The sequence below is a fragment of the Alosa pseudoharengus genome, unplaced genomic scaffold (assembly GCF_046254945.1).
Source record: "Alosa pseudoharengus isolate Yale_2024_CS ecotype anadromous, Long Island Sound unplaced genomic scaffold, YU_APseudo_1.1 YU_APseudo_1.1_scf_14, whole genome shotgun sequence".
Classification (NCBI taxonomy): domain Eukaryota; kingdom Metazoa; phylum Chordata; class Actinopteri; order Clupeiformes; family Clupeidae; genus Alosa; species Alosa pseudoharengus.
Window position 1 is genome coordinate 35913618 of NW_027468609.1, and position 144179 is coordinate 36057796.

General features: G+C 43.5%; 5 protein-coding genes and 1 non-coding gene across 11 annotated transcripts in view; 2 read left to right on the forward strand and 4 right to left on the reverse strand.

Annotated features, from left to right (window-relative positions):
• Positions 1-6331, forward strand: part of mapkap1 (MAPK associated protein 1) — a 38313-nt gene extending 31982 nt beyond the window's left edge. For all 5 annotated transcript variants that reach the window (XM_076284844.1, XM_076284848.1, XM_076284847.1 and 2 more), the window contains 3 exons: positions 982-1119; positions 3556-3653; positions 4308-6331. In XM_076284844.1, the coding sequence (XP_076140959.1) occupies positions 982-1119; positions 3556-3653; positions 4308-4430 (359 nt within the window). In that variant the 3' untranslated portion in view covers positions 4431-6331. The remainder of the gene's footprint in view (positions 1-981; positions 1120-3555; positions 3654-4307) is intronic.
• A 12264-nt stretch (positions 6332-18595) lies between these two features.
• Positions 18596-26831, reverse strand: ajm1 (apical junction component 1 homolog). The gene is made up of 2 exons (XM_076283376.1): positions 26507-26831; positions 18596-22104 (listed from the first exon to the last, which is right to left on the reverse strand). Exon 2 carries the CDS (start codon positions 22047-22049, stop codon positions 18732-18734), a length of 3318 nt encoding a protein of 1105 aa, XP_076139491.1. The 5' UTR covers positions 22050-22104; positions 26507-26831; the 3' UTR covers positions 18596-18731.
• A 21997-nt stretch (positions 26832-48828) lies between these two features.
• Positions 48829-71793, reverse strand: rabl6a (RAB, member RAS oncogene family-like 6a). Of its 2 annotated transcripts, none has more exons than XM_076284849.1 (16): positions 71673-71793; positions 70512-70966; positions 69505-69639; positions 68608-68655; positions 67509-67564; positions 67149-67240; positions 65710-65850; positions 64992-65097; positions 63091-63194; positions 62445-62848; positions 59903-60065; positions 58451-58672; positions 57778-58024; positions 51428-51614; positions 51212-51270; positions 48829-50914 (listed from the first exon to the last, which is right to left on the reverse strand). In XM_076284849.1, the coding sequence occupies exons 2-16, from the start codon at positions 70639-70641 to the stop codon at positions 50705-50707; spliced, it is 2304 nt and encodes a 767-aa protein (XP_076140964.1). In that variant the 5' UTR covers positions 70642-70966; positions 71673-71793; the 3' UTR covers positions 48829-50704. The 2 variants fall into 2 exon arrangements, with proteins under 2 accessions (XP_076140964.1, XP_076140965.1); XM_076284850.1 differs by lacking the exon at positions 71673-71793 and adding an exon at positions 71419-71533.
• A 1284-nt stretch (positions 71794-73077) lies between these two features.
• On the forward strand, positions 73078-78430 carry LOC143122583 (TNF receptor-associated factor 2). The gene is made up of 12 exons (XM_076283377.1): positions 73078-73169; positions 74037-74240; positions 74358-74436; positions 74569-74667; positions 74891-75052; positions 75489-75563; positions 75704-75778; positions 76086-76172; positions 76473-76667; positions 77301-77478; positions 77762-77910; positions 78212-78430. Exons 2-12 carry the CDS (start codon positions 74053-74055, stop codon positions 78428-78430), a joined length of 1506 nt encoding a protein of 501 aa, XP_076139492.1. The 5' UTR covers positions 73078-73169; positions 74037-74052.
• A 2432-nt stretch (positions 78431-80862) lies between these two features.
• Positions 80863-120172, reverse strand: tnca (tenascin Ca). Its single transcript, XM_076284851.1, has 29 exons — positions 120042-120172; positions 108169-108692; positions 106517-107830; positions 105490-105753; positions 104814-104929; positions 103451-103604; positions 101933-102202; positions 101213-101398; positions 100766-100855; positions 100126-100389; positions 99341-99739; positions 96862-97410; positions 95734-96009; positions 93189-93461; positions 92693-92965; positions 92185-92457; positions 90482-90775; positions 88695-88967; positions 87660-87782; positions 87314-87457; positions 86946-87065; positions 86432-86575; positions 84859-84989; positions 84229-84361; positions 83702-83853; positions 83294-83390; positions 82781-82942; positions 82119-82282; positions 80863-81928 (listed from the first exon to the last, which is right to left on the reverse strand). Exons 2-29 carry the CDS (start codon positions 108644-108646, stop codon positions 81818-81820), a joined length of 7227 nt encoding a protein of 2408 aa, XP_076140966.1. The 5' UTR covers positions 108647-108692; positions 120042-120172; the 3' UTR covers positions 80863-81817.
• Positions 120173-142012: 21840 nt separating this feature from the next.
• On the reverse strand, positions 142013-142205 carry LOC143123591 (U2 spliceosomal RNA). The gene has a single exon (XR_012986877.1). It is a non-coding gene; the product is annotated as a U2 spliceosomal RNA (small nuclear RNA).
• Between the last annotated feature and the right edge of the window lie 1974 nt (positions 142206-144179).

The window sequence follows — 144179 nt, forward strand, 5'->3', positions numbered from 1 at the left end:
GCATATTAGTTCTCAGTGATCTCCAAGACCCCACCCCCCACCCCACCTCCCCCATTTCAAAAATGGCTTAACACTCACTCACTTTTGACTGATGGCTTCAGACACGCACCCAAAATGGTCGTTTACGGCGTGCATCAGTTGATTATTCCGTTGCTGTGCCGACTGTGATTGACAGCCGGGGAGTATTCGGGGGCGCGCTGATCTTTGCCTGCAATATTTCACGTCGGCCTGTCTGATTGACAGCTGTCAGTCCCATCACCGTTGGGGGCCCCCCTGTGGGGTGGTGTTTTTGGGGAGTGTTTTTCCCATGTGTGTTTAGAGCAGAAGAGATGAGGGGGGGGTTGAGTGTGTGTGTGTGTGTGTGTGTGTGTGTGTGTGTGTGTGTGTGTGTAATTGAGGGGGTGTATTGCGTGGGTTTGTTGGAATAGGCTATCAAAGCTGTCTCGGTCATCTATGCCCACATTTTGCGTTTGTGTGCGTTGCGTCTATTCTCCACTGATCCAGTGGACCGTCTGGTTTAATAATTGAGTGGAGGCTTTTTCAACAAAAAGGGTGTGTGCGGTGGGGAGGCGTTGTGTGCCTTTGGTACACCATGTCTGTCATCAGTGGGCTCGCCTTGTATGAGCTGGCAATATCCCCGCGTCTTTGTTCCGGCTCATTGTGGATTCGGCGTCCTTTGTGTTGCCGCTGGTGGAGGAGAGCGAGGCAGTCCTTGGCCAGGCGTCTGCATGCGAGCACACAATTGAGGGCCAGGAGAATGGAGTCTGGAAATCAATTTGAATACTCCCGATAAGACGGTGCACACGGAATAAAAAAAACCCATACAACACAGCTGCATTCTCTCCCACTCATTGTCTACGTTGTTTTTTTGTTCTCTTGTTTCTCTCTCTTTTTTTTTTTGTTTGATTTTCTTTCATCCCCATGTGCCTGTTGGCTTTATCGCTCTCACCATCCCTCCGTTTTTTTGTTTTTTTCCGCCAGGCATCTCGGGAGAGAAGGTGGAGATCGACCCGGTCACCAATCAGAAGACCAGCACCAAGTTCTGGATCCGACAGAAGCCCATCTCCATCGACTCTGATCTGCTGTGTGCCTGCGACCTGGTGGAAGAGAAGAGCCCAAGTGAGTAGAACACTCTGTGTGTGTGTGTGTGTGTGTGTTAATCATCAAGAGATGAAGGAGAAGAAATATAGATCACAGGCTGTATAGGTGTGTGTATATGTGTGTGTGGGGGGCCCTTTGTGAGACCACACTATTCCTTGCAGTTGGGTGTTAAGGTCTTACCATCCGCATCATCGCTTATTTCCTCTCCCAGGTCTGCTTGGTTGTCTCGTGAAGCAGGGATAAACAATAGATTTTCACAGGAGATCATTGCTATACACACACACGCACACGCACACGCACACACACACACCCTCTCAGAAGTGAAATGAAATGAAGCCATGTCATTCTCTATTCCTCACCTGCTTTCCAGCTGTTAAAGTGTTAAACTCATCTCTTACAGTACCTGGTATGGCTTTAAAGAGAGGGGGGTAGAAACCCATCACAAGCAGTATATGTGTGTGTGTATACTGTAGTAGTTGAGGGGATTTATGAATCAGCAAGGTAATTGCTATGAAACCCCCTCGCACCAAGCAAATAAACTAATGGTAAGTGAGAGGATGTTTGTGGCCCAGAGTGATGGGCGTTTTGTATGTGGGTCTCATCCCATTAATGTGATAAGTGTTTCTGTTGCTCTCAAGTTGCTCATAGATACCTCACCTACACACTCACGTAAGCCCTCAGATGGGCCCAGTGTAATGTTGTGAAGAAGCAACAGAGCTAAAGTATTATAAACGCTGCCGTGTGATCATAGTCTACCATTTACTTCCTCTTTTCCCTCCTAGTTCCACCTCACCAATCACTGTGAGGATTTCTAATCTGCAGTAAAATGTCTGCTAGCACCTTTTTTTGTTGTTGTTTATATCATGGTTACACTTAAAATGTTGCTGGGGGAAGCAGCAAGGCATTGTTTTTTCACATCATTGATTAGACTGTGCTCTCCCTCGCTTTAGATCTTTCTTTTTTTCTTTAAAAAAAAAAAAAAGCACGTATTCTCCTAACCAGAAAGGTATGAAGTTATCAGCAAAGCCATACACAGGAAGCACTTGCCCTAATGTCTGTCGTGAAGTAGTAACTAAGGCATTTGTCATTAATTACCCCAAGCCACAAGGTCAATGAAGAACCTTTCCAGCCTTCTTTTTTTAAACACACACACACCCTCAAACGTACACACGCATCTCCTAAACACACACATACTCATGCATTACCTAATCGTCTCGATGTGTCCCCCAGTATATTAATAGACCTTTTAAGTTGCTTATCCAAAATTAAATAAATTAAATAAATCACAGTGTTAAATTGCCCTGGGCAAAATGTGTTGAGCATTGCATTTTTCCTAGAAGAACTTATTTATTTATTTTTCTCAGAATTGCCATTAAATTATGTGCCTGTAGGTGTTGCCTGGAGACTGGAGTCTGACCTTTCCAGTATTCCAGTGCTACCCTGTCCATCAGCTCATGCATTTGGCTGTGTGTGTTTTGATCGATATAGTGACACTTTAATGTACTACTTTTTTCCCCATCATATCAAACACCTGCATCTGACACAATACTAGCAGGGGCCAGGTTTCAGCTAGGTTCACCCGGTTTCAAGTTGTCCTGCTGTGTTAAATTCAGATTTATATTCTTATTTGGAATCCCACAAAGGATGTGTTACAAGATGTGTTACAATCTGGTTGTGATTTTCGTGGAGCTCTTACACAATTTAGTACCAATTTGTTGGTTTTCCCATTTGTTGGTTTTTGCCAAAGGGTAGGATTACTGTTGCACCGCATCTGCGGCTTTAATATCAGGTGGATAAAACCAACAATGAAGTACTGTTTTTGTGATGAGGGAACCCTTGGCCGGGACCAATCATCTCTTTCGGTCTGACAAGCCATGGGAATTCATCATCTCATACGGAAGCTGGATTCTCCAGAGCTCGCTCCTTTGCACTCCTGTGACCTTAAGACACGACTGATGGCTTGGCCATTTCAAATGGCCTAAATTGATCGTCACCCCCCACTGCCTGGTCCCTGGGCCGGCCGGGAGTTAGCCTAATGGAAGGGGGACAAGATTAGCATAGGCTAACCTTCGCTTGCTTATTGAGCATGCTGGCTGATTTAAACCCCTGTGCTGTGCATTAGCGCTAATGAATGGTCAGTGCCGGATGCGAGGCTACTAATGAAATATGAAGGAGGACCAACAGATGTTTGTTCAATAGTAAAAGAACATTTATAGAGCTTGGATTTTATGGTAGCACACAAAAAATATTTGTGATTCTCGCTTGGTAATTCATTCAGCATTAGGTGAAAATATGCACAGTAAAACTAGTTTATGCTTTTTCAGTACATGGAACAATTATTTTGTCTTTTACTTGTATAGTACCTCTGTGCTTGTTTTTTATTCTGGAAGTCACCTCCCCTTTCACTCTCTCCTTCTTTCTCTTTCTCTCTCTCTCTCTCTACTGTCCTTGCAGGTCATGCAATATTCAAACTCACATATCTCAGCAATCACGACTACAAGGCTCTCTACTTCGAGTCTGATGCTGCTACAGTCAACGAGATTGTGCTCAAGGTAAGAGCAAGTTTGCTGTGTTCACCTTCACCCTCGCCCAACACACCTGTGCCACTCCTCAAATATGCATCTATTCCCCCTCCCCACATGCGGCAGAATTTTACATCAGATCACCTTCAGAAACTTTTCGTGCCAGCATGCTAGTCTGAATATCTTATTGTCGTGTAGTCAATTGGCTACATTTATTCTGTGTTCACGCTGTGCAATGAGGGTTCCCATCCAAAGGAGTGTGTGGTTTCACACACATTTGATGTCACCAGTGGGCAGCCGTGGCCCACTGGTTAGCACTCTGGACTTGTAACCGGAGGGTTGCTGGTTCGAGCCCCGACCAGTGGGCCACAGCTGAAGTGCCCTTGAGCAAGGCACCTAACCCCTTACTGCTCCCCGAGTGCCGTTGTGGTTGTAGGCAGCTCACTGTGCCGGGATTAGTGTGTGCTTCACATCACTGTGTGCTGTGTTTCACTAATTCACGGATTGGGTTAAATGCAGAGACCAAATTTCCCTCACGGGATCAAAAGAGTATATATACTTATACTTACTATATATATATATATATATATATATATATATATATATACCTCTTTAAGATGATCAAAAAGCATCACTCACCCCACCTCCTCCAACCCTCCGCCCTCCCCCACTCCCCATCCTCAGGTGAACTACATCCTAGAGTCCAGGGCCAGCTCGTCGCGCGCCGACTACTTCGCCCAGAAGCAGCGCAAGCTGAGCCGCCGCACCAGCTTCAGCTTCCAAAAGGACAAGAAGTCGGGCCAGTAGCTGAGCGGAACATACACACCAGCGGCCTCCGCATCAGCGTCTGTATCAGCCCCGCGCAGCTGCAAGGCCATGAGGAAGAGGAAGAGCAGACGGACAGGAGAGGAGAGGCTGGTGACAAGAAACCAACACACGAGACTGAAAGATTTAGTGAGGGGAGGTCGAGAAAGAGAAGAGAAGAGGGGGGGATGGGAGGAAAAAGAGGAATAAAGAGGGATGGGGAAGAGGGAGTGCAGGGAAAACTATAGAGAGGTTGAAATGATGGAAGAGAAATTAAGCGTGAAGGGAACGTTGAAAAAAGTAGCACAGGAACGAAAGAGAGGGTTGAGAAAGGACGGACGGAATGATGAGGAGAGGAAGTTTGGTTGGAGGAGGTGGTGGGGGATGATAAAGAAAATGTGTTGGGCCTTTTTGTGGCTCCTGGCATTGAGCCGCTCGTCAGCCATATCAGAATAACCAAACTCTTCCTGTTGACGTCTGTCGTTCACAAACAAACTGACATGACGCGAACGAAACAACGGGCGAATCCTCAACCAGTGAGGAACAAGCAAAAACAAACAAACAAAAAAAAATTGTTATTCGCACTAATGTTTGGTTGGGGTTGAGAGGTAGAGGAAGGCGGAGGGGGGTTGTCAATACCAAGTAAATCTGCAAATCCTAATTTCATCCACTGCCTGCTAATGAACTGTATGAAAAAATGTGTATCAAATATGCGAGAAGGTAATATAGTAAAAAAAAAAAAGTCAAAGCTGCGATGAGTGCGAAAATTGTACTGACTCCCCCGCTTCAACCCATATATGTATCACAAACATTAAACTCTATCAGACTGGTGGTGTACATTGATATGTAAAGGGAACATCCTTGCATTAAACAAACACATGTAAATAGCAACTGCATTCAGGGTAACACGATAAGACTAAAACCTGTTCTGGCCATAGTGACTTCAGTGCCTGATACCGTTCAAGTAGAGCGACACTTAGGTTCTGTGGGGTGTGAGGGGTTTTAAACGATGAATTTCAATCAAGGCATTTCCACAACAGAGGTAGAGATCAACCGCGAAACCTCACTTTTTAACAGTGTGTGGAGGTGGGACAAGGAAGGCAACGGAGAGATAACCAATTTTTTTTTTTTTTTTTTTTTTTAAATGATCAAACAAAAATGAAATTATTACGTGTACTTTTTACTGTGATCTATTAATGTTTTTTTTTTCTCTGTGCATTGTATCTATGGACTGTAATATATCGAACCAAGCACTGTCTGTTAAACAGATGATAAAATGTTTGTTCCGACTGTCCTATTGGGCTGCAATTAGGGAATGTATGACATTTTTACTGCATTGTGTGTCTCTCAGTGTTTCAAAGCGATAACGTGTGTTTATGCTCTGCTGGTTCTCTGCCTCGGGATGTTTTTTTTTTTTTTTTTTTTTTTGCTTTCACTTTCGTCTCTGTTTCCTAACAACAGGGACCCACAAACAATGTAACCAACTCCAAAAGCTGCTGTCTAAATGGATTCAGGGTGTGTGTTCAGATCCAAACCGTGTTCCGACTCAGGTCTCCTACTGCCATGTTATGCTGACTGACTTTAGAGGATTTTTTTTTTTTTTAAGTTTATTTTTTTCTCTTCTTTTTTTTCTTCCCTCTGTGTGAGTGGAAAGAATATGTTGTACTCAGTGCAGCCACGCCACAGTATTGACAGATTGATTCTGCTGGAAGAAGTACTCCCAGTCTAGGGACTCAACAGTGAATGATATTAAAAACAAAAGACATTTCAAATGAAACTTTATTTATAGTGTGGAAGGCTACGATGGACTGGTGCTTGTCATGCACCCTACGGAATCGACTTTATTTGCTACAGTACATATATACTGTATATAAGTAGATTTTCTAATTAAAGAATGAACTTGACATTGGCCTTGTTTCGTGTTTATTTGTGGTTGTTTTCTTGTGCTGTTTTTTGTTTGTGCAGAACCACTTTGATCATACAAATCTGAATATGCTCGACAAAGATGTATTTCCCAAAATAGGCCCAAGCCTCTGGGTGGCTAGCTTTGAGATATCCGCAAGTATCCGCAAGAGTATTACGTCAACCAATGTATTTGTGGTTCCTGCTGCCGTAGAATGAGTCATTAATGTCAGAGTTGGAGAGGAGATGGAAGACTCTTACTGTCTTTCCTGCACTTACTTGGGGTCCCTGAACTAGATACAATCAAACTTTGCCCAAATATTAATTTATCCAACTGCCAAGCATGTTGTAATATTGTTTGGAAGTCTTCTTTGTGTTGTACCCAAAATTGGTACAAACAGATTTCCAGACCACAATGACTAGTGGCAGAGTAATTGATTTATTTTATTGGCCAGATGAGATCAGATCAAAATGACCACCAAGGCAATTCTCAAAGCAATTTGGGCTGAAGAGAATTCAGTGGGGGTTAAGAAGAATGGCAGGTGCCTTGTACATTCTCTCTCCCACTCTCCTGCCCCCGCCTCTCTCTCCCTTCCTCTCGTCCTCTCCTGGCCGCTGGCACATAAGTGATGTTTAATGAATGGGGCTCCTGAGGCCTCTAACACATGAACCGTGCTGTCAGCTCCATCCACGGGAAATAACCTGCGGCCGCCCCATGATGTAGTGGCTGGAGAAGTGCTTGCGACAGTCCGCCTGTCTACCCCTCTCCTCCCAGGCCTGTGCTAACTCACAAAGTTGATGAAGTTGCAGTTCATCTCCAGACTCCAGCTCTGATGGGGGGGACTCTGAGGAGAGAAAGAAGGTGAAGTCCAACTGTTAATACTGATGCTGATTGGGCTTTTACATGAGATAAATGATTTAACTGGCCAGTAGCAGAACAAGCTATTTTATGCAGTGAAATTATTTTTAATGAATAGGCCTATCTGACATGGACATTGTTTTATGTTATGTTTATTTACAATATAAGCATAGCCTATCTAATGTGCCACACTGTGGTAATATTACCTTCATTTTCTTTTCTTTTTCCCCCATAGAGAACCATTTCCTCCCTTTCTGTGCCTGAAACTCAGCTTTGAGACCCAAAAGAGATCTCCATCTGTAACCTTTGACACCACTCCTATCTGCACGTTTATCCCCTTTCAGATGCCCTTCTGCTGGATCACACAGCCAACCACACACCGCAGCATCTTGTGTGATAAAGGATTCAGAAGTCTTCCCCCATATGGAGCTGCCGGTTTGCCCTTAAGACATCTCCATGTCCCTCCACTGTCATATTGCATTGAGAACCATTGTAGTGAAACAAACGTGTGTGGCACTGGTGAACCATCTTAGAGAGTAAGCATTTCAGACTTCTGTTCAGGGAGTAGGATGGCACGAGATGACTCATGCATAAATCACGTTTCATGGCAGTTAAATGTATTTATTTATCAAGACCTCGTCTAAACTGGTGGTCTTTACTGATATTGAAGTCTGGAACTGAAGTGTAGAACTATGATTGAGGTAGGTTGCAATATTCCCTTGTTGACACCTGACAAACACAATTAATTTCAACAAATTAAGAATAATCAGTTTTATCCACTCCAGATATTATAGTGCATAGTAGTCACCATCGTGCCCAAGAAATGAAGCAAACTACTTAGCCATTCACAGGTGAAACTGCGGTCTTGGTGTGAAAATGGCTGAGGGTTCGGCAGGTTATGACTGTCATCAGCTGGCAAGCAAGAGGCTCTCCGCATGTCAGCAGCGTGTCTCGCGCTCCCCCAAAGTTCATCCGCAGCTGAGGCCCCTCAGAGAATTCTTTCTCTGCCCTTCTGCTGAGACGGTAAAAATATCTCCGAGACGTATCCCGACAGACAATAGAGGTAATACGTAGTGACAAGCGAATAGATCCCAAGATGGGTTTTTTTCTTCAGAGCCTCTCCTCATGTAACGTTAAGAAGGGAACAATGTTGTGTTTTTCGCTCTCTCTCTTGCTCAGCCTGTTGTCGTGCCAGTCTTGAGTGTCTCTGTCTCACTCTGTGCTAACGTTTCAACACCTCTGGCGCGAAGGTTCTGTCAACGTTCTGAAACGTCTTCTACATTAACCTTAAACACACACAAACTCGCAATAACTGCCGAGCTCTTCTTCAGGCCATGATAGCGTGGGTTACACACACGCGCGCACACAGAAACCCCAGTGGTTACATACTGTATCACTGGGATGGGATTGTAGAGCCAGTGTCTTCAGTTGTAAACATCAGCCACCATTGTCTAGCCTACTGGTGTCTTAAGTGGTTTAAATTCTAAGCTGCTGAGAAGAGGCCATCATCCAATAGGCCCTAGCCTAGGCCTACCTTAAATTCTTTATTGAACTCAATTTAACTACAATATGACTGATCCCTTTCACTCTGCCAATGGACAAAAGCATGAATAGGATGCTTCATATGCTATTCGGATATATTCCAACTACCAAGATAATTTTGGTGTACCTCACAGAATGAAACCTGCATGTCTTACTATCAGCAAACTGCAATAATGGCAAATGTATCACCCCAGAAACTGATAACAATTTCATGATCTTTGTATAGGCTACATTGAACTTAATGCTTAAGGTGAAGGTATGAATTTCCCAGATAGCAATGCTGCCATCTAGGGGTAAATAGATTCTTAGCCATAGACCTGTAGACAAGGCCATAGTGGTAAAATCCATAGAGACTTTAAGGTCTTTGGTATCAGCCTTAGATCTTAATTCCTTGCGTCACCTTCCCCCTTGCACCACTAATTGTCTTTGCCTACCATGCATTTTCCATCTGAACTTCTACAGTGTGCAGATGCTATGACAGGTGGCCCGCCCGTTCAATAACCAGGGCACACACAAGCTGATTAAAACATATAGCTGTGATGTACAGCACTGTTCTGTAAATTGGTTTCGATATTGCTTAATGAAAACATGATATACTGACCCTGGAAATCAAATATATATGGATGATCTTCTAGCTCCTCTGTGTACTCTCTGAACTGACAGCACCCTAAATTCAACAGATTGATTCCCAGTAAGAAAAGAAACATTGAACAATCGAACAGTAGTCTACAGGCAGAGCAGTTGAGCTCTGTTGGGAGCAGCGTCATTCAAATCAATTTCAATCCTATTTGGCATTCTGTACTAAAGACATTGTCTGAAATAGCATCCTCATGTTCATCCTCTAAGACCTTTTGCCCTTTTGATGAGGGATGAAGTCATAGTAAAGTCGATGTTGTTATGTTATCGATGTTGTTGATGTTGTCAACATTCTAATAGTGGTTTGATGGTGATTATTTGTTTGCTTTGTACAAACCTGTTTCCAAAAAAGTTGGTATGCTGTGTAAAATAAACTACAAATCTTGTATATTTAGTTGCAAAAAATACATAAACAGCATATAATGAAAATATAAGCTCATTTTGAATTTGATTCAACACATCTCAAAAACGTTGCAACAGGGGCAACAAAAAGCTGCAAAAGTAGAGTAATGCTGAAAAAACAGCCTTTTATGAAACCTGTGTGTGCAAATAATGCTACAATGTAAGAATAATGCTCATCAACGTGAAAATTTCATCATCTATATTACAAAATAACATTAAAATATTCAGAAAATCCAGAGAAATATTGGTAAAAAAAAGGATACTGGCTGACAATATGGAAATATGGGACAATATGGGACAATATGGGATGACCATGAGGCACATGGCACTGCATTAACACACACTTGTTTCTGTAAAGAAAAATCATTGGATGGGCTCAGGAAAACTTCCGATAACCATTGTCTACATGTATGAACACAATTTGATGCTCCATCCACAAATGCTGGTGAAAACTCTACCAGGCAAAGAAGAAACCATATTTAGACATAATCCAGAAAAAACCCTGTCTTATCTATTAATTTATTGATGGACTGAAATCCGTCCTGTGGTTACACCAGGAAAATCATGGACTTTGCATCCTCCAATGTAAATAGAAGAGGGATCATCCAACTTGTAATGAGCACACAGTTCAAAAGTTAGCATCCATGATGGTATGGGGATGGTGCATTGGTGCCTATGGCATGGTGCCATGCAGACAATGTGTCTTGGATAGTAAAGACCTTGAATATTTTAGGAATATAATGTCAAACTGCATTCTGCACAGTTCTGGTTCCATAGTAGAAGAGTCCAAGTGCTAAAGTGGCCTGTCTGCAGTCCAGACCTGTCACATTTGGTGCATCATGGAATGAAAAACATGATTAAGAAGACCCCAGACTTGAGCAGCTGAAATCCTATATTGGGCTGGAATGGGACAATATTTAATTCTCAAAATTCCAGCAACTGGTCTCAGTTCCCAAAATGTACAGACTTAAGCAGCTGAAATCCTATATTGGGCAGGAATGGGACAATATTTCATTCTCAAAATTCCAGCAACTGGTCTCAGTTTCCAAAATGTACAGAATGTTATTAAAAGAAGAGGTGAAGCAACACAGATGTTTTGATATGTGTTGCTTGCATCAAATTCAAATTTGAACATATATTTTCCAAAAAACAATAACATGCCTCTGTTTCAACAATTGATATGTTGTCTCTGTACTATTCTCAATTAAATATAGGATTTACATTATTTACAAAACGTAGCATTCTGGTTTGACTTACGATTTGCACAGCATACCAGCTTTTTTGGAGCGGAATAGAACATGGTGTTTAAAGCCACCTGAGGTGTATGTTACAAGAGGTGGGATGGTTACATATTCGGTATGATAATGCATGAATCCTATTTATTGTCAGAAAGTTCAAATAGTCCAGTGTAGGAAATGGAATTGTCCAGGGGGATTAGGAGTTGCCATAGGGCAAGTAGTGGGTCGCTAGGCTGCACGGGCCAGGAATCTGGGCAGGGGGACAGTAATAGGCGATGATAGGGCAGTTGTAGGGATGGGACTTCAGGTGAGATGAGTGAGATGAGGGCCAAACACATGCATATTAAATAGTGTAACAACATTGTTCTAATGCAATGTTGAAGATGTAGGCTATATGACTCATAGAATGCTGTACACTTGAATGACTTAATTAAATAATTTGTGTCTAGAGTGAACCCTTGTGGAAGCCTTTTACTTGTAGTACTGTTTTTCTCTCTCTAGAGGGCTCTCATTCCACTTTAAGTGAAACCCTATAAAACCAGTGGTGTAAAACATATAGCTGTCAGGAAGGTTTGCTTTTAAAGAAACTGGAATTGGAATTGGAATTTCCAGTCACGAGGCATTAAGTTAATAGCCTCGTGAGACCATCCTGATCTCGCGAGCTTTCAAGGTTTCACTCGCAAATCCATCTGGCGGAGTCAGGTTATTAAGTTAATGTGTATCCCTCGGATCAGGAAGTCACATAAGAAAAGGATCCGTGCATTAAGAGTGACTTTGTAAAGACAGACCCGTTAGTGGAAACTTACCTATCAGAATCAGACCATGAAGGCTAGTGGTGGAATAAGAATATCAATCAGTTTATCCAGTTTTACCCCTCACCTGCCGAGCAGGCCATACTCCAAAGTTTGTGACAGCATGCAGTTTCAAACCCTTTTATTTCAATTATGCAGCTAGATTTAGTGTTTCTGTTGGTATTGTGTGTATGGGTGTATGGGTGCGCTACAACTTGGGGCCTATTATTTTTGGGTAACCAAGATGCAAATATCCAGGAGCGCTCACAAGATTTAGCATGTGCAGCCTATTCAACCAAGACATACAGATCTAAGACTTAAACATGCCATGAGGGTTCTGGTTCAGATTTCTGGTGCTAATATGCTAAGGCTATCCAAGACTGTGAAAAAAATATACATATGTATAGGCCCATATTTACAAACAAGACAATCATGCCATAACCATATGTCTTGTTCGAATAGGCGGCAGTAAACTAAAATTAGGGAGTGCTAAACATCTGGCCCAAGTTATGGAGCACCCATATTTACAGTTTGATGCAGGGGGAAAGGGTTTGGAATTCCATGTGGCAACAAGTGCCTCAAAATCTGCTTAGCAGTTGAGTAAATCTGAACAAACTCTATTGAGTAGTGTTATTTGACTACTAGATACTCATGTAGGCTATTATAGTTTATTTTGGAGACCATGGGCTCTATCATGATGGTCTGATTAAGAAACTTAGGGACGCCTTGTTGCGCCATCCGCCCGACATTTGATAACGAAAACACTCTCAATGTGAACTGGACATCCCACTAAATTTAAATAAGCTTTTCACCAGTAACCATGCATTTTAGACTATGATAATAGGGCCCCATGTGTTTCCAATGTTTACTAGTTCTGGGCCTATCTTTAAAAATTTGCTTTTATCGCACCAGACTTACTTTCTCTGATCAGTAAAGTCTGTGGGCTCTGCACTTTATTTCAGCTGTCTCCTCCCTCAGCGTGCCATTAATAAGGTTCAAACTGTAACTTGTTCCAACATTAGATTCATTTTGTTGACAGGCTGCTTGTGTAGATCTAGAAAGTCAGGAAGTTCTGTTCATAATAATGTATACAGTACAGGCCAAAAGTGTTTCCTTTATTTTCATTCATTCATTTATTTGCATTCATTCATAGTTTTGATGCGAAGGTGTGTCCAAAATTTGGCCTGTACTGTACACAAAAATGTGCAAAAAGTGTCAAAGGTTAAAGGTCAAACCCCCACAAAATACACAGTTGTTTGACGAAACTATAGAAAGTAGTGTCCTTAAAGGAACACGCCACCCAATGTCAGTAGTAATATATGTTCTTACCTTAACTTTCACGAGTTGAGTCATACCTCTCCCGTGTCGGTACGTGCACTCAAGCACTCTGGCGCGCGGCGCGAATGTGTTAGCATGTTGCTTTGCTAGCGGGCTCAGACGTAGCCATAGAGGGAGGAAGATAGCAGTAATCAAACACATCCACGTTTTCCCTACTTAAATACAGTTGCACGAGTAGTTGATAAAAATGTGTAAGGTCACACAACATGAAACGTGGCGATTTTCCAAGCGAATAAACAGGAGAACTACAATGTGTGGCGCAATAGCACTTGGGAGTACTTTGACCTAGTGTAGTAATATTGATTAACACCTAATCAATATTACATTTTTTTTTTTTTAAATAAAACCATTTAAAAAAGAGAAATAATAGAAATATACAAAATATAAAAATACAAGAAATATACAAATATAAATGGATAAAATAAATAAAGCTACATAAAATAGATAGAAGTGGTATAACAAAAGCATAAAATAAATAAAAATCAGAAAACCCTGAGAGCAAATAATATAGAAAAGTATAAATAATAAAATAATGAAATAAAATAAAATAAAATAAAATAACAGTAGTAAAACACAGAATGCAATTAAAAATGGCTATAAGTAGTCAGACTGAAAGTAAACCACTGAGAACAGATTAGTCTTGAGTCTTGATTTAAAGGTACACTATGCGAGATTTTCACCTTAATATAACCTTTATGAAGCCAATTTGATGGTAAACGAACTTCTACTAATAGTAGAATCATTCACCTATAGCCATACAACACAGCCGTAGCGAGTCACTAACGAGATAACCAGCCATTCAACTTCAAGAATAGCAGCCCGAAGACATATGGCAAGAATCGTGAAACATTACTTTGTCAGATATAGCTCTTTGGAGATAGTTTTTGCCTGTTGATAATCCTTCACATAAAAAAAAAGCATTTCATTGTGTAAAGGTGGAACAAGCCACGAGAAGTAGACTATTTACAACAGCAGAGTAAAATGTAAATATATCGCGACTCCAGAGGGAGCTCTACAGTCGCCTAAAATACCTGAACCTGCATATTATACCTTTAAAATAGGTAGCAGTTGGTACATTTCTTATATCCTCTGGAAGTTGGTTCCAGAGGTGAACTGCATAAAAGGCAAATGCTGCTTCATCATGTTTTGTTCTAACAGTAAGTTTTATAAGCAAATTCTTCTCTTGGGATCTGAGAGGTCTGGGGGGAATATATACTGTTCTAGCATGTCTGACAATACTTTGGACCTGCTCCATTAAGTGATTTAAAAACATGCAACAGTACTTTAAAATCAATTCTAAATGTTACAGGGAGCCAGTGCAGGGACTTAAGTATGGGGGTGATATGCTCAGATCTCTTGGTTCTCGTGAGAACCCTAGCAGCAGCGTTCTGTATGACTTGAAGCTGTTTTGTAGACTTTTTGGGAAAGCCTGTTAAAAATCCATTACAGTCAGGGACGCCTTAATACCACCTGAGGCCCCTGGGCTATGGAGGTTTTTGAGGACATTTATCCTGCAGAGGAGTTGCTGCTTACATCTCGTGACGGTGTGTCTTTAGCTGTGCTTCATATGCGCCTTTCGCTATAGACCAGGTTTTTCTTGGTCAGTGGCGTAATGCTTTTTACATAGTGTAAGATAGCGATTTTTAGATAATCCGCCAAGACCACACCTTAGGTTGTTAATTGCCACACCCCTGAGCGCATCGTGTAATAAAAGAGAAGGGCATGGCGAAAAACTCGAGTGTACGATAGGAATACGCTGTGTGTCGGTTTTTGCGTTGCGAAAATAGGGCCCTTGGACTTAAAGCATGTCCAGCCAAAAGTAAGTCATCTATTTATCAGCGTTCAAGACTGATACGCTTTTGAGTGCATTATGTGTGTTGTTTGTATATGTGTATCCTTAGTTATTTGTGTGTGTGTGTGTGTGTGTGTTTTATATCCCTTGTATGTAGTGCTGTTTGCAGCCAGCTGGTGGGCTGCTTGAGTGACAGTAGTTGATTAATTCATTTGTGAACACAAGCTCATTAATTTAGTTTCTTTTGATACAACAAGGCTTACAGCATATTTTAAACTTGCAGGCATCACCTGAGGGGGGAAGCATCGTCCATGAGGAGAACTGCTGAGCTCAGAGAGCCTGACTAATATTACTATGTCACCCCTGAAATTGAGTTCATTTCCTCTGGCGTTGCATTAAACGATGGACCTCACCTGAATCATTAATTATCTCAGCAGTTTTAGGCAGTGCTCCTGTGTGGAGAGTTTGCTTTAAAAAGGACTTACCAGCAGATGTCACTGTTTCACTGCTGTCAAATTTATACGGCAAGTCATTTTCACCTCTTTGCGACAGTGATTTCTGTGAAAGCTGTGCTAGTTTTAGAAGCACCTTCAAATGGAGTATACTTGTGTTAGGATTAAGTTTGCCTTATGTAATCATATTTGGTAGTGAAAGACGTTTTTCACATTAATGCTAGTATATATTCTTCCATGAATATGGCTTGTTGTTAATGAAAACCCCTCCCTGGAATGTATTGTGAATGCACTGTGCATAGAAAATAACAGCAATGTCCTCAGCCCCCATCCAGGTCACAGAGCTGTTGTGCTGGTCTAGTATGATGCCTCTGGGGTTCAACCATAGTGTGTGCGCGCATGTGTGTGTGTTTCTGCTTGTTGCACAGTTTAACCACCTCCCATCCCCCACCTCACATACCCCCTCTATTACTCTGGCCTGTCAAGCCTCCTTCCAGCGATGCTAGGACTCTTGTCTCAACCACAACCACTAGGGTATGCTTCCGCTGCTGAGCTGAGGTAAGAAGAGTACCCTCACACAGATGCACTTAATACTCCCTGCGGGTCCTCTTACCTCATTCAGACTGCCCATTCACCTACAAAATTGATTTTCTCCTCCTTGAGTGTGTATGTGTATGTATGGTGGCTCTTCTGTTGGATGCAAGGTTCAAAAAGAAAGAGAAAGACCGAGGGGGAAGATGGGATTGTTTGTTGCAGCATGTTGTTGGGTTTGTTTTTGTTTGGGGGGGGGGAGTGCAATCATCTTGCAAAATAAGAAATCACTGGCCTGGTTTTGAGTGCTGTAAGCTTTTGTGAACCTCAATTGTCCTCTCTCTTTTCTGTATACCATATTTATTAAAAAATGATCACACAACCAGACACACTCATGCAAATGTACAAATGCACAAGCACAAAAATGTACAAACGAACATGCAGGAAAAAGAACACACACACACACACACTCACAGATTGAGAATCATCTCACACAGAAATTAAACAGGCATTTCTTTTGATCCATCTTCCTGTCCCGTTTATTAGATATGATTTATAAACAGCAAACAGTCCAAAAAAAGAGAATGGACATAGAAAAAATACAACAATGGTTTAAAGAGTTTTATTTTTAATATGAGGCTTCTTCTCCATATTTTTATGTCAGCATAACAGGAACAGTTGCACAATGATCTTAAAAAATATTACTCATTTACCACTACTCCTAAAGAGTTTTCCTTCATAGATTTTTCAAATATCAAAGAGTCAAGCAGGTTAATTAATAATCATCATCAATGTCATGATAAAATAGAAAAAATAGAATTACATGCAATCAGGTCTTCGCACAGGTTCTACCAAGCAAGTGAGTTCAGACCATGTGCCATGGGGAGTCTAGCAGTGCTTTTGTACTAGGACGTGTGTGAGAGTTGTGCTATGCAAGAGACCTTGACAAAACAAAAAAGTATGATATACTTGCAAACTCTGACCAAGCCGGAGGTGATAGTCATTCTACACGTTTAACTCATTACGAACAGCAGAGGGCACTGTTTTTTAAAAATAAAAACAGGACATATTTTCATAGAGGTTTTAAAAAAATGTAACAGGAAGTAAAATAAATAGGGACCAAACTCTGAGTAAAAGGTCACTTAAAAGTGCAACTCTGTGCAACATAATCCTACACCACAGGTGACGTTTCAAGATGCCCCTCACTCAACTAACCTGTGCCCTCCTGGCATGGCCCTCTCTCAAAAAAAAACTTGTCCTGAATGCCACTACTGCTGTCGGAGGCAGTTACGTTGGGAAAGTGACAAGAAAATTACTTATTTTTTTTATCCATGAAAATACCTTTTAATAAACGTAAAGCAAATATCATATACTCAATGCATTCAAACACACACAGCAAACTTGTTTGCGAGCTTATTTAAGTACCAGACCACACAGCTATTGAGGCAAACTGATCACAAATGTCTATGGACAAAAAGTACAGCAGCTGTGTTAAAACATCTCAGTTCATATTCAGCACAGATATCTAACCTTGGACTTAGAGACTAGTTTAAGAGACCGCAGGAGTACTCTACAATGAACATCAGATGTCTCAATTCACAGTGTTTCAAATCGAACAGTACAGGCCAACACCTAATGTGTATAGCATGATTCCATACAAACTATACTTTTAAGTCGACTTCGCCTTCAAGTTCAGTTATTGCTCAAGTAATTCTACCAAGCATACATTAAAGCACCAGTGGATTTACTTCAGTTGAAACCCATACAGGATAAATCACTTACAGAAATGAGATACCAAATTACAGCACTACAGCATCTCAGCATTAAGACTTTGTAACATAATACTCTGCCTCTTCATCTGTAGGAGTTTTCAGCAGTACAAATTTTCCTTCCAAACAATAAAAACCTTTCTTTATGCAACATTTAACGAAACCATAGGAATATCTACTTTCATAGTGAATTCCACAAACCTGCTGCTATAGAACCTTTTTTAAATTCATTGTGATTTCTCTTCTTTCACATCTGTCAGGAAAAGACTATTATCTGATTGTGGACACTTGGTTTATTTTTTCAAACCACAGTATATTATAATTTCTGAATATAGTTATATACCATCATTTCATAATATATCTCAATGTCGTATAATATAATCAGTATTATATATTCTCATATTTCCATGCATGTATAAATATAAAATCAATCATTTCTTTTGTTTTCCAAAGTAAATAAGCTTTAAATGGAGTTCCTCAACAGATTTGGTTGCATAGGAAAAAATATTTTTTCACTTATAGGACAATAACAAACTCCCTTAACTGAATGATATCCCAAATTAGATATGATAGATTAGACCTTCAACCAAACCTAAGTAAAACTGGTCCAAGGAAAAAAATGACCTCCATTTAAGTGCATTGATGCAAGAAGAGACAGCATGACTGTAAGCTATAAAAACAGAAATGGTCTCTATTTCAAAACTGGACCAAGGCATTTCAAATCACAAGAACATGTATGTACAACCATGAAAAAATAATATGTGCTAATCAGAAAAGTAGGAAACTGAGTGAACAAAGATTGGTAACATCATGACGATAAACAAACTAGAAGTTACTTCTATTCTGCATTTGGCAGGCAATATTCTAAATATGAATAATACTGACCACACGCAGATGGGAATATATCTCTTGTGAATAATAAAATACATATCTACAAACATTTATAATAAATAAGCCCAATATATAGAGATATGTATTGTATCACAATATATATATATGTATTTCTATACATATATATAGATTTGTTTATGTACATTGGAAGGTGCACTTGCTTAGATGATGTCGTCAAGAAGATGAGGGGTGCCTACCCAGTCCAGTGTCCTTGGCTCAGAGGCAGCCATAATCATGCACATGAACTGTTTTCCTGTCCGCTTGTCAATTGGGTAGATGGTAGTGGGTGTAAACCTCCTGTTCCTCTCTACGAACTCACAGAGCTGCTGGTATATCTGTGGGTACTCATGGCGTAGGAACACCCCTCGCATCCTCAGCTCTCGCTGGATGTTAATAAAGCAGATTTCTCGTGCCTTCCTCCCTTCCTCTCCCTCCTTGTCGATGTCGGCCGTCCCCGGCGGTGGCGTGAGGATCAGTGTCTCCATGTCGTTCTCTTTCCGTTGAACCTTCCTTTCTGGGCTGTAGGAGGCCAGAGCAACCTTGGCGTATTTCCTGACAGTTGGGCTCTGGACCCTTGGTGATGGTCCGTCTGGCACTTGATCGCCAACGGCGATGGATACATTCAAGAGGAAACATTCATTGGGATCATACTCCTTCCCAGCCTCCTGCAGATCTTTGCAGTACTCCCCCAGGTTATCTTTGAAGCTGTCTAGTTCTCGGAGTGACAGGTACGTTGGGGACATGAGGAGGCTTTCCAGCCCATACTGAAGGAAGTTTGAAGATGATCCTGGATTTGGGAATCCTAAAAACAGAACGCCTCTCCCCCGAGACAAGTAGCCCACTTTAGCGATTCGGGAGAAGGCTTTATGAACTTCAGTTGTCTCACGGCAGTGCTTGATGATGTGGCGGCAAATACTACCAATGCGTCCATACAAGCAGCTTTCTTTATGGACGTCCCAGTGTTCCCGGCGGCAGTTACGAGAGCAGTAGTAGGTGTAGCAGCTGTGGCAGGATTTGAAGTACAGGCAAGCATTGAACAGTGTCTCAGTCCGCTGACACCTGCTGTTGGAGCACATCATGGTGTCATCTTCATCAGGACTCTGATCTGGGGAGCACTCCTCCGTGCTTCTGGTGGTATCACAGGTGGCATCTATGTCTTTAAAAGAATCTGGGGTCATTCTGATCGAGGTGGGTTGCTTGTCCAGAGGGCAACTGCTCTCAGACCCTGCCTTTGAATCCTTTCTGGCTAAAGATGCCGCTTCCTCATCGTCAATTAGTTTCTTGAGTTGGCCCAATAGGTCTTCGCTATGCCTACCGCTACAAGAAGGCTTGTAGTCAATGACAAGATCTGCTAAAAGCTCATCAAGCTGCTCTAGGCTTTGCTGCAGTGACGAACTGTTGTGTGTCTTTTCTTTGGTAGAGTCCACTGAGCAGGACATTGTTGCTTCCTGTGCGGTTGCATCATCCAGACCTGGAGCACTTCTAGAATCAAGCACATCCCAGCTAGCTGAGCGTCCCTCTGATTTCGTGAGGATTCCTGGTCGAATGTCATTGTCAGTGATGGTGATCTCAGGCGTGACGTACCAAAGCTTTCCTGATGCACTCTTGCCACCTTCTGTCGGGCTCTTGTCAATGAGGGAGTTTTCGGACAAAGACAGGGCTGCATAGCGTCTTGGTGATGTAGATAGGTTGACAACCACAGGTTTTGGTTTGTCCTCCTTGGACGAAGTCTGTTTCTCCTGATTCAGGAGAGTTTCGTAGCTGCGACCTCGCGGTGCAGCTTGAGGTTGCTCTCGCTCCACGTGTGTGTTCAGGATATTGTCCCAGGACCTTGAGTGTTGTCTCGGCTCTTGGACTGGCCTTGCTGCATCAACGCAGGGATTAGCATACCAGGTGGTCAGCACCGGTTCTTGCCTGACTCGGGTCGGAGTGACCTGAGAGACATAAGAGGAAGGGTAATGTGTAGAATAGCCTGACACATCAGAGCCATACCAGTCATCAGGCTGGGGCTGCACCACTCGCGCACGCTGACGGCCCTCAGTGTAGTATGCCCTTGCTGGAATGTGGTGCTCCATAGGGGGTGCATAGGGGTCACCCGTGTAGAAAATGCGTGGGGGCGCCGTCTTGATCTGGTACGTCCTTGGATCATCTCCGTAGAAGGACCTTGCAGGGGGTGTCTGAATAATGTATGGCCCAGGTTCGCTTGGAGCGTAAGGTTTTTGATACACCTGTGGTGGATACTGGCATGTGTCTATTTCAGCAAAATATGGCCGGGCAGGCACAGTATGTACCAGTCGAGTCCTTGGGTCTTGTACATACTGGACTTTGGGGGTGAGGTTTTGGCTGGGAATGCTGAAGTGGTCCTCATGGTAGTAAGTCCTTGCTGGAGGAGGTGCAGGGGTAGCATATCTCCCCAGATCCTCTGCATAAAAGAATTTAGTTGGCACATTGGGGCTGGAATGAGCCCTTCTTTCCCTTCCATAGTATTCCCTCGGCTCCCTTGGAGAAGGCATCCTTTGCATTGGTATCTCCACAGGGTGCATGTAACTGTTTGGCATACTGTGGGAATACTGGTACGCCTGTCTGTAGTCTCCACTGAAGGAGTCTGTGGGTGTCGGTGTCCTTGACATTGAAAAATGACGGGGCACAGTTAGACTCCGACTTTGTCCACTTGGGTACCTCTGCCAAGGTATGTCCATCCTAGGTGTTGCAGGCTTTCGTCCAGACTGCTGCATGGCTGCATCGTCTGGCTTGATGTCCACCCTGCACCTGACGTGAGGGCTAGTAGCAGGCTTATCCGGCCGGCCCTCGTCTAGTCCCTCTGGGGTGAACACTGGGGAGTACCGGCTGGTGTCGGTGCGCTGGGGCTGCAGTTTGATGGGGTGCACCTCATGCATGAGCGCTCTGGTTGCAGCGAATGAGCACTCTCGGCGTGGCGACACCTCTGGCTTCCACTTGGTGTCCCGTGGTAACCTCTGTGTCTCTCTTCCCCTTCTTCCCACGGGCGGGGAGCCTTCAAAGGACACAGGGGTCAGACTGGCCTGTGCCCTTGTGGCACTTTTCGACCTGGCCCTTCTCTTCATGTCTGTAACGACCATTTCACTGGCCATTTCTGCACTGATTGGCTGTGGGGTCAGTCTATGGGTGTAAAGGTCAGGCGAGGAAAAACGATGTTGGCCCTGCTGGCGGCCCAAGGCATTCCAGGCTACATCTGGATGAGCCACATAGCGGTCAGCCCTTCTATGTGGGTACTCCATAGAGTTAGAGTTGAATCTGGGCCTGTCTAGTGACCCGACTAAATCAAAGCTACGGCAGTGCCTCTTTTTGCTCTTGTCCCGGTTGTCCTCCAGTGTGCTGGCAGATGGGGAATCACATTGTTCAGAGGGACAGGAGGACTGGGTGTGTGTGGAAAGGGATTTCACTTGTATGTCTTGATACACAGTTGATACCAGTAGATCAGGTGGGTCTGTGCGTGTCATCTTAATGGGACTTCTCTTGTTTTCTCCATTAAATCTTTTCAAGGGTTTTTACACCCTAAGAAGAGAGAGAGAGAGAGAGAGAGAGAGAGAGAGAGAGAGAGAGAGAGACATTTGATAAGCTTTTGGTTGGCAATGCAGTGCTGGTGCAACATCTAAATTATTTATTATACAGAAACTTGTAAATCAAAATGTAACACCGTTGCACTTTTATAAGACATGTTTCCTAAGTGAACATTACACAAAATAAATATATGAAAGTGTCTAACGCACATTACATAGCTAAGTGTCACAGCGCCTCAGCGCGTCATTTTACACAACTATTTGGTTTGCTGATAATAATACCTCACAGTAAAAGCACCTTCTACAGCTTGTATAGCTATAGTCACTTCTGCCTTACAAAAGTGAAAAACCACAAAGGGAGAACACAGTCAGACAAAAGCAATCTTACTTAGATGGCCTGAAGAGAAATTACAAGCCATGACCGATTTGTGTAGATTAGTGTAGATTACTGGAAGAACTTGTACTAAGCTTGTAGCCACGTGTTGTCAGACATTTTAATGGTATATTACAACCAAAGTTTGATGTAATTACATACTCATTACAAAACGAGTTTGCAAAAAATCTCAGTGCACCACCATCTGTTCACTGCAGTCACAGTGAGTACTTCAGCTGCACCGTGGACATGCAAACTACATGGTCAGGTTACAGAGGAGGCTTTTTTCAGATGGACAAAACACTAAGAGACAAGGCATTTGAGACCAACCAGATGTAATGACTGCACGTTGGTTTCCGAGGGCTTCTGATAAACTAGCCTCACAACATTTTATTGGCTGCTTTCCAGAAGTGCATTTGAATGGAGCTCTTTCTGAGATGTTGTTTATCTTGCTAGCAGTAATTGCTGGCTGTAGTGCACTGTGAAGCTCTCACTGTGACATACAGTGTTACAGTGAAGTGAAAGCAGGCCAAACGCGAAAAGGGAGAGACATTTTATATTATAACAGCCCATATTCTGAGTTATGTCTGGCCTTGGCTATTACTCATGTTGAGGATGGTCCATTAGCTCATATATTCTCTTGACTTTAAGACTGGTGTCGGCTTCTTTCTGGAGCAAGTGTCCCTCTGTCAGTGCAGTTATTACTTTGCTCCCATGTTCCCCTTTAATCCTCCAGTCTAGAACCCAGTACTTGTCCAAATGACTGCTTGTCAAACGTATTGACAATTGTTGCCAGGTTCTGAACTAATATCTGATCCACTTTCATTTCATTGAGTTGACAGAATAAAATTATTGTCAGCCCTTGATTAGCATAAAATAATAATAAAATTACAGGCATATAAAGTGGCTTGCAAAGGTTTGTGCACCATTGGTCAAAAATTATTAGTGTTTGAGGATGAAGTTAAATCTGAAACAGTTTTCAACATTTAAGCAAGATTACTTTATGACTTTTGTGTATACTGTAAGTGTAAAGTGTTTTGCACCATGCAAACGTGTGGGCACCCCAAGAGATTTGGGCTCTCAGATCATTTTTTAACCAAGATCCCAGAATCAGCAGCCATGGGCCTACAGTAGCACTAATTACAATTTGTTTGTTTGTAATTGTAATTAGTTGTAATAATTACAACTAATTACAATTACAAACTATGCACAATTAGCATAAATGCCCACAAAGCAGGAGAAGGCTGTAAGAAGATGTGAAAATATAGCCCTTGCAGTACCCACACACAAGATGAGCAGCTAGGACTCACTGAGGTGAAGTGGTGATGGGGTAAATGACACAGCAAGCAAGCAATGTGGATTTTGGTGGAGTGCGGATTTATTTACAGTGCAGGAAAAAGGAGTGCTCTGACAAATAGCAAACAAAAAAGAAACAAAACAGAATCAACCAACAGGTTTCTAATGTCATAGTAAAAGTTTTTACTTTTAGACATACATTAGAACCATAAATCAACATACACCATTAAAAATAACATTATTATATATTCTTGATTAAATAAAAATAATACTGCAATATACAATTATAAAAGTACATCACCACCCCTGCACAATCAGCCACATTCCCTTACCCAATTACCCAATTACAGGGTGCTCGTGTTCCTTGGGGGAAAGATAGTTGTGCAGGACCAGGAAGTGTAAGCTGTCAGTGTTTGTTTGTGTTTGTAAGCTAGTGCCTGTGTGCATGTAAGTGTGTTTCCATGATTGTGCGTGTAGGAGGAAACCAGTCAGTTTAAATGTTGCGGGAAGGGTCAGGGGGGTTAGTGAAAAGGAGGGGCAACCTTTTCACAGAAAATATCAAAGCTTCTTTACACTATTTAAATTCAAATGAACAGGAATAAGATACATGCAAAAAAAAAGACTATTTAAAACATATATAAAAGCAATAAAAGTGAAATAATACAAGAAAACAGGATTACTATTAAACTCCAAAACACCTTCAAGATTTAGCAGACTCGGAAATGGTGGTCCACAGTTCTGGGGACACCTGCACAATATATTGTATGTCCTCCGTGGGAGTCATCAGAGGAAAAGAAAATCTTGTGTCCCCACCACATCATTCAGCGTCAGAAGTTTTCTAAACATCTAAAGACGCCTGATGCATTTTGGAAACAACTGAGGTGCGTTCAAATTTGCAAACCTAGGTGAACGTTTGCAAACAGTATGTCTGTTTGTCTTGAACATTTGAACAGGTTTCTGTTTGTCTTGAACACTCGCAAACCGTCTGAGGAGGTAGTTCACCCCGAACATACAGTGGAGCTGGACGTGAGCTGGACGAAGTGTTACCGTTGCAATGGAATGTTTACACCAAATCGTTCAAATTTAACTGTTCATAGACGCCGTGAACGTTCGCCACTGTTTGCCAAATTATCCAAGTGGGTATCCAAGCTGTGTATAGAGCTCAAATAAGCAGTCAAGGTAGATAGAGGAAAGGGTGAAAATCCCCCAACAAGAATTGAAAAACAACTGGTTATGAAAAGCATTTAAAAACTAATAATTTAGTACCGTCCAGTGCCCATGCAATGTGCCCTTTTCCTTTTTCGAAACTGTAAAAGGGCACTAAGAAATCATATTTATATTGCTTAAAGTTTTAATCATCTCTATGCCTTTTTGAAGGCTGTTTTACACGCTTATCTTTTCACAATAACAGACATTTTGACCGAGGGTGTATTCCTTTATCATTGACAATAAATACCAAATTGCTCAGCTCATTTTCAAGGTCTCATTGTATTACATAAACTTAAGCAAAACTCTAATTGGTTTGGGAATGTTGGAAAGAACACCAAATTAAAAGCTTCTGACAATTAGAAGCCAGATTTCAAACAGACGGGAGGTTGGTTTTGAGCGCTACTTAAAATCCATCTGTATGCATTATTTGCTGTATCAAACCACCATCTGAAATTGCATAGTGTGGGAAATTACAGGGCACTGCTGCCACAGTGGTATCATTACCACCCAACTCATACCAAGGTACTACAGTATGGTTGCTAATGGATGCAGTTACCTCAGCAACAGAACAGTATATGACTGTAATCATTTAAGAACGTACGGCAAGACTTCACAACGCCCTTGGCAGAGAGAGAATTGTTTTCTATCTCAGGGTGGAGGAAGCATTCTGTCACCAATTGAATCAAGAGTGATTACTTCAACGAAATACTTAATAGGCTGAATCCAGATTTCACAAAGGAACACTTGGTTGAATGGAAGCACATCCTCTGAAGTTGGGGTTTAGAGGAAAAAAGCACAAGAAGCACAGTCTAAAAATATCTTCCTCTTGCAAGTTCTGGGCCATCTTGTCATTTCTAATGGCTCTGGATTTCATGGGACGAGGCTGTCAGGGACCGAAAGTAATCATATTATTCAATTCCCGACAACTCTGACATCAAAACATCCAGCAAAAGCTTAAAAATACCCCACCCTTTAGTAGGAGCTATCACAGAAACTTGGCACACACTAAACAGTAATGCTTTAACGTAAAATATAAAGTGAAACGGTTGTGTGCTAGAGTAAATTGGTACTCTGGATAATAAAAATTATGAATGCACATACATTGTCTTCATATGACAAGTCTACCATGCTCTAGCTCTAGAGAGGCTGTTAAGAGCAGTCTTCCCACATTCAAGGTGGAGATTTAACTACAATAACTAGCAGATGCTTCAGCAACGTGCTGTCAGCCAGGCAAGAGCCTTGACATCAGCATAGTGAGGTAAGAGGGCGTCCTCTCGGGGGACGCGGGGGTGAGTGAGGCACACACCGCACCTGTGCATGGCCACCTGCATCATAGCAACATCCCCTCATTAGAGCCTCCGGGGAGACCACTATAGGCTGCCAGATGCCCCAGAATTCCCCTCACCACCACATCTTCATTTCGCTCTTCGTTTTTTCTCTCTCTCTCTCTCTCTCTCTCTCTCTCTCTCTCTCTCTCTCCTTTTTTCCACCACACTTGATGATCAAGGTTTCTACTTACCACAACAGACGTGCGCCCGGCTGTGCACCAAACACAGACCATCAGAGCAACAATGCGCATCTGTAAGGCCTCCTGTCGACCCGCAATTCAAACAGGCTCTGCTGATTACGATTCTGTGCTGAGGGGGAGAGAGAGTTGAGGACAGGCTTGCTGTGAAACAGCAGTGCGTGCTCTCCACCACTTCAGCCTATTCAGCACAGTACTGCATAAACCTTACTTATTGACAGGTCTTTCAGCCCCGTGGAAACACAGTTCAGTCCCTAGCACATTTCGCGCATCGCCAAGCTTTCAGAAAGCCTGTTTAGGTTATAAATTTGCTACACGGAAAACAAGTTTTCGAGACTTTCAGGCATTCGAGACTGCATCACCCAAACAGAGGAGGAAGCGGAGACTCCTGAGGGAGGTGTCTTTTGTCACACCCCTGTCATATGCTAATGTGGATCCTGCTGCCGTACAAACATCCCCTCTCAAGATGTTTACACATAGAGTCTCAGTTGGCACCTTCACATGATCTCTCCTGATCATAAGACTGTGAGGTGTGTGTGTTTGTGTGTGTGTGTAAACAACACGCCTCTTCTACGATGAGAATAATCCAAGACACACATAAAAACCTGATGAAAAAGGAGAAAACGAGGCTGCATGACACAGTAATTTCCGAGGAGCACGCTGTCTGGATCGGGCTCGCACGTCGGTGCTGTACGGGGCCCGGCAGCAGCCGCAGGGGGAACGTGCCGGGGCTCCCGTAATAGGATTAGCCCCTTCACTGTTTTGCAAACAGCTCAGCACAAGTGCAGGGGGAGCGCGAGGAAGAGGCAAGAGGAAACGCTTTTGCAGTTTGCAGCGAGACAGCGGCGTGATGAGAACATTGGCGGTGACTCACGGCACTACGTGCAGTCCTTGTGGTCCCTCCAGGCGCTTTCGCATTGTGGAGCTCCCTATTTATTTTTCTACAGGCACCACTGTATTTGCTCTTTCCAAGTTGGAAATGCCAAAGTGAACAGTGAAGACAGGCACATTTTTTTGCAAGCTGACACTCAGTCAAGCCGAGCGCAAAGTGTAACATGCTTTCTACGGGCTAATACATCACTTGCTGATTATGTTCCTCACCACGTCTTCATGTAAAATTCTTTTGATAGTCCTCATTGGTTCGTTTGAAAGGCTGATTAATGTTTAAATGAGACAATCCTTAATCTAGATTCATATTTATGAATCCATCAGGTTCTTTGAATTGCTTTTTGCAGTGAAAGTGTTGCCCTTGCCATCACTGAGACAGTGCTTCAGTCACTTTCCTGTGTGGAGATGCTGATGTGAAAGTCTTCTGCGGTGCCTGCTGGGCCACTACTTCAACCCTTTTAACCTGTTCGGCTCTACACATGGGTGTGAATTATTTAATAGGAGCTGCATCTTGCATCTTCCATTGAGCATCCTCTACCTCCAACAGACATCAAACATACTTCCTCTCGGAACATGGATAAGACATTTATCAGTCAATTAGTCAGTTTATCTCTGCATGTCCTCCATTTCTGATTTCCGTTATGACGTATAGGCTTTTATTTTTATCTGTGAAAGCTTGGATGGCTGTGACTGTTTTCACACTGGACATTGCTAAAAAAACAGACTGTGGTGAATGAAAGCTGCTGATGATTTAGCAAATCCTTAAGCCCTTGTTGAGCATCGATATACCTCAAAATGGGAACTGGCCATGTCATCACCTATGCCTGCTGGACCTTCGATCTACATGTGAGAAGACTTGTGGGTAAGGCACTGAAACTCCTTTCTGAGAGCATTTATGGCCTGCCGGAACTCTCCGGTGTCCTAAAGTGATAATAATGAGCACTTAACGCATCTTATAGCTCGTCGGCCCCTGGGTCTTGCCTGTGGAGGAGAGGGGCATTGTCGTTGTCATGAACACAGCAGACCTTCGAAGGCAAACAAAAGCCAAAAGTCTCATTCCCCTCTGACTCACTGGTGTCATACCACCACTCATCGGGCAATCTGCGGCAATCGGTGGCCTTTCGCACAGCATGGGATTCACTCTTCTGCCAAATGAGTCGGCCATCAAAGGAGCCCATTCTGTGGCCTGCCACTCCATTAGTGTTTGTGTAATTAGTCTGTTTGTACCGGAGCACAATGGCTTGTCCTCTGAATGGATCCACACATTACCGCCCTAAATCAACCATCTCGATAAAATAACTGTAATAAAATCTATGGATGTCAGATATAATTGTCCCGTACACAAAGCGTGATCCAGACGAGGGAGGGAAAATGCTGGTAGAAGCATGGGGTCCTTGTGATCAGGAGGCTGGGAAGCAGGGCAGAGGTGAGGCCCAGTGCTACTGTATTCCGGCCAATCGTCCGGAGAGCGCTGCGCTGTGACATTCACTCAGTAAAATGATGATGACAGGCACCATACTAATGTCCTTCTATTGGCTCTCTCCTGGGAGTTCTCTCTCGCAGGACCATCTGTTGAGGCCTGTGATCTGGCAATCGTGACCCACCCTTGCAACACACACACGCCCACACACACTCTTAAAGAGTAAGTTCCTTGGAACATTTCATAGTTTTGCCACACAGTTTCGCGCTGGTTCACAAATTACCACTGTTTTAGCTATGGTGTATAATGTACAGGCCTATAATGATCCATTATTTGAACCGATGTACCCCATATTTAAGTATGAGATCCATTTAAGTATTCAATGAATTAAGATGGATATATACCTCTCTCTGGCACAAAGCAAATATAATGTAAATATCTTTAAATAATATATTACACAATATTGTGTTCCATTCCAAAGGCCAAAACTTTTTAGCATTGTTACAGTTTTGGTTCAACATTAAGCCATGAAAAATGTCAACCTATTAAGAATAATTTGCTTTTAGCACTTATATTATGATAAGACTCTGACTTGGTAGTGTGAGAACTGGGTAAAAAAGAAGAGAAACATAGTCAGTTATTGGTCTCAGTTCAGTCAAATAAAACCACTGTTTATAGGCAGAAAGATGATAGCGAAAAAGATCTGCCTGCTAAAACACGGCCACACTGTTTTTACATGGCCTGATGAAATCGAGATCTGCTTCACCATACTGCTGCTAAAGATTGTGTGACAGTGACGTCTGGCTGAGAAGCTTTAATTGCTAATGCAACAGCATAGCGACTGAGGTGATGTGTTTTTGTGAAAACCCACAACCACTACATCCCTGGCATGTGCCACCAACAGAGCAAACGCTGTTTCATCATCACCAGCGGAAATCCAATCTGACAAGATAAAGACCTCTATATTAACACTGTATTATCCAGCCATTAGCATTGACAGCTGTCCACTTGTCCATGGGGGCGTGGCTGGTGAGTACCCCTACTCATGCATTGCCACTAATCATACTGACATCTGCCAGACTTTATCATAAACCTTCAGGTTTATGCTTTTATGGTCATTTGACCTTGGACTGATCCATCCACGATCTCACATTATCCCATAATATACTTTCCAGATTCAGCTTATCGATAGCCACAACCGAAAACAAGGCAGTTTTCTATGGAAGCCTGTTTCCGCCACTTGGACAAAAAATTAAGTAAAAATTCAGAGATAGAAATTGCAATTATGAGATGCAAAGTATCTCAGAATTCTTATTTAGGCCTACTACGTCATACTTTTGACTTTTTAATCTCAGCATATATACAGTACTCAGTATCTAAACATTTTTAGTATCACTTTACTTTAGTGGCTGTTTGGCAGAAATGGGCTTCCGTAGTTGCTGCGAAATAGCCCTCAGCCCAAATCCAATTCAACTTCAACTTAAGATCTCAAAATACTGTGTTTTTCTTGTCACTCTATTCTTATCTCACCCTATTTATCCTTCGGAGAGAAGAAAATATTTTACAGAGCCACTTTCATAAACCTATCAATATTACATTTAAAACCCATCCTTCATTTGATGACAACAAAGACCAGAGGATGACATAAATCCAGAGGAGAGTCAATGTCTTGATATCCAGCAGACTTCTTTACTATTTGACAATGTAGATATAACATTCTTGCCTTTGGTGGGCTATAACAGACATTCTCATAACCCTCGACTAATAACCCATTGATGGCTCACTCCGGATCGCTTAACCTTGTCTTCTTCTTTGAAGGCCTCACAAGACAGCGCTCTCCCCTTCCTTGTATCAGAAGATATGGGGAGATCAGGCATGAAGTGGTGGTGGCTGGACTGCCAAATCACTCACTATTAGTCTCCCCACCCTCCCTCCCTCTCTCTGCTTGTGTTCTTTTCTCTTCTCCCCTCTCCTCATCTTCTGACTAGTCGTGTTAAATCCTCTGGCATCCGATTCCCTGCCAGCGTTCTGACCTGTTTATAGCCTTGTCTTGGTCCAATGTCTGCACTGTCATTCTCTCTATGACCCCCAGGCCTTAATCTCACTAATCCACTCACGCCCCGGTATCCAACATGCAGTAATTTAATAGAACTCCACGGTGGGAATCAGGACACTCCATCCGTTGAACAAACATTGTTGTCTGTTTTTTTTTTTCTTCTTTACAAGGACAGCCAAATCCACAAACACCATGCAGCATCCAATAAAAAATGTCAGATATAAAATGTCAAACAGTGAAATATGGTGAAATGCTATCAAAGGAACATTAAATAATACTCCACTCCAGCATGTACCCAAGCAAAATTACTTGAGGTTGTTGTTGTGCATAATGAACTATAGAGCTTTCAGTTTGAAAGGTTTCCAGGCTGGTCATTTATATGCTATTGAATACCCCACCCAATGTACACTGTACAATGTGTGATTAGGGGTGATATTAATCTTTCTTTTGAGGTTGAGACTCCCTGCCAAACTTTCGCAAACACAAATTTGTAATGAGCAAATTAGCAAAAGCTAAAAAACAACCAACAGCAATTTCTTCATAGCAGTCTTTCACCAAACCCTGAAATCAAAGCTTGTACTCAATTCTCAATGTTGACATAGAAAGACCTCAGCATGAATCGTTTAACCACAGCCTGGTCTCTCCATCATCCGGCTGGAGCATGCCCGTAGGCAGCGAGGATGTGTGTGTGTGTGTAGGGGTGGGGGTGGGGGGGTCCAAAATCCCATCCCTCAGTGTGTCGCAGGAGGCTTCCCCTGCACACACACACACTCTTCCCCCTCCTCCTCTCCCCCATCTCTCTCACCCCCACGTCCATGGGCTATGCAGCTGGTTCTGTGAGTCAGAGGGCTGCCTTTTTTACTCCATGCTAACGCATGGCAGGGACCCCGGCACAGTGTGTGCCACTCAGCGAGCCAACGCCAGGCCAAGCCTCCGCGGAGAAAGCTGGGCTTTGTTGGTGCCTCATGACCCATATCATCACAGCTAAAAAGGGGCATGGGCGCTGAGGGCAACACATCAAAGCTCTCATCCGTTCTGTATGATTGAGAGCGAGAGAGAGAGAAAGAGAGAAGAGAGAGTGAGAAAAAGAGAGAGCCCTGAACTCCCTTGGTCCTTCGTACGGCCAGGGGGAGGAAATGGGACTAAAAATATCGGCGTATGTCTGTGTTCTGCAAGCAGCAGTGCCATATGCTTTCAGGCCAAGGCATCATAGGGATGGGTCGATACTGATCCTATCACAGGCCTCTGCAGTGCCAGCATATACAGTACGGTGGCTCGTCGCAGACAGGCAGCAGGGGAGTGTGTTTCCGAAGCATGTGTCTCAGATGCCACTTATACTTCTCTGGTTCCCCCCTGTGGGAGCGTCCATCTCGACCAGCAAAATGTGAGTTTGGCCCTGATAGGACATTATAGTGCTGTGTGTCATCATGGTATGAAGACTTGTCTGTGTTCGAACTGAGAGTGTCTACATAAGGACAAGTTCACTGGACTTTGTGTGTGTGTGTGTGTGTGTGTGTGTGTGTGTGTGTGTGTGTGTGTGTGTGTGTGTGTGCAAGTGCATTTGGTTGTGCAAAGAGAGAAGAGAACAAAGAAGGGACTTGGACAAACACATTGACAGTGGATAAAAGTGAAAGTTACTGCATCAAAATACTATTAAAACGCATAGGCTAGGTCTACCTCAAACGGATTTGCCAAGAGGATGAAGTCCTTACAAACCTAGCCATGACTATTCAGCTATATTTATCAGTTGAAGAGTCAAAGTCAGCTCGAGTGATGCATGCTCGGGTAGATCCATACAATTTAGCATCCGCCACATCAAGTGTGCTCTAAGAGCATGACGTATACTCCCTCAGCATCCTCCACCACGTGACTCGCGCGAGCCATTTCATCACGCTCGGTTTGAGGTTAATCTAGTTGTAACACTGGGATGCCCACAGAAGTGTATTTTCCCTGTTCTACAATCACGTGATCTCTAGTAACGCAGTTAAAAGACAAGCGAATCTACAAGGAATCAGGCGTCGAACGATGCATCATTATTGTAGGCAACTATTAAAGCGGGAAAAGCGAAGAAGCACACTTGCTTCCATGCAAACGTGACTAAAGCAAATTAACATAAAGGTGTGTATGAAATATAGTTCTGCAGTGTCTTATATGTTAATACATCAACGTTTACTGTGCAACCAGATATAATGGACAAATTGTTATTGAAACAGAGACAGTGCACTATTCACACACTCAAGCAACGTCTTGCGCAGCACATTCATTCGTGTAGGGCAGAGCTTTGACAGATGTGCGCACCTCTTCAAAACTACGAAAACTAATTTAATTTGCATCGGCAAAGAACCCATGAAATAACTGCATCTTGATAAGCGCACTCTAGTGTCCTGTCCTCACGTATCGTGAGTGACAATTATTCTCAGGTTAGAATACAAAAAAGAGATTTCCATCAACTGAAATTCTGCTTGGCAATGACAGTATAACAACGATGCACATATGATGCCCATAACGATTTGGACAGGACCTTACCGTTTCGTTGCAGTCACCATACATATATCCATGTTTAAAATACAAGCGGTGGCGATGCTTAACGTTGTGGTAGGTGGGATATTGCATTTTATGAGTAAAAAACCGTTTGTAATCCGTCTTATCGGTCAACCATGTCGTCTTCCGCGCCTCATCCTTCTGCTGTGCGTATGTTTCGCACTGCATACGTCGGGTTACTACGCGCTCTCCCGGCTTACGGTGCTTCCAATGCGTCTAATATGCATTTAAAAGGGGCGTGCCAAATGAGAGAGAGGGGGAGAGAAATATGGGTGTATCATGTATGATGATAACCTACACACTTGCTTGCACTTTCCAAGATCTCTTTTCACGATTTAAATGTATTACAATTATTTGATAAAATTATTCAACAAAGTCCATGTAGACTCTGCAACCGAGTGATGATCTTATCTCACAGTTGTCATTTGCCTACACATGTCTCGGTCTAAAGAAGAGTCGCCTAATGCATGATCAACGACATTCATAACCAATCATGTGAGTGATGGAGCATATTATAACTGCAGATATCAACAACATGTCCTCTAGCACCGTATACTCTGCTACTACATTACCTCATCACAAACCACACTCTGCACTAATAACCCACATCCACATACCTAACTGAAAATAGTGCTCTATGTTTCCACTGTTATCATAAGTTGAATAGACTTCTCTATTCTCCCCCCTCTGGTTTACAACGGAAATGAGTCGTGCAGTGATGAAGTTTTTAGTTCATTGGTGATAAGCAGGTGATAACAGCCACCTAGTTCCCTAATTGCACCGTGTGGGGCGATAAATGCTATCGTGCTTTCAATGTAATATTTCAAGAGACTATTATATAAACGTTTCATATGAACATTGGAATGCAATAACTTTGTGCCTTTATACATTTTAATGTTCTTGATCAGGTATTGGTATTGGTTATAGGTGTTCATTCTAGTTACCTGGCTTAAGTCATTCCATGTTATATGTATCTTATTTAATATGAAATGATTTTGAATGGATCCCCCATTTTATTTCACAATGTAATGTTCATTCAAAGCGAACCAATCAGTCTGCATTATCTACTTCTCTGTCTACTCCAAGTTAGGATAAGATTGAAGACAATACAGTGTAGTGTTACACATCAGCTTCCTCTCATGGGCCCAGTCATTCAGTCTTACAGACAGCACCAGTGGGACCTGCCTTTAGTGATGGGATTACCCAAAGACAGAAAAACTGCTCACCTTTTGAGCTGAATGAACTTGTGCGTTTCTCCAATGGCAATTATTTCAGCATGTCGCCTCCGCCATCTCGCTCATTGTAACCACACCTGACAGTTTGTCACCTGGAAGCCGAAATGACCTGATTCCTTTATGAAACCCAAAATGGAATTCAGATAGCTAGAATAGAATATTGGCTATAACAAGCAAATGCTAAATTGTGGGTGGGAGAGCTTGTCTGGAATATATCATATTTGTTTGCAGTTATGAGTTGTAACAAATCCTTATTGTTTATTTGCAAAGAATTACCCATAAAACAAAATTAGATATATTATAGGTGTTGTACCTATAGGAAAAATGGTGTCTGTTTTGTATTCAACTCAATATTGCGACATTATTTAATTACTGGCAATTGAATTGTCATTACCGACAGAATGGTTGCAGTTGTTGTTGTGTGTTTGCTATGACCTTGACACAGACGTCCTGTCCAACTCCATGTAGCCCACTCCTTCCCATGAGCGGGTATTTAATTCCCCAAGATCACTGCAGTGTGCCGGGCTTCCAAGCCATAGGAGGATCCAGTGCTGAGATATTGATCTGATTCTGGGCAGAATGAGAAAATCTGCTGAATGGCACACACCTGCTCACATATCACGCGCCCAGGGAAGGGCTCGCATTTATCTGGGGCATGATGTCAATACATAGCCAGGATACACACACGCACACACACACACACACACACAGGACCGCACATGTGTGCACACCCACATACACACATACAAATATGCACTCACTCTGTATGCACAATACAGTTACACCCACATGTATGTGACATCATCTGGATTATGCACATACATGCACACAGACACACATACACACAGACACACTCATATACAGTACATACATAATAAAATAATTAGGGGCTGATTGATGAACATCCATGATTTATTCATGTATTCATTAGTACCCAGTGTGCATGTATACTGTCCAAAGGAAAGCTACCCATCAAGGTAATCAGTGTTAAGTCAACATTAACCTCCAGTGAGTGGTGACCAGACGATGGAGGGTTTCCCCCCAGTAGTGGCTGCTAATCTGTCTCTCCGGATGCCACGCTTGTGGCTTGGTCATGCATTATTAAATCGCCCTGCATGGTCTCTGAGATGGGGGGGCTGCTGCGACTCACCAGCCGGCGCCGCATGTCCGGGGCCAGCCATTGGCTGAATGGACGGCATAATGAATTGCACTGGTCAGCAGACGAGCAGGAGAGGGGAGGGGTGGCACATCTTCACTAACATGCAACCCATGTTAAGGCACAAGCTGTGGAGTGAATTGATTGATCTGCTGAATGGCAGTCCTGTAATCCCCATGCGTGCATGGCTCATTCCATTTCATTCATCCATCATCAATATAAGGGCAGAGCATGTGACTGTCAAAGCTGCATGTGTAACCTTGGTCAGTTACGAGTGATTGTAAACTCAGACAGCTTTGACTCAACTTATTACGCTTTAACAAGAGAAATTCATATGGAGGATAATTCCATCAAGGCAAAGTGGAAATCACTGTTACAGTAGTCCTACTGTTATTTTAAATACAGGAGACGGTAAATTCCTAGGGCTATAGGTAGAGGATTTCACACTGTGGCCAATCAACAACCAAGCCTATTTGCCATCAAAAACAGAATCACTAGCAAATCAACCTGTGTGGGCAAAAAACATCACCAACCGAACATTTCAAGCAGGCACCTTCCTTCATCAGTGTACTGGAATATTACTGGAATATTCTAATATCACAACAATGCTTCTTAGATGAGCAAAGCCGAGCCTTGGACTTTTTAAATGAATTTACTACACTAGTTACCGCATGTATCTGTGTCTCATTGCTTCGCCACAGGAGTGCCCCAAGGATCAGTGCTGGGGCCCCTTCTCTCTGCCATGTACACCATATCACTAGACCCGATTATCCACTCGCATGGCTTCTCATATCATTGCTATGCAGATGATACCATAATATATAAGTGTACATATTGTGAGTGTACATATTGTGAATGTGGATAATACAGTGTGATTTTTGAATGTTAAAAGTTGCAATTGGTGAATAAACTCTTTTGAGAGGTGGATAAACTCTAATAAGAGAGACCATATCTAACACAACACGCCAACCAGCTCTTGGTACACACCATAGTCACGTTGGATAAAAGCATCTGCTAAATGAATCAATGGAATAAATGTTAATTTACTAGTAGTACATCTGTGAGCTTACAGGCTTCCTCAGTGAGATGGCGGCTGCCATCCAGACCCAGTCCTGGCTGGTGTGGCCATGGTATGGGGTCAGCCCTTAGCCATCTTTGAAGAGATTAAACCCCCCACAGAGACCACTGAGTGATTTAGGAGTTTCTAGGCCTCTCTGGACTTCATCAATTCTGCTTGCAGTTGTTGTTCATACCACGGTAATGTCCTGGTTGAATTTTCTTATTTCATTTACGTGTTGAGATGACAGTGATTTGTCATGTCTAATTTGCATATAAATGTATTTACACTATACACACTAATACACACACACACACACACACACACACACACACACACACACACACACACACACAATCAAACAGCACAAAGGAGCAGACTGATTACTTTTGCAACATGATGCTTATCAGTTGTCAAGGGCATGATAGAATCTGGGCTCACCATGGAATTGGTGGATTTTCTGTCTTTAAAATGCACAACAGATTTTAGTGAGGATTGTATAAATCCCATCTACATTGAAACATCCCATTGGGTAAGATACAAAGATTCCTGCACAGCCGCATCAGACCCCTTTTGGTGGATGCAGTTTATTATTATCATTGAAAGGTCACCATGCAGTGTTTTTTGTTTTACACAGTTGTAGAGAAACCCAACTTGGACGGCGTCGAAAAATCATGCTGCCTTTGCCATTTTCATTTATATTTCACAACCTCTCCCGGGTTTTTTAGGCGGGTGGAGAGCGAAGTCGTGACAAGCTAACAAAAAATAAAAACGTTCTGAAGAGCCCTTGGTCCTTGTAAAGCAGTAGGTTCTAAAAAACAAACCTCCCCATTCTGAGCAGCTATCTCTGCCTCATTTTGCATCATGTTTTTCCTCATGGTGGCAAGGTACTCTACAAAAAGTATCGAAGTGGGGTGCAGTGTGTGTCACGCTGACAGTACTCTGCCTTTGTGATGCATTGCCTGTTATATAAGAGGCCTGAAAGTGGCACCGACTGAGCAGGCTCAGACCCAGGATCAGAAGGGACACTTACAAAAAAATCAGCCCAGAGAAATGCTGCTCCGATGAGCAAAATGAAAAATATAAAATAAGTCTTTAATGAATGAGCGGCACCAAATGTTGTGATGGTGCACAGTGGAGTTGATTAGAGAGTTAATGAGGCAGACAAGTTATAGGGACACTTAAATAAACACAGAGATGCAAATTGACATTCTAAAAATGCATCACAAACCCTGCCTCTATTTCATCCACAGAAAAACGAGGGTGGCGTGCCATTTTATTTCATTTTCTAAAAAACACATATAGTGATTTCTCAGGGATCTATGATTTACTCTGTGATTGGTCAGTATTTAAAATCACCCCATAGGCCAATTGGAATAGCTCATGACCTACCTGGCACCAGGGCAAATCTTGGAGCCTATCACTAGAAAAATTCACTGAACCAGAACCCATGCTGTAGAGAGAACCCATGCTGGCGCCTCTATTCATCCAGTAATGGGACTGTCAGCCAATTGACATATCCTGTGCATGTCAATTGCAGTGCTTCTGGGCCCTGATATGGCCCCCAGAGACGAGGGCTGTGTGGAAACAGGGCCAGTTCAGAGCGGATTATGGCAAAACTGAACCAGAGGGGAGCCTGGGACTGGGACAGAGTGGCAGATTTGAGCGCCTTGAAGCAAGCAGCCGAACGGCTGAACCACAGATGTTGGATGAGCCTCTGTTTTCTCTAATTATTTGCACTTGAAAGAATTATTTGCAGCCTTTTATAGGAAAGTCAAAATGGCTAGAGCTCTGTACTTTTTTGTAATCATTAACCAGCACAACAATTTTTTGGGACTGATCACCTTGTTAATCCTCTTTCCCTTAGTGTTTCTGTTTGCTCCTCTGCTGACTAGGAAAATTGTTCATTTTTCCTGCCAAAATGTCCTCTCCTCCTCTTCCCTTCTTTTGAGATCATCCGTAAGGACCCCACTCTAGGCCATTTAAAGCCAGTGACTGGATATCCTAGACATCTGGTCCTCTTTATAGCCAGCACACTAGATGTTATAGAGTCAATTCCAGCTATATATTATAGTCACCAATGATCTCTTTCAACTATAATCCAAATGGCAACCATATAGTCCCACATTAAAGACGTGTGCTAGATGCAACCCTAGATTTCAAAAACACCACAGGATCATCTTAAAATGATGAAATAAATGAAATATGCCCATTAGAGTCTATTATAGCTTAGGTGCCAGTGACCCAGAAACTGGGAAGAGGGCGGTCCTGGTCCTAATAGAAATAGGTGCTGTTTTTTCACTATGGTCCATGCCATATTAATTATTATTTAGATATCGTTGGGGTTTGATACGTCTGTAAAAGTTCTTTTGATTCTCAATTCCCTGCTCCCTATCTTTTTCAGTCAGTATTGAAGATTATACAGCATGTGGCACCTCAAGGCTCTATATTTGGTCCTATATTTATTATTTGTCAATGGTCTTCTAAGACCAAATAAACAGAGAAAGAACACGTTTTCCACCCACTTACCACAATAACAGGTTTTTCACTGGTGTCTTAATGACACAGCTCAATACTGTATCTGGCTGGTAAACATTTAATAAGTTAATAAACTGCTCAAAATATGAACTCAGTGACCACTTATCTGAGATCCAAAGCAATGTATTTACTTTGGGTAACTATGAACTGTCTAAAATTGAAGTATTTGTACTTCTTAAGCAAATGTTAACAAGAATACTGAATTGCGTGCATGTAACTTGCTTGGTCACAATGCTTTTCCTTCCCTCTGTTGCCATGAGCAAATATGTTTGCTTTCTAAGGCTTCACCTGAGACAGTGTTAATTGTGTCGTTATAATGCTATTATGCAGATGAATTACTGAATATGGCACCTGTAGCTCAACTGGTGGAGGTGGTGTGATCTAGTAATGAGTCGTTTCACACGAAGCATGGGTCCTGATGAAAATGCATGCACTCACAGCATGGTCAGTTCTTTTGGATAATGACTGCTAAATAGCCAAATGTGAATGTAAATGTGTGGAATCCCATTGATCCTGTCCACCAGTGAAATAGTGCTGCATTGCAGGCTTCCTGCAGCAGCTGGCAATTACCAAACCGGGCGAGGAAGTTTTGTCATCGCCTCCTGTTCTGACAGCCACATAAAGAGCTCGGGCACAAAGAGAGCTGAGGAGGAGATTGCAATAAGAGATCCCTGATAAGCTCTCACATTCCCCCGTCGAAGGGTTAGGGGAAAGACAAGGAAAGGAAAGAAACAAACCAAACTCTCTGCTGCTGGAGACCATCGTGAAAATAAATATTTGATAAATGTACCGGGAGCTCTGCTCCTGTGCCGGCCCGTTGGACCGGTCTCTGTTGTTATTCAGTTGTTTGGCCTTGGGTGCGATGTGTAATGGTTTACATTCTACTGGGGGGACAGAGACTAACGGGCGCCAGTCCAGTGCTGTGGACATCAGGCAGCCAAGTGCGGACAGTAATGTCCAGTGCGCATGTCCAGCCCCTGCCAAGAGCAAAGAAATTGAGTTCTTTTAGCCCTACTTAACACACATGGCCAAGTTCAGCAAAAATAAGGACAATCCCCTCTTAAAATCACTGGTCCATTGAAATTCAAGATTTCCCCTCTCTCCCTCCCCTCTCTTTCTCTCTCTCTCTCCCCTCTCTCTCTCTCTCTCTCTCTCTCTCTCTCGCACACACACACGCTCTCCCTCTTTCTATGTGTCTGTGTGTATGTGTGTGAGAGAGTGAGAGAGGAGAGAGAAAGAAAAAGAGTCTGCTTTTGCCTAAGAGTTTATATAACACTTCAAATATTTATATTGCTATCATTATTTCACCTTTATGCCTCTTGGTGAATTTGATTTAACTGTGGAACATTTCCCTTTAAATTAGATCATCATTCTGCACGGCTGTTTTGGCATTCCACTCATCACCTCTCCTTTCCCAGCAGTTTCATTCTACTGGATTTCACGCTGCCTATCCTTCATACAGTCTGTTAGGGGAAGCCAGAAAGGAAAGAAAGAGTGAATCACCCAGTGAACCCAGGCCCAATGAGACAGTCAGGGGGTGCAAAGAACCTTGGGTTCACGGCCAATGCCTGGAGTGTCGGCACATGTCAAGATCGAATGTCCCCGCACATGAGCCTATTTCCATAACGACTTATGAGATGATGCCGTCTGAATCGTTAGCACAGCCAGTCAGAACAAAGCTCGGCAGGGCAAGGTCATTCAAGGTCATTCCAGCGCTGTTTGCAGGCTGATAAGGAACCTTGGCGATAATTGTTATCAGCGCCACGGCCGCTGACTCCACACGTGCTGCTGGCGAGGGACGGCTTGAAGGACAAATCATCCTAGTGTGTGGGAACAGTCGACAGTGCGTTGGGTCGGATTCCTGTACCACATTTTTTTTCTTGTGGCTCTCTGACAGACTGTCAGTATCCCTAGGAGTCTGACACATCAGCACAAAATGGAAATAAACCACTTCAGGCTTACACTTCCCCTTCCCCTGAGCTATGTAATGTATTTTTGCCATTTCTGACCACAATCTCTCTTTTTTCAGTCCCAACTCTCTCTCTTTCTCTCTCTCTCTCTCTCTTTCTCTCTCTTTCTCTCTCTCTCTCTCTCTCGTTAATGGTCATTTTCTCAGGGCATTAATTCATTCTCTTATCACTTTACCTAAATTTAATTCCCAAGCAATTCCTTCTTTTCCTCCTCCTCCAGCTCTGGTAGGGCACCATTGTGAGCGTGTGAAAGGGAGGAGGAGGAAGAGGAGGGTAGTGGTAGGGTAGGGAAGGGGAGAAGAGGGGAGGAAGAGGAGAAGGATTGGCGGGGGCCGCTTTTTGCCGCTGGGAGCCCATTGGCTTTAAATAGACGGGTGCAGGGAGGGAATGACCGGAGAGCTCTTAGTGCGGACTGATGCACAGGGTTTCCCTCCCCCCTGCTCGGGCCATTATACCCCCTCCCAGAACCGGCTCCATGCTCATCACAGATACTGCAGTTACACTTCCACCACTTCCATCAGCCTCAACTAATGGGGATCTAATGTCAGGCCTCCACATCTTCTCTCCACATCTCCACATCCACAGCTAGCACTTCAGAAACTTGCCCACAGACTTGCACACGCAGGTGGGCTGAAGCCAGTGGCATGCATACCTATCATACACAGCTAGAATATATTTGGTCAAGATATACGGTACTTATGTTAGGTTTCCATAAATCAGGAGTTGCTTTATACAGTCCTAAAACTGTACGGGGCTGTGTGCTATAAAGACGTAATGTGTATGCTGTGCCAGAGGGCCTTCAAGCATGAGGGAATGGAGGAGACTGGTGGTTTGGAGGGCACAGAACAGCAGATCTGGATGCCCACCATAAATCACTTCCTCAGCCAGGGGAGGTCATGGGAGTTAATGGCTCCACCTGGATGACAGTGCAGTTTGGATGTTTGTCTCCCGGGGAGTTTCCCTGCGTGTTTTCCTAGCGCGTCTCCACGTCTCCCGCAACATATCTGGGTGAAGAATTGCGGAGATATATGGCGTGTTGTAAAAATTTGATGACATGCCTCTCAGAGAGCCAGGGAGGGCACATAAATGTGCTACGCTGTCGAGATTTCTCAACATGCCACAAAGAGACACAGCTATGTTTATGCACTGTGTTCAATATCATTGATTTCTTAGACAGGAAACAGGTGGACTTCACTGTATATATTACAATCATCATAATAATTTTCTGCTTTCTCTTCCTTAAAGATGGAGATAAGCTAAGCTTTGTATATATTTCACTGTATAAATTAAAATCATCATGATCATTTTCTGCTTTCTCTTCCTTAAAGATGGAGATAAGCTAAGTGCTAAGCAATCATCAGTATTAATACTCTCTATCTTCATCTTTCCTCACCATCACCTTTTTGTTCTTCAATTCTGAAAACTTCAGCCACTTCCTGGTATTCTACCTCTCTCACATCCTCCACTTTTCCCATTTTTTCATCACGTTCCTCTGAATCCTCCTCTGCTTCTTCTCTTATCTCTTGTCATCACTGCTGTGACTCAGGCCCGATCGTGACATTCCACCCTCTGAACAAGTTTTCTCCTCCTCCTCCTCCTCCTCCTCCTCCTCCTCCACACGGCGTTGCTCATTAGCTGACCGTGCTCTGGGTGGCATCTCTCTGGAGGAAGCAGACAGGCAGTGTGGCTGGCAAAGCTGCCTTTGATGATTCTCCCATGATGCTTTACTTAGGATGCGTCATGATGTGTGTGAACGTATCGGAAAATGACAGAGAGAAAGAGTATGAGGAAGAGAGAGAGAGAGAGAGAGAGTCACTGTCTGCTTTCCTCTGTTTGTGCTGCGATAATTAGTGTGTCTGGCACTGAATGGGGGGGGGGGGGAGTGGGGAAGGAGTGGGGGGAAATTGGCTGGATGGAAGTGGGTGTTGATGAGACAGCATCTTTGTTTTAATCCTCCCTCCTCACGTATGATGTCAGGTGGCTTCTGAGTTCTCTCTGTCTGTGTACTTTCGAGTTTTCCAAGGGGGCTGTGTTGCGCAGAAAGGAAAAGAAAAATAACTGTCACAACTGACTTTGGATATTTTCTCTCGCAGACGGCAACAGAAGTAAGTAACTACCCTCCGCAGCAGAGGACAGTGGTGGCAAAGGCTTGGCGTGCCTTGGCTTGGCTCACTTTCAGCAATGCCTCTCTGGCACGGCACTGGCTGTTGTTGCTGCACCGTCACATGATTTTCAAAGATGGAGGCTGTGTGCGCACAAGGACCCGCTGCCCTACAGCCAAACTGCTGACACTATTCCCACGCAATCACAATATGGCACTGGGGAAACAGATGAGACCGATTATTTTTTTTAATTTTATTTCAGGCAGTAATAGGTATCCTCTGTATTTACACATTATAGAGTAGCTCTTACTTTACCTGACAGGCTGATCAAAGAAACGGGCTCATGTTGCAGTTTTAAGCTGACAAGTTGAAGGGATGTGGAAATGAGTCTTTAGTAACATCCGCTTAAATACAAGCTCTTTTTATTCAGGTAGCACTTATAGCATGTCAAGACAGTCATAGCCGGTGGGGATTTCTGGCCATAGTGTTGGTGCCTGCAGGGATGCCAAAAGGAAGAGACAGGGCTGGTTATCCTCTCGCAAATGTGTTATTTTTAACCCCAACCTGATTTAGGATGTGTTGTCATGGCGCCAGGATGAGTCATCGCTTGTGTTCCATCAGTCAGATTGTGGCTCGTTGCGAAAGGTGGCCGGCCATCTCAGAGCGTGCCAGTGCTGACCAGGAAGTGACAGAACCATCTGTTCTCAGGGCCCTGTCTAGGCTCAGACATTCACACACAAGCACATAGTCTGTCTCTCTCTCTCTCTCTCTCTCTCACAAACACACACACACACACACACACACACAGTGTTAACAACTGTTCTCAAAACAAAAATTCGCAGGAGGGTACCACTGAAACACCCATATCTGAATGGCGGGATTCACGGACATCCCTTATTAACTTCACAGTGTGTGGTAGTCAAAGACAGTAGCTGTTAAAGATGTATGAACTGGACAGCTCACAGACAAAACCACACACACACACACACACACACAGACATTGAGGCTCTAAATGGTACCCCTCCCGTCTCCGAGCTGCCATCTGGTAGTGGCTGGTCACATAACTCTAATGAAGCAAACTTTCCCAAATCCTCTGTGGTATGGAAGAGAGCAGCAGCACGTTTTCTGTCCGTATGGCGTGTCATCTAAAAGCGCCACACCGAACAGGCTGTAGCACCGTCCCTCAGGGATTCCACGCCATGTTTTTAACATCCACGTGATTACCTGTCTGCAAGAGCTCCCCCTTCAAAACGCACTGTCCACAGAGCAAATCAAAGTGGGGTTTACTTCTACTTGGCAGATTGACTGCATCCTCCTTTCAAGTCTGTCTTGTTGCTCAGCTCAACGTTGTTGTTAAGAGAAAGCTATATCCGGATCTTTTTGTAAAAGTAAAGGCAATCTCCAGGGAGGCAATGTGGCATTTTTTGCCCTCCAATGGATTTATCTGCCGTAGCTGTTGTAAGTGATGACTCACTAAAGTCATTGACAGTTGGGTGCTGGTATGTCAGCCTAAATTGGAATCATTTCAAATAGTCAACAGCAAATAGAACACTTTTGGGAACACACATCATGAGAATAAATCACAATGTAAGTTAGAAATGTAAAATGCAAATATATTTAAAATAACATTGTCTGTTTACGGTATCCTAACCTCCCTCACAGGCTAAATGTTGGTGTAGTAGTTTTGCTTGAGACTGTGTATTGTGTAGGTTACACTTGAAAAGAGGCAGGCAAATTAGGATAATTACACAGCCGTGACAGAGCCGTATTTCCCATTCTCCTGAAACCTCAGGGCTATCTCTCCGTGGTGGATTTAATTAGCGCCGTGTCTTCGGGCCACAGTTGTGTGGACTCGGGGCACTACACATTGCGGTTGCGCTTTAAGTTTAGAAGACCGGGCAGCTCTCAGGCACATGTTCTGGTTTTATTTTTTGCCTTTTCGCTTCAGGTGCTAAAAGTCAGGACTGGTGATTCTGTTGCATCACAAGAGATAACCTCAAGGCTCTAAGCTGCTGCTGCTGCTGCTTCTGCTTCTGAGTGACTGCCACAGGGGAGGCGTTGCATAACACACACGCACCCACGGCACATACCAGGCGGCGCTCAGTAAGTATATTAAAATAATAAAGAAGAGACGTTGGTTCATTCATACAAATCCGCCCCGGTAATGCCTCGTCTGTTGGAGCTCGGCCCAGGGACGTGGCTGGCCTCGAGCCTGAGATTAGGTCACTCTCTGCTTTGATGAGGGATTACAGTCTGATCAGGTCCGCGATCAAACGTCTACATTTCTGGAAGGATAACATAGGCCTGAGAGCTGCTTCTCACTGCTGTTCATAAAGCTGTCTCTGTCTATGTCCTATTCCTGGAAGTCACCTATCAAGCAATCTGCAACTGAAGCACATCACACCAAAAGGACCATATTCACGGCAAAACGAGTAATGCATAGAATAGTTACACATACACAGCCTTCAGAATTTGTCTCTCGTATGCATGCATGGATGCAGTGTCAGAGAGTGAAATATGGTACCTTCTATCAGCAGTGCTCGTCTATTGCATAACAGTGCTGTGGGAATTGTATTTCAAAGAAGTCGAAAGCATTACAAGAGACAGGGCATTCCTTCAGCACATCAGCAAGCACGCCTCTCATCAGCACTTGATTGGCTCCCTTGGCTGCCTATCAGGATTCAATCTGTTTCCCAGGCAACGGGCATGGGCAGCCAATCAAACAGCGTGGGGAGAAAATTGCAGAACCTCTGGCCATTGCAGAGTAATAAATTCCATTTTTACTGAGAGAGGGTGCACACCATCGGCTAGTTAAGATTGTATAGGTTTTCAGGATAATGCGTGCAACTCCTCTTAGTTAGGTCCTGTAGCCAATGTACAGTCCTCTGAGGTCATTCCTGAGTAAACTAGCTTTTCACGACTCATTGGGTATATGTTTGTCCTCCCTTAAATGTCTTTGCTGCAGGATGACCTTGAATACCATAGAATGCATACAAGTGGTAGGCTATCGTTGATGAATCATTTGCTTATACATATATTTATAAAAGGTGTTATTGATTTAAAACCAAAAGGCAAATATGTGTCAAAACCGAAACCAGTTTTGGAATGACATGCAGTATCATTTGGACATGTAACTCGATTCTCAACTGACATGTTGACGGCTATGTAACTTTACTGTAAATGGGAAAGTTAAAAATATACTATATATTCTCTGTACGATCCCTATAACCTACAAACCTGATTAAATTAAGGTCAACCTAATGAAGGGAAGACATAAGCGGAATCATAGTGAGGAAATGAAAGGAGGAATCCTCACCAGGTTTCCTGATGGATAAAACAGGTGGTCCTAGTGTGTGTGTCTGTGAGTCTGTGTGGACTAATTATCTGAGGATATCTCGTCTATTAAATATTGATGGCCATTACTAAGATCTCAGCAGAGACTCTACATGAAGGAGCACTTCAAGAGCTGCCGGAAAGCACCTGTGCAACAGCGTCCGCATGCTTTCGAGGGCCCTTTTGACTTAGATAATGATGCGTTAAAAACGATGGCGGAAATCTTCACGGTCATAATGACTGCTGCTGCCGGTCACACTGCTGGTTGCTGTCTGGCAGGGGTGTTGTGTAAATGCTCTGCATTCAGGGACAGGGGTGGGTGAATGATGCAAAGGGAGTCAGCCCACATCATATCCACATCAAGCACTGTATTCTTTTTTTTGCACGGGTAAAATTATGCTTTCGTGCGACTGCTTAGATTCTAATGTAATGCCTCAATGGTTTCCCCTTGTGGCACTGAGGCAATCGATTGAAGCTAAATGAGGCGTCTCAGTTCTGCAAAAAAAAAAAATCTGGCTGAGTCCAACACCCCCCTGTGGCTGAAAATGGTAAGGACTGGTCATTGCGTATAATTTTTAAGCATTAGAGAGGAGTTCAAGAAAATAGAGTATGGTGCAGTATATTATCAAGCTCTGCTGAAACACCAGTTGTATGGGTTCACACACTAATAATCTGTTTGTCAGGTAAGGGAAGAAATCTATCCTGTTGTCTTTCACTCTTTTGATAGCTCATGCATTGAAGTTGACAACACTGGTAAGGGAGAAAAGATGTTTGCATTTATTCAAACTGTTTGAACACACTGTTACATACCCACGATGGGGAGATGGAGGTATACCAAAGAATGTCAAAATAAAATCGTTCTTTGCAATCAAATGTTATTACTGAACACAACCTGTCACATTGGTCTAAGAAATGGTGTGGAAAGGATTGCACATTCTTAAAATAATGTGTGATTAAATTAAATTAAGCACAAGGAAAGAACGGAAAACATTGCATTATTGTGTTTTAAAAATCTGTCATTCTGATCATTCACACACACACGCACACAACAGGTTTTATACATCATTAAACATTATCTTATAACTTTTTTGAAATAAGCTGATACCAGTTCTCGCTATAACATCAACCACAGTGATGGCTTTCCAGCTGAGTATGTCAGGTCTGTTGTCAGCCAGAACCCCTCTCATGCTGTAGTCTATGGGACAGAGCAGCACCAAAGTCAACCATGCTCAATATGAAGTTCTTTAGGCTTGACGTTGATATTTGTAGCTCAGGAGGTAAAAGAGAAGTTCCCACACTGGCCTTTAGAGGGCAGCACTGCAGATGCCTGAACCCAATGGGACACTATGGGTGTCAAGGTGGCGCCCAAACTTGGCCTGGAGTGTTGGAGAGGGTTGGACAATGGCATCTTATCCCTGCCCCCCTCAATTGGGCTGGCATGGGTGCAAGCTACCGTGGAGAACACAGCCCTTACGAGGAGCCAGGGCTGTAACAGGGGTGAGAGAGGCTCAGAGGAGTGGTCAACAAACACCAGAGTAAAGTTGGTTTGAGGGAGGAACCTGAACATGTGATGGAATCCCACTTGAGCAGACAAACACAACAATGAAAAAAAAAAAACAACACAAACAAAAAATGAGAAAAGGAAAGAGAAAAGACACCCCCATCATTCTTAAGAGAAGCAAAGCGATGGGGAAATATTCCAGAAGGGATGAGATGACATTTGGATTTCTTTTTTCCCCCTGTTCGCTCACAGTGAGCATGCAGAAACCATCAGCTGAATTGTGGCTTCAGTCTACAGGTCCTGGTAAAAATGCACAGCACACACACACACACACACACACACAGACTACATTCTCACACATTCCACAAAGAGAGTCCATCAACAACACTACATCCCACTCAATGAGCACAGCTGAGTCCTTGCACAGAGGATCTGTTGAAAGCCACTTCACCCTCTGCCGTCACAGACAAAGAACTTGGAGCTTCTCCTCCATGACCTTGGGGTGGCTCCCTAGGGCTGGGGGGGGGGGGGGGGTGGTGGCAGAGTGGCACAGGGGTCAGACTGGGCTAACCCTTGTTCCTCTCCGCTAAGCACTAACGAGGGAACCAATCCAGCGCCACAATCCCAGCAAATCTCCCCATGCCAGGGAAGACGTTTGAGAACAGAAAGAAACCTAGCGGTGGGTCTTCTCTGCTCATCAAGGGAGAAAGCCCCTGAAAATGGCAGGTGGGGTGTGCCAGAGGACACAGGCTGTGTTGGCGGCCATTTACTACACACACCATTTAAAAATAACCTCCGACATGAAGGCAGAGAAGAAGAACATGAAAAAAGAGAGAAAGAGGGAGAGAGAGAAAGAGAGGGGGGGGCAAAGCCAGCCATGAGAGGAATAAAAAGGACACAGGTCACCTGGGGAGACCTCCATGTTCAGACAGGCGGTGCAGAGGTGTTCACAAATATCTGTGCATATAATTTGCATTCATGAATACATTACTGTGTAAACTCATACAATGTCCCAAAATATTTCTCCACATGTCAAAATAGACAAAAATAAATAAATATGAAATGGTAGAAATGTGTGTATTCAAAATAGGATATGGATTTAAACATATTCCAACATTTCATTTACTTTACATCTTCATAAATATATTCTTTTTTTCTTCCATGGCAGGGACAACCAATTCTAGAAAGCTCTAAAAGCAGCAACAATCACTCGTCCAGTCGGTCAGGTTTGACCCCATGAATGAGTCTTGATAACGGAATGAGAAACACTGACCAGCTTGATGCTGTCAGTTGTTGGAGGCCAGTGCTAACCTAGCTGAAACCTGCACAGAGCCAGTAAGGTAAACTGGATGAATTAGGTCAAGATAATTAGCATTTAACATGTCTAAAAATGCCAACAATCATATTCTCCCCAAGGGAGATAGAAAAAATATGGGCACAAATGATGCTATCAGCGCTAACTGGCATTCTAATTACGGTCAGTCTAACACCTCTCTCTACTGATATAAATGAAAGTGTGACTTGATATGGGACAGACCAGCTTCTTTTTACTAAACTGTTTTTTTTTCTCTAAAGGGGACATGTTTAAAAAAAATCTAAATGGGCCAACGCTATGGAAATTACGGTACGTACTTCGCTTAGCTTGGCTGTTGTTTTACTGTAAGCTACAAACAGCACTCCTGCGTAGTAGAGCACTGTTTTAGAAAGGCTTCTGTCCTGATGGTGTAAGAGTTACGCTTCAGTTAAGGCATTTGATCAATGGAAGGAATGCAAGAAGAGAGAGAAGAGCTCTGGAAAAAAATCTGTCTTCAAACAGCAATCGCCATCAGAGAGGTTTGTTTCATTATTTTCGTGAGGAAGACGGCTAATGGCTAATGATAGCTGAACAAAATGCTCAGCAGAGATTTCAGAGTATGTGCAAGTGGCACGCTATTTACGTTCTATTAGGTAAGCTAACTGTAAAATAAATATTATTTGCTGTAAGCTGGAGCGTGATACTGAAGTTTATGTGCTTTAGCTAAATACAAAACTCGGGCTGAATCACTTCTGGGAATTTACTTATCTTTTTCATTCAAACGTTGAAATAGATGAATTTATATTTGGGAAAATTTATGAAGTATTTACTAGTGAGAGGATGGGCTAAAATTTGATTTCATGATAACTGACCCCCTAGACTTATTGGGAGACTATATCCTATGTGATAAAAGAGAAACATGAAAATATTAACTTGAAAACATGACATTTGAAAGAATCGAAAAATGTAGGCACCACAAAATCAGGTAAGGTGAAATGAATCTGCACAATGAAAAGTCCAACAAATGGGTCGTGGCCACACCCCTGTTGCAAAAAACAAAAGAAAAAGAAAACAAAAACCCTGATTGGACACTTGAGAGTTCTAGAGCTCCTCGTAGTCTCCGCCCCCACTCCTGCTTGGCCCGTCCCCTCCAGCCAGGAAAGCCTCCAGGTCGTCCACGTTGGATGCCTTCTTGGTCTTCGACTTCTTCTTCTTCTTCTCCTTCTCCTTGTCTTTTTCATCACCCGTTCCCGAGTCCTCCCTCTCCTTCTTCTTGTGTTTGTGTCGTTTCTTACTGCTCTTCTCCTCCTCCTAAGGACGGATGAGAGAAGGGGAGAGGAGGTGCTTTAAAGCTTAGTTTCGGATGAATGTGTCACTTAAAACAGTGCCAGACCAGCCGAAAAATAATTTCACTGCGGCACGAATATGAAAAGAGGAGCGATCTAAAAAAGAAGACCCGTCAAAGCCTGTGGAAGCTTATGTGCCTGAGTGCAGAGAGAAAAAGTACACACTGGGCCCGTCGGCTCTTAAGACAAACACTCTCGTGATGAGTAAACGGAGACGCGTGGGCTTGTGTGCTTTTTTTTCTCCTCTCCTCCTCCCACCTACCTCTTTGCTCTTCTTTTTCTTCTTCTTCTTCTCTTTTCCGGAGTGTCTGCTCTCGTTGTCTGTGGGAAGGGGGGGTCATTTATTTGTCAAAGTCACTCGCTCTCAACGCAAACCCACACAATATTGAATGAATGGATTGACTGACAGATTGAGTTGATGAATGGGTGATTGATAGATTGATTGACTGAGTGGGTGATTGAGGGACGCGCTACAGACCTTCTTGGTCCTCGCTGCTGTCTTTGCTCTTGGATGGCGTCTCGTTGAAGGCCAGGCCGAACAGGTCAATGTCACTGTTGTGGCTCTTGAAGGACAGGGCGCTGGCTTTAGGCGGCTCAGGGTGTCCTGTCAGGCCAAAACAGTCATCTGACCTGTCTGAGAGGTCATCCGGCCCTGGGAAAGATTCCTGCAGATTCACTGCATTTAGTTAGATGTCCGAGTCACGCATGTTTGAAAACCACTGGCTCGTAATCACAATAATTTAACACACGACAGTTGGATAGCCTACTTCATCATGTCCCCATGCCTACATTTTTGTGAGTAGCATAGAGATCGTTAAAAACAATAAAGTAGCCTATGTCTCTCCGTTTGGGACATCGAAAACTTATATTTTTAATAGGGTAGACTACCGTCGGAGATGCTGACTGGCAAAGGCCTCGGGATAACACGTTATCTCCACTATCATCAGTCATGCCCCTTGATCAAAGTGGGGAATTAAATAAAAGTTTGAGAACCACTGGCTTAACAAGTTAACTGCAGTCCAGAGCAATATTCTGATGATCGGCGATGATATCGGCAAATGTTTGTTTTCCAAAGTAAGAATTTCACTTGACCATGCACCTTCGACAATGAATAGCTCATTACACTTGTTAGGCTACTGTTAAACGTAGGCCTAACTGGTATCATTACAAACATTATTCTGTGTCCTAAAACTGGCATATTTTATGGCAATGTGTCATGTAAATTCGTTGCAAAATCTAGAGAAATGTGTGAGGTGGTCAGCGGGGGACAATTTAGACACACATTGGATTGTGTTATTACTTGAACATTCCACACATATCCACAGCTGTGGTAGGCCTATCAGGGGCAGGAGGATTACTGTTAGCGCAGGCTTTATATAAAATTCTTCAACAGAAGGCCTCGAATGCAGGCTTGCCCTGGTTTGCGCAGCCTACAGTAAATAACAGACCCGCCACAATGTGCGGTATGATGCTTTTTTATGAGCAAGATGTTTTTGGAACACTGCATGTTCTTAAATAACAATGACCATCAGTAATATTCGACCATTAATTTGTGTAAATGGGCAAGCGTGACCACCTTGATTGGCTGATGATTGTAACGCGGGCATGATTCCAAACACCTCCCTTACGATAATGAGTGACAGGTGACAGGTCTCAGAATGCGTGCGCTACACAAGGACGGAAGATGATGAATAACTGGGGCCGTAGGCTATTCAGAAAGGCTTTTATCTTACCACTAGGAGTAGGCTACTCCTAAATCGCACTAAAATATTTTAGCTTGGAGTTTTCTCTTAAAAGTTATTCACAAAGCCTTTCAGACAACTCCTAAACTAGGAGTGAGTCTTCGTTGCTATAGATGACGTCATTACTCATGCACGAGCTTGACTGAAGTGACCACCTTGATTGGCTGACGATTGTAACGCGGGAATGATTCCAAACACCTCCCTTCCGATGATGAGTGACAGGTGACAGATCGGAGAATGCGTGCGCTACACAAGTAGTGAGAAGGACGGAAGATGATTAATAACTGAATAAAAAGGCCTAGCCTAAATGAATAAAGAGTAAGGCAAAACAAATAGCCTAGTAGCCTAATGAAACATAGGCCTATGGATTGATGCAGTACCTTTGCAACATTATTAAATTAATCTGTCACCATATGCCTAGGCTACGTTTGCAAAGAGAACATTTTAATTTGATTCACAATGAAATGTTACATTTAATTTACATGTTAACAATGAGTAGTTTTGGTTGTTGTTGGTGGCGTTATTGCATTCCTTTTATGAATGCAAAGTTGTTCCCTCGTGATTGGAAGCTCCTGTTGCCGCATAGCGCATTTCAAAACATCGCAGCGTAAAATGCCACAAAAAGCTGTTTATGAATAGGTCTTAGTGAGTTAGGAGTCCTCTCGAATTCTTTTAAGCTGTCCCAGACTTTTAGGTGCTACTTTTAGGTCTAAAATGCTTCGTGAATTACTTTTTGTGAAAAAAATTAGGAGTCCTAAAGTTAGGAGTGACACGCCCATTATTTTTAGCAGTGGCTCCTAAATTCGCCAGTTAGGAGCTACTTTTAGCCTTAAAATTCTTTGTGAATACGGCCCCTGAATAAAAAGGCCTAGCCTAAATGAATCAATAATAAGGCAAAACAAATAGCCTATAGTAGCCTAATGAAACATACGGATTGATGTAGTATCTTAACATTATTAAATTATTCTGTTACTATGTTTGCAAAAGAGAACATTTTAATTTGATGCACAATAATGTTACATTTAATTTACATTTTGACAATGATTAGCCTAGTTTTGGTTGTTGTTGGTGGCGTTATTGCATGTTAGTTGCTTCCTCACTATTGAAAGCTGCATAGGATTTCAAAACACGGCAAAATGCCGCAGGTTTGTGAATAGGTCTGTGAGTTCTTTTAAGCTGTCAGAGGTGGAAAGGTGTGATTTGTTGGAGGGCAGGGCCGGATTAACTGGTCACAAATGTCTGATGGCCCCCCTTCCCCCCCAGCCAACGTGAATCGGGTGGTCAGTTAATAGGCTGAAGATTTTTCCTGCCATCTAAGGCAAGCGGTCCCCAACGGGCCGCGGCCCGTACATTCCTAACCGGGCGTAGCCTACGACATGAGTTTTAAAAAAATGCATGCAAACTAAACTCAATTTAATTCGCAATAATGTCACGTTTTTACATGTCATAGGCCTATATGCAGTTGTTTGATTGCACGCATGTTTGCATTTTGCAAGGTCTATTTTCTTACGTCTGTCCCGCCTTCAACACTTTACATATTGCCTTCAGCGCTGCGCAGCCTCAGGTCAGCTCACTTCACTTGATCAGTTCTTGGCGAACGGTAGTGTCACACGAAGTTAGCTAAACTGCTAGAATGAGCAACAAAAAACAAGCATCTTTAGCAGACACTGGCCAGGGTGTTTAAGTTGCGAAAGCCGCTGCAGAGATTTCTTACAGAAAAAAAGTCACCGTTAGCTGCACATTTTAGTGATGAGGACTGGGGGTCAAAACTCGCTTACCTATGTGGCATATTCGGGTTGCTTAATGACCTCAACCTGTCACTCCAGGGGAGAATGACGACTGTCTTTAAACTGGCAGATAAAGTCGCTGCATTTAAAGCCAAGCTTGATTTGTGGGGACGAATGGGGACGGGGTGTATTTGATATGTTCCAAACAGTAGTGGGGGTTTTGGGAGAGACTGAGGCAGGGCCCTTTCTCTTGCAGCTGGTGCGCTTTCAAATGAGTTTGAGCGTTAGGCTACTTCCCATCCTCCAAAGATCCACGGCAAACCAATGAGTGGGTCCGCAACCCATTTGTCAATATCCCGAATAGTCCTAACATGTCAGCGCAGGAGGAAGAGCAGTTGATCGAAATTGCAAATGACGGTGGTCTTAAAAGTGTGTATGAGGAAACCTCTCTGGCGGGTTTTTGGATCAAAACCAAAGCAGAATATCCCGAGATAGCCGTAAAAGCGCTGAAAACGTTGCTACCATTTCCGACCACGTATCTATGCGAGGCCGGGTTTTCTGCAATAACTGCAACTAAAACCAAATTGCGCAATCGACTGGACATTTCAAACACACTGAGGGTGTCACTGTCTTGTTGCAGGGAAACAAGCACAGGGCTCCTACTGATTATATTCGTAATGCATGTTTAGTTCCCATGTTTTGTTCCCATATTTTGTTAAGCATGTTCACACTTGATAGATGTAGCTTCAAGTTGTTCAATTTTCATAGTTCATATTGTTCCATTTTCACTTCTTCAAGTTCAAGTTTTTCACGTTTTTAAGAGTTCGTTACCTTCACTGTTCATACATAACTGGAGCTAGTTCTTTTCAAGTAATGCATGCACAACACATATGGAACATGGAACTCCCGAACCCCCCCCCCCCCCACGGTCCGTGAAAAAAAATGGGAATCAAACCGGTCCATGGTACGTAAAAGGTTGGGGACCCCTGATCTAAGGCACGAGGTGCATCTGTGAGGCCAAGCCTCACCAAGTAGCTCGTTTGTTTACAACTAACATTCCATTTAATTAAACTGCTTTATAGGCTATGCCGAAATAGTTTTCAACATTTTGAATATTAGTGTCGGGTGAATTGAAATGTTCTCAAAGTAGCCTTATGGCCGAAAGCTGCTTGGGATCCCCCCGTCAAGCAATATTACCATACAAACGCGCTTCCTGCACTCATTGTGTCAAAAGGAGTAATTTTGGCTTTGTCAGAACTGAAGAGCTGTGGACGGCACGGCACGGTATGCCCAATGAAAAAAAATTAACGCAACGCAATGCAACACAACACAGACACCGCTTCTCTCGCGTCAGTCACTGACATGAACGAAACACAGAACCCGCTTCTCTCACGGCAGTCACTGACAGTAGCCTAGAATAAATGCATGGGGAAAAAACACTTCCCCATGACAAAGACATCGTAAAACACTGAAAGTTAATATTTTGTCACTAGCAACATATCGGAACTCCCCCTACCGTCGGTCCGTATTTCCACCGTCTTGCGTGTACGTGTCACTTATATCCATTTCTATACAAACCAAGACAGCGGACTCCTAAAGAGACGCAACCACCCACACCATAGGTGTATCTAAATTAGCTATGTACCAAAAATTACATTTTACCGTGACTCAAAGAGCTTTTAACAGTGTTGTAAGGCTGCGCTTGGAGCTCCAGTGGAATTTTAATTTCACGACAAGAATTCTCGGTCTAACCCGTCCATGTGCCGTTAAGAACCAAACCAGATTTTGTTCAAATCTACACACCTATGGCTACTGAAAAATGTAAGGTTAATTTAGCAAATGTTATTTTGAAGTGTTAAAAAACATCGTTGTTTTAGAATTTCTGAAGTGGTGATAATTGGGGATGTTACGATACATCTGTCCTTTGTCAAATGTGTTATGTTCCAAGTAGCCTATGCGTAATTCTGCTGCATAAAGTTGTATGTTTATGACATTCAAGTAAGGAAAACGATTATTTGAAGACATCTGTTTCGTTGGAAGGGCAAGGGGTAGCAACAGGGCAACACAGAGACAGGCCCGATGGCAGGGTTTTTATGAGAGTATTCAAATCTGGGATAGCCTATTCTACGGCAAGACAGCGGGGAAAAGTTAAAATACGTGATAAACACGGAAAAAGTTGGCATGCATTGTTTCGGTCCCCATGCACATGGATTATTTGTCATATTATTAATCACATATGATTATTTGTGAAATTGTGCAAACAGGCGCAACACATTTGAAAAGGAAGGACTGGTAGCATGCAAGATTGATTTAAGAACGTTATCACAGTGTGTGGCTGTGGCGCAAAGCAGCGCGGGGGGAAGACATGCGACAATTGGCAAGGGGAGGGTCATGTCTTTTTTAACAATTCTGTCGGAGGGTCATTGAACAATTTCAAGCAGGCAAGGGAGGGTCATGCAACTTTTGACTGAAGCACTCAAAATTCCTCCGGTGGCCCCTTCAATAAATAACGAACAGTCCCTAGATTGCTGCTGGGCTATATGTCTTGGTTCATGTCCGTTCACAACTCATTGCCGTCAAACGCGTAGCCTATCTCGCGGTTGCATCCATTACAAACAAACATGCAATGTGAACGTCTGGGATTGGGAAGAGCACTAAATGCTCTACTGAATAAGCACGAAGTCAAACCTTTAAATGAAAAACACTCTTTAATAATCAAAAAAATAAACCGCTAATGAAGTAAACTTGTGACCTTAAAAATCGTTTATCGCCTGTAACTCCGTGATAACAGGACGTAACAGGAAGGCATTTGGCTGAGCAACGGAGGTTAATATGCTCTATATTTTGTCCAAATGATGTCTGTCTATCATCGTTGCACTCGGAGAAAACCAGAATGTTTAATTTGTCCTGCGTTTCTTCTACGGCTGCAAACGGGATTCACTCGCAGTTAACCAAATATTTCTTTATTAGGGCAGGGCAGGCATATTTCTGGCTATTAAATTATTTCTAAACCAGTCTGCTAAAGTCTGTAGTGAAGTCTGTGTAGGGTTTTCCAGGCTCCATTTATTTTTACGAGACACCCTGCTCACTTGAGCCATCTACCGGTTGTTTGGGTTGTTGCAGCGTCTCACTGGGAAAATACAAATTAAAGTCGCGTGATACCGCGTGATCCCACGCGCGGACCGCGAGTGAAGCTGGCCAAGTTGAAGCACTGCCCACTGTACAGTGTAAGAGACTCTCTGATTCTGACCTAAGCACAGAAAAGCAAACACTGAGGGATATTGATCATCACAGCACTCCACATGGCTCCCATTAGTTAAGTGGTTTAGCAGTCAGTATACATTTTCAAAATCATCTACCTTTTTGGCCTTTGGGATCTCCACATCCTCACTCTCAAAGTCGGGGTCGTCCATGACGAACGAGAGCATCTGCTTGGCAACAGGCCCACCATGGTCCGAGTCAGAGGACTCGGCCTCCACAGCGCCCCCTGTCTTCTTAGCCTGCCGCTGCGGCGCCGGGGAGGCGGCCTTGGTCTTGAGAGTGGCCAGCCTCTCGACCGCTTTGGTCTTCGCTGGTTGGGGCTTCAGCACAGAGTTCATGGAGAACCTAGACCAATCACATTACCACGATCACAAATCAACAGCCTCTCGGCGAGAGAAATAGCTAGCTCATGGTTTGGGCTGGTGTGATGAGGAAGGAAGCAAAGAGCCCAGAGGAAGCAAGCACATGGAGCAAACAAGCTAAAGAGGACACATGGCCGACGTTAGCCCTGTGCTGTGCACATCCCTGCACATCCCAAAAGAAAACTACTGAAACCGAATGTAACACAGTAGACAGTTTTAAATCTAGACTTAAGACCAAACTGTTCTCAGATCTATGCTTTTATTTGTTATTATTGTTTGGTTTTGTTTATGTAAAGCACATTGAATGAGCTCTGTGTATGAAATACGCTATATAAATAAACTTGACTTGACATGAGAGACAAAGCGCTCAATCACACTGAGAAGTGCAGTGGCCACTTGAGCCTCTTACCCCTTCAAGTCCGCCCCCGCAGACGAGCCTCTTTTGTCCTGATAGGCTGCTGCTGCGGCGGTGGAGGGCTTCACCTCCTCCTCCTCATCGCTGGTCAGCGTGACGTCCAGACTTGGGGCGGCCACCTGCGGTAACGGCTGCGCTGCCGCCACTCTGTCATCAGGGTCCAGGTCGTCCTGGAAACCCGAGACCAGGGGGTTGCCTCCTCTGCCCTCCCCGTCACTGTAGAGGGAGAGAGGAGGAGGAGAGGGAAGAGGAGAGGGGTCAGACACCCTAAAGTCACGTGATACGCTCCGTCACGCAGCAAAGGTTGTGCAGGTAGACAGCTCAGGTGGGAGGTCAAGGTATAGTCTCTTCTCGATCGTACTGTATTTTCCCAGACAAAGAGTCTCTTTGTAACACATACCGTACAGAAGAGGACAAAAAAAGGAATTCATGATTCAGAAATGTCATGTTGATTTTTGCCTTTGCGGTGTTCTGTTCTCTCTGACAGTGGTGTATTGTGGCACCGCAGGTATAAATGTAACACCATCCTGTGAGGTAAAATGTGAGGGGAACAGTCTGGTAGGGTTTGGCCTCAAAAAGCAAAGCAAGATCCTCAAACCCTTCACTTTTCTGATCCCTGATTCCCTTTGCTGCCGTTTCTTTTATTAACTGGAGGCAGGACTCAAGAGCACTCATGCGGCATACTCAAGGCCAGAGGAGAATGATTAATGACCCAGATTTTGATGTGTGCCAACAAAAATGAAAAAAAGAAGAAAAGAGTTCCCAGAATACTAAAATAGACCACTCTTTGCCTGAGTGAAGACAGAAACTCACACACTGACATGTGAGCCATCACTGAAGTTTCACTGAATGCTACACATACAGACCTGCCAGGCCCATTGATTGCAAGAAGACTTCAAAAGAAAGGTTCAGTTTGATAAATTCACCACTTACTTCAAATGTTGTCAATTAGCCAAGGAGGCAATCTTTGAACATGTTTCTGAATGTGTCTTAGCAAACAGATAGAATTTAAGAAAACTGGTGACTCTTTATGGCAAATTATTCTCATAATCTTGCAACCTTGCATGTTTTTCATGTATGTTTGCAATGGTCTCTTTTGGTTAATACAATTATTATTGTGGCTACTTGGTTATTATTATTTTATCAACTAAAATCTACAATTACCAGTACCCATTAAGCACACATTAGATATCAATATTTAAGATTTCATTTGGATTTTGTAAAAATGTAGGTCTGTTTAAGGTCTAACAGCATGATGAACTTTGAGAAGAAAAGGAAAATATCAAGTGTAACGAAGAATGATCTATATGCGTCACATTATTCCATGTCCGTTTAAAATTACATCCTAGCTGTAGGTCTGTAAGTGTATTTTTCAGTAACATATACTACATGTTAAGTTTCAGCTCTATGAGTGCACAGAAAGTCAGAAACGTTTTTTCTCTGCACCTGTCACTATCCAGAGTAGCAGTATGTCGGGCTTTCTGCCTGGACTTGGCAGCGCTGGTGCCACCGTCCTCCAGGAAGCTCTTGTCCAAGCCCAACTCTGGCATGAAGTCATCCACACTCTGCACCTTGCCTGTGGGCTGTGAAGTGCCTGCTGTCCCCAAGTCTGAGAAGGAAAGAGAAAAACAACAATGTTTTTATAAGGATCCTTTCTTTCAGCCAGTTAAAGGAACTGTATGTAAGAAATGTATTTCAATTAATCATAAAATGGCCTTGATATGTCACTAGGCATTAAACAATCATGTTCATTTCAAATACTTATATCACTGACAACAGTAGTACGGCCAGGATATTGTCATTTAAAAAGTGAAGTTGCAGCCCTCAACTGATGTCATGTTGTGTCAGTAGTGTTTCGGCATCAGGGTTGGCAACCTTGAGTCAGGGGGGAGGGGGAGGGGATACACCTCTCTAGTAATTTGAAAGTGATTGCAGTACCAGTTTTGACCACAATCTTACATATGGTTCCTTTAAATACTGAATACTACAGACTGTCTAACACTTTCTTTGATAGTCAAGAAAGAGTTAGTAATCTTATGTCAAAGACCTGGAATGACATCAGAAAGCATTTATCACAGTGTGTGTGTGTGCGTGTGTGCGTGTGTGTGTCTGTATATAGGTGTGTGTGTGTTTATGTGTGAGTGCATGTGTCAGTGACTGTGTGTGTGTGTGTGTGTGTGCATGTATGTACAGTATATAGGTGTGTGTGTGTGTGTGTGTGTATGTGTGTCTGTATATAGGTGTATGTGTGTGTGTGTGTGTGTTTATGTGTGAATGCATGTGTCAGTGACTGTGTGTGTGTGTGTGTGTGTGTGTATGTGCGTGTATGTACAGTATATAGGTGTGTGTGTGTGTGTGTGTGTGTGTGTGTTTACGTGTGAGTGCATGTGTCAGTGACTGTGTGTGTGTGTGTGTGTGTGTGTGTGTGTGTGTGTGTGTGTAAGTGTGAGTGCATGTGCCAGCGACTGTGTGTGTGTGTGTGTGTGTGTGTATATAGGTGTGTGTGTGTGTGTGTGTGTGTATATAGGTGTGTGTGTGTGTGTGTGTGTGTATATATAGGTGTGTGTGTGTGTATATAGGTGTGTGTGTGTGTGTGTGTGTGTATATAGATGTGTGTGTGTGTGTGTGTGTGTGTAAGGGACTAGTAATGGCCGGCGTCTCCGGCTCCCTCCAGCCCTGCCCCAGCCCCCTCTGGATCTGCAATGCAGCAGCGGGAGCACTGGTGCAGACAGGAGACAAATGACTGACTGAGGCAGCGTGTGAGAGACTCAGAGCCAGTGAGCAAGCGTCTGCCAGGGTGTGCGGAGGATATGAAGGTGTAAACACGCATGCCTCCGCTATTCTCTGACTGTACATACACATATGCATATTCATCTGTGTGTGTGTGTGTGTGTGTGTCAGTCAGAGTGTGTGCAAGTGAGTGTGTAGTTATGTGATGTGCAAGCTCCAGAGGTGATGCTAATGGGTCTTCATACCAATCTATTCTTTTCCACCCACCTCCATAAACACAAGCACACGCGCGCACGCACGCACGCACGCACGCACGCACGCACGCACGCACGCACGCACGCACGCACACACCTCTCTCATTGGCATGCGATGAGAGTGTGGAGTTGCAGCTCCACAGCGCCTCTCTGTTGTTCTCCTGACAGTGCTCTTCCATCTCCGCGGCAACGCGCGCTGGGTTGTTAAATGCAACTAGACATTACTGGGTTTGTTGGCCAATGGTGAGGCACCACTGGAATTCCCTTTTCTGTACAACCCAAGGACGGAAAAAAAATATACGAAGGCAAGGAAAGACGATTATCGCAGTACCTCACGCAGTCTCACGCAGTACGTCGTAGGTGGATAGGGAACACGCATGGCTTTCTTGCTGGTGTAAATCCGATTGGGCCGTGAGAGATTGTGACGGAGCAATTTCAGGCTTGACGTCTCGCAGACTCCAGCAGAGCAGGCACAGACATGTTCACAGACGGTTAAAAAGCGTACCATTTCACGTTATGGCATTTTTAGTGCTCTTTTATAGTGCTTCTGCTATGCTGACTGAAACGCTGCTCTGGCTCATTTGAAACAAAGCATTAGGTCTTGTTTTGGTGTGCCGCTCATCTCCCCCCCGCAGAGATTAACAATGAGTGACGAGCATTCCATGGCAAATATGGATGCCGCCTCATCATTTAGGTGGGTGACGCACATTGGCCACGGTGACGCGAGTGTCATTACATCTGTCCAGTACTATTTATAGTGTCTGTGGAGTCCTTTGGATGTCATTAATTTCAGATCTGGTAAGGTCTTGATTTCAACCCCACCTACCTCTGCCTCTACACAGACTGAAATGGCACATACTATATACTATATAGACTATATACAACACATGACTACATACAAAAATGAACCAATAGCAGCATTTCATACCTACGGTATCATCCAGTGTGGCATTAGTGTGACTGTGTGTGTGTGTGTGTGTGTGTGTGTGTGTGTGTGCGCTCACCTGGGGTTTGTTCGGGAGCGGCGGCGCCCCCAAACAGGCGGGACATGAAGCCTCGTTTCTGGGGCGGAGCAGCAGCAGCAGCAGCAGCAGCGGTGGGTGGAGACGAGGCGACGGGTGGCTCGGCGTGGAGCTGCTGCACTGGGTGCGACGGCGCCACCGCCTGCGTCGGAGTGGCCAGCTGAGGAGCGGCCGCCTGCGGAGGGGCACGGGGTGCGCTGGCCGGGTGGGGCACCGGGATGGGCTGCGTCTGCGGCGGAGCCTGGGGGGTGCTGGGGCTGGACACGCTGGGCGAGGCGGCCCCCGGGGGCACCACGGGCGACTGGGAGCCCGAGGAGGGGCTCTGGCCATTGGTTGGGCCCGGCGAGTTGTAGCCCTTCCCGCGGGCCTCCATCATATCCATGAATCTGCGGAGGAGAAGCAGATGGTGAGTCAAGCAGATAAACAGCTGCTTCATTAACCAGACTGCCCTCCAGTGACTGAGCAGGTGGGGGGGTGCATCACATGCAGGGATATGAAGGTGCGATTTGGTATGAGTCAGTGGGGAGTATGATGTAATATGTTAATGTGTGTGTACGTATGTGTGTGTACGTATGTGTGTGTATGTATGTGTGTGTGTGTGTATGTTAATGAGAGAAATGTGACTCACATTTCATAGTTCTGATCCTCCGTCTCCTGCTGGACGTTGAGCTCCTCCAGAGTGGCGTCGATGTCCAGTTGGTTTGTCTCCAGCTGCCTCAGGAGCGTCTCTCTCTGTAGGGATGCAAACACACACACAGCTTTATTTTTACTAAATGTTCCTTGATTCCCATTAACATCGTGTTTACAGTGCTACCGCCAATAATATTCCAATAAACTTGATCCCTACCCCACTCATTGTTCAAATATGACCACATTTAACTTAAATCAAGTGGCCTTGTTTTCTGAGGCACAACTAAACGTAGCGTTGTTCATGACTTCATGAACGCCAACCCTCGTTGTCACCAGCGTGAAAAAGCACTCGTCCTGCTCCAGCCACAACACTCCCGCCACTGCCCCGTCTCTGCCCCATCACGACTGGCTCTCTTCACCCCGCCTCCCGTGAGTGGCCAGCCGAAGGGCACCCGGCTGAGAGTGCCCCCCCCCCCCCCCCCCCTGCAGTGCCAGTCTGGGATAACTTTAGGAGCCAATTTGAATGCCCCGCCAGCATGGGCTCTCGGCTCGTGCCACTTAATGCCACATCCTCCGCACACCCACACTTTATCTCACCATGGGCGACTGCTCACCGAGTGCAGGGGCACCGAAATTGAAGGCCCCCTTAAAATGTTCCCTATTTTACCACCAAAATACATACAAAACGTGCTCAGGGACTACAATATGTCTTTGTCATACCAATACTTCACCATGTCTATTTAAAATGTAGACTAAGTTTAACTACGGCTGTTTTTCATTTAATTTTATGGATAGTTGAGAGTCGTGATCACCGCAATAAAAAAAACAACTGGAGGCTTTAATTTAAAATGGAAAAAAAAAAAAACACCCGAGTGCCATCAATATTTCAGATCAATACTGGAGCGACCGCCTGCCATGAGTGCATGACAAACAGCTCCAGGAGCGCATATACAGTCAATCTGTGGGCAGAGTGTGTACAAGAGCAACAGAGCCTCTATATCTCTCTCTCTCTGTCTGTTTGTCTGTCTCTCTCTCTCTGTCTGTGTCTCTCTCTCTGTCTCTCTATCTGTCTCTCTCTCTCTGTGTGTCTCTCTCTCTCTCTGTGTCTCTCACCCAGGTGACAGACCTCCGCTTCTCCGTACTCACCTCTGTGGACGCAGAGGCTTCCCTTTCATCACCTTACTAATTCATGGAGCCCCAGCAAAGCTAGCAGCCACTCAGAAAGATAATACGGTCCTCCACACAAACTCACACTCTCTCACACACACACACACAGCACCTGACCTCCGAGATTAGCAAGTCCTGTTTTGGGTGGTTCACAATAACAAGGCAGACCGCGGCGGCGGGTGCCCATTCCATCCGCTGCAGAGCAGATTGATGGGTCAGCGCCGCGCTGCTGAAGGGGCCAGGAGGCTGGGGAATTATTGATGGAAGGGAAAAGTAGTGGCCAGAGAAGCTGGGGAATAATTCATGCACAGAGCCCAACGCAACGCTAGATCTCAGAAAGCCATGACATGAAAACAAATACACAAAGGCCGCACTTCCAGGAAAGTGAAGTGGACATCACAGGACAGGCTCTATAACCACATAGCACACAACACTCAACCAGACCTGGGCCCAGTTAGTCAGACATTTCTGATATAGGACTTCTGATAAACGATTTTGATACATGATTGGATGATTATACCAGGTCTAAAAACCTTATATGAAAGCTGTTTTTGATTTTTTTCAGGGATATTGTTTCCAAAACATCCTCAAAATACATGTGGAGATGAACTCAACTGTGCTGTTGTTTGCAAGACAAAGCTTTTGGTTGTTATCTTGCTGAATTCCTGAATCACTAAAAGCATTTTTTGCAGGGCCTAAACCACACAAACCGGCATAAGCATGCGGTCTGACCTGTAGCTGCAGGAAGGGGATGTTGAAGAAGCGATGCAGGTACTTCAGCCCAAAGCCGTTCTTCATGGACGACTCGGCGTAATGAATGTACGAGGAGCCTCGAGGCCTACAGGGAGAGAGACACATCAGCGCTGTGTGAGGGATGCGCCTCATGGCCATCAGTGACCATCACCATCAGCTGATCATCCTGTCCTTTCACATAGCTCAAGTGATCATTCATGCCCACTGTCACAACATAGAAACCTGGGGCTGGAGAGGTGAGCCTGTCATTATCTTTGCCTAGATTCTCAAGGTGGTTCTCGAACATTCTTGTCAATATGCACTGCATTTATGAAAAAGTATGATCAACTTCCCATGGCACACCTGTGCATATGATAATACCTATATGAAGCATTGGAATTGGAATTGGAATAGGAATAATTCCAAGGCACACCTGGCCTTCTCCCAAACCCAAAAGCATACCAGTGTGCAATGTAACACCCACAAACGTAATGCCTTCCCACGAATGTAATAAACCACAAACGTAATAAAACCCTGCATTTTTGTGTACGTGTAATAATCCCACAAATGTCATATTTTCCACAAACGTAATAACTGTTGCCTAGCGCAAACATAATAACTAATTTCTTATTTTCTTAGAAACTTTACATTTCTTGGAAATGTTTTCAGAGAGACAGTTGCAGAACACTTTGAGGGCGCCGGGAGCTGAAACCTGTACCTGTTGAGGCTGGAGATGAAGTCCCGCGTGTCGTCGGGCAGGATGACCCGGTGCTCGCCCATGTCCCTCTGGTTACCGAGCACACACACCGGCACGTGCATGGGCACCTTGGGCAGCTCCCTCATGATGTAATTGAAGGTCCTGAAGAGAACGACACACCTTGATCTCCCACACAAATTCACCAAACATTTTCATTTCGATCAGCCTGAATGACAGAGATGATCACCTTCAGTGTTAGCCAGTTTTAGCAGCAGTTAGTGACCGTTAATGGGTGATAAAGCAGACATCTCCCTTAACCTCCTATACAAAAAAAAAAAAAAAAATCTAACTTAATTTTTAAACTTGAAATTATTGAAGGAGAAAATTGCTTCTCAGCTTTTGGAAACGGAACGGTTTCAGCTGAGGCGTTCTGTGCCAAAGAGCACAGATAGAATGTTAAACGTATGAGCCTACAGAGAATGGAACCCAGTCCGACCCAGTCCTGCCCTCGCTAATGTTCTACTGGGGGTTACGGGATCTTTTGAGGGTTCAGCTGCATCGGCTGTCTTTCAGCGTAGATCTCTCTTTTAGACCTCATGGTGATGGTAATTTTGATACCACAGATGAATAGAGACCCAGTCAGACCAATAGTATGAAAAATCAGGAACAGAGTTTATTTACAATGATGCGCATCAAGGGAGAGACAGCATGACTTCACCTAAAGATCCATCAGCTGCTCTAACTAGACAAGGAAACTCTGATTAGTGGCAACCTGGCAATCCGGAGCAGATAGGTACTGACGAAGCCATGCAGAGCAGTGAAACACTGCAAAGTCATAATATTCCCGCTTATCTCTAAATACAGTTACACACGGATATTGGACATAATGCAGAACATTAAACCACATACTGGAATATTGGACATAATGTTCTATTCCACTTTCTCTCAATAGTGAGCAAAGCGAATAGAGGGGGAAACACCAAGTCCATCTGTTTGTTTACACATCAAGACATTAAAGACCCCATAGTGTTGACTCTGAGAGCACCGCACAAGAATTCCAATGTGTCTGAACTGCTGGTTTGTGCACAAATGGCAAATAAAGAACCTTGACAATAGCAATAAAAGACAGAAGCTAAAGGCAAACATAATAGAAAAAATAGAATAGCATAGAATAGAATAGAAAAAAATCTATCTAAAAGATAAACATTGAACCTGTCCTGTAGAAACAGATGACCAATGTGCAAACATAATGAAAAGTAAAAGAAGGAGGAAATAAGTCCTCTCCAGGCCATGTGTGTGTTTATTTATCTCTCTCAACGAGTGGCAAAGAGCCCAGGATGGCGCCACTGAGTTGACCCAGCTGCAACCCAATGCCAGACACAGAGACTGATAAAGACACAGAAGTAGACGGTGAGAACGAGGGAAAGAGAGAGAGAGGGAGAGAGAGAGAAGATGCTTACCACTGCTTTGTGATGTCGAACATCATGATCACCCCATTACAGTTCTTATAAACATCCAGGAACTCGGCATCCAGGGCCATCTCGGCTTCCGACTGAAAACAAAACATAAATATACGAAAAATGTAATTAATGCAGCACTGAATGCCAAGAATAAATCTCAACCCCCACACTAACACTTTAATATGACTGACTTTTTGAATATGAAGTACTTGCTACATGTTATCCACAGAACAGAAGTGACATTATGGCAGCTATGACAAATGATTTGGGCTTGAACAAAGGCTTTTCCCCCTCGTCTCTGCCTTCCACTCCAAGCTAGACACATTAGGAGCTTGTGACACCTCTGAATGCAGTCGTTACCTCCTGAGGCTCGTTCTCCAGTTTCAGGTTGTCCCCTCGCTTTTTGCCTTTCCCTGCAGTAGGTGCAAAAACACAAACAAGCAAATAAATAAAACAAAACAAATACAGATATTACAAACCAGTGAGGAGGGAAAGCAATTACAGAGGACACATATTTTTAATGCAGTCGAATAGGAGGGGAAAAATGTCAGTATATCATTATATCAGTACTCTCAGTATTCTCTATCTATGTACTAAGTTCAAGTTCACACAACAGTCTTTTGAAAGCTATTTGAAGGCAGAGGAGGAGGAGGTAGATGATTTTCTAGAGTAAGTGCATATTTCATGTCATTCACACAACATCTGTTTTTCTTGGTCATGCATGTTTTCTGTGTTTTGTACTGTCAATCCAAAATATAATTTCACAGAAAACACTATTTACCTCATGGGAACTACAAGGTTCTAAATGAACCATGCACTTTGGCAATAAATTTGCTCGAGTGGAAGACAACCAGAATAATTTTCAGTAGAAAAATAACATAGCAAAATCAGTGTAGCCATGCTTAAGTAAACAGGCATATATGATAAAAAATAAAATCACTGAAAATGCATCAACCACCCCTCCTTCAAGGAATCTGCCGAGTCCTGCTATTGAGAAATAGTTGAACCAGATCCATGTCTAATGCCACTCTGGAGCAAGAGAGCAGCAGGAGAGGGAGAAAGGGTTACACGAGCACCACAAACACAGGCTGCCTACAGTCCAACCACTACTGGGCCACCCACTCTCACCTAATCCTTCAGCAGGTAGCTTTTGACCTGAAGGAACCATAGAAGGGGAGCAAGAACACTGTTAGAAAGCAAAGTACAAAACTGCTGCTTGTCTTCACCAAAACTAAGCAGAAAACTGGGCTTACGGAAGCCATCTTCCAACACTGACTCATAAACTAAATAGGACACACCAAACTGTGTACCTATTTGATTTGATTGATTTCTATCAGATTACCACTCTATCAGTGACTGTTGCACAACCAATCAATTGAATCCCTTCATGTTGAAACACACTATGGTGTTAAACACCAAACTAATTTGTTTTTCCCCAAAGGATCCCCCCAAGGCTCACCTTTGTCCACCACATCCCACACCTCCACTTTCACCACGTCGTCTGTTGCTGAGGAGACAGAGAGACACACGATCAAAGTCCACACTCAACATCAGCACAAAACACACAGTACTGCCTTGGACACGCGGATCACTACAGCTTTGTTAACACTGACACTGACAGCTTTGCTGTTTTTTTTTTTTTTGCTACTATTTGTGAGGAATTAGTACACTGACAATACACAACACAGTTAAAATTGTTGAGCTCATTTTGTCATGATCATCTATACTGCAGTACCACCGGTAAACACCATCAGCACAGCCAGAGGGGAAGCCCTATTCTGCCACAGGCCTCAGTGCTGAGTCACCTACTAAAGGACGTTTGTTGACAGAAAGTGTTTCTCCCCAGCAGCAGCCACTTCGGGGCTTTTTTTCCCCAGCCGCAGTAAATGGGCGACTGAGGGGGAAAGAGCCCAGTCTGTTGGCACCGGGCCAAACACACACCTTGCATGGGAAACACACTCGGTGGGGGGGGAGAGCGAAGTCAGTGTGTGTGTGTATGTGTGTGAGAGAGAGAGAGTGTGTGTGTGTGTGTGTGTGTGTGTGTGTGTGTGTGTGTGTATGTATGTGTGCTTCAACACTGGGCCACCAACTAGCTACTTTAATGTGGATTAAAGAACAGGATGCGGAAGCGAGAGCCGTGAAATTGCGAGCGAGATCGATGGAGTGCTGATTTTGTGGCCAGCTCTGACTTCTTATGAGCTTAATGGGACAACAATGACTGAAGGGAAATGTGCAGCCGTTTGATGGATGCACACTCTGACCTGCAACATTACATTGTGCTGTAAGTAACAAAACACCCTTCTCAAGTGTTGCCGCACAACACAATATCTAATTAAAAGGGCCAAGAGAGTCTTACTTTTGTAGTTCCAATGTATACTGGTGACCTGGATTTCCTGGGTGGGTATATACTCCTCGATAAACTTCTTCCCCTGCAGCCGGTGCCATAAAGCACTCTTGCCAGTATTCCGGTCCCCACGGATGACAATCTTCACTGGGAGAGAGAGATGGAAGATATAACATTATGTGGCAGCTGGAGAACATCATCCATCTATCAAACTACTGGAGGAAGACAAACAACTCAATACAGCAGTAATTCTCTTTATGACTAAGTCCAATAGACATGAATCAGAATGCAAAGTAAACAAATGTGCACAGAGATAAACATGTCTGACTTAATGCATATTGCTTTCCTTGTGTCAAGAAAAGTAAGACATCCCCCCCCCCCCCCCCAAAATGACAATGATACCCTTACGATGACATTTAATGGGCAACATAACAGGTGGAAGACAGATCATTGTTTAACTTTATATCATCTCTGTCAACACAATCATTTGGGTGTGAATGGGTGCGCAGATAGCCATCCCCACCATCCAGAAAACATCCTGACATGAACATTATCTAAAACTCTGAATGAACTCTGAGTGTAAAAGTAAAGCAGGCCTAACTGCTTCTAACCATCACTGACAACTAGAAGTCGGAGACGACTGGAAAAATAGGCCGGTGGGTGATCGTGTATCAGTCATGAATGTTTAATGTCTCCAGAAATGGTCAGACAGCAGCCCAAACGCTAACAGAGGATCAATACAAGAGCACAGTTCACTGTCAGTAGGGGAAACAGCCTGCTACCACACTACTTGTTCTGTCAAGGATAACTACAGCTAGTATTGATCATGTATGGCTTGGTTTTATCATCTAAAAGACCTCCTACCTGTTAACCATGGCGCTAACTACAATAGTAGGATTAGCCTCATATAACCATCCTAATGCCTCAAGAGCTCTAGTACTTCCATTCAGTGCCATCATTTGTTTTTACATCTAAATATGACGTGGGTGTGTTCAGTAATCTGAAGTGCAATCACTTACTGTTATACTGCACGCCCTTGGCAAAGCGCCGCTGAAGACTCTGGTTCATTGACTGCAGGCCAGCTGGGATATGTCTCTCCCTCAGTTGCCCTCCCTCAGAGCCAACAAGTTTCTTTAGTGCAGAAAACATCTTGATGATGGTTTTCGTTCACTTTCCCTTCGAGAAATCAGAAATCCAAATTCCTCCCCTGTCTGCCCTTGACTGAATGGGTCAGCAGAATCCACAGAGGACTTTTGGAGAATTTGGAGGTGCAGTTTGCAAATGGGTTTATCATGCACTCCTGTAGGCCAGGCTCACGTGCAAAAGTCACTGACAGCCCTGATATTGAACTACAGGTAGCCTACTGAGGAAGGACTTGGCAGCCAAACGTCTTCACCAGTGCAGAATCCTTGGAAAAGCCATCGCTCTCTGTCAAATAACAGTCTTATTCTATTCTCGTTCCAGCTGACATCACCTATGAGAAATAAAAAAAAAAATCACGTTAGCTCAGTCCACTCAATGCATAACATCAGTCAACAGACTCGACGAAAATAGAGGACGTAAACGTTGCGTGGCACGTATACGTTCTCTACATAACATTCCATGCATACAATTGCAGACGAAAGACTGCCAAGATGTGTAACTCCGATCGATGCGATGAACGATGAGGATCAAAACACCCACAATCACAGTGAAATGATAAGGTGATGGCCATACACAACATATAGTTGGTTAAGCTATGTGTTGAATGAATTGAATTGCAGCTATCCTCGCTAACGATTAGGTAGTTTAAAAGGGGCTCCGTTGCTGCTGCTGCTTCAAGAAAGCATAACGTTCGTTCATGTTATCTAATATCCGTTAACCATATGGCACTTGACACCTGAATGCCAGTTTAAGAAGAACGTTTGCAGGAACGTGAGAACTCACGTATTCGTAACCAACAGTGCCGAAGAGCTGACATGTCTTCTCTGCAACCCTAGCAGTAAAGCCGATTCAGAGCTAAAGCTAGCTGGGTTTCCATCATATGTCTACTACAGACTGGCTGGCTGGCTAGCACAAAGCTATTTCCTCCACTGGATTCAATGTTATGCTACGTGTCAGTGTTTTCTAATCCGGATCCGGTAAGATACCGCAGGAACATTTTCATTCCATTTACTCTGCAGTCGAATTACAAAATGTACCTCATAGACTGGCCTTGCCATCGCCATTCCTTCCCCATATTGACGATGAAACCCTCTGAAGCATCATTATCCCGCGATGACAACCATTTCCCTAGCATCCCTCATCCCAACTGGAATGAATCACGAAGAGACAATTACATCTTCACGGCAACAGATGATATAGCGCCTCTAGTGGACGGAAGATGAGCAAACCAAACTGGTGCCCATGTAGCCAAGGTGTTTTACTGTATTAGACCTGCTCAATTTTACAGGTGAAGTGTTGGTAACATTAGGTTTGTTCGACATTAAGCAGCGCTGCGCAGATTTGGCTGAACGATGCGTGGTGGACTTTTGCACAATGTTTTAAATTCAGCATTCATCAGCTTCAGGTTCAGCCAGATCTGTGCATGAAGTTGAATGAACTGACACACACACACACACACACACACACACACACACACACCCCTAGCCATCTTTCCTTCTTTCTGTATTTCTTATGCATATATGTCATTAAAATATTTAGAAGGAATGATGATAGGCTAGATTAGAATATGGTCTGTTTTTCATATGCCACTCCAAAATGGGAAAAGATAACATGTGGACACAGTAGCCTATAGGGTAATAGTTCAACATACTTTTAAACCTGAGTTTTAAGGCAGGTAGTCAACATTTGTTTTTAACTTGAATATACATTTAAACAGATGATCTTGGGCTTTAATAGAGTTGCCTATGCAAACATCATAGCTTAATAATAACTGGTTTTGTGTACAAGGGCAAACCGTATGGATTTGAAGAAGATTCAAATGTTAGAAGTATTGTTCTAACCTTTCAGGGTTTTGGTTTTACACAAAGGCCTTTGCAGGATAAAAACAGATTATCAGTATAGGCCAGGCCGTAGGTCGTTTGGGTGATAACTTAACTGTATTACTGCCTAATGTTCTTTTTGAACTTTACATACTGCATTTTAGAAAACTCTTGACCAATATTAAATTGACTGTGTGGAAAGGCTCGCACATGGGTTTAACAATAATAGTATACTGTTCATAAAGTGTAAGGCTTATTACATTTCTAGCCTATAATAACGGATATATTGAAGGGTTTTGGGTGAGTGAACAGGCTCTTTGAAAGAAACATACCAAGGGTGTGCAATGTACGTTTTTCTGTATGGAATGGACATTAAAAGGCACCACTGGCGCGGTAATACACCTTTAACTGTTCTCTCTAAACCATTGCACTTGGCTGCCATCACCACAGTGTGCGCTGACTTGTTTTGCTGTCTGCCTATCGGTTCTTCTGTATCATGACGTAACCCTGTGAAAGAGCAATCGCTGCTCCTAACAATGTAAGCAATCAACATATTCCAGCTCTGCTTCAAATGTAGGCTATCAATAAGAGCCATGCTACATGGCTTGGGGCACGGTCCGTTTCGGTTAATGAAACATTCATCGTGTTTCTATATTTGCGACGAGGGGCTGTCCATTTCTCCTCTCTGCAATGATGATTCAGACTGAAGAGCGGGTAAGTAAGCTATTGCAAAGTGAATGTTAGAATATTTCTTTTGCTGGTAGTATGGAGCTTTGGCTAAATTGTTCTTTATTAGCTTGATGATGTCGAGGGGCGTGGCAGTCTGGCTTGAACATCATATTTAGTTGTTGAAAGAATTCTCACATCATAAATCCAAACGGTAAAAAATCATTGTGCATTTGGTAGCATGGCGACAATTTTGTGATCAGCGACTCAGTCGCTTTACAACAAGCATCCCTGACATGATGTGAACGCGGAACAGATGCTCATCCGTGGCTGTGATGCGAACTACCACCAACTTGGTCCAGGTGCGGCTGAGCCGAAAATACAAACAAAGAAACGTGGCCCCCAGCGGCCTGGATTGCTTTCTTCTCGTTCGTAACCTAAACCTGGTTAAGTGTCGTGCTTTTTGGGGAGTCCTACTGAAACAACAGGACAGAACTGAAACTCGCAAAACCAAAATGCATGATTGATTTCTAGAAAATAGTCTGCACTTATTGGGTCTATAGCCTAACTCAGCTGAAGATAAATGCAATAGTCTAAAGACACATGCAATTTTGTCATTAACATCATATGGAAGCCTCATCTGAATTTTCACCCAAACATTGCTAGATTTCTTTAGTCAGCTTGGAAAGACAGGTCCACATCCCTTTGTTCTGTTTTTGAATAACTCTAGCCTGTCTGTTGTGGAGTAGAATAAACATCACATGCTGCTACAATTTAATTGCATCTTGCAATATTCAACTGAGCTATTTGGTAAGATATGACATTGCATTATGGAGCAATAGTATGGGCCAATGTGAATTTAGGCTTCTTTGCAGCATTGATGGTGTGGTGACATTGTTCATTGTTTTGAGATAGACCCAGTGAGGGAGTCATGGCAACACAAGAACCTTCTCCTCCTTCATCAATGGAGAGCAACAAACCAGGCTTCCCCAAGAAGATCTTGGCAAATACGCTGGAGGATAAGCACCTTTGCAACTGCTGTCATAACATTTTGAGGAGACCATTCCAAGCCCAGTGTGGTCATCGCTTTTGTTCCTACTGCTTCAACAGAACTGTCAGGTCTGTTTGTATGTGTACGCATGGTGTCATGCATATGTGGGGGTTTACATTGTAGTGTATGCAATGTTTCATATAAAATGACTTTGAGATGGCCACTAATTGTTCTTATTTTAATAGCAATGGACCCCAGAAATGTAATGCCTGTATCAAGGAGGACATATTTGAAGAGCCCACATCTATTCTCAAACAAGGCTGTGTGCGTATATTTTCTGCTATGGTCATCATTTTACTTTAAAAATTATATTGCTTGATGTTGAAATAAGTGATGTACAGTAAGTTGCCTCCCTCCTTACTATGTGTGTGTATGTGTCCCTGTGTGTGTCTACAGGCCTTTCCTGACAATGCCGCTCGGAGAGAGGTGGAGACGCTTGCTGCAATTTGCGTTAACGAGGGCTGCACTTGGAAGGGCAGCATCAAAGAATATGAGGTATCTCATTTCCTCTCTAGGGTCTTAGCTCTCCGTAACAATATTAGCTGGGTTTTTTTAAGTTACGTTCTATATTGCAATTTATTGATATGCAAATGATTTGATCTGCTATATACTCTGTACTGTACTGTATGGATAACATCTGTTTCATGTACAGTATATATATCAGAACTTGACAAGCACAAGCACAGTACACTGTTTTATGTGTCTGTTTTGTTTTCAGCTAAGCCACGAGGGAAAGTGTGAGTTCATGATCATCCCCTGTCCCTCATGTAAGGAGCGCATACGCTTCAGTGAGCAGGAGAGGCATAATGAACGCGAATGTCCAGAGAGAACCCTCAACTGCAAGTACTGCAAAGAGCCATTTCATTTCAAAAACATTAAGGTGAGGCAATACACAGGTGTGTCTTTTGGCAGGATATGACTTCAGCTTTTACTGTAGGGTTATGTCATGGGTGACTTGAGCCAGTGTACCCAGAGATGCATAAAATAATAACAAGCCTGCCTTTCACATTACATTATTTAACATGGGAGCTGTTAGAGCTGTTAGGCCCGGTAAAACCACAACTAAACCACAGCTGTAAAACCTCAAGCGAAGAATGGATTTTGTTGTCTGTTTTATGAAATGATTTTAATTCTGTGCTTGTTAGCCACAAATCAGTAACATAGCTGTTTGTGACAGTGTTCAGTTACATCGTGTCTGAATATTTTATAAATGCTTCCTTCACATGATTTGTTTCACATGATCTGTTTCACATGTCCACTGATTTCAGGCAGACTAGGAAGTGAGATCATTAAAAGCAAAGTCCTTTTTTTTTCAGGCACATGATGAGATCTGCCCCAAGTATCCGATGATCTGTGAAGGCTGCGCAAAGAAGAAAATCCCCCGGGAAAAGGTGGGGCCTCGGAACGTTATTTTTAAAACATCTCTCCAAGTGAAACAGAACGTTCTCCTGTTCAGAACCATATGGCGACTATTCACAGTCAAGTCGAGAGAATATTCATAACTTGTTTCGTTCTTTATCCTTTCTTTTAGTATGTCGACCACATCAAGTTTTGCAGCAAATTCAGAACTCCATGCCGATATCAAGTAGTAGGCTGTGACATGTCAGTAAGTAATGAGTAATAAATAAGTAATAAATCAGAAGTCCCTCAACAGACCTCTCGATTCCTCACTTTTGGTGCATACATAACTACTCAGAGATTCATTTGAATACTCTAAATCCTCTAAACCCTTAATAGCAAAGCAATGATAGAATGCAATAATACAGTACTATACACAGTACAATACAGTACTAAACGTAGTACAATACAGTACTATACACAGTACAATACAGTACTAGACACAGTACAGTACAGTAATACAGTTCCTGCATGAATATGTTGTAATTGCTTCTACTGTTGCGCTCCCCACCCAGGTTGAGAAGGAGAAGATCCACGAGCACGAGCGTGCCTGCGCCCACGAGCACCTCAACCTGCTGCTGCACTACATCATGGGCATGAAGGTGAGCCTGGAGGGGCTGCAGCCGCAGAGCCTGGAGCTGGCCGGGCACAAGGCCCACGAGCTGCACCAGTCCCTGCGCGAGCTGGAGCTCCGCGTCAGCCAGCTGAGCGCCATGTCCGTGCCCATCCTCGGGCCTCCCGTGCAGGGGGCCTCCGCCTCGTCCTCCTCCTCCTCCTCCTCCTCAGCCTCGGCGTCCGGCTCCGGCTCCGCTGTGGCTGCCGCACCTCCGCCGGCGCTGCCCACCGCCACGCTGTCCACCTCCTTCACGCCGCTGCCCAGCTCGGTGGGTGCGGCGCTGGAGCTGCAGCTGCACAGCGAGAAGACCAAGGTGGCGGAGCTGGGCCGGCGCTGCCAGGAGCTGGAGGTGAAGGCGGGCACCTTCCAGGATGTGGTGTGCGTGCTCAACCGCGAGGTCGAGCGCTTCGCCACCACCATCGAGGCCAGCAACCGGCAGCACCGACTGGACCAGGACAAGATCGAGGCTCTGAGCAACAAGGTGTGTGCTTTACATGGGTTGCTTCTCTTCTGGTATCTATATTAGAGTGAGGTGAGATGACCTTTACCTGTGGACTGAACTTTGAGTCATGTTTGTCAACATTGTTACTCTTTTTCATTCATTGTAAGTCAGTGTTTCCCATACATTGACTTATTTGTGGCGGCCCACCACAATATCAACATTGACCACCACACAATGATTTTCCAGTTTGTACTAAATTGTGCTTAAATCTGGTTCATAACCATAATCATAACCACGCTGCGCTAATTTGCTAAAAACAAATAGAATTCAATTCTGTGGGAAACACTGTATATATACTGTGCAAGAGTATATAGGCTGCAGCTTTGCGGGTAAAGTATTAGTAAAAGGGGCAGGCTAGCACTCGCAATGCTAACTATTGGGGGTTGAATCCTGTTAATTGTTGCTGCTTATGTAAAGGCCCAGATCCTGCTATGAAATTCCTTTATGTGAAGGACAGATCTAAGTGAAGTCTGCTAATTGGACTTTTATGCTTTTAAGCTTTTTTATGTGCTACATATAACTTTACAATCACATCTTCAAGGGTGAGTCTGACTTGTATCCCAGCCAGGAAGTGGATGGCCATAAACTTGACATTCCCGTCCTTTGGCTCAGGTCCGGCAGCTGGAGCGGACGGTGGGGGTGAAGGACCTGACCGTGGCTGAGATGGAGGGGAGGCTGCGCGAGATGGCTGCCACCACCTTCGACGGCGTCTTCATCTGGAGGATCTCCGACTTCACCAAAAAGAGGCAGGATGCCATTGCTGGACGCGCCCATGCCATGTTCTCCCCTGGTATGGTTATATGGTTGTTATTATATAGTTGTACAGAGGTTATGTGGTCGAATGTTGAACTTTATATTTAAATGTGTTCACATTTATATAAATCAATGGTATTGGTGTAGGAGTGGCATCAGTGTACAAGCTGTATCAGTTCTTTTCATATTTTGTAGTGTAAAGTAGAATATCCACTGTGAGTATGATTGTATCCCAACAGTGTTTAGTAGGAAACTACAGTAATAGTGGCATAAGTGTCTTTTCGGTGTGAATAAATACCTGTGTGTTTGTTCTCCCTTAGCGTTTTACACAAGCAAGTATGGCTATAAGATGTGTTTACGGATCTACCTGAATGGGGATGGGACAGGCCGTGGCACACACCTCTCTCTGTTCTTTGTGGTGATGAGGGGACAGAGCGATGCCCTGCTCAAATGGCCTTTCAACCAGAAGGTAAGCATTTTTAAAAGAGTTGGAGTTCGAACTTGTTTGGAGAGCCTCAGCTTTTCAGCATTTTATAGTCTTCATTTTGTTTTGTGTTTTAGAATTTCTGGAGGAATGCTTTTTATTTAAGTTGGGAAGCTTTTTGTGGTTGTTGGCTGAATAATTTGAACAGCAAACACCAATATTACTGTACATATTGTATTTTCTTCCAAGTTCAGTGTTTCTCCTTTGAAGGGTAGAGCACTGTCCACTTGCAAGGGTAATCATTTTCTGACAAAACATCGCTCTGCTGTCTGTCTCCTGCCTGCAGGTGACCCTCATGCTACTGGACCAGAGTAACCGGGAGCACATCATTGATGCCTTCCGGCCCGATGTCACTTCCTCCTCTTTCCAGCGGCCTGTGAGCGAGATGAACATCGCCAGTGGCTGCCCGCTTTTCTGCCCGCTGTCCAAGCTCGAGGGCAAGAACTCGTACATACGCGACGACACCATCTTCATTAAGGCCATCGTGGATCTCACAGGCCTCTAATCTAAGGGCTCGTGGTTTTCAGGTTCTGTAATGGATCTTGCGCTGTGTAAACGGAGCGGGTCGTGTGACTCGCTCGCAGTGATTCTGACAGGGTATTTTGTGCACGGGGCTTGTTTTGTTTCTCGAGAGCTTATGCCCTCTCGTTCATGGCACATCCCTTTCACCTGCATGCGAATGCTGACCCAGCATGTCTGCACTGATGCTATGGCAGGCTCGGCTCGTGCCACCAGAGGGAGCTAGAGGTCCACGTGGCTATCACTCTCACAAGCACATGGGCCTAATGAGGGTTCCGTCTCAGCTTCAGATCACGTTAGAAGGGAGTGACCATCTGTTGTCAGTGCTGTTTACATTTTTAAAAAAGCTTAAATTAGTAACGGTGACAATAGGTCAGCTTGGCCTGTTTCTGTCTGGTGCTGTGTACCTGCTTGTTGGTATGACAGGGTAATTTGTGTTGAAGTTATGTCAGTATTTCTATAAATATAACAGTTATATCAAAAATAGATTTTGGAGGACCAATATTTAGTGGAGATGCACCCATGTAAAGAAAGGGATGCAGATTGTAAGTGCCAATGGGGGAAATGGCTGTTTATGGAACAGCCTATGGATTGGCCCCTAATTTTTAAGTCTCAAACTTCAGCCCTTTTTGGAGGGTGATTTCGATTATGCTTGCTTATTGTAGCGGTCATCAATTTGCATAGAAGAAACGTGGAGTTACTGAAAAAAAATAATTGGCAGATTTAATATGTAGGTGCAATTTGCATGTTAACCAACCTAGCATCTCTTTCGTTGGCCTTTGAGAGAGAAATTCCATTGTCTTTTGAAGCTTGCATAGGAGTAGATTTCTTTCATGTTATTGTAAATGGCAACATTCCATTTAGTGTGTGCTCAGTCAGTCAGTGAGTGAGTGGTTTTAGACTTGAGGGCTGGTTTGTTACATCTGTGGAAGATACATTTGAAGTTATCAGGGTTTTAGCAGTAGTTCACAGCAGGGTTTTCATATCTTTCATATTCGCCATTTTAGTATGTATCCCTTGGCATTCTACATTTAACTGACAAACAGGGTATTGGCGCTCCTGCGATGGTATTTCTTGTTGCTTTTGTTTGTTTTTTCTCTCTCGCTCTCTTCTGGAGTCTTGGTTTAGCAGATTTGGGAATGGAATGTAAACGTATTTGACATATCGAGTGCAATGGGATGGAAGTTTGAAGAAGTTTGTAGAAGTTTTATTGAAGATTTATTAAACTTGGAAGTTGGAAATGACTCGAAAGGAACTAACCCATGAGATTTGTAACCACGTGTGCAATGTCTAACTAGTTTGATAGAAAGGTAGGTTAGTTTTGATGATAGGAGTATTGGCAAGGTGATCTGTGAGCTGGTGTTTACAACTGTAATATTGAGATGTCATATAAGGGTATGTGATGTGTTAAAATGGGTGGTCTATATTAGCAACGTGTGCAATTTGCGATTAGCTTCTATTCCATTTGGCTTTAAGAAATTCTTTTGATGTAATGGTGGTTATTTTTAAACCAGCCATGACAGATCTTGAAGCTTCTCTGTGCATGAGAAGCTTCAACGAATATAATGTTTTATTGTGTGTGTGTTTATCTATGATCTTACACAGTAGGTCAAAAGTGGACACACATCTTTATATTTTAATGAATATCACAATATTATACTATTATATTATATACAATGCTGCTTATATATTTTCTTGAAATATTAGCAGTAGTAATCCTTGAAGAATAATATAGATATATACTTTTAATATTATGATATATGCTAATCTAGCATCTATAATCAAGTACATGTAAGAACACTATTCAGTGAAATTGTGTGATATATGTTTTTATTATGGATATATAGCCACATAGCTGATTTTTGTGCTGTCATGGTGGTTTAAAAATGTTTAAGGGGGGCATTAAAAAATGCTATACCTATTGCAGTAGTGAACGTTATTGTTGCAAAATGCACACAAAATATTTAGGTCCTTTTAATCAAAGTGCTCAAAACCTTTCATAGGTGTCATAGGATGACAGATAGAGTTGATACAGATGATATAGCGATGTGCAACAATTTAAGCAACAAATGCCAAACTTAGATGGAAACTGATGTACTTTTTAATACTCTTCCTATTTGTTTCTTGTGCCAAATGTGTAGAGGGTTGAAAGTTTTAACATGGTTTGAGGCATAGATTGAATGTACGGAAGGCACAGTGCAATTTTATATAATGGGTTTACATGCTAAATGCGGAACCATATTAACTTTCTATGTGTTGAAATTCGTTTTCAGTTCAAGTGTATTTATTATCGATGTTATTCAAAGCCCATATTACAGTTTTTAATTGTATCAATGCTGTATTTGACCATTTTGTCAATAAAGACAAGTAAAGAACATTTTTAAGAAAGTATTTTATTGCAATAAGGGATACAGATATTTTTCTCTCTCCATTTTACAGAAAACACAAACACTCTACAGGCTTTTTGAAAATCAGTGGTGTCTGCCATGGACATTTTGGTGGTCTGTTATTGCAACTGCTTTATTAATATTCAGTTCATGGCACTTTGTTAAAGAAGGTAAACAAGGTTTGTTTCTGTAATTTAAAAGACTACAAAATCTATCAATTTAGAAACATTTTTTTGTTTTCTTAGTAAAGAAACATTCTTCACATACAGAAAAAGACTCACAAATTCTATCCCTGTACAACAGATATTTATTGACCTTGACTTCTCTCTCTCTTTCTGATTGTTGAAATTGCTTATTCAATCGTTTTATGATGTAGTGGTCACACTTAAACATAAGGGGCTTTTAATATCTTTAGCCACTATGCCCTGTACATTCATTGACAATCATACATATTTTAGCTCTTCAATAAAAGAAAAAATGTGACAAAACTTATCCACCTTTTTAAAGAAAAAAAAATAAATTTTACAAACAAGTACACATAAAACAACCAAAAACTCAAAAGGATTCTAATGGGATCTGACCAATAAGATCTATTGACCTCACAAAAAGACAAAAAGTCAAAAGCACCAGCAACAATTCCATGGGAAGGAATTCTTTATGAAAACAAACACATTAAAAACAAATCTGTCAGAGATGAAACAGGGTAAACCCAAATATTCAGAAAGGGAGGCGCCAGCCCAGTCTTGGCTTACGCTATAGTTAACCCTCCACCTGTTTTATGCACAATGACATTTTCAGTATAGAAAAATAGCCCCATTTTGTCCGGTCACCATAGAGTGTGTCAGGACTATACCATAGTGACTTAGGCCGGTTTTTGATGGGGAATTGGGGCCTTGGTGTCTGGTATTTGGCCAGCTAGGCTGATCTGGCGACCGGCTGGGCGGGATTGAGGAAGAAGGGGGGGTTGTTTTTTGACAGAGTGAGTTTTACGATCTTTTCCTCCGGCCTTCTAAGTTGCCAAAGTTGATTGGCCTGATCTTCATCTCTGCGAAGGGGACAGAATGCTCGTGGCCCTTCCAATGGAACCAATTGATGCCCTGAGATGAAAAGAGGAAACAGAAACATGACATTTTACGTTTCCATATACGACTTGACAACTGTGAGTGCCACAGCGAAATACACACAAAAATGTCAAATACGACTTTTGTAAATATTCATAACTATACAAAATGGTAAATAGTGTAGAAAGAGTTAGCTACTTTAACCTTAACATTTCTCATGACTCACCTTGCTGTGGCTGTTGTCTCCATATCTTCCCATGAGATTGACTCGGTGGCAGTTCTTGTACCAGAAGGCACCCTTGTACGAAAGGGCACAGTTGGTGACGGCAACGTCATTGTCATTGTCGTACGTGGAGAAGGGTCTGTTCTGGTGGTAGGTCATAGAGTCACCTGAAATGTACAGAGATGGTTAAGCAGAATCTTAACATCAGGAATCTCTCCTGAGCGTGTGACCTCTAACTTGGTCTCTAACTTGTGTGTTTTGATATTGCCATTGGGTGGTGCTATAACACAACAAGGTGTTGCTTCTTTTGTCATGACTTATGAGCACAAGGCATAAAATCTATCTCTGAAACATGTAATGTAAATAAGTACAAAAATATAAGAATGTAAGTTATATCCAGATTTTCTGCGGGTGAAATCTTACCAAATAGTCTGAATATTACAAAACAAAAGCCTGGACAAATTCTGAGCAAATTCTGTAGGCTATAAATTATGTCAACTGAAGGTAAGATGTACCAGCTGAGCAAAGCACCTTTAAAATGTCCATAAACTGTATTTTGATCTAAATGGGTCTTTTATACATACGCTAATCTAAGACAATTGTACCAGTAAATCATTTGTAGTATTTGGAGTATTACAGAAGCTATGCAAACTATCAAGGCTCACCAGCTGTGCCACTGTAGGAACCGATCTGGATCTTGTAGCGGCCTCGTGGCTCGCCAACAACGATCTTGTCGTAGTAAGCATACACAGACTCTGTGCCATCTCTCAGGTCCACCCGCAGCTCATACGGACCAGATGTGGTGAGCTTGTGCATGTTGGACAGACCTGACAGGAGCAGAGAAAAGAAGGATATTTACATGTGGAAGAAAGTGGATCAGAAGATTTGACACAGATATAGTAAACACAAATCAAACTGCTTTAGTCATGATTTAGACATGATTGCAATAAGATTGCTCTTAACTACTTAAATGGAGTATTTTGCGTGCTAGGCTATTTACGTATAGGAAAAACAATACAATAGTGCATGATATGTATTCTTACATTTTGATGGTATATAAATAAAAGAGAATTAAAATGAATAACATACTGCTCAAGTGTTACAATAAATATTGTACTTGAGTCAAGCATGAACTGTATTTGTGAAGATTTCTCTATTTCTGTCAAACGTAGACCCACCGAGCCAGAATTCATCCATCATGTCCCCGAAGCCGTTTGTGTAGTTCCTCCAATTCCTGAAGAACTCAGTTTTCCCGTTCTGACGTCTGAGGAATACCTGGTGGGAAAATAGGCAAGTCTGAGGACAGAGCCTTTGGTCTCACAAGATAACGACTTCATTGTAATTACAATCCTTGGGCTCGGGTTTATTTAAATAAGGACTAAACATCATAAGGACTATGACCGAGTAATTTCATTTTGTTTCATCATTGTTTCTTGCCCACGCACGTAACTCTTGCTAAATTGATTTTTCTCTTGCCTTGAAGACACAATGTATTGCTCTTTGGAAGAAGCGGTTGAGACAGAATGTGAAAATGCACAGTTCATAGAAAAGTGTCTCTTGCCAGTGAAACCATGCCATGTACTTACCACCCATCCACCGCCATCGGTGGACATGTCGCAGTACACCTGCATAGGCTGGTTCTCATTTCCTCCCACATAGATGGTGTACAGGCCAGATTCACTCTCCCCATTCAGTAGTGCCTGTGAGCAGTCCTTGGGAAACCTGTAAAGGACTCCAGCTACATGCATGTCCACACACACACACACACACACACACACACACGCACAGAGGCATTCACAAACACACACACACACACACATGGGCACACATACACACGGGCACACACATACACACAAAGATATATTCAGAGTCTTGTCACATCTTATAAGACACCTTAAAACAAAAATCCTCCATTTTAAAAAATGCTGATATTTAAAAACACATGAAAAAGCAGTCCTGAATGCTTCAAAACTAATGGAACCAGAAAAATCAATCACTGAGAAGTATAAATATGACAACAGAGGCACAAACAGATGTGAAAGAGAACCCACAAATCTGCACCACTGGCAGTTTTAAGCAGGGGTTGGTTGCCGGGTCACCGGTGAGCACACACCTGTGGTGAATGTGGTGGTGATGTGACGGCTCCTCTTGGATCCAGCGACAGCCTGCAGCCGGACCACATACTCCATGGAGCTGCTCAAGTCAGTTGCACTGTAGGAGGTTTCAGAGGCATCGAGGACTACTTCCTGCATACACAAACAGAAACATACACACACACACAAATACATTCATGAATACACACAGACAGAAACAGGTACACACACAAACACACACACACATTCACACACACAAGCAAGCAGGTCCCCCCCAAAGGACCCCCCCCCCCCCCACACACACACACACACACACACACACACACACACACACACAGACACACATAAAACTACATGAGAGGATGCACACATACACGTGCATGCTCGTGCATGCATACAAAAGGTCAAACTAATCATCTCCTTCTTAATCAGCTGGATTGCATGTAACCTTCTAGGCCAAGCTGTGAAAACATGAATTATTAATCCCACTGTTGCATTGCACTTATCGAGAGCGTATTAAATATGAATCATAGCTTGGATATCTCATAGCACCGGCTAAGCATCATCTACTTTTCAAAGACAGCAATTCAGCATGATTTATTTTTTAATATGCCCGACAGAATGGAGAAGCTCACAGAACTCGAGCTCACCCTGATTGTACCGTCGGACGCCATGAAGGTCAGGATGTAGCCGCTGATGGCGCCGCGAGGGGGGACCCAGGTGAGCAGTGCAGTGTCCGTCAGGATGTTAGTGGCCACCAAATCCCGTGGAGCATCGAGCTCTGAAATGGTTTACCAAAACACATAAACAAAGGGTAAGTCAACAGCAGAGGTTCCCCGTCTTGAGAACCCATGTTAACACTGGTGGTTTCCTGTCTTAAGAACATCATGGGACACTGGAACAGATGTGGCTGTGTTTTGCCAGTCACAGGAATCCACATAATTGGTTGGCATTACAGTGGCTGGCTTTTAGCTCTAAATAAATCATAAATACACTTCTCCTGTGACCTCTCATCAGTCCAAATAACCTTCCTACTGAATCCTGTTATTTATTAACTGTTGGCTCCGGCAGTCTCGTAAAGCTTGCTGTAAAATTGAATATGACTTTAAGCATTACTAAACCACACTTTATACAACCTCCAGTCCAGACCAATTTAGCACATTAATGTTGACAAGCATGTGCGTGATCAAGTCATGTCAAGGTCAAGGATGCAGACATCCCAAGTCTCCCGGAAGTTCCGGGAGTCTCCCGCATATTGATAACGGCTCCCTGACGCCCGCAAATTAGATCAAATCTCCCGGAATCTAGAGCGAGCGAGCAAGAGCGCGCACACGAGACCGAAACGTCAAATCGTGTGTGCATCTGAGTGTAGCGCGCACACGGCGGGGATGGAGAGAGAGAGAGAGAGGTAGGCCTAGTGCGTGCGTGCCTGTTCAATACAGAGAGAATCCTGATTGGCCTGTTTCAGTTCAGTTAATGGCAGAGGCAGAGTGCCCCCCAAAAAGGAACATTTAAGACCCATTTCACATCAGACTACACGAAAGTGTACCCTTGTCTCATATGAGTTCATAATAACGATAGTCTTGCATGCTGTTTGTAACAGTGACTTTAGCATTGCCCATGGCGGGTTAAATGATGGCAAAAGACATGTTGAGGTGAGTTTAACAAGTGTCATTTCATGTGCATATTATTCAGGACTAGCCTACTAGATGGCTATTTGCCAAGGCTACATAAAGACCAAACAACCAAAATCTACATATTTTATTATCACAATTTCTAACTATAGGCCTTCCTTATTTGGTGTGCTGAGTAGAGACCATTAAACAACATAGGCTATTCATCACTATTTCAGTATCTAAGAAGGCTAAAGTATTTTTTTATATTTATGTATTCATTTTTTTTTGGGGGGGGGGGGGGGGGGGGACCTCCCTGAAATGGATTTTTGCAGGTTGGGATGTCTGAGGATGCAATTCCCAGAAAGCAATTAAACTGCATGTCATGACATTTCTCCAATTCATCTATCTGATTAAGCACAAACCCAATTGAAAAAAACTACATCTGATACCAAAATAGGATTTAGGCATGCATTGTAAGGCTGAGTGTGGCAAATTCTTTGACTTAATCTACAGTTTTGGTAGTGTCTATTCAGTGCAATTTCTCAAACTATCGTACATCAGCTAAACAGAGACAGATGTGCTGCTGGAATGAGAACAAGGCACCAACCTGTGGTGAAGTCTGTGGTGATGGCCTGGCTCTTCAGCGCATCTTTGGTGGCGTAGACGCTAACAGTGTACTGGGTGTTGGGACTCAGGGAGTTCATCTCAAACTCCACAATGTTCCCAGACACTTGCTCAATCACTGGGGACCCTGCAGCCAGGAGACCAGCAGAAAACATTTGAGACGAGAGAATCAGATTAATTATGACATAACTAATCAATTGTTTTTAAGGAGCCATAGTAAAAAATAGTGAAATCTACCATTCAGACTGGATGAAATCATGTTTAAATTCCTCATTATACATAAATACCAGGATATATCACAAATAATAAAAGTAGTGGTAAAATATGCTGTTCTTATTAGCTAAAATCATGTTTTGGCTTCCTCATTATAACTAATGTATTACTACTAAAAATTACATCATGGAGGAAAAGATAATGGTACATTTCTTCAACTTGAATAAAATATGTATTTACAAACTAAAACCTCACTTTGAGTTTTTTTGAATGGAATCAGGCACCTGTATCTGCGGTGTATGTGATGACATAGCCGTCCACGGTGGCAATGGCAGGCTGCCATAGCAACAAAGCCTCGGTGTCAGTGATGTTGACCGCGGTCAGACTGCGTGGCATATCCAGGGCTGCAACGCACAAAAGTGGTCAGCTGATGCAAAACCCACAACCTCCACTGCAATACGAGGCAAACACCGCAAAAATGGCCTGAAATTGGGAGCTAGTGGTCTTAAGTTATGAGTCTTTTCTTATAGTTGAAGAGGTTTTTATGCATTTAAACAGACATAGAGGTGACAACTGAAACCCTTTCAAATTGTTGGTCTAAAATGAAATAATGATGATCAGATTCTCTGTTTTTATAACATGTCTGTCATACCTGTAGTCATTGTGTCAGTGATAGGGTCGCTCTCCTCCAAGCCCTTGACAGCAACCACAGTCACTTGATAAGTCTCCCCAGGAATTAGATTGGGAAGCAGAGTTTCTGACTGAGTCCCGTCAATCGTCGCCGTCTCGGGATTGCCTGTGAACCAGGAAAAAACAGACATAAAATACACCAATTCCCTTGAGAACAGACACAGCACAGATAAAAATGTTGCCTCATCGCCAGAAAGTGCAATAGAAAAAAAATGGGAAAAAATGGTTTAATCACACAGTACACAAACGTCAATGTGGCGGAATGCCCACCGGGGAGGGAATGATGTCCTCTTGACCTTTGCACTCACCTCCCTGAAGGGGCACAAATGTCACACGGTATGAGTCCACATTGGCACGGGGAACGGTCCAGTGGACCATAGAAGACGTTGCGGTGATATCGGAGAAGCTGATGCCCCGGGGAGCGCCGAGGCCTGATACGGAGCGGAATCACATGGCGGAGAGAAGAGAAAAGGTGGATAATCATCATTATTGGATAATTGCAAGTCATTTGGCATTACTGGACACAATCCCCCAAAGCAACATGAAGAAAGTAATCACCCAACTCCCTGTCATTAAAATAGAGATCCATATCTTCCTGAAAGAGAGACAGAGAAAAAAAACAGGCAGCAATATGGCCTTGGAGGAAAACATGAAGACCTCAAGTGTTTGATGAGCACCATCCCATAAAGCTGTTTCCTTTTAGATGATATTCACAGGAAGAAAGAGTTAGGCAACCACAGACCTAATATAGTTCACTTCACAAGCAAAGATAGAAGAGTTCAGACCGGTCCCATACCACAGATTTAACATGCCTGTGTCGAAATGTAAAACCATTCAAGACACATTAACCTGAGAACAACACACCCTTGAAGGAAGGGTTCTTTGGAAGCAGTTGTGAGAGCACATAGAGACAAACAGACTCAACCATCACACAAAACATGCCAACCACAGCAAGGCATTATAAATGGCTGTGTTTCCTGTGGGTGAGGGACAGAACATGGCTGTATTAGTTTCAAAAACCACACCGGTAAACGCCAGAGTAAGATATGAGAACAACCACAAAGCCCTTGTGGCTTCTTTCCCTAATGTCCTGTATCAGGATGGAAAGGTTCATGCAAATGGTAGTCAGTCAATGGGTTTGAAACTGTATCTCAAGCAGATACATTTCAGGGCATCTGAAACATGGGTCCATCAGTGACGAAGAACGGCAGAGGCGGACTTGGCATATCAGTTCATTAATGACAAACAGTGTCATTTGTATTAACAGAGATACACACACCACACTGAACAAGACAAAATGGCTACCCAGCACCTTCCATCAAATGCACAGCGTCCAACTGTACCTGTTCTGGCAACAGCGGTTAAAGGCTGGGATCGGTGTTCCAGAGTGACGCCGTACAGTTCAATCTCATACTCAGTGCCCCCCATTAGATCAGTCATGACTTTGGTCCTCTCGTCACCAGCGACATTAAACTCTTGCGGATGAGCAAGCTTTTTGGCATCCCTAACTTTGATCACGAATCGATCGAAGACGCCGTCCTCAGCGGTCCAGGCAATCCGGAAACTCTCGGGGGTGATGTCGGACACAAAGAGGTGCTCAATCTCTGGCTCGGCCTCTGGTTGAGAAAGGAATAATCTTTTTTTCCTCCTTCTTCCACTCTCCCATTTCAAAAACCAATTTAAAAGGTGACATTGAGACATTGTAATGACATTGGAGAGGAAATAGATGATTATAATCAGGTGAGTCAGCTATGTCATCCCAGACCAGACTTCACCAGTCCACCATGCTTTGAAAAGTTAGTATACGTAGGCCCGGTACAGTTCAGTTAGTCACACATCCACCAAAATGGAGAGAGGGATAATACAACAACCTCTGTGCTTGCCAGAGTCTTTCTTAAAAGCTTCCAAGCCTACTGATTAATGCAGCTGGGTCAGAATGGCACTTCCTGAAATTTGGCAACAGATAAATGCATGCCTCCATCAGGGCAGCTAAAGTAGGCCTACAATCAGTGGTCACAAACAAATATTGATGTCATGCTAAGGTGTCAAACATCTCCAAGAGGGCCACGCTAGCTTAGTTATTCTGCATATTGATACTTTTTAAAAGGTTTCCTTGTTAATTCTGGGGCTTGTTCCACATGGCTAGCACAATAATATACTTATATATCATCTGCTCTGTCAAATGTAATAACAACAGCAGCAGAGAACAAACCAGCTTGAACACAGCCCTCTGTATGTTTGACCCTCCAGCTATAATCAATTAGCAATACCAAACATGCTTTGTTCTTATGCCTGAAACTGTGTTTCCCAGATGATCATTTATATAATTATTCAAGCAGAATTTGACACTGCATGATAATGATTTGTGCCTGCAAGTCCATAGGACGTAGCAAAGTAGCCTACCATACAAACATTAGTTAGCTTTTGTATTATGCACAATAGCAGTGCTAACACACAAAGGCGTAGTAGAGACTGAAACTCACAAGAGCAGAGCTTTCAGTGTCTGTTCCCGCAGTTTCTATCACTGGTATAGGAACTGTACCACAGCAAGGAGGGACAACAGCGCTGTGGTACACTGAGAGATTAAGCTGTCACTCTATAGACTTCTGAGGGAAAACACAGTTTAAATATGGCAACACAAATGTGCATGCTCATATTTCAAAAGGGATAGAGTGGGTGACAGAAAATCCATCCTTTGTCCCCTGTAACAAAGCGAAGCAAAAGACAAGATACAGGAGATAAAATGTGTTATTGCTGGGACAGAGTCTGAGAGCTGTCACTGAGAAGGGGTGGGAGTGAGATGTTTGGGATGTACTGAGCTTCTCCACTAAAGCATAGTACAAATGGCATGTGCAGAGGTATCAAGTGTCAGTCAGAGACAAGACCTAATAGCTGGTGGGCTTTATGTGTATTTAGGCCTATGCTAAGTTGACTTGACACACAGCTAAATGAATAACTAATCTGAATATGACCTTGAATCTGTGGTAATTACATTGTCTTTTGTTTTGGATTGTGGCTGCTGTAGTGTTATTCGCCCAAACCAGCTGTAGTGGAGAAGCCCATGCTGTGATGATGTGTGTGGCGTGTGGAGAGTGCTCGGCTTGAGGCGTAGTGAGGTAGATGGCGATACCTGTCACAGCCACTGCGGTCAGCGGCCGAGAGCGCAGCCCAGACGCCGACACTCCGGTCAGCCTGACCTCATAGCCTATACCAGTGATCAGGCCCCAGATGTCCAGCGAGGTCTGGTTGCCCGGCACCGAGAACTCCTGTGCCTCCAGGAGTCGCCCGGAGTCGGACACCTCTACCTGAAAGTGGCTGAAGCGCTTGCCGGCCGACCGGTCCCCGTCACGGGCGGCCCAGGACAGTCGGAAACCGTACGGGGTAATGTCTGACACGGTTAGGTTTTCCACTTTGGGCAATGAGGCTGAGGAGATGGGCACAGATGGGTGTTTTGTTTTGTGTAGAGACAGAGGGAGAACAGGGGGGTTGGAGTGCTGGGTAGGGCTGGAGCCAATAGATGGTGAGAGTCAAGTAAGACTAGAGGTGTGCAGTGATTGCAAAATAAAGTCTTTTGACGATGATAAATAATATTTACTCAAGCACTGGATTTAATCTGCTGTACAGACCTGAACTAGATATACTGAGACACAAGGCTGTAATGAATGTGTTGGAATTGTGTTCATTGACCTCAATTGCTTAAATTGGCACTGCAGAACACAGAAAATTAAGATGTTGAACTGGGTACCAACCTTTGGTTCAGTATCAGATGCCTGCTAATATGCAATTATCAAGCACAAATTAATCCTCTTTCTGGGTGCTAAGCAATAAGGTATAAATCCGTTCCTACAATATTTAACTGAGGTTAAAAACATTATCTGCCACATAATGAATATCTTTATATGAATCCACGAGAAACATTATTATGCACAAGTAGCCAGTCTGTAAAGCGAAACCTTTGCAGACATCTAGATACCTCAATTCAGGAAGTCTTGTGCAAAGCATAAATTTGAGATCTCAGATCAAGACCTCAGGCTTAAAAAAAAAAGACAGCCATAATGGTTTGCACTGATGAAATCGTAAACATGCCACACAGAATTAAATGTGCACACATCATGCAATGCTTCAACACATGGAAGCAGTTAAAGGTAGCAATTACAGGTAGCTAACAAGATTCTTCCAACATGACCAGCACGTTCAGACCTCATTCCATCTTAATTTACAGCTGTGTATTAGAGATGCTTAAAGCTCTGGAGACTGAAAGTGAGTTGATGTTAAAAATGGCACTTTGTGGAGACTTGCCATATGGTGGATAGGGTCCATATGGCGGAGAGCAGTGAGGGACTATCTCATGTTCTCATACTAAACAGCAGACATGCTCTCATCATGGCATGCAAGTTTCCAGTGTGCCTGTGTCTAAGTACAAAAATATATGCACTGAAATATTGAGGTTATACATAGCCGTGAGTGAAATGAATCTCGGCACAATTCATTAGTATGGAAGTAATAAGCGTAACAGGCAGACACACACTCCACTGAACTCCTCGTCTAAGAAAATCATCCAGTGTGAACATTTCACCATGCTGCCTTTCCACATCACTCTGCACTTGCATTACTCTGCCAGAGGGGGCAGTATTGTATTCAGAAATCACTTGGACTGGCTGCCTCCCAGCCAAGCCATTAACTGACAGGACACAGCAGCAGCTCATGCCATTCTTACAGTCCTGTGAGTGTAGGTGAGCAGGGTTTTCGTTTCACCTTGTTTGGCCAAGCAGGTATATCTAACGGCGCTTTTCAGATTTCAAGAGTCAGTAGCATGAAAAAGTTACATAGTACCTGTGCGCGTACGCGTCGAGACTGGTGGCGTTCGGCGCCCGTACGAGAGGCCGTACATCTGTATGTCGTAGGCCGTGGAGTCCACCAGCCCGCTTACGATAAGCTTACGTGTGTCGCCAGGAGGCGTGAGCTCCAGCGGGTCGTGCAGCATTTCACGATCGCTCACACGAATGACAAAGCCATCGAAGTGGCCCGCCACCGTTTTCCAGGCCAAAGTGAAGTTACTCGGCGTGATTTTTGATACTGTTAATCGGCCCAGTTTTGCTTTAGGCTCTAAATAAAAGAAAGTGTAGAGCTTCAATTACTCACGCTTAATGAGCTAGTAAGAACTGGTCTTGAGACCAATGGGAATTGGATTGTGAGATACACAAAACATAAAAGCAAAAGGCAGTGCAACTTAAAAGTGTTTGCCTTGGATGCTTTAACATGATAATAAAGTCAAGGAAGAAAAGCCGTACTGACATGGGTCTGTGATAAGAGCAGCATGCAGTGCAGTACAGTCCAGTACCTGTTCGGGCTACAGCGGTCAGAGCCGGCGAGTTCTTTCCGCCCACGTTGGCGTAGAGTTTGATGTTATAGCGCGTGTTCCCTTTGAGGCCCGTGAAAACAGTGGAGCGTTCCCCACCGGGCACAGTGCGGCCCATGGCCTGCGAGGGCAAAGCAGACTCTCTGACCTCAACTATAAAGTTATCAAAAGCTTTCTCTCCCGTCCTCCATGACAGGGACAGTCTGTCTGAGGTAATGTTAGAAACAACAATCCCGTACAAGTCTGGCGGTTTGGCTACAGAGAAGAGAAAAGGATAGTGTTTATTTTCTGTGGCTATTGTTCGATGTCTCTTTTGTGTTTTTTTCTATTTTTTTTCTCCAGAAACCATCCACAGTTAAAGCTAAAATGTATGAGCAAGCATTATCATACACAAACAATTTCAACTTCCATTTGATGTGGTCATCCATACACATATGATATCATGACATTATGAAGTAGAAGAAAGAAGAGGAAATACCTGTGGTTGCAACAGTACTGATAGCGTGAGTTCTCCTTCCTTTCATAACACCATAGAGGTAGGCAATATAATCAGTGCTGGGCTCAAGCCCTGTGATGTCATGCGACATGGTATTGTGGGAAATGTTTAGTTCAACTGGCTCCTTTTGCCAGCTGGTATCAATGACCTCCAGGATGAAACCCTCAAATCCACTCTCAGTGCCATTCCAAGACACGGAGAAGCTTTTATGGGTTACATTAGACACATACAGATTGCCAACCACGGGGGCTTTCACTACAGAGAGAAACCATCATTGGATTTCAGGTCAGTTTCAGTATGGTTGTGCATCTTTAAGTCACTGAGGAACAGTATACACTTCTTCAAAGCAAAAAGCTCTCTGAAAATACAATGCATCTCCTTAAAGACAAAAAGCTTTCTAAAAATACACTATGCTACTCACCTTCCAAATTGTATGGAATGCACACATGCTCACAAAATGCTGTGTTGGGTGTACATAGTTTTGAAATGTTACAGTATTAGCATATGATATTGAGATATATCAAAACAAAGTAAATAAAAGTCTTTATGACTTGTATTATCATGATGTGCTACAGTATGTGCCATGGTTGATCATTGATCACTGATCAATCAGCATTGCGTTTTCCTTTATAACGCTGAAGTTGGGGCTGAGCTTTTGTTATAATGTGATCCATTAGGTCTATATTATATTTAGCAGAACCTCTGATGTGGCACCACATCAAAGACTTGGAATGCAAGCAAATAGAAGGCTGCTATAGAAGAAGATTGAATAAATTAACAAATCATCTAAAGCTGATATGGCCTATAAGTAAATATTGGCTGTGTTGGTTTTGAGACAAACATGAAATCTATAAAAAGGTACTATTATATCCAAAGAGCACATTCATAACAGAAATCAAAGCAACAGACAGAAAGAAATGAAGAAAAAGATGGACCTCAGTCGTATACTCCAGGAAGACAGAAGGCTGAAGGTCACTGAGGTGTCAAGACAGGTGAAACAACGAGATGACAAGATTTCTACGCCCATAAAAGAGAAGAGGTCCTCACCATGCTTCACTGAAGAGTCTTTAAATAAAAACTCACATGACCGTAAAGTTGCAGTCAGGTATACTTGTTCTTTTTATCTCAAGTTATCCATCTCTACATTTTAATAGCTGTCACTGAAATGGATACTGTGACAGAGATAAATTGTCTCTCAGACACTACTTGGTTCTTCAATCAGTGACAAAAATATATCAACTCAATCTGGCTGTACGAACCAATCAGAAATGTTTAAAAGAGACAGGCATCTCTGCCTGACAATTATGATTAAGTTAGAACGAAGGAAGGAAAAATAAGCAACTTCTCTTACAACTTCAAATGAAGACAAAAATGATGAAGGATGTCCATTAAACATTTTTGTCAGGACTTACATAATTATGTAAGAATGCAGCTCTTGTATGGGTTTGTGTTAGTACGACAGGGGACAAATGTGAAAAGAGTTCTCTGTTTTTTAAAAATCTAAGCCAAAGCATTTCAGGAATGTTAGATGCATGCACGCAGGAACAAATCAGTGCTTTAAGATGGAACAGTTTCATAACCATAGAAATACCAGGGGAGAAATAATATTTTCAGTGATCTGTGTGTTTGTACACTAAATCTCTTCCTTAGATATAATAAAAAAATATATAAATGCAACCACCAGGTATTTCCAGTAGAAATTGTATGACCATCACATGACTAAGGTGTTAATTTATGCTCTATATTCAGTTGGTTTTGCCTTGAATGCCAAGGTGATGACAAACCCTTTGATGAAGTCATACATTTCAACACACAGCAGAGGCACGACCTGGACAGGCATGTGGTCAGACTGTTAATGGACAAATGCCATGACACATGATGATGTATGAGCATGAGAGATGGAGGTAGGTGATAGTAATGATCGCGAACGCAGGGTGGACAGAGGATTTGTATGGAGTATTGATGAATTTTTTGTTTTTGCAATCACTGCAGCACATCATACACAAACTCACCACAATGCAGGTGATAAGGAAGATGGAGGCCATGCACGTGGGTAACGGGATGGAGTGGGGACGGATGATGGAGAGGGTGGGATGACTGAATTCAGCAGTGTGGAGAGCTGAGGCTCCCCCACACACAACCCACTCTTGTAAAGGCCCAACTGACACAGTGGCTGGAGGGTATGGGTGAGATGAGGTGTGCTGGGTTAGAAAATGGTTGGTTATCAGTCACTGCCAGCATTTCCATACAATAACAATGGCCGTGTTTCGGTTCACGCAGGTTACTGGCTTGCTCCGTGCATTGACTGTGGATGCTTTAGTGGAGGGGGGGAGGGGTGTGTGTGGATAGAAGTGAAAGAGGAAGTGAGGAGAGACGGGCTCCCCGCTTGACACCACAGATTCCCCCAAAACTGGAAAAGAACAGATGAAGGGTCAGAGAGAGAGAGAGAAAGAGAGGAGGGAAGAAAAGAGAAGAGAGAGTATGATGAATAAAGGAGACTGCCGCACTCCTCTGCTGCGGTCGATACCTGTGGTGGCGACAGTATAGACAGGCCCCAGGAGGTAGCCCTTGTGAAGGCCATAGAGAGCGATCATATAGGTGGAGCTGGGGCTCAGGCCGGACATGAACAGACTGAGGGCGTCGCCGGACAGCGTGAGGTTCTGCCGCTGGGGGCCGCCCTCCAGGTTGGCCACCTCTATGACAAAGCCCTCAAACTCGCCCACCTCGACGGTCCAGGACACGTTAAAGCTGTCCCAGGACACATCGGACACCGTCAGGTTGCCCACCTGCGGCTTCCGCTCCTCTGAATGACAAACACATCACAGCCGGGATCAGTCACAGTGTTGGGAGAGAGAGGATGGAGGTTTATGATGGTTAGGCAGACTCAAAACACACACACACACACATACACATATACAAATTAACATCCACTCAAGTATACACACACACACACACACACACACGGTTTTACACACAGACATGCACATGATGGTGGTTTTGATGGCAATGGTGATGATCGTGGAGATGATGAAGGCAGGAGAAAAAGACCACTCTGTGTCAGTCAGGAGTCAGAAAAAACTATGTTGACTTTTGATATTGCACCATTACAGAAATAGCGGGAGTCAGTGAAAGCTTAGTATGAAAAATGAAAGTGCTGGGAATAATATTTTGATGTGGGAATATCGAAGAAAGAGCATTCATATTTATGATACTCATAGGGGGTGGGTGCTAAATGTTTGAACACATAACACATAAGTGTTCTTTGAAGTTCAAGAAAAAGGGAAATTCTCCTCGGACAAAGTTAGTTGTTATTCTGCAAAGGGGATACACACATAATTTTTCGACCGTGCAAAGAAAAAAAAAACTTCAGAACTTCAAACAAAACTGAACAGCTGAAAGAACATGTTAAGGAAGAGGGGCCACATGGTGCCTGTCTCTAGTCGAGGAAATTGTTGTTTTTCCACAAAGTGAAGCTGATCAGGAGCCCTAAAAACCTGCAAGGGAACTTTGTCCCCATTTCAATATGGTAGATTTAATTTGTTATAGGAAAGGAGAAAAGCAGATAGACAGGGCAGTAGCATTAGGGCCAAGTAAAGGAAGATGGCAGATGACAACTAGCTTGTGTTTTAGAGGTATGAATCTGATGTCCATGTACCTTTTGTTGTGTTAGCAAGAACAGAGACTGGTTGTGTTTGTTCTCCCTCCACCATCCCATACACAGAAACCTCATATTGTATCCCAGGGAGTAAACCATCAATGTGGGCACTCCTGGTACTGCCGGGCAACACTGTAACCTGTTTTAGTGCCGTCGGTGTCGAGGGAGCCAGCTCGACTCGGAAGCTATCGAACGCAGCCTCTGGGGCTGACCACGTGAGTGCCAGGCTGGTTTGTGTCATGTTTGTGACACTGAGGTCACCTGGGAGGGCTAGACCAGAACCCTCTGGCCCAGCACCCGAGGCCCCCTCAGTTGGCACTGCCCTCTCAGTTGGCATAACCCCTGCAGTTGGCATGACCCCTGCAGTTGGCATAACCCCTGCAGTTGGCATGACCCCTGCACTTGGCACAGCGCCTGTCATTGGTGCCTCTGTTCTGGGAGGGGTCACGCTAACAGCTGTAGGTGTGACTTCTGTTTCTGGAGGCAACTGGCTTGTGGGAGCACTTTTTAATCTCAAAGCAACAACATCTGGAGAAGTAGACTTGGGTGCTAAACAAAAGTACATTCAGAGGTTTAAGAGCAGAAGACTGTTAAAAGCAACAACTACAAAGAGATAAGATGTGAAGGGGAAGATAAACCTGTGGAGAGAGGACTTGGTTAGGAGTGTTATTGATCGACTCACATGGCCAGACACAACACTACAGGCCTGCTAGACCAATATGTGTGTCTGAAGAAATACTGTGACATCCTCATAGGTGCGTTACTGTCATAGGTGTAGGTACTTGTCATTTGATTTCAACAAGCTTCAGTCTAATGCAGTTTACAGCACAAGAAAAAAGGGTTCTTTCTGGAGCACATGGCTCATGAAGGAACATGCAGGGCTCTTTCTTTCATGATGGTCACATGCAATGTTGTTCTAGCCTTCAAAAATGTCTGAAAAATCTTGGAAACATGGTTCAAATCCTTACGAACAGTTGCGTATGAGTCTATGATAGCCCTGACTATTATAGCGACTGATAATTATAGAATTGTACCCTCTCACTGTCTTAGGAATTCAACCATATCATGATTTAATAGCATGATATTTTTATGCTATCATGCTGTTTTTAATAGCATGATATTTTTATCATGCTACTGTTACATTCCAGACATTTAGGCCAGTTGAACGGAAAATGATATCTGACTCGTGATATATGAACTCGTCACTTCAGGGAACTCCTGTAGCCTTGACACATGCAGGGGTATTATTCGCACGCAGCCGCCAAGGCATTAATGGCTACATCCAAAGCCATTAATTATTGAAGGGTTTGCGTAGTCCGCCAGGGCAGAAGTACACAGCACACTTCAACCTGGATGGGGAAGCCATTCACTGCCAAGCACACTTCCTTCTCATGGGAGTAACATGCAAGGGGTCGTGGGGTTCCAAAATCCAACATGCAATCTGAGGTTGTTCCTCTGTGCAGGTATGGCACACAGTAGGAACAACATTAACACTGGAACAGTAACACCTTGTGGAACCTCTGTCATTTTAATGTAATTGTGGCATGGCACCAAAACCAGCGAAATACTTTAAACAGCAGTACATCTGTCATGGGAAATGGAGTTTACATTTCTTCTGCCATTGCATATTTTATTTATGCATGTCTGGTGAGCCAGAACGCAACCCGTCACTCACGATAAACAGACAAAAGAGCTTATGATTAGTAGCATGCCATGTTTACGATAGAATTACAGAATTGGCTCCTGAAGGTGTTAAGTGTTACCCAAAAATGGTGTCGACATGGAACAGTGAGGTGAGCTAAATGGCTTTGTTGGCACGGTTCGGCAGAGAGTAACTGCTTTGCTTCTGACAGCTTAGCAAGGGAGGAAATCCAAGCTCACAATGTTATCTTATTCTGCTGAATGTCAAAGTTCAGCCTCAGTAGAAAGCAATAATGCTTCTTCTGAGCAAATCCTTTTTGTTTGTTGGCAGCTGTTGGTTTAAACAAGTAAGTCTTGATTGCCTTCAAACTAGATATACCAAGAGTTGACTACAACAGGATATGTGTGGATGGCCAGTACAACAACAGAAAAGGCATACCTACTTATTAATAGTTATTAAAAGGATAAACCATTGTTTATCTGCATTTCTTTTTCCTTTCCTCTCTTTTTCACAGAAAGCAATACTCTCTGTTGTGCAGATAGAGATGAAAGCATGCGATGGAGAAGGGGAGTGATGTTTTTGAAAAACAACAATGTTCAAATGAGGCGTGTTTAGTGATCAGGACTGTCGGATGATTCAGTCATGCTAACCGCTCGACCATAATCAGTATGGGAGCAAGGTCATACGTATGCATGCACTGTCTGTAGGGGTTGGAAGGCTTGCTCTCACTTTTGTAATTTCATAGCTCCACACACGTCACAGTATTTCTCGGAACGCTTTCCAGTAAGTAAAAAGTCGTGCTTGTCTGGCATGCGGGCTTAAAACGGAATTTTATACCTGTTACTGCAACAGCTTCAAACGGCGAGGACCTTTGGCTATTGATTACTCCATAAAGCCTTACTTGATATTCCGTGGAGAAGTTTAGACCACGGATTCTAGTGCCTGCTGCATCTCCTGCGAGATAGATCTCCCGGCTGTCCCACAATCCAGATACATCTGCCAGCTCTACTGTGTAGCTATCGTACAGAATGTCTGCCTTCGATTCCCAAGACAGATCGAATCCGTCAGACGTGACGTCCGAGACTGTCAAGGTGCCTGTCTCATCCTCGGGCCCCTGCCCAGAGACCTGGATCAGTTCAGGAGTGTCTATTGGCAGAAAACTAATGATATTGTCGTCGGCGCTTGTCGGAGCTGAGAGCTCGGGAACTGATTCGGCTAGATAGAAAGTGAACGACGCTACAGGAAAGAGACAGAGAGATACACATAGATATACACATGAACACGAGGGAGGGAAGACTTAGTGAATACTTGCTCTAAACCAGGCCATTACAGTATAAGATGTGTATGCAAGTGTGTATGTATGTGTGTCCATGTTTGTTTACAAAAAAAATGAGTCAGTGTAGCATTCCATATGTTAAATCCCAATGACTGGTAGCAACTGATAGTGAACTGAATGGACATTTTTCAATGAAATGTTTCCCAATCCATTGATGTAAACCCTGTAGAGTCAAAATATCATTTTAAAGGAACATGTCCACAGATATAGGTAACATAGTTATACAACTAATACATACAGTTGGTATCACAGGAATGTCTAAAGGTGAATGAACAAATAGGCTCACCTGTGGAAGCAGATGTACTGACGGGCTCGCTCCTCTTCCGCCCACGCTCCGCCACCAGGGTGACGGTGTACCGCATGCCTGGGGTGAGACCGGTGAGGGTGTGGGTGGTGGCATCACCCGGCACCTCCACCTCACCTCGTCTGCCGTCCGCAGACTCCACAGCCAGCCTATAATTGCCGATCTTGGCCCTCGGCCTCTTCCACGCTACAGTCATGGTCGTCTCGGTGGCCTCTGTCACCTCCAGGTCCCTCGGTGGGTCCAGGTCTGCGGTGGAGGTGGAATTGAGAAAGAGCGAAAGGAGGAAAAAAAACACACAAGACACCATATGGCAGGACTAAGTACATTAGCGGAGATTTGAGAGATTTGAGAAATTGCGGGCGACAAGTTGTCACAGAGAGTTGGGCTTGAGGTTATTTGTGGATGACAGGTACGGGGTTTGAAGAGCAGCACCGGTGTTAACATGCATACTGTAGCCGTGTTGCACTCGCTCTGTTCCAACACCGCCGCGGCGGCACTATGTGTCAGGCTGTCAGGACACCAAATAGGGCCGCGTGGGGCCTCCTTTGCCCCCACGCTGAAGGCCAGCACCTGGGGACAGGCCCCTGCGCTGCGCTGCGTGCTAAAGGCGGGGAGCTCCTACCGGTCATGGCGGTGACTGTCGCTGGCAGGCTCTCCCTCTCATTCTTCACAGCATTCACGCCGATGCCATACTCAGTCCCTGGCTTCAGGCCTGGTGCATGGCAGAAGAAAGGAAGTGCTTTCTTGTGAAACACTTAACAGTATTTAATCTAATAGTCTAGACATTAATTTTCTTTCACTTAGATTTGAAGTAAATTTACATTTTGCCTCAAAAATATGAATTATTTTAACACATATGAATACCTGTATGTACGTATGCACACATATTTGCACAATATATACTGTATATTCAGCTCTGGAAAAAATTGCACATTACACATTTTTTCTGATGTCATCCTACGGTTGACCTACAGTCATATTCAAATTTGCATTGGTCTCTTCATTTTGAATATGACTTTTTAAAGAGAAACCCCAACAGACCATAATTATCCTGTCCGTCATCCCTTACCTGTGATAGTGACCACCGTCTTATCTCCTGACCCTTCAGGGAAAAGGTCCTCTCCATGAGCTGTTCCAGACACGGGGCTGTATTTGACCCGGTAGTTGTTCACATCAGCCTGGCTGTTTGTCCACTCCAAGGTCACAGTGCTGTCTGTCTGACCCACAACCTGCAGATCTATGGGGGCATCTAGGTCTACAGTACAGCAACAGACAAGGCACAGCAAGTTTATTTGTATAGCACATTTCATACACAGAGCCAATTCAATCCGCTTTACATTCACAGAGCCAATTCAATCCGCTTTACATTAACACAAGCAAAAAGAACAGATAATAAAAACAAAGAAAAGATAAAAATATAATGAGAAGAAGACAACGTACATAAAATAGGATGATTAAAGATAAGATAAGACTACATTCAGCACACAGTGTTTGGACATGACTCATCCATTTCTTTCTAGGAGAGCCCTGGAAGGAGTACCATCATTTCCCAACTAATAGGTGCAGTTTATACATTGATTTTGCTAAATTTCTTCAGCTATGAGGTTAATACACGGGGGCAGTTAATATGGTATTAATATGGTTTAGTTTTTTTAACCTGTATAAAACACTGTCCTGCGGTTAATACACAGGAAATGACTGTAATGCAAGAGTAGTCCTGACTGCTTATAACACACAAAAACAACACAAAAAATATGCACCACTCACATTAGTGAATATCATCCCCTACCTGTGGTGAAGGTTTCAGAGGCAGGGACGCTGCTCATCTCGCCTCTCTTGGACACCAAGGTCACCTCGTACTCCGTGTCTGGACCCAGCCCTTCGGCCGTGTGCTGTGTCTCTGTGGGGGCCAGGTCCACGGACTTCCTGTCTGAGGGGTTGGAGGAGGGGCCGAAGGACAGGGTGATGGTGTCGATTTGGGCCACTGGCAAAGACCAGGAGATGACAGCGCTGTTGTCTGCCACATCACGGACCTCCAGCTGGCGTGGTGTGTCAAGTTCTTGTTTTATGAAATACCGGACAAAATAGAAGTCATACTGTAAGTGAGACAGCGAAAAGGACAACAATATGGCATGGCAATTGTCCTGACTCTTGGCCTAATTCTGGTGCATGTGAATGTTGGCGAATGAGTAAAGAGTGATACGTTCACTACTAGTAATCTATTTCAACAGGTTATCAATGCTAGAATGCTTCTCTGTGCAGCAACCATTGGGTTTCACAAAGGGGGCATTCAGAAACCATGCACAGCATCACTCAACATAACCAAAGTCCACCTCTCTTTTTCTCTCTCTCTCTCTCTCTCTCTCACACACACACTTTCTTGTTCTCTCTCTCTCTCTCTCTCGACTCATTTCCAGGAGCAGACCAAGAAGTTAAGCAGTGAAGTAATGCTTTCAGCACAGAAATGGAAAGAGAATGGATTCTCTGCAATGTGTGCACCCAAACTCACCCACACATACCCCCTCTCTCTCACACACACACACACACACACACACACACACACACACACACACACACACACACACACACGTACGCACTGCTGTTTACATTGGCAGGTAAGTCACTCTCTATAAATAAACGATGTCAAGCTATTTGACAAGTGGGATGATGGAGAGGCCATAAAACTGAAGGCAAACCGCGTCAGAAAACCCCCTGGTTGTCACACTTGATCAAATAAAACACTTGTTATGGCCCACAGAGCTTCCCTAGAAAATACTTCCTAAATACTCCACTTTTGCGTCCTTCCGCTCCACGGCTATAAATTTGGGAATCGAGCACGGAGGAGAGTCCCTGCTTTTTCCATTGAAAAATCCTCTCTGAGTGACATTTTATTTGGCCAAGGCAGGCCTCCCTTTCCTACCCACAGGCTCTGCGATCCGTCCAATAACAAATCACTTCGTCCCACTCCATATCATCTTGGTGTATAAGCTTTATGCTAAAAATTCTGATAACACCTTACATAACTGGGTAGTTTTGCCATTGAGAAATGGATGTCCGCAGACCACAGGCAGACTTTTATATGGACTCATTATACTGTATTGTGATAAATATGCCTCACAAAAGCGTAGTCATTTGAGAGGATTAATAGTAGAATAATGCACATTTTCTCATTAAGGCCAGTCGGAGGAGTTGAATTCAAAGCGTTTGGATCAATGCTTCACAATGAGTGTTTTGACTGAATCATTTTAAAGAGTCTCAGGGGCAAATAAGCAAGAAAAAGCGTATTTTCTCTTTAAATGCGACTTACTTGTCACAAGAGTCTGGGTCGTCAGAGGTCCTCTGGAGTTGTTTTTGACGACCCCGAGCGACACCTCGTACTCCTGACCAGGTCCGAGTCCAATCTGCTCGAAGCTGGTCTGCCCCCGGTTCAGCGCATTCAAGATTTTCCCATTCTCCTCTTTCTGAAGTCGCAGAGAGAGAGAAAGATTAGGAAAGAGCATGCATAATTCACACACAGGGCCCCAAGCTAATTGCTTTTATATGAATCAATATTAAAACACAACGCAAAAACCCCCTTTGCAATTTACATGTCACAGGGGTTTGTAGTCTCAACTTAACAACCCGCTTTGTTTGAAGATGTGAATTAAGTGTGAAATAATCTCGCTACAATCCTTTAGAGTCAACAGTGAATGGAATTCCATGGCACCCTCACAACAGCTGCTACTTAGGGATTTCACACTGTTTAAAATCAGCATTCCTTCCACACAATGCGTTTAAACTAAATTATTCTCGAAACTGCCTCATGAAATTAATGGCTGACAATGGTTTCCATTAATGGGGGAGGGCATTAAGGTTTATTACATTGTAATAAAACATAATAACGGTTTGTTTCGGCTTTTTTGTGCTTGCTCCAAATGTGCTGGAACGTGCGTGGGGGGAACCCTCCAACATACACAATCTTGGGTGCCCTGTGACCACAGGGGACGCAAGTGTTAGGCCACTATGAGGTTTTTACAGAGCACTTAGAGGAAGCAAGGGAGATATATGTGGCTTGAACCCCTGAGGAGAACCAGCAGCCTCCCATAATAAACCTCAGTGACCTAAGACAGGCTGCTAAGTCACTACTGGACTGTTTTCCCTGCATTTGGCATCACAAATCACATTCCCACTAAAGCCCCATGGCAATAAACGTACAGCCATCCACCAATATTCTGTATCAAGAGCTGAGAGAAAGAGAGAGTAAGATGGTAGTGGTTTATGGAATACAATTAGGACAGATATTGGAATCATCTGTCTTGTGACAAGGTAACAATTACACAGAATACTCTAGATGTCAGAGAAAATAGCATGGCAAGATATAATATGTGATGGCCTTGCAAAAATGCTAATATTATTCTCCGGACTGCTATTACTCTCCTCAGTATTACTCTCAACTTGTCAATTATACCAATAGATTTGTTAAAAGATACTGTACATGCCTGTTTATCTAGATTTATTCAACAAACAACCAGGTCTGTGTGTGTGTGTGTGTGTGTGTGTGTGTGTGTGTGTGTGTGTGTGTGTGTGTGTGTGTGTGTGCAGTCACTTTAAATTGAGGTCTATAAAGTTTGAACAGTCCAGAGTTGTTAAAAACAAACAGAATGCATCAACCTCGGCCTGACATAACTCACAGTGTTCCTAAAGGAGAGCTCCCAGCCGTCGTGCGGAATGTCCAGCTGGTCCCACAACACCTCCACGGATGTGTCTCTGATGGACTTAAATTTGAGGCCATCTGGCTGCGGCAGATCTGCACAGACAGGAGTGTTCCGGAAATGTTTATTCTTTATGCCAACAAACAGATTGAGACGTGATGAAAATGTGTCAATTTTTCTCTCCTTTCCTCCTTGAGTGACAGATAATAGATGAATAATAAAGGGGGCGAGACACCAAGCAGCTGATTCTGCCGAGGAAAGATTTTCCTGACATGTGAACCTTTCACAGCACATGCTCCACTGGTCTGGACAGTCGTCAGTGTGTTTCAGATTAGTCATACTTCCTGAATATGAATTCCCCTCCTGCCATCCTATGGTCTCCAACTGTGAGAGAGTGACTAAGCCCTCTGACAGGTGTCAGTGGAGACATCACTTATGCACTGACAATGGCTATTTCACAGAATGGCTTAAAGCAGCAGTATAAATGTAAAACACCCAAAAAAAATAAGGAATGCAGAAACCTTAAAAACAATAACAATATAGCTGGCACTGATCAAAGCTTGCTGGCATGCCTTATAGGTCTCAAACCACGCAATAACAAGGACAACAACAAACATGCGCCTTTGTGTTAAGTGGTGTTGAAATGAGGACCTACGGGTAGCTACGCGAGCGCTGACTGGTACGCTCTTCTGGTTGCTTAGGACGGCGTAGACTTTAATCATGTACTCAATGCCAGGCTCGAGGTCATCGATGGTGGCTGCGGTGCGGTCGCCGGGCACTGTGCGCTCCAGCTGCAGACCGCCGGGTGCCGTGGGGACGTAGGTGACCAGGTACTCCGTCACCAGCATCTCATTGAACCAGGTGAGGTTGACCGACTCGGTGTTCACGTCAATCACTGTCAGGTCCTTCGGAGGTGACACTGCGAGTAAAAAGAAGAGCAAGTGCTACATTAAAGGGACACTTCACTAGCCATTTCAAATCCTTTCCCCCCACCAGCCACCAAAATATGTGAAATCAAAGGCGGCGTTGCTATGGCAACATGCCACCAAAGTCTCCAAGGCAATTTGCTGATGACCCAGTGGCATGGCTTAAAGGTGAGACAGGTTTTATCTGAGGAAACTTTACAAAATGATCTCAAATAGATTACATTATGCAACATCAGATATTATTTTCAAAATAATCCAATTTGTCTGTGATAAAACAGCTTCTTTATGACCCATCAGGGGAACTGCCGGACAAAGCTGCAAGAGATTAACGCTGAATGGATGAAACAGATTTGGTTCTAATTAGTCAACCTCTTATTGAGGATCAAAATGCTTCAGGCACTTCAATGGTTTCTGGGTCCTTAAATTGAACATTTTGTCGAGTCTTTTATTGTTTTAGCGGGTTTCCTTTCCCCTGAGCCACTAATGAACTATAAGGCAGAGGGAACGACTCTACCAGACACACATATGGTATTGATCAGCCCCGAGGAGTCTGGGTAATTTATATACACACAAACGCTTTGAATTGGTCTTTGGTTTTCTGCATATTGCATGCATTTTCCACAGTTTGAGAAAATAAGGCCAAATGAAACAAAATGTGAAAAAGGAACTGGTGAGAGGTTATAAAGGAGGGTTCAGAGGAGGTCAGTCACCCACGCTATCCTTCTCCACATTCCCACGAGACAACACAGAACTCACCCACTGAGCAATCCTCTCCAATGTAGCCCTCGTCGCAGACACACTGTCCATCGATGCAGCGGCCAAGCCCGTGGCAGTTATTCAGGCAGCTCCGCTGGCCACAGTCGTCACCCTCGAAGCCCGTCTCGCACTGGCACGCGCCATTGACACAGCGCCCCCTGTCGTTGCAGTTGGCAGGGCACGTGAGCTGGGAGCAGTCGTCGCCAGCGAAGCCCTCCTGGCAGACGCAGCTCCCGTCGTCACAGTAGCCGCGGCCCAGGCAGTCGTTGGGGCAGGCTTTCAGGCTGCAGTCCTCGCCGGTGAAGCCCTCGTCGCAGACGCACTGGCCGGAGACGCAGCGGCCACGGTTCTGGCAGTTGTTGGGGCAGCTGAGCTCGCTGCAGTCCTCGCCGGTGAAGCCGGCGTGGCACACGCACTTGCCGTCCACGCAGTCCCCGCGTCCGTAGCAGTCGGACGGACACGTCTTGACGTTGCAGTCCTCTCCGGCGAAGCCCTCGTCACACACACACTGCCCGTTGACGCAGCGGCCCCGGTTGCGGCAGTCGTTGGGGCAGGACAGCTCGGAGCAGTCCTCGCCCTGGAAGCCGGCGTCGCACAGGCACCGTCCGTTGATGCACTGACCGCGGCTGTTGCAGTTGTTGAGGCAGGCCAGTTGGCTGCAGTCCTCGCCCTGGTAGCCCGTCTCGCAGATACACACGCCGTTGAAGCACTGGCCTCGCCCATTGCAGTCATTCAGGCAGGTGAGCGACGAGCAGTCCTCCCCCGTGTAGCCGGCGCTGCACACGCACTGACCGTCCACGCAGAAGCCGCGGCCCATGCAGTCGTTGGGGCAGGTGCGCTGGCCGCAGTCCTCGCCCTGGTAGCCCTCGTCACACTCGCACGTGCCATTGTTGCAGCGGCCACGGTCGTAGCAATCGTTGGGGCAGATGAGCTCCGAGCAGTCGAAGCCCGTCCACGGCTCCTCGCAGACGCAGTCGCCGTCCACGCACTTACCGCGGCCGAGGCAGTTGTTCAGGCAGTCCGACTCGGAACAGTCCTTGCCGAAGTAACCGTCGACACAGACGCAGGCGCCGCGGACGCACTCGCCGTACTTGCCACAGTCCACAAGGCAGACCTCCAGGCTGCAGTTGTGTCCAGCGTAGCCCTCGAAACACTGGCACTTTCCGTCCACACAGCGGCCCTGGTCAGAGCATTCATCGGGACACTCAGACTCGGAGCAGTTGGGTCCCTTCCAGCCAGGATCACAGATACAACCACAGATATCATTGCTGAAGTTGCCATGGCCACTGCAATAAGGCGTTGTACCCACATTGCCTGAGAAAGAACATTGGGGGGTAAGAATTACACAAGATTTGAAAACCTGAATTTGACTAAAAGAGACTTACAGTATATGACTTATATCTAACCTGTTTCATAACCTCTAGATCTATGAGACCATTTTAAATCATGATATGTACAATACAGTATATGCAATGTGACTCACATTTGTCATTAACTACCAACTGTTATAACACATTCTAAGGCAGCTTAAATAAGCATTCAGAATGATGTCAGCCAGTATAGGGGTAGCAAACAATCAGCAGACTGAGAACAGCTGAGCTTGACCGTGTGGCCTGGGTGTCTGTACTGACGCTATGCTGGATTTGTCCTACCTGTGGCCTGGGCTCCACAGCAGCCGCCATCGCTGGTGCACTGTTCCCTGAGCGTGGACACCTCTCCCTCCAGCACCTCCAGGCGGCTCAGCAGGTTCTTCAGCTCGGGCATCCCGTCAGTGCAGCCGCAGGCCTGCTTAGGGATGTTGATGCGGTGGGTGAAGACAATCTGGTTCTCCCCGTCCAGGGTGTGTTCAGTCATGCGCGTTCCAGCGGGGTCATCCTTCGGCTCGAGCTCTGTACCTCCAGGCGAGTCCAGATCGACGGTGCACAGAGAACCGGCTGGAACGTTGATGTTGTAGACGTGGTTGAAGACAACTGGCTGGTGAGGGTTCGGGAGGGTGATGTTGTCGGTGACTGGAGCTGCCAGGGTTTGCCGCCGATGTCTCAGGATTTTCTTTACCAGACCACCATCACTGAGATTCAACAGGACAGCTAAGATAAAACCGCCTAGAAGTAGGCGGCTGGTCCCCATCATGGTAATAAGGATTTAAAGCTAATCCAGTAAGACTTGGGCAGGATATCTGGAAATTAAAAAAAGACCAAAGAAAACAGCAAAGTAAATTGTAGATGTCAATATGGATTGTCTCAAGCTTTGTTTTGACATATTAAATGTTTTAGTGGCTGTGCTGTCTTAAGAGCTTCCTGTGTTCTTTGGCACAAGATGGGGCCTTGCTTATCGAGCTTCGTTCTCCATTGAGTAATGGTTTAAAATTGAACATGCACTTTCACTAAAAAGAAGCACTCCAACTTCACTACACAGGAAAGACATAGATATACAAAGAGGCATAAGGAAAGGCGCACAAAAACAGACTCTCTCTATCTATCTATGTCTTTCAGTCACACACACACAGATACACAAGCATGCCTGCATGTACACACACGTACACGTACACACACACACACACACACACACACACAAACACAAGAAAGACAGACTGACACACGCGCATGCACAGACACACACACACACACTTAAGTAAGCCAGATCGGCTATATCAGTCAAGAAAGGACAGTGTACAGTAGTTTCACTTAATGAAAGGCCACGGGTTCACTGTGAGCTTCAGCACTTGTGCTTCTCATCATATGCTGCAGTCCACACACAGCCTTACAATCAACTGCTGTAATGACCATGCTTCTCTTAAAGGAACAAAGGGACCTGGTAATGCCCCTTATAATCATGCTGTAAGGACAAGCGCTCCAAACCACTGGTTTTCACTCTGAAGTGGACATTAAAAAGGTGAAACCCTGTTCTTCCTCTTGACCTTCCCAGCACCACTGACCACAACAAAGGATTCTTCAATGCAGACATTTCAGACTTCTGGTTTGCGCATTTCTGGAACACCCAATTGACAACACTGCCCAAACATATGTTCATGTCCCTCCCAGTAGTTGATGTCTATATTCACTGGGAATCACTTCCCTTGTTTGTTTGGGAACCCCTGGTTATAACCAGGCATCTGTGATACATTAGCAGTCCTTGAGTTGTAGGTTTCGTTCTTGACTCCGCAGCTAAAGCAATGCAGGTCAGTTAAAGTGAAGGACATAAATCAACATGAGCTCTGAAGCTGTTGACAGGTAAGCACACAAAAGGCATCTATAATGAAAGGCTCAGGTCAGATTTTTCCCATATCGCTGACCTCCTCAGTTAACTGTTTTGCAACTGCCCTTGTTGTGGCATAAAAAAAAAAGACATTTACTGAAGCTGACCTCCAAGTTAATAGCAAAGCAAATGACATATCAGTGTGGAAGTAATGTATGTTGGCACTTTAATAGTGCACCAGTTAACACTTCTAACACGCCTAATATGCAATTGTGATCACATGTTGATAATGATGTGGTTTGGCACCACAGTGTTAGTGCAGGGGAATTCAGTTATTTTATGCAGCTTGCTTCCTTTACATGTTGTTTTATCCTGAATTGTCAGAGTATTAAAATAATAAATGGGCATTCAAAATGTTAACTTTGTCTCAACAGCTTGATATACAGTATACCAGGACATTAAAGAAAAGGTCCCAGCAGTAGTGGCTGTATTTGTCTAGCTTGCAGTCTTTTTACAACTCCTCTCTAGCAGAAACTCCTCTGTACACAAAGGAAGCCTCACAAGAAGGCTTTTGTGTGGGAATATTAGCAATTAGTGGTGGCTCTCATCAAAATGCTGCCCTTTACCGAGATGACTTCATAACTGGAGATCAGAGATCTATAATTTGTGGGAGATGGATCCAACCCAGTGGGCTAGCTCGTCCTCGCCCGCCGCCGTGGGAAAGCACTTGGAGCTGGCGCTGTGGGCCGGCAGTTTCCACATTCGTCCAGCGAGGAGGCCGCACAGGCCGGCTCAGAAAAGAGACAGAGTTACTCAGATGAGCTCCCACATTCAGTTCTTTTTTCATTGCTCTCCGTCTGGTCAAAATGTATCCAACTGGATATCGAATGCCATTCGACAAAAGCTGAGAACAACAGCCACGCGTTGGAAGGCCGTGCTGGCAGCACCCTTTGTTTTCCACTGAGTTACTCAATAGTGACCCCAAGCACGGTCCCACCGCTTCAGACAGAGTGTGAATTAGCGTCCAGGAAAGCATACGCGCACGCACAAAAAAAATAGCCTCCGAGAGTGGAAATGTTGATCTTTTCCACATGCTGATATTCTGCAAAGCTGCGAGGGTCTGGTGATGATGCCTGACCTGTTAAGAACCGTTCCATTCTCAAGTTAGCGCCGAGAGAGACCTCCAAAGTGTAACAGCAGAGAGCGTGTGAACATCAGTCAAGAGCAAACAGCCCTACCTAATACAAATACAGGGAGATCAGCGTAGACTCTCAGGTGGGGCCCACAGGCGAGAAGTGGGTTAATTAGAAGTTCAGGAAAATTTCAACGCAGCTCCGTTCGTCTGTCAGGCCTGTGGGGATAGAAAGATAGCCGGTGTGTACCCTGGGAATGACCCATGCTGTGCCTGCAGCCTGCTGTCTGCCCACCCTGTAATGAGTTCCCCTGTGACCGTGCCTGTAATTAGCCCAGCCGTATCACCTGCCCTGAACTGATCATTACAGTGATGGACACACTCCCCCACCTCTGCCAGGTATGTCTCTCTCACACACACACACACACACACACACACACACACACACACCTGCATACCTCAACGCTGCCGTGAGCACAGGTCTGGGGCAATAAAAGAGCCCATTGATTTAGCGTCTGAAAGCTGATGGAAGTGACAGGACGTCCAACTGTCACTTACGGACAAGAGGGCAGTCACGCCACTCTATTTCTGACTGGATGTCTCCATGCAGAAAATGAGATGGTAAGAAAAAAGTCTCCTGGGTTACTGTAGAGCTAGACTATGGTCTGGAGGAAGGGACCGTTTGTGTGGCGGTAACTCAACTCGCCAGTACTGAGCTAAACCACACACGACTACGGTCATGAATTGTTAACCATTGACAAAACCTACAAGCTGGACCTCACACTGAGAAGGCAATATGCCACTGACAGCGAGAAAGAGAGAAAGAGAGAAAGAATGAGGGTGGGGGGGCACTTAATATCATAGTGCTGGAGGATTCATTCCGTCTTGTTAATTAGTGTAATTACAGCGTCCTCCCCTCTGACATAATGGAATAATAAAATGAGTAAACATAAAATCAACTAACTTTTAGGGTTGGAATACAGCGAAAGCTCTTTTGGGCTATATGGCAGTGACCAACGGTTCAGCCCACACAAGCCATTTCAAAGTCATTTGAGAACATTCTAGAAAGTGCTTCTCTCTTCTCATAATTCTTATGTAATTGAATTGGACAGCACGCTCGCCCAGGGCATTTTTTATTTATTTCCTTGCTTTTCCATCTTTATCCACCACTTGAAAGTAAACACGTTGCCTTCTGTGTTTAGTCCCAAAAACCAATCCCTCTTTCTCTGTCAGACGTTTCCATTTGTTTGTGATAGCACGACAGTATGGGGCAGAGAAAAATAGAAAGAATGAACGAAGGGGAAATAAAGAAAGAGCGAAGCAATTCTTTTTGCATCCAAGAAAGAGATAGGGAAAATAATTGTGCTGACTGATACTCTCTTTGAGACTCGGCATCAGTTTTCACAGGGGTAGATTATGCAAGGCTGTCCAGAAGTACCTGCAAATGTGATTTTGACCCTGTCATTGCTTTCCTGTCTGGGTTCTAGCTTCGGAACACAGTTAAAGGACACGTGTTAATGTACTTCAGATTTTTAAATGCCCTGCCTGGGAGGGTTTTGGTAGACATTCCTGCCTTAATGGTCACTCCAAAGTTGGCAAATGGGCAGATGTCTATTGTCCTCCATCACATCCGTGATTGGGCAGGGAGAGGACGAGAGTGAGGTGCAGAAAGGATAAAGACTCTGGCACACAGTGCGGGTCTGAGGGGCGATACAGTCTGTTGGGCACACGCCACGCCTCTCTAGTAGTGTTGCACTATTAGTGTCTTCGTCTGGGACAGCTTATGGTCCTGTGGTGTTTTATGAAATGTGAACAGCCAAATTTACACTTCTTGACAGAGGAAAAGGTTCCCCAGAGTGAAAAGCCTGCTACCTTTTCATTGGTGGCCATCGGATTTGAAATGGTTTGAGATTCCGTGAAGTCCTGACTGCAAATTTGGACAGCTTAAAAATTTGATTACTCAGCTCATATGGAAAATGTAAATTTTCCAGACTTGTGGTTTGGTGAAACTGGTCATTTTTTGATTAATAATTTATAGGATCATATAGGACTTTGAGGACAATTAATGACCTGTGCCGATGTCGCAATTTTCAGTCCCTCAACTCTCCACATGCATTCTCGATTACGGAAATTGAAGCCAGAAATCCCAGCTGGACACAGGCTTGACTGATGACAGCCGCCTTGGCTCCTAACGGGACCTTTTATATGGCTTTGTAGTGTCAGAAGTATATACCATACTTGTCTAAACGCATCCCATCACATTAAACAGATTTATGATGAAAGTGAAACTGAAGGCAATGGAAAGCCTTCATTAAGCCAGTGTAATTTCCTAGAAATTGCATACTGTAATACCTGTTGGAGCTGGTTTAGGTCTGTGACAGCATGCCAGTCATGTTTTTTGTACAAAAAACTCATAATTTTAAAGTCCATTTTTATTATGTGGATCCAGGTAGCAAGAACTTTGATGTAAACTGATGTTTGATGCCAGAAATGCACGAATGAAGAATGCCAGAAATGCACCCCCTGATGAGGAATTGTATAGATTTTACACATCCCTGTCAATCAAACTACAAAGCAAAGAATTAATGGTGCTTTTACATTCTGAAACATTCTCCTGACAACATCTGCCTCCTCGTTACCATTTCCTTCTTTCCATCACCTGCAGCAAACCCCTGAGGTTCAGACCGATCCCACTGGTTTGGCTGTGAGTCTCTCAGCAGGACACGAAACCAAAGAAAAGGTTACTAGCTAATCCCCATCTTATGCTGATTTTGACAGTCTTGATGAAGTTATCTAAACTGTGCTGAAAGCTCAGTTCATAGGTTCATGAAAGGAACACAGCTGGAGGTGCTGTCAGTAAAGGCTGCAGGGCCTGGGTTCAATAACACATCTGAGGGGGGATGTCAGTGGTGGACCGACCTGGGTTCAGTCCCTTGTGGTGTTTCCGGGGGTCGTCTTTTTTACACCTGAGAGAGGGCTTATGACTGCTTTTCATGAGGGGCCAGTCTGAGGCCTTTACAAGCCTGACCTACGCAGTTCAAGCCAGGATCTTACGGACTGCTTAGGAAGGGAAGAGGGTTGTGGGGGTAGTCGACGTCTTTGTCAGTCTCTGGACAAACAAGAAAGAAGGAGCTAACTGACTGGCAGTGTTGCAGGTAGATTGATCTATACGAGATAATGACTGCAGATCCATGTTGAAAAAAGGAAGATCCCAGACCAAAGAGAATACCACCTTCTTGATCTGTCTGTTTACCTCTTCCTGCACTCCTCTCATCTACTCACATCTTCAACCCCCCCCTCCTCCTGTGAGTTGTTAAAAAACGCCATAGTGGTGGTGAGACGCTAGGCCAGCTTTAGGTTTCACAAGACTTTCCGCAAACATCTGGCGAGAGGTAACATAAAGGTGTCCTATGGATTATGCCTTTACGAGTCGCCCTCACTGAATGGGACTAATGACCTAATCCAACTGGCTTGCTCACAGGAGGCCGCAGAGGGCCTGGAGGCTCATTCCTTTTTTGGAGGCACTGGCCTGTGTTTTGCCTCTGATTTATGTTTGCAGGTCAGGGACTCAAGCGTTGTAGGCCACAGTCCATAACTAGCTTAGGTACTTGATTGCAGACACACAGAATGTTTCCTTTAAAGGTGGGATACTCTAAACACACTAATGAAATGTTTTACTAATGAAACATTTCTTTTCCATTTGTGTAGGTTCTGATGCTGACTAATCCCCTACATTAGGGTTGCTGTCAAACAACAGGTATCTTGGTTATGCGGTAAAGTAGCCTGGTGCTTTGTGGGGAATAGTATGTAAAACTAGAGCCTGTCATCATCGTATTACAGAGTTCCATCTCACATTTGATAATTCTGTGAAGCGGACAAGTACATATTCTATGAGCATGTCACTGTCACTTGGGATCTCAGCTCATGACCTTGGAGTTGTAAGGACCTCTTACCATCATTTGAGTAACAGGAACAGTTTCCTCGATTCCTACTGTAGATTTGTCGGAAAGATTCACACTGACTGTAAAATCCCACATTACTCGGACACTAAAAGTCTGAAGGCGTTGAGAAGGGAAGGCACTGGGAACAAATATTCCCCGCGGTGTTCGGCCCAGTTTAGAATTCAGTGCAAGGTTGGTCAAGGACATCATGCTGCATTTCACTTTGGGACTTTGGGGGGACAATTTGAGGCGGATGATTGAAAGAAATACCTGTGTTTTCTTAAAGCTTTAATCCAGAATTATTGTATCTTTATTACTCTCCCCCTGTCCTGGCAAGGAGCAAGGAACTTTCCCACATGGAAAAGAGGGGAAGAGGAATGTTGGCTCCGAGCGCAGGCCATCTGTTTCTGCTGGGCCACGGGCGAAGGCGTAAAAAGACTGTGTCACGCGTCCAGACGGGATGAGCCCGAGCGCCGGCGGCTTCAGACATTGCGCACCGCCGGCCAAATTGCCGTCGAGCGAAGGCGCTTTTTCCTCCGGGGTGTCTTAGTTTACATGCGCCCGTCTCTGTCCAAATTAAACAACCAGCTGCTCCCAGAGTGCACAGTTATGGGAGCCCTCTTAGCCCTTCCAGGACATGGGAGAGGATGACAGCCATGATACTATCACCAAATCTGCCCCCACATACAGTACACTTCAGATAACACAACAGGGGTGGATTCATGAGATGCCTTTGGTGTGTAACTCACCATAGTGGACAGTGGGAGTCCCTAAAAGGCTACTACAAATGGCCCTACATGTACAATGACCTAGTCATTAGTCATTAGTCATTATGTTTATGTACAGTGACTTGAGATTCTTATTTTGTAATTTATATGTTTAAGAAGAAAGAAAGATGCGTCCACTTTCACAGGCCTTGTATGGCGCTCCGAAGTGATGACCAGTGTATGCGCCATGCCTCAGGGAACAGCCAGACAACAGGCTAGACGAAACCATGCAGACAACTAAGCACTGGACTGGGGTAGAGAAAACACACAGTTGAACCAGAGGCTGAGCTCACACTAAAATATTTTTTAAAGACGCATTAAATAGTATTGTGTCTGAAATAAAAAGAATGTTAAAACATTGGCATTAGGCATGGGAAACATTGAAAAAAGTATGCACCTTTTTTCAGGCAGAGACAGGGAGTCCTTTCATTTAAAGAAGTATCTTATGCTGTCATCTCTCATAAAATATATCACCCATTGTAGGGTTTTACTTCACTCCTGAGAAAAAAATATTGTACCTTCGAAAAACTTTCCCTTGCCTCACTGTAATGGTATTTGTATTATTTATAACTAAAATGATTTTTAATTTTGCTACGTTATGGAACTGACAGTAAGCAGTGAAATATTATGATGTGTCACAGACAGCAGCTGACGCTGGAACCAGTCCGCTGGAACAGAGTCCCTTCCAGCGTCATCTCTGCCATCGGGCCTGTTTGTGTTTAGCGCACAGCCTTCCTAGCAGCGAGCGAGCAGCTTGCCCGGGCTTTCCTGAGTATGAAAAACAGCAGGGTCTCCCTCCAAGCCGGACTCCACTGACGGATCCCCACATCTGCTTGTTTGCTTGTTTCTGGGTTGCTGGAGTTTTTTTTTTTTTTTTTTTTTTAAGATTCATTTTCCATAAACAACAAATCCTAGTCCATCCATTTTTTGTTTTTGTTTTGATTAGTTTGTTTTTCCTTTCTCTTGTGGAGGAGAGCTGCAGAGGAGCCAGGAACCTGCTATCACTCCCACTAATGGGCCCCGTTACCTGAGTGGCTCGGAGGCTCATTTTATATCGCGCCGCTGGGACGCACACCCACACGCGTTTTCACACCTTCCACTGATGCTGCCACAACTCTCTGCACTGCGCTGGAACCAACACTGGAGTGGACAGACTCAAGTGGTTATACAATATTTAAATGTGACTTTTACTAGTCTCGGAGGCCAGGAGGGTTTTTAGAGTTTATTTATTTTAAGCCACAAGTATGTGTTTCTGATGGCTCGATTGTTAATATTTGTCTGTAATCATTTGGTAGTTGCTATAACTACAGTAACACGCAGGAAAACAGATCCATTAAGGTTCTTGAAGATTCCTGGAATTACAATCTAGCACCTCGGAGAGAGATGCATAAGAGATGTTTCAGTTATGTACATGGCTATTTATGCATTTTTAATGGACCAATCAACATAGAAACAATGGACTAGGAGAGTTTTACCAGTTGTTCAAGTTCTTCTCAAATCCACAGAAAGAATTCTGGGGTGGACATGACAACATGGGCTCTACAATTTCCTTCCAAAGTTGCATGTCTGATAACATCCTTTTCTGAGGGTCCTAGGAGATATTTTTTTTCTCACCTGCCAGTGCATCCCATGAGATGTATCCCATTTCTCACGGGAACCATTTCTCACCTCAAGAAAATGAGAAGCCCAGAAAAGGGAAAAAAATGGAAATTGAGCCTGGAATTTGAGCACCCCACCAGACCATCTGCATCCCAGTCTCCTTCACACATGCTGTGCTCTGTCGTCTAGACGCTCAGAGGAGATTTACAAGCGCCAAGCCTCACTATCAAAGCCAGTACATGGTGACATAGATCCCGAATGTGTGCGCTGTAAGTCTGACTCGCAGAAAATACATCCAAGCACAGTCGGCCAGTGTAGCTCCATCATGTTATTCATTGCAGTAGGATAAATGTCGAAAACTACATTTCGCCAGTCGGTTGGCAGGGCATCGCTGAGCCATCGAGTGACCGATAAATCTGATAAAATGCCATGGAAACACAGGGTTTGGTTTGCCTTGTACAGGCGTCAAGCAGTGTTCCCAGTGAAGGGCACAACGCAATGTGCGCAAGTACTGACCAAGTGAGGGATCGTTAAATTATGTGACCACAATTGCTGTTTTCGTCTTTTTTTCTTTAATAGAGTGCAACATTAGACTCTGGTCTTAATCCATTTTCCACAGTAAAAGTGAATGAACTCTCACACTACTCCCATCTCAGCACATGGAGACAGAGTTTAAATGAACTCCTTCATCTTCCACTGCATACTGTACATTACACCTTAAGAAGGGTCTACAGGACCAGAGTAAACTAAGAATGTAGGCCATGAATTTATATGGACTTCAGTTCATTCATTCTCACCAGGTTGAGTATACCTTTCTGGACCTCAATCAATCACCATCAGATTTGGAGGTTCAACAATCCTACTAGTCTACAGTAATCACTCATAATCACTCAAACACTCCAAATGAGAGGGCTGTTTTCTCTTCAGCTTTGCCTGTGTATTCAGATAGTCCACAATTGAGGGGCTTACCTGTGTCACAGTCACAGAACTTTTCTGTGGGGGTTGAAAGTCAGGTCCTCAGGCAGGGGTGGATCAATGAACCAGACCTCTTTGCCTCTTAGAATATCACATGGAGAGCCTCACATAGCACGGACACCATAAAACACACACACACACACACACACATATACACAGGTAACTGCATGCACACACTCACACTGACCCAGAAACACTGTCCACTCCCATGCACACAGAATCTGGCTAACCTGGCACAACACAAACTGACAGGTCTGCTACGACCTCAGAGGCTTATTTCTGCCCACTCATCAGATTAGTGAACAGTTGAGGGCTCCCTGTGCAGGTGTTGTTTGGGTTTCAGGCAATTCTCCACAAAAACAAAGCACAAAGTAGCATTTTAGGCAACTAGAGGTGGCCATAAAGTATGGACCAACGTGGACTCATATCCTGCTTCACTGGTTCCCACTGGAGAGAGACATCAGTGCCACTCAAAAAAAGATACCAGAGCTAGTTGCTAAATTTGACCCAAAGCAGTAAAGCTGAAGATCATGGGCTTTGACAGTCGTCACAGCGTGATAAAATTCCATTTCTGTTTGGACACAGACACACTAAATCACATTGATGAAAAGTGAAGAGAGACTTTGAAAGCTCGATGACTTTTTTCCATTCTCTCTGACATTGCACATTTGATCATCACATTCCCTTCGCTGGGGAAACTACATGTATGGGCCCGGCTCCCACTGTGTGGATCATAATGGAAAACTAATACCAAGTGGAAGTGTAATTGTGTGGGATTCCAAAACAGACCACATTCGCCAGGTGCCTGGGGAAATCATTCTTTCGCCAAAAACCACATGCAGGTCTTCTTTCACCTCAGACCAAAATGCACTCTCACTCACTTACTAATTCTGACTTACTCAGTGTCTCACACATATACAGGCTGGTGCATTGTGTTCATTCATACAGTAAGAATAGTTATGTTTATGCACACGCCTGCACACACACACACACACAATTAAAGACACAGATTTACTTACACACACACACATACAATGAAAGACACAGATTTACACACACACGCACACACACACAGACACAGACACACACAGACACGCACATACACACACACACAGACACACACACACAGGTGCTCTTGTGCACGCAGACAGAACATTCACAGGCCCATTCCCACTTGCTGTGGATTTCAGGCCTTTTACACTGACCAGCTGCCTCTCACAAAAGTCCTGTTTTCTGCTGACTTATGGTCTGTTAGAGTGGGAATGAGTGACTCTCTTTCTCTTTTCTTCTCTCTCCCCCCTCCCCTCCCCTCTCTCTGTGGGGGCAGACAATCCCTCCACATGCTCCCTCACTCGCTCACTCACTCATCATGTAGTAAACCCATTGGACCTCTCCTCACTTTCCATATTCACACACAATCTCTTTGTCTTTCTTTCTCTTTCTTTCTTTCTTTCTTTCTTTCTTTCTCTCTCTCCGTCTCTTTCTTTCACTCACACCACACTTTCCCTTCTCCTTCCCTCAGACTGATGAGAGTGAATTAGGATTTTAGGTCAGGTCTGGAGGTATGTAATGAATGACTATACCAGATGTTCCCAGCTCATTAAACGAAAAGTGTGTCATTCAAGTTCAAGACATTGCATAATACAACGATACATCACAACTGAATGAATGAATAATGCAACAGTAATCTAATGAGAAAGTAGGAAAAGAATAGTGTCAGAAAGGTGAATAAGAATCCCACAAATTAGTATCCAAAGCTTAATATGAAAATCTCACAGCACAGACATTGAAGATGATAAATAAAACCGGATTAGAGATATGTGATCATTATTTTACTCCAAGCAGCACTGGTAGGAGACACAAACTCACAGTCATCCACATGCATGCAAAAAGCAGGGCTGCTCTCCTGGGCTTACCTGTGCTGGAGTGCCAGCTGTCTCCACACAGGCGGTGGTGTCCGCGTACACTGAGGCAGCAGACCAGCACGCCGACTCAATGAATGAACCCAGAGCCCCGGGCAGCCAGGTGAGGCGGAGAAAGGCACCGGTCTTCCAGGAGACGCTTGCTTCCAACCCCTCTGTGTTCCTATCCTTTCTCTCTCTCTCTCTCTTGCGTGCTGTCTCTTGCGCGTCTTCCCGCTTGCCCTGTCTCGGTTCCTTTTGACTCCACAGGTCCTGCTTGGCTCAGCTCACCTTAGACCCTCCTCTGCAGGACTTGACGTGAGGGAGGGAGGGAGAGAGAAAAAGAAAAAGAGAGGAGGGTTAAGAGTATTCCCCCCTCCTTTTAATACGGGGAAAGCCTTTGGTCAGACACCCTGACGTTTTGAGACTGCCCTTATATAGCCCTGCTTGCTTTCTTCCTCTCTCATCATCTCTTTCTTTCTTCCTTTCTCTCTCTTTCTCTCTTCCTCCCTCCTCCTCCTTCTTTCCCTTCCTCTGAAGCTCAGATGCTGTGTCTTGAAATGAGATGCCTGCGTTCTCGCTTGCACTCGCAGTAGCGTGGTGTAGGAGCAGGAGAGTGGGAGAGAGGGAGAGAGAGAAAGGAAGAGAAGAGAGCTGGAGTGAGAAAGTGAGTGAGCGTTAGTGAGAATAGAAGAGAGAGTGAGAAAGAGAGGGAGAGAGAGAGGCAAGAGAAAGTAAGTCAGATGAGCACTGTAAAAAATATATACAGTAGCATGTAGGTGGAATTAAAAAAAAGAAAGTGGATACTGTATACAGTTGCTAAAGGATAAAGTATACTATACTGTACTTTATACAAATAGAGGGGGAGGAGTGGAAGAGGAATTAAATAAAAAAGAGTGGCATACAGTAAGAGCAGAAAGAGAGAGCAGTACAGCATCAGATGGAGTGACTGACAGACTCTGCCAGTCGGATTTGTGGTGTTATGAAAGTGACAAATGCAAGAGGACCATGAAACGTTCATTGCTTTCTCTTATTCACTCCACTCTGAAGCCCAGATTATTTGTCTCTCGCTGGTTAGAGGCTGTCCAGTGCACAGTCTATCAAGGAGGAACACAAAACACTTTGTATATTTTTCCAGGCTCTGCTTTCCTGGCCTCCAGTCATTATGTTCCTGATGTCCAGCCTCTGGCTATCCATCACACCGTACCTCCTGACATCTCAAGCACATCCCCCAGGGAAACAGTGTAGGCCAGGGTCTACTCTGGTTGTCCTTCTCACCCTCTTTCTTTCCATCTCTCTCTCTCTCTGGCTTTCGCTTCAGCCCTTGAGGGAAACTGGTGCACTTTTATAACTTGTATATTTGAAAATGATCTGGCTCACCCTACAAAATATTTTCTTACAGAGGATGCACTCGGCCTGGGATTTGGATTTCTGGGGATTTCCACTGGTGTCCGTTCATATGCCTGCTTGGTTGACAAGCTCTTTGATCATGGAGACTTTCAAAGGCTACTTTCTATCCACATCCTTGGACTGTAATGAAATGAACCCAACTATTACCACTTTTGGTAAATTTATATTCTAAATACGTTACATTACATTTGCAGTGCATTTGAAAAACACCACACAGCTTCGCTGGGTTTTTCGAGGGTCAGTACATTGTGTCTGGGGTAGCTCTCTGTTTGGAGTAATGTAAACTTCCTTGAACCCAGAACTCCTATGGTCAATCATCAGTATTCTCAAATGTTTGCCAGTTTGTTGATCTAAATGTCCCTGTTCAGACCCACTGTGTTTATGTTGAGAGCTTGTCTCCCTCGGGCCACTAAAACCTGGACACATTTGGCTGTTTATGGCCAAATAGGTTCAAATACTGTGTCAGTAAGACCTGAACTTTAAAAACAAAGCGCTCACAGAGGAATAATCTTATATGGCTTTTTTGTTTTCTGTTAAAAACAACAACAACAACAACATGCATTTGTTATGTGTGAGTAATACTGCTAAGGTGTCAGGATGCTAACTACATGTGTTGAATTCTCACTTACAGCTGCTATGAAATGTCCATGAAAGAGTGACAGAGGACAACTGGATTATATTTACTGTCTACTTCTCAAGAGGAAGAACTACACTTGTTTACTACTACACTTGTTTGATGAACACGCAATCATACCGTTGATCTGCCACATAACAATATTTTAAGGTCAAAACTGTGTCCATTAGCAAAAATCCACATAGCACCTTGAGACATTCTCTCAACCCAAGATGTTCCAGATCAAATACATAACTCCATCTCCATTAAAATCATATTCCATAACATTAGACACCTCCGTGCCACCGGCACATGAAAACCTACAAACACTGGAAATGGGTTGGCCCAGCATTAACACCAGATTCAGGTTTTCCACACTCATGCGCATTAACACATGGATGCATCTAACAGACGCTGAAAAAGACAGGACAGAACCTGTTGAAAAAGAATCCCTGGCAAATAAAAATGTCTGTAATCGGCATTAGTAAAGTCAAACGCTACGCCCTTCTCTCTCTCTCTCTCTTTCTCTCTCTGTCCATCTCTCTCTGTGAAAGTTCTCATGGAAAAAGGGAGAAGTATGGCAGTATGTGCGTGAAATTATACAGCAGCAAATAGTGACAGGATCAGTGTAAAAAACGTTTAAAAGAGATAAAGGTGAAGACTATATAACCCTGGCATGAAAAAACAGAGAACACCGCGCTCTCGGTGGAGCAGTTCCCCCAAACCTCTATTAGTCAACCTTTTTTATTTTCCAACAAAACCACAGCCAGGTGACCCCAGCATTTCCGATATCTGTTTGGCAGTTTCCCTTCCTTGGCAGCTCCAGAATGCACGGCCTCGTCCGAGCTTCTGCACCCCGACCGACAACATCTCTGGACACACAAACAGATGTTGAGCCCTGGCAGCTTTGGATGATAACAGAAGGCTCCAAACAAGCACCGCCCGACTCCACCTGTTTGTAATCACCTTTCGTTGTTGGCCGGTCGCAATTAGGCAATTACAAACAATGCCGGTGTCTGATAAGCAGGCAGGGGGACAATGCATGAGGGATCCTGGCCAAAGCTCTCTGATTTCCAGGGGTTCCTGACCGCTTTGTGCTAATGTGCAATTACCCTTAGTGATTACTCATAGGCAGGGTAAGAAGAACATAGATCTACCGCATGCTTAGTTGCAATTGCAATGCAAATGCTTAGTTCGTGGCATCATGTCTGTGCTTGGTCGGGTTTTTTTTTTTCACCCACGTCCCTCCACAGTGATTAAACCTCAGGTGGTTACAAGTTTAATTCCACACATGTAACCTCATTAACCCATTAATCAAGTGAGGAAATTCACCAAAGCACAACTGTGCATTATACATCTGTGCATAATTTATGATCAATTTCCATAAATTACTTTAAACTGTGTGAGGAACCAATTCAAGTAATGTAATGCTTATTTCTCTATCGCACAATCAACTGTGGAAAAGTGCTTTAAAGACTACAAAACAACACAACCTACCAATAACAAAACCAAGTAAGTAGAATTAAATGTAGAGCACCTTTACTGTAAATGTATTAAAGACATTAAACACATTTTACAAAGGCAGTACAGTGACAGGACAAGACACCACAACCAGTAAAAACTCAGTGTCAGGTAAAATTAACAATCTCACAGAGATAAATTGGGTCCAGTCGCCCAGACACGTGCCTCAGACATGAACCCCAAACTCACACAGACAGACACACTCCATCTGCCTCCTCATTGAAATTCACTGAGTCATCAGCACCTGGTCTGCTGTGGTTCAACCACTCAACCACAGTCTATCATACCGCTGCTGATGTTCGAACATCTGAATGGAAATTTGAACGGCCCATCACTGTGTAAGGTGTGGTCCGCTCCCAAGGCCCAGCACCAAACCCTCCCTCGCCAGTGTGTGGGAAGTCAGAAAGTCCAGACAAGGCCAAGACCTCGCTTGAACTCTGGTGACGTCTCACATGGAGCAGCATGTTTCCCTTCCTCATTATTGTAAAAACTAACACAGGCCGAGAGCCTTTTTCCCATTACTATGAGGAAGAATGAAGGTTTTTATGATAAAATATTCACATTCCATATATCTATCAAGGCTGTGGTTTCAGCATCTTACAGAATGAATAACGATCCTAGACACGTGATACCTTGTGTTTCTGCAGAACACAGCAGGATTTGCCTGTCATGAATGCTGCAGCAATGGCCTCCACCAACTAATTAATTCTGAATAACCAGAGGGAAACGTGATAAAAACTAACAATCTCCCACAGCAGGGGACACAAAGGATAAATGTGACACCGGGCAGATGACTAACAATGCGTTTGTCTCAGCTGGCCACACATCGGTAGCTATTGCCCATTTCAGAGCCAAAACTTTAGGCTTTTGTTAGTAGGTAACTATACAAATAAGAAACATTACAAATAAGACTACAACGCTCACTCATCAAAAATGCTACTTCCACAAAACGACTGTATTTAAAGAGAAACTGAAAAAAAATCAAAGGTTTTTGTGTGAATAAGGATCATGATAGAAAATCAATGACAAATCCACCAAAGAGACCCTTTCTGGCATTGCGACTGTATGAGGATGATCATGTAAAAGCCATCGGAACACTTTCAAAGCTTCCGAGCTCATCACTGAAGAGAGGTCTCCCAGCCCTGAAGGTGACAGGGTACATGCAAGCTTCCATAAACGTGGGGCTGCTTGCTCGACATAAAACCTCTTGAAGTTCCAACTACTCAGCTCATCAATGCAAAATTCTTCTAGAGATGTAATAACACGCATAATCAGAGGGAGAAAAATGCATATTGTCGCAGTCTCTGTCCAATTCTTTACAGTAAATGAAAACAGTCCACTTCTTTGGCATAAATATTTATTTCGTAATAGCTTTCTCGAGAACGACCTTGATGTGTATCAGAAGACCCCCCTCGGCTCGCCCAGCACAATGAATCCACAGTCTCTGGGAAACCCCCAAGGGAGCGGCGGGTTCTGCAGACACGGGGGAGTTGATTTGGAGGCGAGGTGATGGAGAAGGCTCCACGGCCCTTTTACGGTGTGAAGACGGAGGCCCCACATGTGTTTTCAGATCCATGGCATGACCCCCCGGGAAGTTCGGCTGACCTGTTAACGCTTAACCACGGCAATGTATTTAGGTCACCACCAGGGATAACGCACACTCTGGGAGACAACTTGCACTACAACGGGACACACCAACCCCCATGCGGAGTTCATTTCTAACACAAATACAGATGCCCGTGGCGCCATATCGTGCATGCACGCCTCCCACGAGTCTTTTTCATTTTCATCTGGGTGTATGACCCGGTCTGACAACATAATTTCACCAGCTCCTCATGTAGCGCAGTGGTCACTTATCAGAGTGCTGAAGGTTGAACTGAGGAACTTAGTCTATACGTATCCTGACGTACTCTGTGCCGCAATCTGTCAAACAGATGTGTGCGCGTGAGGAGAGGAGAGTTCCGCACGTAAACATCCAAGTGCGCAAAAGGAGGAGGTTGTAAAATGACATACAGAGGCTCCTAAGGCTTCACAGGTGCCCCCTGCCCCTGCGTAATGGGTCAGTTTTGCTGCTGTAGATCCTGTTCTGCCCAACCGTTCACTTCTGAAACCAATACTGAAATGACGTCTGGTCTAACCCTGTCAAAATGCCTCAGTAGGGAGACACAGGTTTGGTAGCCATGTCCAGTAATCTGCATTATGAAAATATGCTGCTATTTATGCTGCTATTACCACAATACTGCGGGGGAAATAAAAAAACATTTCAAAAGGTATATTTCCAATGAGTTTATTCAAATTACATTTTCACCAGACATTAACTCAGGAAATCCACACATACAAAGACATCCAAACATTAAAGTCAATAAGTAAAGTTGTGAAATGACACAGGAAAAAAATATTAAATAAGCTAGGAAAAAGCAGTACATCATTGCTGGGAAATGCAAGCAATTCTAAGTAGTTAGAAAGTAATTATACCTCCTATCTGTGCAAATTAATATCAGCTGGGTTAATACATATTGATGCTATAAAAAAGATTGGTCATTACCAAGGTGTCACACAAGAAACATCTCATGATGGATAAAAGCAAAGAGCTTTTACCTTCGTAACCTTACTGTTGCAAAACATATCAATGGAACTGGTTACAGATGTATTTCAAAACTTCAGAATCTTCCAGTAAGCACCATTGGGGCCATTATCTGTAAGTGGAAGGAACATCACTCCATCATCAACCGGCCAGGCACAAGAGCATTGAATGGAGCCATTTTTTCCGGGAGAATCTTGCCATCCACCAGGATGATGAAGATGAGACATGGGTGGACCTTCCAGCAGGAGGATCCAAAGCATACAGCAAAGAAAACTCTCAATTGGTGTCAGAGAGAGAACAACAAGGCCCTGACTTTAAAGGTTGTATCAGCGATTTCAGGCTCAAAAAAGGCCCAAACATAAATGATCACATCCATTTAATATTTCTTAACGATCTGCTAGCTGTCTGCCCCATAAGCAGGCCGTCAAAAAAATGCGTCTCTGTAGGCAGCCTAGGCTCTGAGATCTGTACACAAAAACAATTGCTACCAACAAGGGTTGGCAACCCACTCAAAGGCAAAATAAAGTGTTTCAACCAATAACCGACCAGATGCGCATTTAGAAGAGTTTTAATTGCACGGGAGGGAGGGGGAGGGAGTAGCGAGCTAGCTCTCTGTTTTGTTTGAACATCAACAGAAGTGACGTATCTCCGCTATCGCTGATACAACCTTTAATCCAATTGAACATTTGGGGAAGGAACTAAAGATCAGGATTCACAAGAGGGCCCGCTGGAATCTTCAAGATTTTATCTGTTTAGAAGAATGGGCCAAAATCAATCTGAATGCTGCGACTGATTACAGTAGTTTCTTCATACAGAAAAATGTCTTGAAGTTGTCATTAAAATTTCACTGATTTTCACTGACTGAAATTTCAGTTGTCGTGTTCAATGCGGTTTTTCCTGTGTCATTCTTTATTGTTTCCTGTGTCAGTCTTTATTACACATAACTTTAATTATGGACTTTAATGTTTGTATTTCTTTATACAGTATGTGTGGATTTACTTCCTTGATACTAATGTCTGGTTCACATTTCATGTGAATAGCCTCATTGGAAATATACTTACTGATGTTAAGGCATTTAAAACTTATATTAGATATAAAAATAATCTGGCACCAAGAGTATGCTCTATCATGTCCTGTAGTAGCCAATATTATTATCCAATGGGAAATTCACCTCACCTTCGCGTGCTAATAAGAAACCTACAGTGCCTGATCCTCTGCTGGGACTAGGGTTGGGCACCGAAACACGGATCTAATATGGCACCGGTGCCAACGTAAACGGTAGTAACTGCATAGAATAACAACGTGGATTTCGGTGCCTCATTTCGGTGCTTAAATAGCGTTTTTTTATTAATTTTTTTATTTTTTATACGAGGCATCACTGCATGTCATGCGCCATCTCTAACGTCTTGCTCTGATAGCAACACATCCAGATACAGTTAGCTAACATATGATGAACACTGGCTGTATAACCAGAGGGGTGCACCACATAGGTGAGTGGACAGTGTTTGACAGCTTGCGTGAGCCCAAAGTAGCTTACTTTAAAGCGATATCGCGAGCTCCTGTCAAAATCTAGCAGTGGGCCTAACTACACACAAGCAAAAGGCTATGAAACAACATCAACAGTAGGCTAGCTAGTAGGTTACACAATATCCTTGCTAATGCGCTAACTGACATTGATTTGAAATGTTATCAGCAAAGTTGTAAGGTGAAAACTTTATTTCACGGTGTGTTATGGCATGATATTAATCTTTCATGTGCACGAGGCCCATATAGCATCACAATGAATATGAAGATCATGTTAAAAGTTAGCTGGCAAAAACATAAATATGTAGGTTTACATACCTGATGTCACTGAGCTGTCAAAGAGGCTATGAAACCATCTCCGTACGTTATCGCTAATTAAACATTAGCTGACTGGTGTTAGTGCATAGCCATAGTTGCTGTTAAAATGCCTACTAGGCTAGCGCTGGGAATCGAAACACTTCAACACCGACATGTAGCCTAACATGTTCAAAACTACTGCGTGTTATGGGTTAAGACATGAAATGTCTTGAAGCATTTGAGAACACACTGAATTAACTGGAAAGTAGAGTCCCTGTTAGATTAGCTTGCTTGCAAATGCCGTTGTCCATGACCTGGCAGTTTTATGGCAAGCGGTTTTAACATACCTTATGGCAAACCGCCTACACTGGGTAGGCCTAAACTTGAAAGCAGAGCTTACCATTGTGTGTGCATGCATGGCAAGCTGTTTTAACATTTAAATGTATTATTCGTAGGAGCAATGAGATATTGATAGTAAATTGAATATAACAGTTTAATTTCATGTTCAAATTTGTCTTATCAATAAAAAAAGCAATTCATGCTTTAGACCATTTTAATTTAAAACATTTTAAAAACAAAGTACCGGTTCAGGCACCGTTTTGGCACCGGCACCGTTTTAAAAGTATCGATTTAGCACCGGTATCGGATAAAACCCAAACGATACCCAACCCTAGCTGGGACTGACACATACAAATATAGAAAAAGCCCACTCCACCGTTTCCAGGCTGGGTTTACCTCAGGGAAACAATACATAAAGAAAAAGGGGTAAACAAAGGAACTCATGATTCACAACATTTGGACATATATCTAACGGTGTGCGAGCCAGCCACAGACACAAACAATCACATGTGTCTCAAACTACGGCCAGTGGAATCCTAAACACAGATGTAAATCCCAGTGTGAGTAAAGCACACAACCATCATTACTGGGGGCAATAAAACTAAATATTTATTTTGATTGCCTCAGTCATAAACACTTGATGTATGTGTTTTACTGTGTAAAACTATGGAACAACTTTTTAAATAGTTAACACAAAGACGAATATCCAAACTCTTGGATATTGTCTACTCCAATGATGTGTACAGTTGTGCTATATATTTATACTTATTTGCTCATTTGACAGAGTCATTTGGCTGTTTTTCACATCAATCCAGGAATCAAGGCCGTAGCTGGGGGAGGGTGGGGGGTATATGTACAAATTCATGAACACATGGGGTGATATGTTCTATTTTCTTTTTAGCAATAATGTCTAACAATACTGCTTTTCCCATTTCATGTGCCATTCTATTTTATGCCATTGAGGGTTACAACCATAATCATATGAACATAAATCATTGGTATAGAAAAACACTTGCATGTCTGGCCTGCTTTGTTGGTATGTGTTTGTGTGGCTAGTAGTTAAGCTTAAAAAGAGTGAATGATCAAGTACAGGAGTACAGGAGGTGGAGCGGAGAGAGAGGGCAGTGTGTCATTTCGTAATTATGATTATCTGGACATCTGCTTTTTTCATGGTATTTTATGGTTCCATGGTATTCTAAGACTTTCACATGCAGTAAGCGATGGCTCAAGAGAGGATTTTTGTGTTTTCCCAGTAATTATCTATAAACAGGTTTCTTCACTTAACTGAGCCATCTCACATCTGCACTCCTTTTCCCTATCAGTAATTCCATGTACAGTCACGTGACAAAGTTAGCACGCCCATGCTAAATCCTCTTTTGGAAATTGATCTTAATGCCTTAAGGACACCAATTGTCTTTGTGAATAAATAAATAAATAAATGTTCTTCCTTAAAATACAGGGGGCATACGTAAGCACACCCAAATGTTAAATTCCCATAGAGACAGGCAGATTTTTATTTTTAAAGGCCAGTTATTTCATGGATCCAGAATACATCCTGATAAGGTTCCCTTGGCCTTTGGAATTAAAATAGCTGGTTTGATTTGCATTGAGAGATGATCTTATGGAAAGTATCCCATGCCAATCTCTAGGTATGGTGAAGAGTATATGATGATGTGGGGCTATTTTAATTCCAACATGTCCCCCTCCAAGTTATGATTATGAGGTAAGGAAACCTGTTGAAAGAATAAACACAAGGAACTCTTTCTAGTCAAGCTGATGCAGCTATAAAAAGTGGGAAATGTGGCGCGGGGAAGCAAGACAAATGTGTCTGTCCTGTTTCTCTCACTTGTAATAACTATCCCTGATAATGATGATTGCAACTCTGTCCATGTGTTACACTTCAAGTACACATTTTCCAAGTCAAAACCCTCAAGTTCATGAGATGACAACATAACTGACCTAATGAAATACTGATGAGAAGTCATTTAAAACAGCAAATCATATGTCAAATGATCATGGTTGTGTGTCAGCTTAATGTCAAGAGTGCGGAGTCAGTCCTGATGGCAGCCTAATCTATGAGGTCACAGTTCTTTCCTCAGAATCCTCCAAATGTTATTCTACAGATGCTGAGCAGAACAGCACTGTCATGGCGGAGCATAAACATGAACAAATATGGGATTCATGCCACTGTCCTTCTGTTCTGCTAAGTCCACAGTGCCTGCCAATTTAGCGCTCGTTCTGCTGAGTAGATTGGGTCGCTTTCCAGTTTCTGTGATGCAATGCTTTGAAGCCGTGTTACCTTTTGTGTCTGTGTGTGTGTCTGTGTGTGTGAGTGTGTGTGTGTGTGTGTGTGTGTGTGTGTGTTTGTGTGTGTGTGTGTGTTCCAAGTCAAGACAAGGACCACCAGATTGTCACATGGCAACTGTTTACATACTATAGGCCAGCCCAGCATGACAGATGGCTTGCGGTTTGGCAATAAGCTGCCTGAGATGACTTGTTTTTTGGTGCTAAAAGACTCAAGTCATTAAAACGTGTTTTACAGCATGTGCTAACTTGTGACTGAGTATACCTGTTGTCACGACCCTCAACCAATCCTTCCAGTAACCTGTTTATGATTAACAATTATGCCACAGCACGAGGAGGTCTATATTACAACCATGTGCTGCAATCAGCGTGATGATCACATAGGCTATTTCTGTCATTATCACTAATACGGATGCAGTTGTTATTACGATGTTCCTGTTTTGTTTGCCTTGTGGCTCTGAGCTCACTGTAGGGGAGAAATTACTTTTCCACAAACTCCTCCAGATGTCTTTGCAGATCTGTGAGGCCACGGAACTATTTCCTGCACATTATGACCTTTCTCCTGGTCTTGGACTTCCAGGGAATATCACGTCTGAAAGGCATTATAGTATTGTGTCAATTGCTTAAATGATCATACACATGTGTGTTTGAGTGTGAGCACATTCATGTATGTGTGTGTGTGGTTGTGTGTGTGTGTGTGTGTGTGTGTGTGTGTGTGTGTGTGTGTGTTTACAGTACATGTCTGTGTTTGTGTGGGTTAAGAAGCCCTTTTCTTTTCCAAAACTGAATTAGACCACTAGCATTGCTTTTGTATGATTTATTTGCATATAATCTCGGAGACAATAAACAATTATTGATCTTAGTCAACTTTAGCGGTCTACACTTTGAAGATTGTCCACATTTGGTCCACATCTTATTAAAGCCAAATGCTACTGCTGTGCAGTCCTAATGAATTATGCTGCTAGCACCAGCAGCCAAAAACCTGATGTAATCTCCCAATCCATAGCCTTTGCATCAAGTCAGGTGAGTAATGGACACAACAAGATAAAGTACTCTGCATCACCAGACTACTCCAGAGTCTATTTATGGAATTAGCTTTAAAGTAAGGCTAGGGTCAAAGGTCAAAGCCGTGTGGCTAAGCTGAGCTTTCACAAAGGTAAGAGAGGCTCTTCCAGCTATGATACTTGAGATAATTGCAGTTCTTCCAGCAAAAAAAGGATAAAAAGGTGGGAGGGTTAAAGGTCAAGTAGCCTGTCAAAGAAGCCAAGCAGGAGACTTTTGGGGCCCTATCATGACATTCTAAAGTGCATCGTCACTCGTCAAAAGTCTATTCAAATTTAGTAGGATGTCCAGTTCACATTGGGAGGGGTTTCGTTCTCAAAAGTGGAGCGCATGGCGTAACAAGGTGTTCCTAGGTCTTTTAATGAGTCATATGGGTGTGTTTGGGGCGTAACATCATTTTAAACCAATGAGAATGACATCTGTCATTCCCTTTAACGGCGCAACGCGCGTTATGTCAAATAAATGCATCGGTACTAAAACCTAGCATAGCCTTCATGCATTTGCACTCGTCTATTATTTGAACTCATTGGCAAAGTGAAACTAACTTCACCAAGGAGTCAGTCAACGACAAGACAGTTATATGCAGTTACTTTCACTATTGACTGACAATGGGTTACCATCGAAAACATAGGCTGGAAAAAGCAACACTTACCCTAATGTTTCTCAAATGACTGAATAAAACATAAGTTGCTTATATCTCGTGACAGTGCGTCTTCAGCTGTGCTCCATACGTGTCTCCCCTAATCACTTTTAACCGTCATTACCAATTTGCAAATGATGGTGAATAACTACTCATCATGAGATGTACAGTATTTCGTAATATCTTTATTCTAATTATGTTTCCCATTGTAATCGTGCAATTTAATGCTTTGCATGGACGTGCGCTGGTGTGCGTTCATGAATGATAGAAGGATGGTGCGTGCACCTGCCAATATGACTGTTGACATGCGCTCTTAAAATAGCATATGAACAACTCGCCATTGACTTCTGACCAGGTTTAGGTGGTGTATGATAGCGATTTTTAGACAATGCGCGAGTCCCCTCCCTAGGTTGTTAACTGCCACACCCCTGGGCGCAATGCTTAAAAAATAAACATGCAAAATACCGAATTCAACTTTCCGCGGGTGAATAACGAGTATTACGCCATGCGCTGGTGACCCAAAATACAGCCCTTGATCTCACTCATTTTGGGTCACCTGTCACTGTTTGCAGGGTAGGGGCTGAGGTCATGGGCGCTCTGCTGGAATTTTACTCCCCTTTAAAGTGTACATCTGCTTCTGGGGCCGTATTCACAAAGAATTTTAAGGCTAAAAGTAGCTCCTAAGTAGGGATCGACCGATATATCGGCTGGCCGATATATCGGGCCGATATTTGCATTTTTTACGTGTATCGGCCGATAAGCTGCTGTGTTTGCCGATAGCTTTTCCGATAGTTGTTCCGTGGTATTTGTGGGAGTTTTATTCAGCGACCACCTGGCTGAGTGTTGGACGCGTGTGTATGAAGGTATATTGGGTGCAAAAGTGGCGAGCACATTTAACTGCAGATTTTGCATGTGCACACTAAAGTCGTAAATGTGTAACAGTAAAGTTGAAGTTGTACATATTTTTTTATATCTTGTTAACACAAAATAGGGGCTACGGGTTCACAAATCCTTTTTACAGGTACACAAATCCTATCCTGTGAGTCACAACTTTCAAGAGTCATGCACTCGACACTTTTGCTCCAAACGTTGCAGCGCAGTTGGTGCGAAACACATTTGCACATCCGTGTTTCATAATCTGAGAACATGCACAACATTCGTGCATTTGTAAACCCAATTGATACAAGTGCTCGAATCTGCTTCTACGAGTGACGAGTTGCTCCTGGCTAGGTGATATAATAGGAGCAAAAATATTTGTATGTGTGCACGTCGAGCAATCGATCGAGAAAACAAGGCGGCCGGATCTGGATCCTGGATCGCGCTCAGACTACCAGTAATACAAGTAATATGTAATAACTTCAACTTTACTGTTTCACATTTACGACTTTAGTGTGCACATGCAAAATCTGCAGTTAAATGTGCTCGCCACTTTTGCACCCAATATACCTTCATACGTGTGGTGTGTGTGTGTGTGTGTGTCTCCCTCCCTGAATGCCCCTCTTCTATAAAACTGCTTGCTATTGTATTTAGGGAGCTGCAAATAGCTAAGTTGTAGGCTATCCGTATGCATGGGGTAGCGGTAGCTGTTACGAACACTGGTCAATCATATGATTAAGTAATGCCGACGTTGTTCCGAGATATTTGTGGGAGTTTTATTCAGCGACCACCTGGCTGAGTTTTGGACTCGTGTGGTGTGTGCGTCTCCCTCCCCCTCTTCCTTCGAGCGGGCGGAGTTGCCATCGCAGTGATATCAGAGCTTTAATAATGAGAGACGTGTTATATGTAGTTGAATATTAATTCGTGTTAACGTTTATCATGTACCAGACATACCGTGTATGCCTTACTTGTTTAGAGCCGTTTGCTAACGTTATCATTATCAATCCAGTTCAATGGTGGTTCGTCAGCTACCAAACAGAAGTTTGTGTGTGCCTCTGGTCTGTCTCACTCAGTGGGACACACGCATCACAGCGATATGAGAGTGCTGCGCTACCTGAAGGAGAGATTTTAAAACTGAGAGATATGTTTTTATACCTTTTGACGTTGATGCCGTTTAGAACAGAAACATTTGACACCACGTTATTTTCCTCTGCTGATCTGGCAGCTTTTTTTTTAGAAAAATATAGACATAGAAAAATTTAAACCATGCAGTCTTAAATTAGGCTACAAATCAAGCACTTTATTTCAATAGCTAATCTTCAGGCTTATTGTTTTCTTAAATTATTTAAATGTGTTGACAAAGGACATTTTGTGATGACCTGAATTATGTCTTATAATATGTCAGCAAGCAATGCATCATCAAGGCTGTGTTGTAAGATGTTGATGAAAGCATTTTGCTCAGTTAACCATATTCAGTGCACCCATCCATAAGTTCAATGTTCCTTTTTAAAATTGAGACTTATAACATTTGTTATCATCATTTGTGTAATTATGTGTCATTTGTATGATGTAAATTGAGGGAGCAAAATAAAAGCAGTATCGGCTCCAAATATCGGCTCAAGAAAATCGGCAGCCTGTATCGGTCATCAGCTTAGGCTGATGGAAAAAAATCGGTATCGGTATCGGCACTAAAAAATCCATATCGGTCGATCCCTACTCCTAAGTGGCGAATTTAGGAGCAACTCCTAAAAATAATGGTGTGTCACTCCTAACTTTAGGACTCCTAATTCTTTTCACTAAAAGTAATTCACGTTTTAGATCACGCATTTTAGATGTAAAAGTAGCACCTAAGTCTGGGACAGCTTAAAAGAAGTCGAGAGGACTCCTAACTCACTAAGACCTATTCACAAACCGCTTTTTGTGGCATTTCACGTTGCAATGTTTTGAAAAGCCTATGCGGCTACAGGAGCTTCCAATCGTGAGGGAACAATTTCGCATTGTAGGTATAAAAGGGATGCAATAACGCAACCAACAACAACCAAAACTAGCCTACTCATTGTCAACATGTAGGCCTAAATTTAATGTAACGTTTCATTGTGAATCAAATTAAAATGTTCTCCTCTTTGCAAATGTAGGCATATGGTGACAGATTAATTTAATAATGTTGCAAAGATACTGCATCAATCCGTATGTTTCATTAGGCTACTAGGCTATTTGTTTTGCCTTACTCTTTATTCATTTAGGCTAGGCCTTTTTATTCAGTTATTTATCATCTTCCATCCTTGTGTAGTGCATGCATTCTCAGACCTGTCACTCATCATCGTAAGGGAGGTGTTTGGAATCATTCCCGCGTTACAATCATCGGCCTATCAAGGTGGTCACTTCAGTCAAGCTTGTGCATGAGTAATGACGTCATCCATAGCAACGAAGACTCACTCTTAGTTTAGGAGTTGTAATTTTCCCTTACTAAGAGTAGGTCTGAAAGGCATTGTGAATAACTTTTAAGAGAAAACTCCTAGCTAAAATCTTTTAGTGCGATTTAGGAGTACTCCTAGTGGTAAGATAAAAGGGTTTGTGAATACGGCCCCTGATAGGCATGCATTTACAAAATCTAACAACAGAATTACAGGTATTATAGTTAACGATTGAGATGATAGGGAGTATAATGGGGCTCCAGAGAAATCAGCACAGGCCATTTGAGGCACAAAAAAGTCTTCATTCTCATCGATTGGAATTCAATGGCTATCAATAATGCAAGGCTGTCTCTCCACAAGTGGATAACCGTGAAACCACATTAAGTCCATAATTAATTGCAGCTCTTACTGGATTACAAATTCGTATGACAAAGACAATAACACATCCAAGGGCTTGGGTGCAAGACGAGATTTTTGCAGTAACAGTCATTCATACAGCAATTATTTTTGTCATGGCTTCATTATAAGTGGTCATCAATTATATTCTCATATTAACCAATTGTCAAAATGACTATTAGTCCAATGCTGCAATATCACCTAAACAGGAGTTTCCAAAAAGAACAGGAAAATATTCTAGCACCTGTGCTACATAGTACCTATAGTTATGTGTCATAAGGTCAAGTAAACAGTCATGCTTACCCCTTCTGAGATATTTTGTTCTTTTCACAAACATCACCTGCTCAAAACACACGATTAATATGAGTGAGAATTTTCTGACTAACATCTGATGAACAGACCTCCAGAAGACCCTTAGAACTTTTGAGCTGCACTGATGATGAAACATGGTCACAACTCTTTCAAGACTAATGCGCCACAATTGATGCTAAAATCCCTTAAATAAATCTGGATCATGAGCATGTGTTCCTTTTGCCCTGCCACAATTTATGGGCAGAAAATGAATATTCCCGCGTTTTCTCCAGCTGCTCTATGACAGTAAATCCTTCAGGAGCATCTGGATGACGAGGGCCAGGGACCGTCCCCCTTCAACACCCTCACTCGCTGTGTGGGAATGGGACGTCCAGATCAGATGAAAGTGTATCCTGTTTGGCTCTGTGCTGGCTTCCCCTGCTGAGTTTTCCTACTTTACATCTAATTTCATAAAGGCTTTGGAAAAAATCAAAACAACAAATTGAATATGGGCCGTGTTAGAGGGCACCATTAAAAGTGTTTCAGCCTCAGTTAAGCATATTTCCTATTTGACAAGTGTTTTCGTTCGCACCTTTGCACATTCTGATGGCGAGAGTGACTCAGACATGCTCAGAGGTGGCAACTCAGTGGGCAGACAGTTAGCAAATCAAATAGGCCGCTAATTAAAATCGGAACATTAAATCCGCTCCCCGTGGCAACGTTTAATTACAGACCAAAAGGAACAAAAATGTGCTTTGTGACACGGGGCGTTTTTTTCTCACCGCTCTGTTAGGCACAGAGAATGTTTAAACAGCTGTGTGCATCAATGTTCTACAAATGTGATGCAAAGAAGAGAGGAAAGCACATTTGTCCTGTAGTACGACGACTTGCAGCTGAAGTGCTTTCACAACTATTTGTTGAACTACAGTAGTTGTCAAGTGGCTTAAATGTCTTGGGGAGGTAGTTAAACCAGGCAGTACAAAAAAAAGCCATTTTGTACAAGTCAAGTGAAGAGGGCAATCTGAGTGAAATCTTTTTCTCTTTTATATCCAAATTGCTTAAAGCAACATTGTCTCATGTTGATAAGGCTGTCACTGTTAAAAGGAGCTAGACAATCTGCTTAGAGCTTAATTGGCGATGTCAGATCCTCATAAATATTGATGGACTCGACACACTGGCGAGCTACATTTTGACAGAGCGAAAACACATTTATGTCATGAATGTCTACCTCAATAAATTACAACTGCATATAGAGGTGACATTTCCAAGAAGGCTTATTTCACTTTGCACCCAATCCGTAACATTGCTCTATAGCAACCGCAGTAAAAACAAATAGCTCAGACGCACCCTGTACCACTTCCATGGGGGATGAGGAGGTGTCAGTGGAAGAAAGAAGTCAGGCCTCTGGACACAATGCTCCAGCCATCTCCAGTGTGACAGTGTTTCCACTAAGATGTCTCAGTGAAAGCCCCTTGACGAACTGCTCAGAACAGCTGGAGGTCATTGTCATAGTTGTTATCTGGTGGATTTCCTGTCTTTAACATTCGGCATGTTTGCATCCAAAAGAATACTTGGTGAAAAAATGCGGGATAGGTCAAGATTAGTTTAGCAGCTTTCTGGTTTTGTATTCTGAAGCTTTTATCACAACATATTCAATGATATAGATCCAGAAAAAATACTTAGGGAGTATTTTAGGATGTCAACACTTAACTTACATTATAAAATATATATTTTGAAATGTTTGAAATCAGGGAATCAGCAGGATGCCACTGAAATATAAGAACAGTGAAGCCTAATATCAAATTTGGAACTAATGTTATAAGTCTTGCATATTGTCATTTCAACCAAATATGTCAAGCTCAATAAAATAACTGCACTCTCACTCGTCCTGTTGATTAAGTCCAACTGTGCTCAATTTCCAGATGTCTTCCTCCTATCAAAATGTAAAATGTTTTATATGATCAATGATAAAACCTAATTCTTTTGTCACCATTCTCTAAAGCATGGGGAAAATCAGGACTTAAAAGCAGTATCCATGGCAAAAAAACCCATGCCAGTTAGCTGAGTTTAGTGTTTGCCAGCCTTCTCCAGGAGGTCAGAGCAGGTCTCTTTCCTTGACCAGCACTCTGGCGTTTTCCCACCCTGGGCATGTCGAGGCCAGTGTGAGTCTGAGGCTGCTGGAGCAGGCTGCCTGGCTTGGACGGCCCACTAACATCCCAGCACCACTTCCATACGCACATCTGCTAAAACGCTGAGGCCTCGGGCCTGAGTGTGCGGAAAATCGGGGCTACGCCCTGCGCTGTATTTTACCATACTGCTCTCCGCAGGAGTGCACAGTCCCGGGTCAGCATTAAATATCCTTATGAGCACAACAGTTAAAGACCCTCATGTGATGTTGTTTCACTTCCTGAGGATGTATCACTGCCGTATGGATATCAGTGCTGTGTACTGCATGCTCAGATTCAGGGCCCCGTTTCACTACTGCTATAATGCAAAGGAGTTTGGTATGATAAAAATTTTGTTTTGCTCTTTCTGAGTAATCTACAATAAAATAAATAGTAACAGTGAACAGAAGGGAAACGACGCAACAAAATGTCTCTGGACTCATTCAAAGTAGCACCTGGATTGTAATTCGCCAAAAAAAAAAATCTCCATGATCCGCTGATTTTTTAAACAGTATACTTTTCTAGTGTGGAAAAAATGTAAACATGCTTCTCAAACATCCTACAATACACTGAAATCCATCTTGGTAAGATCAACACAGGCTGACATTTTCAGAAGGCAGGCAACAGGTCCATCCTCAAATGACACAATGGCCTGTCTTCGCCTCTACATGTACATCAGCTTTAATAGTTCACATCCTGAGAGGTTTACAGAGCTCCCAGCTACTCCGCATGACGAACTATCTGCCTGACCTTTAGTTTGAAATCCAGCATGAGACACAGCAGTGGTCCTGAGGCCATCTCAGAGACGCAGGGAGTGCGCCAGAGGCAGTGAGTCTGAGCAGCTATCTCAATTTATCATCTTGTTACATTCAAACAGAGCCAGTAGTAAAAAAAAAGTCTGGCCAGGCTTGACAATTCATTAAAGTTGTACACCTAGATGAGTCACTGGACCGAACGTCACCCTGAGTGACATCATGCCAGGAAAGCTCCTGCCACTGGCCACCACCAGTATGGACAATTCATTATCCGCGGTGTGCCACGCGTGGCATGGATGGATCATTATTTGTGGTCGACGCGGCGTTTCAGTCATCTTAGTTTGTTACACTCTGACAAGAAGCCGCTGGCTATGTCTAAATTATGTCTGATGTGTCACGGATGACAACGCCTCTCAGTCTCAGATGAAACCGGCAGCAATGCTGATGAAACCAAAGAAATCTGCTAATGTGGGCATGCCTGCCCACAAAGGTTTTCATTTTTGCAAAATTACAAGGGGAAATAATATGATGCCTGAATTAATCGGCTGAAAAAAAATATCTGGAAATAAGTGCCCAAAGAAAAAAAAGATCAAAGAGATATTGGCTAAGATGGCATCAGTGACAATCCATCTTATATTACGGTCCACACTGAAACACTGGAGTTTGTAGAAACGTGTGTGTTTAAAACCAACTGTCCTTGTTTACCAAAACTATTTTGTTCATAGCCAGACAGTGCCATCATCGACATACTGTTGCATGGATCAGGCCTAGAGGGAGACGTGGTCTTTTGAAGTGAAATATTTATGAGAGAATAATTTTTTTGTGATCAAAAAGCACAAAGTTTCTCTGCATCATTCTTCTACTACTACAAATAACTATAAATTGCAGAAAATATTTTATTTGAATCCAAAACAATACTGGAATTAGAATTAGAATCCAGGGGCAACCTTCTTCACAACACTTGATCACAACTATGAACAATTGATCATTTAACTACTTTTGAAGTATTTCTATAACGTTCTTTCTGTTTTGCACCACAAACTTCTTCCGTTGGAAAATGTAATGGTATTTCTAACGTATTTCTAAAATACATAACAACACAACTGGAGTCTGAGTCTTTAAACTGGCAACAGAGGTCGTAATTCGTCCGCCGCTCACGGCCCTCGAACCCGCCACCTCGACACACACCGGCATGGGAGTCGAACGCTCTAACCACTGAGCTAAAAGCCCAGGCTTCCAACTCAGCGGTTAGAAGCGTTCTTAAGGTTAGGGCTGTGAGGATTTACACAGGCAACTAGCACGCTAGCTCAGTTCAACTCCGTTACAGCTGCACCTCACACTCAATTAGCTACCATCAGTCTGAACTGTAATGAGTGATCCGAGGCCAGCTCTTTGTTTTGATGATGGAGGAGGCAAGCTCCTTCATGAAAGAGGTTGGGGAAAACTAACAGTCTGTCCCGGATCACAGGTCACAGCTGTCTACAGTCTAAACAGCATCAGCCTGATAACAATGACAATGGGCTCTAATTCCTCAAGCTACTGGAGTTAAGTTTCCAGGGACTGATGTTATGAAACGATAAGTACGTCTGTCATATTAACTACTTTATCTTAAATCACTATTAATGATCTCAGTAGTGAATACTGCTTCAGTATGAAAACTAAAATCAGCGGTGCTGTGCATGCTATCAGGGGGGAAAAAATATGATTAGAATGAGTCCAACACTTTTTCCATGATCTCGTAATAAACCGTACAAAGCGTTGTTGAGTCTTTAAATACTTAGCAAATGAGGTAACTGTCAGATTTGGCTGAGTTTTCAGAATAGTGAAATATGTGTGTCTGATTGATGCTTCCTCTCTCTAGCATGTGTCTAAACACCGCTGGCAGCTTGAGGTGTCTTGGTGCTTTTTATCATTAAAAAAAATCATTCCGCCATGCAAACCGTTTAGACTGAATCAATTTACACCAACGTGCAGCAGACGTCCTGCTGGGGAACGAGACAAAAAGAAAGCACACAAAATGCCTATTTCTTGCTGACTTCCTGCTCCAAACCATGCCGCTTTTTATAGAAGAGAAGCTTCACTGATGCCTATCCAACCATGATGTCAGCCATTCTGCGTGTTTGGCCCTGTCTGTCTGCATCTACTGGGAATGCTCGCTGACTAAGACTGGAAACATGAATGCTGTCTCTGTCCCTACTGCAGCATTAACCCTTTATGTTGAACAGGGAGGTAACACTTAAAGGAGAATTCCGGCGATTCTTCACATAGATCTGTTTTTCGAGGTCATCGAGTACTGTCGGTACTGAAAAAAATGAAAGAAATCGGTTCTAGTTCATGTTCATGAGTCCCCATGTTCATGCCCCCAGAGTGTAGCACTGTAGCTGCCTGGTGGCTCTAGCTGTTGGCTGGAGCAACTCAAGCTAGGTAGAACCGATTGTTTTTGAGGTTTTTTTTGTACCGACAGTACTCGGTGACCTTGAGAAACAGAGATCTGTGTGAAAAATCGCTGGAATTCTCCTTTAACATTTGATCTTCACTCTCATCTGTATGTGCATGTATAAGTATAAGTATATATACTCTTTTGATCCCGTGAGGGAAATTTGGTCTCTGCATTTATCCCAATCCATGAATTAGTGAAACACACACAGCACACAGTGTACACACAGTGAGGTGAAGCACACACTAATCCCGGCGCAGTGAGCTGCCTGCATCAACAGCGGCGCTCGGGGAGCAGTGAGGGGTTAGGTGCCTTGCTCAACCCTCCGGTTACAGGTCCGAAGTGCTAACCAGTAGGCCACGACTGCCCCCAGTTCCTGGAGTCACTGCAATACCGGGTCGATGCGTGGAGCGGACGGAGCAAGCCCCTCTTCCGTCTCCCTGTTCCAAAAATCAGATTAATATATGGTCCTCGGGTAGAGGACGTATCAGATATTAAACTGATAAGAACAGATACTACACTTGATCTTAGCCAAAAGGCTGAGAAGCGATGTGTGCTCAGGTCCAGCTCAAGTCATTTAGCTTAACGTCTATCCTTTGACCTCGGACACTCAAACTGTCTTTCACCTCTATCATGGAGGCAACTTTGATCCCCTCAATCTTTGTGGAGGCCATTTTACTGACAATTGCAAAGGACAGCTACAGGAAATATCACCTTGTATTGTAGTCCAATGGGGCAGTTATTCCAATAAGACATTGTCCAGGCCAGTGGCATCTGTTATGTATTTTATTCACATGAGGTGTAACTGAAAGTGCTTTTTTTTTAGACTAATAATAATGGGAGAATGAGAGAATTTCACATTGTGCCCACTTTGGCACATGTTGGCTACAGTACATCACTACATCTTGGCAGAGGCAAAACCCACTCACCTAAACATGTCTTAAAACTCTCTTATGCCCATAAAGTCTGAGCCAACTTGTTCACAGATGTGTCCAGAAATGTCATATTTCTCTTTCACCACATCATAATAAAGTTTTTGAATGACGCAGAGTTGAATTGCAGCCAGAAGATTAAAAATTTATTATTTCAGGAATGTAGAGTAGAAATAATGACATAAATTCTGAGAACAGGGTAAGCTTTACAGCCTGGTCCTCTGAAGGAAACTGTCTCAGGTAATGTTTTAAGCTGATAGCATTAGGCTACATAAAAAGCTAGGGTACAAGAGAGTCATTAGGCTTGTTTGACTTCGGCTGAGTCTGACTTGGTCTGGCTTACTACGTAAACGTGATCTTCAGAGCCTAGCCGGGAGGAGCTACAACAGAGGGCAGCTCATCCCGGACAGAAAGGCCACAGTCTGCCTGACGTGACTCGCGGGAGACATCGCGGGAGATATCGCGGAATGTTGTTTGCAATAAACACAGCAGAGCTTTCATTCTTACTCATTAAAATGAGCATGATGACTGACAAAATAAATTATTATGATGTAGTTTAAATAAACCACTGTTGTCATACAGTTAACAGGCCTGCATTGTAGCACATAAATTCAATATCAAGTGTTTCCCCTATATGTGTGTCTATCTATTTAGCCAACAGCAGAAAAAAACAGAATATCCAAACGTTTTCAGTAGGCTAGCCTACCATTGTTGCAGAAATCACGTATAAGAAGGTATCCCTTCGATTTCTGTTTATTTTCGCATATTCCAACATAAGGAAGCAGCATGAGCCTCTAGTCATAATCGTCATGAGGACATTCCTCCCAAATGGCCCTATCACGTCTTTGAACTGACGTCATGAGGGCGTGTTTCAGCTCGTGCAGCTCGTGGAAGGCAACTGCAAGATCTGTCTGCAGGCTAAGACTCCCGCGATATTTTAAGGCCATGTGACATGGTGTCACGGTGGTAAGTCCCTCCCCGGCTGACAGAAGTCGGACAGAATTTCTAACCAGTATGCATTGCGTCCATCCCAGTATGCATTGTGTTCAACCCAGCATGCATCACATCAAGTCAGATCTGCACAGATCTGCCGCAAGTCGAACTCCCCTATTGTATCCTGGAAAATGTCCAGTCACCTGGAACCACTCCCACTCCTTGGACCGCTCCCTCACGTCACCCACCACGTCCAGAGACCGTCGTAGCAACAGGGGCCAAAAAGAATGTCTGGGGTCGCTAAGGTCGTGGTTGCCATGCAGGTTTAATGGATCTTTTGGATCCTCTTAGCATGGATGGCATTCTGCCCATGACTTTGAGGAAGGGCTGAATATCTTACATTATTTTATTATGTTGACACAGACACATACAATTAAGCCAGAAGCCATTGTTGAGATTTGGTTTATGTGTTGTGTATAAAAACGGAAACAAAGTAATTGACATTACTTATTACTTAGAGTTATTTGCAGAGGACAACAGGCTAAACAAGATTTCTTTGTAAGAGCTTCAATTGCCAAGGCAGCTTTCCTCTTCCCCACTGTGTTTAGTCTGTTACTCATACTGTCCAAAATCATTATTGATTTCGAAAGTCCTCCACAA

Excerpts from the sequence above, each read along its gene's own strand:
- ajm1 (XM_076283376.1), bottom strand. The coding sequence starts at position 22,049 with ATGACACGCACAGACCCACCTGATCTACTGGTATCAACTGTGTATCAA.
- rabl6a (XM_076284849.1), bottom strand. The coding sequence starts at position 70,641 with ATGTTTTCTGCACTAAAGAAACTTGTTGGCTCTGAGGGAGGGCAACTG. Across the intron at positions 67,565-68,607 it reads GTGGGATGTGGTGGACAAAG|CAGGGAAAGGCAAAAAGCGA; the intron begins GTGAGCCTTGGG and ends TTGCACCTACTG. Across the intron at positions 65,098-65,709 it reads TTCATCTCCAGCCTCAACAG|GCCTCGAGGCTCCTCGTACA; the intron begins GTACAGGTTTCA and ends CTCTCCCTGTAG.
- LOC143122583 (XM_076283377.1), top strand. The coding sequence starts at position 74,053 with ATGGCAACACAAGAACCTTCTCCTCCTTCATCAATGGAGAGCAACAAA. Across the intron at positions 75,053-75,488 it reads TTCATTTCAAAAACATTAAG|GCACATGATGAGATCTGCCC; the intron begins GTGAGGCAATAC and ends TTTTTTTTTCAG. Across the intron at positions 77,479-77,761 it reads CCATGCCATGTTCTCCCCTG|CGTTTTACACAAGCAAGTAT; the intron begins GTATGGTTATAT and ends GTTCTCCCTTAG.
- tnca (XM_076284851.1), bottom strand. The coding sequence starts at position 108,646 with ATGATGGGGACCAGCCGCCTACTTCTAGGCGGTTTTATCTTAGCTGTC. Across the intron at positions 105,754-106,516 it reads TGGAGAGGATTGCTCAGTGG|TGTCACCTCCGAAGGACCTG; the intron begins GTGAGTTCTGTG and ends TTTTACTCGCAG. Across the intron at positions 92,966-93,188 it reads CAGTACTGTTGCAACCACAG|CCAAACCGCCAGACTTGTAC; the intron begins GTATTTCCTCTT and ends TCTTCTCTGTAG.